A 105,681-nucleotide genomic window follows, 5' to 3' on the forward strand; every position below is an offset into this window, starting at 1 on the left:
GCAGGCTGAAGCTCTAACTGCTGAGCCAAACCGGCCAGGGCAGAATGTCCTTCCTTTTAAAGACTGAATAATATTCCAGTTTGTGGATGGACCGTGTTTTGTTTGTCTGTTCATTTGTCCATGGACACAGTAGTTGTTTCTACCTTTGGCTGTTGTTAATTGGCCTGCTGTGAACAGTCATATACAGGTAGGCATCTGTTTGAGTCCCTGCTTTCTTTCTTTTTTAATATATTTTATATTGATTTTAGACAGAGAGGAAGGGAGAGAAAGAAACATCGATGAAAGAGAACAAGGCTGGCCACCTCCTGCATGCCCCCCACTGGGGATCGTGCCCACACCCTGGGCATGTGCCCTGACCGGGAATCGAACCGGCAACCTCCTGTTGCATGGGTCGACACTCAACCACTGACCCACACCAGCTGGGCTGAGTCCCTGCTTTCAGTTCTCTGTATTTGAAAGGAGTGGAGGTGCTGGGTCATATGGAGATTCTATGTTTAATGTTTTGAGCAAACCAGACTTTCTGCTCATGGTTACTCTCCATGCTTCCAATCCAGTCCAGAGGTTCTCAACCCATAGGCTAACTGCATACACCACATTGACTGACATGATAGAGTCCTCATTCCATTGGCTAACTCCATATAACCATGTGACACTCCCCCCCCCACCTTAGCCAATCAGGGCTTTCCATTGGCCTAGTCACAACAATTGATTGAACAAGGACATGTGATTGACTGAGTTTGGGCTAATCAGAACCTTTTCTTGAACTTCTGCTGCCTCTATTTATTTATTTATTTATTTCTCCTCACCCGAGGACATTTTTCCACTTTTTGTTCAGATAGAGTGGGAGAGAGGGAGAGAGAGAGAGAGAGAGAGAGAGAAACATCGACGTGAAAGGGACACATCGAGTGGCTGCCACCCGCACGACCAACCAGGGCCGGGGACAAACTGCAACCAAGGCACGTGCCCTTAGCCAGAACCAAACCTGGGCCTCTCTGGACCGCAGGCCGACGCTCCAACTGCTGAGCCAAACTGGCCAGTGCTCTTTTTTTTTTTTTTTAATATTTTTTTCTCTATTGATTTCAGAGAGGGAAGGGAGCGGGAAAGCAACAGAAACATCGATGAGAGAGAACATTGACTGGCCGTCTCCTGCATGCCCCCCATTAGGGATCAGGCCCACAACCTGGGCGTATGCCCTGACAGGGAATTGAACTGGCAACCTCTTGGTGCATGGGTCGATGCTCAACCACTGAGCCACACCAGCCAGGCTCTGCTGCCTCTCTTGGGGAAGAAGTGCTGACCTGCTGGGACTGTTAAGCTGATGGAGCTGCTGGCACCATCCTAGTCCCTACAAGAAGTGAGACTGGCCCTGATAGGTTTAGCTTAGTGGTTGGAGCATTGGCCTGCGGATCAATGAGTCATGGGTTTGTTTCTGGTCAAGGGCATGCACCTCGGCTGCAGTTCGTCCCCATCCCTGGTCAGGGTCCTGCAGGAGGCAGAGGTTGATGTGTCTCTCTTGCATCGATGTTTCTCTCTCTCTCTCCGTCCCTCCCACTCTATCTAAAGATAAATAGAAAAAAAAAAAAAAAAGTGAGACTATTGAGGAAAAAAAAAACAAGAGAAAGGATGACAGAGCCAAGAGATGGAGAGATGGATAAATCTTTGTGGCACTGTTTGAAGGTCCTGAATCCAGTTGAGCTTGAAACCAGCTTAACCAGGGTGTCTCAACCAGGGACGATTCTAATCCCCAGGGAACACGGAGCAATGTCTGGGGACATTTTCGTTTGTCATGACTGGGGGTTCTCCTGGCACTGAATGGGTAGGGGGCCAGGGGTGCTGTTCAACACAAAGAAACATCTGATCCCAAATGTCAGCCATGCTGAGGGGAAAAACCCTGAGTTACATCTATCCCTGGACCTTTCAGTTCCATGAGCAAAAAATTCCCATTAAAATAAAAAAAAAGTTTCAGTTTCTGTGCGTTGCAACAAAATATTCTAACCAATTTGGGAGGTAAGACACACGCAGGGAGTTTGGGAGATGGGAGCTGCAGATAGCTGGACTGGGTACCTTCACCTCCATGAAGCAGAGCACCTTGAATGAGATCAATAACCAGGTGGGAGGACATGGGTCAGGCCCTATACTTTATTTATTTATTTATTTATTTAACCTCACCTGAAGACACTTTTGCATTTATCTTCAGATAGAGCGGGAGGGAGAAAAGGAAGAGACAGAAAGAGAAACATTAACGTGAGAGAGATATATCGACTGGTTGCCACCTGCACAACCCCAACTGGGGCCAGGGACAAACAGCAACCGAGGTACATACTCTTAGCGGGAACTGATTATTTTTTTAAATAGGCTTAGTTTTACCCCTCCTCCCCGACCCGGAGGACAGCGAACGCTGGGGGCTGGCACAGAAAAATAAATAAATAAATAAATAAATAGGCTTAGTTTTAGATTTATAGAAAACTTGCAAAACATATGGAGAAATACCTGGCCCCCACTTTCTCCTGTTAACATCTCAAGTTAGTATGGGACATCTATCATCAATATATTATTATTACTACCCAAAGTCCTCAGTTTTTCCAAATTTCTTTCTTTTTGTTTTTTTTTATCTTCACCCATGGACATTATTACACGTTTTGTTCAGATAGAGTGGGAAGGAGAGAGAGGAAGAGAGAGAGAAACATCGACATGAAAGGGACACATCAAGTGGCTGCCACCCACACGACCAACCAGGGCTGGGGACAAACTGCAATGGAGGTACGCGCCCCTAGCGGGAACTGAACCCAGGTCTCTCTGGACTGCAGGCCGACGTTCTAACCGCTGAGCCAAACCGGCCAGGGCAGTTTTTTCAAATTTCTTTAGGTTTCCCTTAATGTCCCGTTTCTGCTCTAGGATCCCCCCACCTGACATTTAATCATTATGTTGCCTTAGGTCTCTCTGGACTGTGATGGTTTCTCAGACTTTCCTTGTTTTTGATGATCTGGACAGACTTGAGGACTGGTTGGGTAGTTTGTAGAATGTCTCTCAATTGGGATTTGTCTGGGGTTTGTCTTGGGGTTTGTTAGACGAGGTGATGGGTTTTGAGTGCAAGACTCCTTTCTCATTTCATCAGATCAAGTGTCCCTGCTGTTTATATGGCTGATCACAGTCAATGGCCATTGAACCGCTCCAGTGTGGAGCCTGCTGATCAGAACCAGAACCCTGACCTGAACATTAGTGGATCGGCAGCATTATTAGATGTGAAGAGGACCCAGCTGTAACATCTATCACTCCTCTAATGGCCAGGGTTGATTATCTCATTCTTTTATTTTGGTGAAATTTACATGCAATTAACAATTTTAAAGTGTACAGTTCAGTGGCATTTGGTACATTCACAGTGTTGTGCTACCACCACCTCCCTCTAGTTCCAAAACATTCTACCATCCTAAAAAGAAATCTTATTCCCATCAGCAATCATCCCCATTCTCCTCCTCTAGCCCCTGACAACCACTAGCCCACTCTCTGTCTCTATGGATTTGCCTGTTCTGGACATTTCACATAAATGGAATCATATACTGTGTGGCCTTTTGTGTCTGGCTTCTCTGACTGAGCATCACGTGTTCAGGTTCATACATGTTAGTGCTTCGATCTTTTTCATGGCTGAGTGATATTCCACTGTGTGGGCGGACACATTGTGTTTTTCTGTTCATCTGCTCGGGTACATTTGGGTTGTTTGCACTTCTTGGCTGTTATGAATCCTGTTGCTATAATTTGTCTTTTTTTTTTTTTTAATCCTCACCCGAGGATATTTTTCCATTTATCTTCAGATAGAGTGGGAGGGAGAGGGAGCGAGAGAGGGAAACATCAATGTGAGAGAGACACATCAACTAGTTGCCTCCCGCATGGCCCTGACCAGGGTTGGGGACGAACTGCAACTGAGGTACATGCCCTTGACCGAAATCGAACCCATGACTCATTGGTCCGTGGGCCAATGCTCTAACCACTGAGCCAAACCATCCAGGACATGAATTTGTCTCTTTAAACATTTTACCATAAAGTCTTCACCTCATCCCAAGTCCTACTCTAAACACTTAACAAATACTGGTCCTCACAAAATTCTCACAAAAACTCATCAAGAGAGTTACAATAGTTGTTCCCATTTTGTAGATGGGAAAATAGAGGCACAGAGAGGTTAATTAAGTTGCCTGGGGTCACACAGCTACTGGGTGGCAGAGGCGGGATATGAACCCTGCGAGTCTTAACCCCGGTGCTCTGCTGCTGAAGCTCCACTCTGCCAGCCATATTTGCAGCTCTGGGGACGCAGCGATGACCAAAAGGGGAGGAAAAACATTCTAGACCAGCTCCAGTACTTGCCCCCAATTTCTCACCTGTTGGAACTCAGATTCTGGCCTTTTCTCTGCAGATTGTGATGGGGACACCCTAACTGGGGCTGGGAAGTCTTGGCTTCTTCCACAGCCACTGGGACCTGATGTGAGTCACACAGCCTGGCTGCCCTGGAATTTCCCTATGGGGCCAGGCAGATCTAAGGTGAAGGTTCAGGAAGTCCCAATGCAGGTGACATCAGTGCTCAGGGGAGTGGAGGGTACAGCCTGGGTGAGGGTGGAGGCTCCATTCACCTTCCCAGACCCTCTCCTGGTACTTATGTTACAGGGACTGGACAACATATCAATGGAAGGACCAAGAAGGACCAGCATATCAATGCCCTGTCCTTCAGGGATGTCCTACTCCCTGTGGCTCAAAACATCATGAGGTAGACTCTGTTCTCTATTGTGTCCCTGAGGCCTGGCCCAAAATGCACCCAGCAGATGCTCTGCAGATAGATGTGTGGCTTCCCCCACCTTTTGGCCCACCTCCTCCTGTAATCATCTGCACCTTCCTCCCCCCACACACACCCTGGCTTCATCTCCTCTGGTGCTCTAAATCCCTTCCCCCTCCCCATAACTCCCCATTGCTCAGGCACAAAGCCAAGCTGAGTCTCTCTATGGCATGGAGTTGGGGATGAGGGGGCATCCTGAGGGTCCTCCCTCCTCCTCCACCTTAACTTTTCAGCTCCTGCCTGGCTCACACTGGGTCCTTGATAGAAAGAAATCCAAAGTCTGACTGCTTCTCTTGTCTTCGAGCAGCAGATCAACCTCCATGGCCTTGGTCTTGCCACCAGATGAGCTTCAGAGATGTGGCCCCTCAGTCCCACCTTGTCCAGCCCATGTGGGCAGATCCAGTGACCTCCAACCCTACCCTGACCATACCACTCCATTTCTCCATAACCTCCATAGCTCCCTACTGCCCCAAGGATAAAGGCCTCACCCGAGTCCTCTGGGGGCTCCATGACCCCACCACCTCATCCCCAGCCTCACTGCCCTGTTCCCTGAGGCTTTCCGGCCTCCGGGCCTTTACTTGTACTATGCCCTGTTCCTAACAGTCCTCCTCTGGGCTTGACTGGTGAACAGCTGATCTGTCTTCTTTCCTGCCTGCTCCCCACTCTCAGGGACCAGCCCTGACCCAGCCTAGGGGTTTGCTCTGTAGGGTCACATTTAACCTTCTGTAGCCTGAGTGCCCCAGCCTCAGGCAGAGGCAGTAAGGCCTGTCTGGGGTGGATCTCAAACCTGTCAGACGGGTTAGCTGCTCCCTGAAGTAGTTAGTTTTGGCTCTGAGGCAGCCTTGGCTGGGCCTGGCAGGATCCTGCCAGGGGCTCAGGCCAGGCCAGGCCAGTGACAAGAAAGCTACAACCAGCCAGCCAGAGCTATCTGAGGACACCTCAGGGTAAGTGGCAGGTGGGCCAGGATACAGGGAGGGTGTGGTGGCTGAACCAAGTGGGGCAGGCTTCCTTAAGGGAGGGGAGGGAGGCCAGCCAAAGGCAGAGATAGAGGTTTGAACAAACTGAAAGACTGAGTTGGAAAGAGAAAGAAATGGGGAGAGAAAGGAGGAAAGTAACTGGGAGAGTGAAGCCAGGGGGCACAGAATGGTTTGTGTGACCTGGGCAGGCCCTGCTGCTCTTGCCTCAGTCTCCTCTTCTGCACCATGGGAAGGGAGTGATTGAGGCTACAGAGGGAGAGAAAAGAGGACATGGAAGAAGAGATGGGAAAGAAGGGGAGGAGAAGGAGGACTAGGAAGAGAGGGTCAGGAATAGAGTCACTGACCAGGGTAGGGGGGGCATTGAGAGGAAGTGGGTGTGGAAAGGAGAAGTGGTGAGGGACCCAGGCCTGGGAGCGGCTGGGAGGGAGGTGCTCCCGCTGATCAGGAACATCTGGGGCTTTCCAGAATGTGGAGAAACGGGAAGTGGCTTTGTCCCCTCCCCCATAGGCCAGGCCCACCTGCCCTGCCTCACCTGCCCAGGTCTGAGAGTTCTACCTCCCTGGATGTGCCCTCTGTTTGCTTCTGTCTCCTTGACTGCAAGATGGGAGTAGCCCTGGAATCCTCCCCAGGAGGGAAACTGAGGCTGGGAGTGGGGGGAGCTCCAAGGTGGTACTTCTCAGAAGGGAAATTGAGGCGGGGGGGGGGGCGGTCTAAGCAGTGGCATCTCTCAGATTAGGAAACTGAGGGTAGCCCAAGAATCTCACAGGTTCACAAGGAAGCCCCTAGGGGACCTGGCCTTCAGGTCTATCTGCTCTTTGAAGTAATTTAAACATTGAAGCCACATTACAAGCTCACTGCTCATCCTCTTCTGTGTGTTGGGTCACTATGTCCCTTTAGAAGGAGGGACACTGAGGCTCAGAGAGGCATCTGCTCCCCTAGGCCTCCCCTGGCCTGGCTCTGAGACCCAATTTCTGTCTGAGATCTCCCCACATTGAGTCCCCCAGTTTCACCAATAAAAACACAGCACTCTTGGATAGATGTGAATTTCAGATACATGAAGGCTACTTCTTCAATGTAAGTATGTCCCTAATATAGCGTGGGATGTACTTACACTAAAAGATTACTCTTTGTGTACCTGCAATTCAAATGTAACTGAGCATCTTGTGTTTTATCTGTCAACCGTACTTCCACAAGCCTGGTCACAGTGTCTGGGGGGGTCCTCTGGCCTTGTGTGAGCACTGTCCCCTCTGCAGATGGGGCCTTGGGCACATGTGATCATTGAATGTTCACCCTGTGGTCCAGAAGCATCACCTGCAGACATGCTAATGGCTAAATACTAGGCATTGCTCACTTAGCTGTTTGGACAACTTAAATGGTAACTACTATTACCACCATCCCCATTGTATAGGTGGGGAAACAGAGGCACAGAGAGGTTAAGTAACTTTGTAGGGTCACACAGCATGAAAACACAGTTTCACCAGGGCTGAGGCTGGAGCTCCAGAACTGTGTCCCTTCTTCTTTCCCAGGCTGCCTCTTGCGATTCCCTGGAAATCCCCAAATCTGACTAATTCCCTAGACATCCCCAGACTTGGCAGATTCCTCCATGCTGAGATGGCTGGACCCACCCTGGCCTGGGCAGATTGCCCCCACTTCAGGAGAAATTACCCGTAAAGACCTCATGGTTTCCCAAGGTGGACATGACAGAGGTCAAGACCATGCCTGCCTGACACTTGTGGCGACCTCAGTTTCCCCACCAGCAAAATGCAAGTAACACCACTTCCTGCTTCTAAGAGCCATGGTGGCAGCTGGGCTGGTCTATGTGTTGTGACTCGGATTTCACCCAGGCCCCCCACTCAGGGGTCAGGAGCCCCTCTTTGGTTTAATCTTTGCTGTCACCACCTTGAAATTCTGAACACTTTGTTGTTGTTGTTGTTAATCCTCACCTGAGGATATTTTTCCACTGATTTTTAGATAGAGTAGAAGGGAGGGAGGGAGAGAAAGAAACATTGATATGAGAGAGACACATCAATTGGTTGCCTCCCACAGGACCCCAACCGGGGCTGGGGACTGAACCTGCAACCCAGGTATGTGCCCTTGACTGGGAATTGAACCCCCAACCGTTCAGTCCATAGGCTGACACTCTAACTGCTGAGTAAAACTGGCCAGGGCCTGAACCTCTTTTAAACAAAGGGCCCCGTGTTGTCATTCTTCATTGGTGCTTTAAAATTGTGTGGCTGCTGGTATGTGGGAGGAACTGGGAAAATGCAACTGGGCACTTTCCATCCCCCAAATTGGCTTGTTCACCCGTCTGAATCTTCAATGTCCGTTACTCAGTTGGATTTCTTTTCATTAGTTCTGAAAAACAGTTTCAGAGTCAAAGTTACAACCCAAAATTGCCAAAATAATACTCACTCTGGATAAATCACTTCTGTCTGGGTCTGTTTCCCCATCTGCTCTCTTGTGCTTGTAAGTTTGGGTACAGGGGATCTTTGGCCTGAATTTTGTAGGGCAAACAGGTTGTTGTTTTTTGTGGTACGTGCTCCTCATGGGAACCGAACCCGGGACTCTCTGGTCTGCAGGCTGGCGCTCATCCACTGAGCCAAACTGGACAAGGCTGGGCAAACATGTTTTAAACATACTCTTCTCCCTTACCAGATCAATCTTTTGAACAGCTTTTTTTTTTTTCTTTTTTTTTTATAGAGTGGGAGGGAGAGAGAGGAAGGGAGAGAGAGAGAGAAACATCGACGTGAAGGGACACATCGAGTGGCTGCCACCCGCACTACCAACCAGGGCCGGGACAAACTGCAACCGAAGTACGTGCCCTTAGCGGGAACCGAACCCGGGTCTCTCCAGACCGCAGGCCGACGCTCTAACCGCTGAGCCAAACCGGCCAGGGCTGAACAGCTTTTATACTTTGCCTGGACTACCCTTCCTACTCTTGTCTGTCTGGCAAATTCCTACTTAAATTTCAAAGCCCCAGCATCAATATCCCCTCCTCTTTGCAGCCCTCCATGATGCCTTAGGCAGAGACATCACCCCTCCCTCAGCTCCAGGCCTGGATTTTCAGATAAGAGTGTCTGGTCCTGGCTCTGTCTCCCCCAGACTGGGGACTTTCTGAGGGCAGGGTTGAGAACTGAGTTCTTTCTGGGGCCCCAGCTTTGCTCAGCTCAAGGTCAGGCACAGAGTAGCATACATAAGAGTTCACTGAATGAATCAACAAGTACATGAAAGGTGACATGTAGTTTGAGGGGATTGGAATGGGTGCAGAAGGCCCTGGCTGGTGGGGAGGTGGGTCCAGGAAAAGGGTGGTAGCATCTTCATTGCTGATAGCCCAGCTGGGGAGGGAGTTGTGCCTCCTGCACTGGATCTGCCTGAACCGGCTGGCCCACCCCATGGTGAGTCCTGTGGGCTCAAGTCACAGGAAAACTGCTTTTCGTGCCAGGGCCTGGCCCTACCCTCTTCTTGGCAGTGCCCCAAATCCCATCTGCATCAGGCCCCTGGAAGCCCTAATGGGAAGTGAGCCAGCAGGGACCCACTCATCTCCCTGGCTCTGCACCCTGCACCCTGCATGAGAGAATTCTGCTCTTCTGGGAGGCCCCTGGGACTTACCAGAACCCCTATCCGCCCAATGCCAGGCCCTATTTTGAGGGGTCCAGAGTCCTAGAACTCCTGTTCGGATGGGGAGACAGATTAGTGAGCTAACTACTATTGATGGGGAGGCAATCAAGGGAAAGAGCATGACTGGGTGGTCTGGAACCATTTCAGACGGTTGCACGAAAGTCCCTGAAAGGGGACTTTAGAGGCAAGATCTGTGTTGTACAAGAACCCCAATGGCTTGAGGTCAGAGGTGAGAGTGCACCAGGGGAGGGCACAGCCTGCGCAAAGGCCTGGAGGTGGAGGTCGGAGTGGTTGGTTCTATATTCATGTTGTAGTGGAGGATACTGAGGCTCGCAAAGGTAAGCCACGTGCCAGGGTCTCAACAGCAGGTGGCGGGTCGGAATTGAAATTCGAGCCCAAAGAGTCCCGGCCCCTCACCAGGCTCGGGAGCCAAGGCCGGCACCACGCCCCCGCCCCGCCCACCAGAGGGCCCGCCCCGCGGCATGACCGGAAGTGCGCGAGGTACCCAAGATGGCGCCCGAAACCCGGAAGTGAGTGCGGCCGCGGTGAAGCTCAGAGAAACGGAGGCGGCGGGACCCAGGTACGAGGTGAGGCGCGTCCGGTTCGACCTCCGCCCCGATTCCGCCGCCCCTACTTGGCCTAAGCCTCGCTCCTTGTCCTCCGTTGGCCCGGGCGTCCCGGGCCTGGGTTTCCGGGGTTCCAGGGTCGTGGAAGGGGGTTGCGCGGCGGCATGTCCCCGCCCTTCCCGGCGACCCCCGACCCTGCGCTGCTCTCTGACCCCTGTCGGACGCGCCTCCGCGGCGAGTCCCTACCCTCCTCTTCGGTGATTCTCTGATCCCTTCCTTCTTGTGACCCCCTATCCCGCGCTTCTTGCTGACCCTGAACTTTACTTCTTTGGTGACTCCTAACTCCACACTTCTCGGTGACACCCCAGAACCTGTGACCCCCAGCTTTTAACCTTTCCTCCGCGATTCCCTAACCCCTCCCTTCTTGTGACCCTCACCCTCCGTGACCCAGCCCCTCCCTTTCTGTGAGGTCCCTGATTTCTCCCATCTTGGTGACTCCTGACCCCAGGCTCTTTAGAGGTTCCTTTACCGTATCCCTCAGCGTCTTCCTCCCTGGACCCCTCTTTTCCTGGTTTCTGTTCCCAGGAGCCAGGAACGGCAGACACCCAGCTCTAAGAACGGCAGACACCCTTGGCTTTGGGATGGGGCCTTGCTTGCATCAGCTGATCTGGCAGAGTGTGTTGGGGTGGGAGTGTCACCCAGAGTTGGCAATCAAACCTGGCAGCCAAGGACAGGCAAGGGGGTTAGGTAGGTGGGGTGGGGGATGCAGAGATGGCCCCCATCCCAGAGGGGAGTGGAAGAGCATCCTGTGTGAGTGGATGAGGGAGGCAAGACAGCCAGGTGGGAACTGCCCACCAGAACTTATTCCCAGCACCCAAGAACCCCAGAACAGGAGGCTGGTGGGGCTTGAAGGGACTGGGTGTGGACAGCCAGGCTGGAGCCAGGGAGGCAGTGGGGTGTCTCGCTGCATAACATTGTTAAGGTTCTGGAAAGGGAAAAAGAATTGAGTAAAAGGTATATCTGGGGCAGCCCTGGCTTCTGCTTCCTTAAATTCACCTTGTACCCACTTGCCCTGATGTCCTTCCTGCCTGTCCACTAGCCCCCCCCCCCCCTCCAAGGCTGTTTGCGCTGAGTACAGTAGAGTGCCTAGTTGGAAGCTGGCTGTGATGAAGTTTGCTGGCAGTTTGGGGGGTGTTGAGTATTTTAGGGTGTGCCAAGGGATCTGGTGTTGGACTGAGTTTAGCTGGGAACCTGCCTACCTGCTGCAGGGCAAGGTGAGTCTGTCCCAATAGGTGCTTTGAAAAGTTTCAAGGACAGTGGGGTTGAGGCCCGGGAGCTTCAGGGCCAGGCACGGAAGACCCTGGAGGAAAAAAAAGGCTGCCTGTTACAAGCATTGAAACCCCAGACACGGTTGGAGGCAGGCCTCAGTCAGTAGGTGTAAGGCTGGTCCTTCCTCCAAGCCATGCCCTTCAGGGCTGAACCTGACCCTGCAGTGCTTTTCCCTGCCTTGGACACTGGGTGCCTGGCTGCCGGGGGGCACAATGTTTTTTTGGACCCTGTAAGCAGAGGAGTGGCACTTTCTTTGAGGCTGAGACCTGGGGCCCTATTGGCCATCCCATTTGTGTCCTTTCTTTCAAGCACTCTGGATTTTCCCAGGGGAGGTCCCAGGGGTGGGTGATGGTTGCTCAGGGCTGTCTGGTTAGGGCCACTGTCTTCATAATGCCATCTACATTGAGTCCTTGTGGAGAACACTGAATGTGAAATCTGGGCCACTGGGTGGGTGGGTTCAGGGAAGGGCAGGATGGGGGAGGGCAGGGCCCAGGGCCCTCCATGGTGGGGGAGACATATACAGGTGCCACTCAGACCCTAAGAAGCCCTGTGAGTGCTAGACACTGTCCACAGGGAAAATCCAATATTGATACCTGGGGAAAGGCACTTTGGGGTTTTGGAAGGCATGAGGGCGCTTTTGTTTAACTCTGAGTGTCTGAGCAGACGTCTGCTCATACCTGCCTGGAGCCAGGACCCGCCCTGGGTGTATGTATGTGTGCACAGGCACACACGCGTATGAGTTGGGGAGAGACGTCTGTGCTCTCACAGAGGGGTGTGGGAGTCCTGGGCCCAGACGAGGTTCTGGGTTTCCTGTGGTGGGGAGCTGTTGGTTTTGAAGTTGGGACTGGTAAGGCAGGCTGCAGCTGGGCAGCCCAGGCTTAGTGCTCTCCAGCTGTGTGACCTTGCGCTAGTCACTGCCCCCAACAGGGAGAGACCACAGCCAGACCCTTGCAGCCCACACCACTGTCCCATTCCAGGGTGGTGCCCAGCTCTGTTTTTAGCAGTCTCAGATGCCCCTTCAGCTGGGGCTGACCGGAAACACTGACCCAGTGCAGGGCTCTGGCCGAGTTAGTGAGCCTGGCAGAATAAAGCGGCAACTGTGTCCAATCCCCAGAGGTGGCCTCCCCCCAGGATGGCCTCTGCCTTTACTGCCAGCATGGGAGGGCGTAACATAATCTCAGTATAAACACAGCATGAGACTGACATGGCTGAATGTGGAGGTAGCTTCTCATAGTACCACCATAGTCCCAGGGTCTGCATGTGTGTGCAAATGCAGCTTTTGTGTGAAAATGTGTGCGGTACATGCATGTACATGTGGGCGTGCATGAGAATGTACATACATGTTGTGTGTGAGCATATGTGTTTTATGCTGAGTGCATGTGTGTTTGTATCCATGTCTGTTGTATGTGTATACACACGAGAGGGCTCGTGTGTATGAGCATGCATGTGTTTGTGTGCGTGTGGGCTGCATGTGTACATTTGAGAGTGAACATGCATGTTGTGTGTGAACATGCACATGCATATATGTACATGAGTATGCACATGTTGTGTGTGTGTGTCTGTGTATGTGTGTGCAGTTCCTCATGGATAGGCTTGGTGCATCTCCAGCCACTTTTCCCCCAGGGTTGGGCGGCTGGGCATGGCAAGCTGCTGGGTGTAGCCAGAGAGTGTGGTCACCCAGACCCGGTCTTGGCTTGGCCTGGATACTACTCGACCCCATCTTTCTTTTCTGCCCTTGCCCAGCTGTGGCCTTGAGTCCTGGCATCCCTGCGGTGCCTGGCAAGTGCAGGTAGCTTCTCTCTTGAGTGGAATCCCCAGCCCCTATCGTTTGGAACTACCCTCTCCCTCCTGCCACTGGCAGGTCAGTCCCACATGAGTGGCCTGAGTGGGGCTGAAACGCCGAGATGGAAAGCAAACTTTCTTTATTGTCCTGCCCATGGTGACAACTGCCATGAGGTCTTCTCTCACTGGAAGGTGTGGTAGCCCTGCCAGCAGGGGGGTGACTCAGGTGAGGGCCTGAACTGTGGTTTCTTGATGCTGGTGCTCTGTCACCTGTTGCCCTGGGCTTTCCAGGCTCCCTGGGATGGCAGAGACAAGACCTGTTGTTTGTGTTCTAAAAGGTAGATGAACCTTGCCCTGGCCAGTTTGGCTCAGCGGTTAGAGCATCGGTCCACGGGCCAGAGAGTCCCCGGTTCGGTTCTTGCTAGGGGCACGTACCTCGGTTGCAGTTTGTCCCCAGCCCTGGTTGGGGTCGTGTGGGTGGCAGCCACTCAGTGTGTCTCTCTCACATTGATGTTTCTCTCTCTTCCTCCCTCTCTCCCTCCCGCTCTATCTGAAGATAAATGCACAAAAATGTCCTCGAGTGAGGATAAAAAATAAATAAATAAAGCAGATAATAAAAGGTAGATGAAGCTTTAAAATGATGCTCAGTGTGAAGCCAAACACAAAAGGCCACACAATATGTGATCTTATTTATGTAAAATGTTGAAAACAGGCAAATTCACAGAGATAGGAAGTGGGTTTGAGGTTGTTAGGGACTAGGAATGGGATGGAGGTGACTGTGGATAGGGACGGGGCTTTATAAGGTGATGAAATGTCCTGGAACTACATAGTGATGCTGGTTGCACAACCCTGTTGAATGCACTAGAAACCACTGAGATGTACACCGTAATGGGTGAAGTGTGTGGCATGTGAATTGTATCTCCATAAAACAAAGTATTAACAAAGGAAAAGGCCTTCCCTGGCTGGTTTGGCTCAGCAGTTAGAGCGTCAGCTCGCACACCAGAGAAGCCCAGGTTCGGTTCCCGCTAAGGGCATGTACCTTGGTTGCAGTATGTCCCTGGCCCCAGTCGGAGTTGTGTGGGTGGCAGCCACTCAGTATGTCTCTCTCACATTGATGTTTCTCTCTCTCTCTTCCTCCCCGTCCCGCTCTATCTGAAGATAAGTGCAAAAATGTCCTCGGGTGAGGATAAAAAAAAAAAGGAAAAGGCCTTGGCCCGGCCACTGTGGCTTGAGGTCACCAGTTTGATTCCTGGTCAGGGCACATGCCCAGGTTGTAGGCCGAATTCCCAGTGGGGGGCCTGCAGGAGGCGGCCAGTTGATGTTCTCTCTCATCAATGTTTCTATCTCTCTCTCCGTCTCCCTTCCTCTCTCTCTAAAATCAATTTAAAAAAAAGGAAAAGGCCCTGGTTGGTTTTGCTCAGTGGTTAGAGTGTCAGCCCATGCACTGAAGTGTCTTGGGTTTGATTCCTGGTCAAGGGCATGTGCCTGGGTTGTAGGTTTAATCCCTGACCCCAGTCGGGGTCCTCTGGGAGGCAACCAGTAGATGTTGCCTCTCACATTGATGTTTCTCTCTCCCTCCTTCCCTCCCTTCCACTCTATCTAAAAATCAATGGAAAAATATCCTTGAGTAAGGATTAACAAGAAAAAAAGGGAAAAGAAAGAAAGCATGGCCTGTCCTCGCCCCTCTGATGTCCACATTCTGTGTCCTGGGGGTCAGTGGGCTCTGGGAGTGGCCTGAGCATGCCTCCTGCTGCCAGCTCATACACAGGTGCTGGGTGGTTTGTCAGGTGTCTCCCCTGGCCCCACAGGAGGTGGCAGAGGAGGTGCTATCTCCCGTTTTTTCCTGGTGTAGGGGCGCCTGGGGTGCGACATGAGTGGGTGGGAGTCGGGGGTAGGGGAGCCAGGAGAGCAGCTCCTCCCTGAAGGTGACTCAGTGGGAGGCGGTGGGTTGGGGTTGGCACTTCTGTGGGCCTTCTGTAGGTTCCCTTGATTGGCTGGGACTCCCCCCTCCCATGAGGCCAGGTGATAACAGTGAGCAGAATGATCCCAGAGAGTTGATGCTGAGTGCCCCCCGCTTCGCCCATTTATATGTAACTCTTTCTGGGTCAGTTGGGGGTTCCCTCCCCCTGTGCTACCCACAGGGCAGAAAGAGTGTCCATCGCCTGGCCACTGTGGTTCAGTGTTTGAGCATTGACCCATGCACCAAGAGGGTGACAGTTCGATTCCTGGTCAGGGCACATGCCCATGTTGTGGGCCCAATCCCCAGTGGGGGACATGTAGGAGGCAGCCAATCAATCTCTCTTGTCAATGTTTCTTTTTCTTATTATTTTATTTGTTTTTTTAAAGCTTTTTATTTCTTTATTGATTTTAGGGAGAGAGATAGAAACATTGACAAGAGAGAGCATTGATTGGCTGCCTCCTGCATGCTCCCCACTGGGGATCAGGATCACAACCTGGGCATGTGCCCTGACTGGGAATCGAACTGGTGACCTCTTGGTGCATGGGTCGATGCTCAGCCACTGAGCCATACCAGCTGGGCTATTTATTTGTTTTTTAACCCTCACCTGAGGATATTTTTCCATGTAGCTTTAGATAGAGTGCTACGGAGAGAGAGGGAGAGAGAGAGAGAGAAACATCAATGTGAGAGAGACACATTGACTGGCTGCCTCCTGCACAACCCCAACCAGGGTCGAGGACCAAACTGCATCTGAGGTACATACCTTTGACTGGAATTGAACCCGCAGTTCTTTGGTCTGCAGGCCGACACTCTAACCACTGAGCAAAACTGGCCAAGGCTCATCGATATTTCTATCTCTCCCTCTCCCTTCCTTTCTCTGTAAAATCAATAAAAGGAAAATACCCTAAAAAAAAGAGTGTCCTTAGTGTGGAGGCAGGGACACAGCCCAGAGATGCCAATGAGGCTGTTAAGGAAAGGCTTGCCCATGGTCTTTGATGTTTCTGACACCTTCTCTGAGCATGTCACCTGTAGCAGGGAACCTTGCCAGGCTGTGCTGTAGGCACAGGGTTCCCTGAACTTCCAGAATATGCTCAGACGCTAACCTCTAGCCACTTTGCGCCCTTCTCAGCTGGCATGTAGAGCAGGCCCTGTTTCTTGTCAGGTTGGCCTCTGTCCCTTTAGGATAAATCGCAAGTGAAACTGAAAGAGGCCTCCATCCTTTTGCTCCAAGGTCTTGGGAGCAATGTGTCCATACCCAAAAGACTCACCCATTTCCTGGGAGTCCACCCTGAGAGTAAAAGGCCATTGACACAGAAAGCTTCCATGGTAGGAAAGAGGAGGGATCCAGCTGGGGTCCCAGTGGGCAATAAACTTTTATGGACCTGACTCACCTGCAGTGTCTACAGCAGAGATAGCCCACAGGCGCCAGGAGTGTCTACTGTCCTCAACCTGCAGCCCAAGGCTCTGAGTCTGGCTATAGTGAGACGGTACCTTCCTCCCCACATGAGGTAAACCGAGGAAAGGCTCACTCCCGGGGATTGGGACAGCACAGGCGTTGGGTGGGAAAGTTGTGTTCAGGCTCCCTCATGCCCTTGGCTCCTCCTGTGGCCAGGTTTGTATGGCCAGAGCTCAACAGGGCTGCTCCAGGGTTCAGATGGTCTTGGCAGTTTGAGGTGTAGTGCTGCCTTTGAAGCTGTGAAGTGGGAGTGTAGGGCCCTTGTCCCCCCCCAACCTGGTCCAGGGTAGGTGCTGGTGACAGAGTGTGGGGACCTTTCCTTGTGTCACTAGCAAATATGTGATCTGGCCTGGCCAGCAGCATTTAGGGAGATTTTTAATCAGATTCTGGCCCTCCAGGAAGTTGGCCCACTGCTTTGGGGAGACTCAGGGTGAATGAGACCCCAGGTAGATGTTGGGGGCTGTCAGGGACAGCCCTGGGATGGTGCTGGGTGGTAACAGAGGGGCTGGACAGCTCCGCCCTCAGCACCGAGGGCACCTGGAGGAAGGCTCCCCAAAGGGAGGGTTGCCAGCTTTGAGAAATCAGGGCTGCCACCTCCAAATCCAGACCTGCTGCTTCTCTTGAAAAACAAGCCCTTCCGGAAGCCTGGGCCACATTCCTGCGCCAGCCAGCCTCCCACTACTTGGCCCCTCCAAGGGTCTTGGGGAGGCTTCCAGGAGAGGGGCCACATGGGCTTTGCTGCTCTAGGCTTCTATGGGAAGCAGTACCTGCGTCCCCAGAGCCTATCACTGAGCGGGGCTGGGGGGCCTTGTTGCCTGCTGGTCCACTTTCAAGCTGTGTCCTATCTCAGTAACATCCCCAGAGCTGTGTCTGTCCTGATCCAGGGACCTGTGGACATGTCACCTCACGTGGCAGAGGGCTTTTGCAGATGGGATTAGGTTGAGGATCCTGAGATGGAGGTGATTGTGGATTCCCAGGAGTCCCAGTGTCATCACAGGGTCCTTATAAACAGAACTTTCTCCATTGGAAGCTGAAGAGAAGTGAGAGACTTGAAGTTTGAGGAGACACGTGTGCTGCTGCTAGCTGTGAAGATGGGGGCAGAACATGGTAGGAACACAGGTGGCCTCCAGGAGCCGAGACCCAGCCCTGCTGGCAGCTGTATGAGCTCAGAAACTGCTTCTCCCCAGAGGACGCAGCACAGGGTCTGGCCTGGAAGCCCCAGGGCCGAGGTGGCGGTCTGATCTGGACTTTTAGCCCACAGAACTGTGGGAGGAACCACTGTGCCATTTCAAGCTGCCAAGTTTGTGGTCACTCGTCATAGCAAGAGAAATGGTCCAGATTCTGTTGGTAGGTCTTGGGATTCTTGCTACTGTGATTTGGAGGCCTCTGCCTTTTTCCCCAGAGTGGGCACAGGGTCTAGCCCAGCCCAAAGCCAGGAAGGACCTCCTCCTCCTCTGGGACATCAATGCCCTTTGGGCTGGGACAAAGGCCCCTTATGATCTTCTTGGCACCAAGCTGGACAGAAGGAGCCTGAGGAGAGTGCTGACTGCTCAGGCTACTCACCTAGGACTAGCAGCTGCTATCCTGCTTGGGGCTCTCTGAGGAGTTGGGTAGAGAGACCTGGCATGCTGGCCAGCCTGAGGCATGCCCAACATCAAATAGGAACAGCAGCAAGTGCCAGAAGGGACAGAACACTCTCTGCATGGACCCCAGACAGACTGCGCAAATTTGTTTCAAATGACCAGGAAGTCAGGACCAGGGGGATTTGGCTTATCATTCACTTAGGGGAAGAAGACCTGGGGTCAGAGGAGACCACAGACTCAGCATGTCTAAAGCTTTCTAAAGACCACAAGTAAGCACAAGACCTGAGCAGACACTTAAGAGAAGAGGACACCCTCACGGAAGATGCTCAGCCACCTGAAGGCTGTACAGCCCTGCGATGTCCTTATAAACTCAGAGGTTGCCCTGGGATCTAAGTTGCTTTATAAAGCACCTGCCTCACCAAATAACTATCAGAACATCATCATTCTGCCTTGCCCCACTTGGGGCCATCACAGGGGCCAGCTGGTCTGTCCTAGACAAGTGGATGAGTTGTGGGCTCACAGTCAGCAGATGCATTGGTTGGAGACAGCCAGCCAAGGTAACCCCTAATCAATACCCCTGGAACCCAGCATGAGCGCCTCCTTTTCTGCATAAATGTTTGTTTCACTGAATGTTGCTCCCCGAATATGGGCTTGGTTCTGCTTCCCCAGGCGCAGTTTCTCCTAATAGGCCTCCTTTCCTTCTTTGCTGTTTGCCTGTCAGAGGTGTGTGTGGAGGGGGAGCACCAACACTTGCTGAATGCTTTGCCAGTTGGGTCTGTTCTCAGACATGTACCTGCCCACTGTCCTGGGTTCCTACACCAATAGCATCGTCCCTGGGGTGGCATATGGGGGCACCATGAGTGTGCCCCCTTCCTGGCCCCACGTGGCCCAACTCTGCTGCTTTCAATCTTGGGGGTGAGGCTGGGATGACAGGCTATGCAGTCGCTCCCCCACCAGAGCCTCCACCATTCATTGTCTGCTTACTGGTTCCCTGTTCCGCCAGGTATTCAGTGCCAGGGCCAGGGTATCAGTTGAGTACCCACCCTGCTTGGCCCTGCAGAGGAGCTGTGGGGTTGCTTTCTGCTGGGTGACCTGCCTAGTGCTTTGTCCTGGAGCATGGGGAGCGGGGGCTTCATGTCCAGAAGGTTGGGAGGTTTTGCAAGATATGGTTGCATCAGTTACGACACCCTCTGGTAACACCCTCTGGTGGGTGAAGCATGTGAGTTCGACTCAGGTGGGGGCCTGCAGGGGGCCCTGGGGTCCTACAGGCTACCTTTTACCACATTGAGTGCAGAATTGGAAGTTCTACTGTCCGCCTACACACTCAGTTGGGGCTTCCACGTGGCCCACCTCATCCTCCTTGTCCTAGATGGATGGGCTCCCCACTTCAGCCCCGCCCAGTGTGTGCATGGGGCTGGGGCTCCTGCCATCTTTGGCATCCTGGAGCTGCCATGTTCCAGACGCCTCTTGGGGGCATTGTAGAAATTCTATATTATGTGCTTGGTGCCAACCTGGCCCCACTCAACAGAGCTTCTGATCCCCAGGCATCATAGGGATTCGGGCCAAGGGTCAGGATGGCTCAAGATGGGGTTTGCCTTCTGTTTCTTTCCAAGTGCCCTGGGACGGCTTTATTGACCACACACTGGGCGGCTGAAACCACAGAGATTTGTGCTCTCCCAGTTCTAGAGGCTAGAAGTCTAAGATTAAGGAGTCACAGAACTGTGCTTACTCTGAAGGCCACTGGAGAGGGTCTTTCCTGCCTCTTCAAGCTTCTGGGTGCTCTAGGCATCCCTTGGATTGTGGGCATATCACCCCAGTCTCTGCCTCCGACTTCACATGTTTTTTTCCATGTGTCTGTATCCAAATCTGGGGAGGGGGAAAAGATACCAGTTTGTATTAGACCCATTCTGATTCAGCATAAACTCATCTTAACTAATTCCATCTACAAAGACCTGATTTCCTAATGAAGACCCATTCACAGGTTCCCAGTGGATGTGAGTTTAGTGGAAACTGGTCACCCCAATACAACTCCATCCCCCCACTTCTTCCTCAACCACTTCTCTTCCCAAATCCCCAATCCCTCATTATCTCCCTGTTGGCTCTTTTTTTTAAAATCCTCACCCGGGGATGTTTTTTGATATTTTGTTCAAATAGAGTGGGAGGGAGAGAGAGAGAGAGAAACATTGACATGAAAGGGACCCATCGAGTGGTCATCACCCACATGACCCAACCAGGGCCAGGGACAAACTGCAACCGAGGTACGTGCCCTTAGCGGGAACTGAACCCGGGTCTCTCCAGACCGCAGGCCAACGCTCTAACCACTGAGCCAAACCGGCCAGGGCCCCTTGTTGGCTCTTGAGCCCTGGGGTCACACCCTGGTCCTGTGTCTCCCCTTTGCTGCCTTGTCCCTATGAATCTGACCTGAATACCCCCTGCCCTCAGTTGTCAGTAGATGAGGAATGGGCTCCCAAGGCTTTTGGGAAGGAAAGAGCCAGAGCTGTCACATCTCTCAGGACCCTCCCCTTACAACCTCCTTTTGTCCTTGGGTCTAGCCCACTCATAGAGGTGGATGTCCAGGGTCAAGTGGCCTGTTGGGGGGTCCCGGAAAAGCTGAGCTGTGTCCATGAGCCCAGGCACGACCTTAGTGTAGAGCTATTGGGTCTCACCCAACACTGAACTTGGTTGGCTTAGCCCCTCCACCTATGACTGCCCATCTTTGCTCCTGACTCCAGCATGCCCTATCTCAGCCCAGCACCTCCATCTAGGAGTAGAGCAGCCTCTCTAGGATGCCCCCACTCTTTTCCCTTTCTGGATCCCTCATTGGGGACTGACCCCAGAATGGCCCTGACCTATGAGGCGAGGAGAGGGCTCCCTACACCCGGCTCTGTGGACTTCACAAGTGACCATCCTCCCAGACAGTCCCTCCAGCCAAGCCTCAGAAACCACTGGGGCCTCTGCCCTAATAGCTGAGCCTCATGGAGCCCTGGAAGCCCCTGCTCCGCCCCTGTCTGGATCCCAGGGCCCTCACTTCAAGCCTGAGGGAGGGGTGGATGGAATGGTTACTGTCCTGTACCCTGTGGAAGTCCAGTAGGTTTTTGCCACCCACAGATGCTGCTCCAAAGGGGATAGACTTGTCCTGGCCTGGAGCAACACAGAGAGGGATAGACTTGTCCTGGCCTGGAGCAACACAGAAGAGGTAACAAGTGGCCAGCAGGGTCCAGGCACCAGATGGGGGTCTGGGTAGCCAGCTCAGAGTGTGTTTGGGGGCTGAGCAAACAGAGCTCAGTGTTGGGTTAGACCCATGGCCTGTCCTAGGGGCCAGGCTCTCCCAAACCTTCAACCCACAATGGTCCTATCCAGGCCACTGTTTCCTTGATCTTTGTCTTCTATGATGACTCATTTGAAAACCTGATCTCAAAAGGAAATCCTGTGAACATAAACCATGATGGTGACTGCAGGCCCCTACCTGCCGAGAGCACTCAGGCTTCTGTCGTGAGACTTGCATCTAAAAATACTGGGCCACTGCACACCCGGTTCTGATCTTCGTGCCCCAAGACCCCACCCTGTGCCCTCTGTGGGTCTCCCTGTTCTGGACATTTCACATAAATGAAATCACTCTTTTTGGCCTTTTGTGTCTGGCTTCTCTCACTATCATGTTCAAGGTTCATCCACATTAGGATGTGATATTTTCACACTCTAGAGCTTGGGGTCTGGGGACAGGGTCCAGAGCACAGGACCAAGGAGCGGGGCAGTGGCATTCAGCAGAGGCCAAAAAGTGAAGAGATGGTACAAGCTGTGTTTGGGGAGACAGGGGAGCAGGAAGCCTGAGGCTGTGGAGGCACCGGGGCAGTGAGAGGTGATGTTGGACCTGGGTGTTGGAGGAAAGGGCACCATAGGAGTAGCCTCTGGGGTGTGAGGATGGCAGTGGGCAATGTTCCTCCCTCCTTCCCAGACTCTTCTCCCACACCCTGGCACCCACTAACCCACTTCCTGTCTCTGTGGGTCTCCCTGTTCTGGACATTTCACATAAATGAAATCACTCTTTTTGGCCTTTTGTGTCTGGCTTCTCTCACTATCATGTTCAGGGTTCATCCACATTATAGTGAGTATTGGTGCTTCACTCCTTTTCATGGCTGAGTAATATTCTAATGCAGTGATTTTTCAACCTTTTTCATCTCATGGCACCCATAAACTAATTGCTAAAATTCTACGGCACACCAAAACATATATTTCTTGCCAATCTGATAAAATAGATATAATTTTGATTCATTCATACCAGACTGCTATTTTTGTGTTGGCTGTTGTCATTTTTTAATTTGACAATCTAAGGGAAAAGGGTTCGGTGCTCCTGACTAAATAGTCAGGTATTGCATATTTTAAATTTTTTTCCTTTATTGATTTTAAAGAGAGAGAAACATTGATGAGAGAGAACATCTATTGGCTGCCTCCTGCATGTCCCCCACTGGGGATTTCGCCCACAGCCTGGGCATGTGCTCCAACCAGATATTGAACCAGCAACCTCTTGATGCATGGGGTCGATGCTCAACCACTGAGCCAAACCGGCTGGGCAGGTACTGCATGTTTTAAAAATTATTGTGGCACACCAGTTGAAAATCGGTGTTCCAGTGTGTTTGTCCATTCATTAGCTGATGGACACTTTGGTTGTTTCCACTTTTGGCTGTTGTGAATCATGCTGCTATGGATATTTGGGTACAGGTTTTGTGTGAACATGAGTCTTCCTTTCTCCTGGGTGGATACCTAGGAGCAGAATTGCTAGATCTGTGGTGACTTATTTAATTGTTTGAGGAACTGCTGATGTCCAGGAGGCCATACTCACCCACCACATGTTCTGTGGGCCCTAATCCTGTCTGTGAAAGCAGAGGGTGCACGTGTTCCCAGGGTCTCAGCTGGAGGGTCTCAGCACTTGGGGTCTTGGCTCCCAGCGGAGTCTAGAGCCCTCCCCACAGGTGACAAACCTTTTTCTGAAGGAATGTGGTAGCTGGACCATGAGTGAGGAAGGACACACTCATGGATGTGCTGCTTGAGTCTTCTGGGGCTGCTGAACAGGTTTCATGGAGGCGTGGGGAGTTGTGGACATGGCTGACCCTGGTTCCTGGAACAGGGGCCTTTGGAGAGGACAGGAGGGGCTATGCAGGCCAGAGGGACATGGATGCAGGGTGAGTGTAGGGGGTGGATGTGCTGCTGGTGGAGGTCTCTCAGGCATAGCGCACCCTGAGGACAGCCCAAGGGTCTCTGGGAGCCACCCACAGCCCCCCCCCCCCCCCCGCCACACACACACACACACACATACACACCGCATGCTCCTTGGCTGCAGGCTTTGGACAGTGCCTTCCAAGGAAGGAGCCGGGAAAGCATCCCCTGTGGGATGGGGTCTGCTTTGTCAGGAACATGGCTGCCACTAGTGGAGCCGTGATGGGGGGAGTCTTGAGGGGGGGAGTCTTGAGCTGGGAACATGTCCTGTCCTCAGTGTTTGCTGCAGAGAAGGGACAAGAGTGAGCCAGCCAGTGCCCGTGGTCAGTTTTGTGAACTTTCTCTGTTGAGTAGAGGTGGTTTCACCTGCCTGCTGTCCCAGGTGCTGGAAGCACACCTTCCTCAAGGTGTGTCTCCCAAATCAAGGCACTTGCTGGGGCTTTGGTGAAGACAGCAGTCACTTAGGTGGCCACTGGGTTGCAAAGGCCTCTGGCCCTGCTAAGGGCCTGATGTGCCTCATTCACAGAGCCCTGACCAACCCATTCTCCAGATAAACAAGCAGAGTCTCCAGAAGCTGAGATGCCCTGAGCTGCCCAATTGTACAACCATTCGAATTGTTAACCCATCTGCCTGACCTCAGAGTTTTTTGTTGTTTGTTTTTAAATCCTCACCCGAGGATATTTTTACATTAATCTTCAGATAGAGCCAAAAAGAGAGAGGGAGGAAGAGAGAGAGAAAGAGAAACATTAATGTGAGAGACACACATCGATTAGTTGCCACCCGCACAACCCCAACCAGGGCTGGGGACTAACCGCAACTGAGGTACCGGTGCCCTTGGCAGGAATTGAACCCGGGACTCTTTGGTCTGAAGGCGACGCTCTTACTGCTGAGCCTCACCAGCCAGGGTTGACCTCTAGAGTTTTTATAAGGACCAGCCAAGACCACAATCAGAGTAACTGTGTGTTCATTGCAGGCAACCCCAGGGCCTCCCACTTACAGCGTCTAAGTCTGTGTCCCACCAGGTCTAGGCCTCTGGGGGTGTGTGAGGAGGGTTATTCTTCCAGTAGGCACAAGCCTGAGAGCCTGAGGGCAGAGGTTGGAGTGGGGTTGTAGGATGGGGGGGTGCATGGCCAGCAGGGTACAGAGTGAAGGCCCCCCCTCCCACAGGATTGCACAAGTTGCTCTTGCGACTGTGATTACTGGAAGTCCTGAGGATTTCTTCACTCAGGGCTTGGCTGGGAGTGGTGGCTGCCTCCCCTTCCTGCCTCCCTGGGTGATTAATGTCCTGGAGTGGCCTCCTTCCTGAGGAGCACACTGGCCAGCCTGGGGTCCCTGCTCATAGTGAAGGGTAGGGCCTAGGGTGGGGGTTCTCAGTCACAAACATAGGACAAATGGAAGTCGTGGGGAGCTGGGGTCACCCTGTGACTTTTTCTGGCCTGCCCTAAAGAATGGGGATAGATATTCTCCGATAGATATTCTCTTGGTGTGTCCTTACCCTGAACCAGGTCTGGGGACTCTTCCTGGCTTAACCTAGCCCTGACTCCCTAGAGACCCTCTGGCAAGCCTCTCCTGGCTGCAGAGAGCCATGGCTGGCCCATGGCCCATGTGGGCGCCCCTAACTCAGAGGTGCCAGCCAGTTGGACTCTGTCTCCGAGCCAGACATGCTGGCCACAAAGCCAAGTGCCCAGGGGACACCCCTCATACCGGGGGTCCCAGAGCTCATGGCTCTCTTTGTGGGTGTCAGGATTACTCTTGAGGGGGCCACATATTTGTAATTTGGTGGACCGGCTACCCTCATTCCAGAGGTCCAGACCCAGTGTCCCCAGGAGGGGGTGCAGGGCACTGGGTGGGGCCTCCTATGCGTTTGGAGCATGGAGACCAATTAGAGGTTCTGCTGTGGCATCTTAGGGATCCCCTCCCCAGAATAGTTGCTAGGGAGAGGCAGGGAACTAAGAGGCGCTCCTGGTAGCACTGTGGTGTTTGGAGAGCCTCAGCTCACATCCTCCCCAGTGAGGTAGGGCATGGCCATTGGGATTCTGTGGCTGAGACAGAGCCTGGGGGGGGAGGGGGGTCTTTGCCCATTGGGGTCAGAGGCTGACCTCAGGACATGTGTCTCTCCCCAGGTCATGATGCCTCCACCTCGGAGCAAGAAGCCCAGATAGACGCCCCTGTGGCCCAGGTCGAGGAGCCGCCTGATGCTGGCACTGGGGCCTGCCATGGACGGGGAGTTCCCACAGCATGAGACCCCACCAGCTGGTAGCATCCTGTACAGCCCACCACCCCTGCAGAGCCCACTGTGTGGGTCCAGTGTCCAGGTGAGCCGGGACGTCCAGGGTCGGCCTTGGGATAGGATGCTGCCCACAGTGGGGAATCCTTTCTGCCACCAAGTTCCTCAACTGTGAACCACTAGGTTTCCTTTGCAAAGATCATAACTGGCCCTCAGGGAGCCACCTGGGTCGATGCTCAACCACTGAGCCATACCAGCCGGACAGGGCTGCCCATTTTTTAATTGGATTGTTTGTCTTCCTAGTGTTGAGTTGTATGAGTTCTTTATATATTTTGGAAATTAACCCCTTATCAGATGTGTCATTGGCAAATATGTTCTCCCATACAGTGGGTTCCCTTTTCATTCTTGTTTTTATTGTGGAAAATTACCCCCTAAACTCCCCAGTCCATGCCCTGGCTGGTATGGTTCAGTGATTAGATCGTCAGCCTGTGCACCAAAGGGTCGCTTGTTTGATCCCCAGTCAATGGCAGCTACCTGGGTTGTAGGTTTGATCCCTGGCCCTGGTTGGGGTTCATTCAGGAGGCAAAGATCATGACTGGCCCTCAGGGAGCCATCTGGGTCTGGCTGCTGCCTTTACCTGTGGGACTGGGACCCCTGCAATGGGTTGTGGTTGTTCATTTTTATTCAATATTTTTTCTTTATAATTCAATAGATTTTATTTCTTAAGTGGCTTTAGATTTATAGGGAAAGTGCACAGAAAGTTTCTATGTACCCCTGTACCGTATCACCTGTTGTCAATGTCTTGGTTAAGGAATAAGCTGCCTTATTACAACAAAGGAACCAATATCGATACATTGTTATCTTCTAAAGTCCATAGTAGACATCAGGGTTCTCTCTTGGTGTTGGACACTCTGTGTTTGTACAAATGTACATGACACACATTCAAGCATTACAGCATACAGAGTAGTGTCACTGTCCTGAAACCCTTTGTGCTCTGCCTGTGTATCCCTCCCCAATCCTGGCACCCATGGATTTTTTTGCTTGTCTCCATAGTTTTGCTCTTTCAGAATGTCCTAGAGTTGGGATCATATAGTATTCAGGCTTTTCAGATTGACTTCCTTCACTCAATAATATGCATTTAAGGTTCGTTCATGTCTTTTCGTGGCTCGATAGCTCATTCTTTTTTTTTTTCTTTATTGATTTTAAAGAGAGAGGAAGGCAGAGGGAGAGAGAGATAGAAACATCGATGAGAGAGAACATCAATTGACCACCTCCTGCATGCCCCCACTAGGGATTTGACTCATAACTTGGACATGTGCCTTGATCAGGAATCAAACTGGTGACCTCTTGGTGCGTAGGTTGATGCTCAACCAGTGAGCCACACTGGGCCGGGTAGCTCATTCTTTTTTTAAAAATACGTTTTTATTGATTTTTAAAGAAAAGGGAAGGGAGAGGGAGAGAGAGAGAAACATCAGTGAGAGAGAAACATCGATCAGCTGCCTCCTGCATGCCCCCTACTGGGGATTGAACCAGTGACCACTTGGTGCATGGGATGACACTCAACCAACTGAGCCACATGGGCTGGGCAACAGCTCATTCTTTTTAGCACTGAGCAGTATCCCATAGTCTGGATGGACCACAGTTTATCCATAAACTCCTGAAGGGTGTCTTGGTTGCTCCCAAGTTTTGATAACTGTAATAACTATCATAAGTAACAAAACCACCACAGGCCTTCACGTCACAGAGGCACGTGTGGCCCTAGGAGAAGATCCAGAATTTTCCAGTGAGTCAGGACTGGTACCTCCTTTCCTGGATAGAAGTGGAGCTCCTCTTTCACTGTAGAAAGAAAACCTGCATTTCTCAGTGGGCAGACTGGAGTTGCTGGTGGCCAGGAGGAGAGCAAGTGGGGTGTTGGGTACCAGAGAACAACATGGGAAGCAGCAGGGATGGGTGGAAGTCTGGGTGGGCAGAGGGAGCTAGATTCAAGCTCAGGGTTAAGAGGATCCAGGAAATAGGCCACAGGTCATGTGGAACTCAGGTTCCTGTGCTGGAAACCACCAGGAGGCAGCAGGCCCATAATTGGAGAATCAGAAAGGGCTGGGAGGACTCAGACCCTGAATTCCCTCCAAGCCCAGCTGTGCCCACATGGTATCCTAACATGACAGGACACGGAATCCAAACCTACTCAGAGTCAGCCTCGAACTCTGGGCAGGCACTGAGTTGATATACCAACTGCAGCTCAAAGCCTAGCTGAGGTCCAGCAGGGTCTAGGCATGACCTTGAGCTGGTGCAGTCTCCTCTCTTTCCTGTTAAAGCTGTGTCCACATGTCCCCTGACCCTCCCAAGCCTCTGCTCATGTCATCACAGCTGATACCTTCCCGTTCCCCCTCTGGTCCCCTTCTCCGTTTCCTTGTGCTATCCCAAGAGTGGCATCGTGTTTGTTTCTGGGGTTCCATTGTGCTTGTTTCTCATTAGAGCACAAACTTGCCGTTCTTATAATACACAGGATTCTTCCTTTCAGCATCCCATAATTTGCTTAATTATTTCCGTAGTGTTGGGCCTTTGGGGCGGTTCCAATTTTTTGCTACTATATATAGCGCCCTGTGTTTTCCTCCCCCTCATGGATTTGTCCCTCGGCTGTTTCTAGAATACAATTCCTGGGTCAGAACGAGCACTGATCAGGGAGCCAAGGACAGAAATGTGCATTTCTGCCACATCCCCTTTATGGTGACTAGGAAGCCAGCAGAGGGCCAGGATGTGAGTTCCAACTGAACAGCCTATGAGGACCCGAGGGGCTCAGAAACTGGCATATTGAGCAGCTATAGGGACCTTGATACAAGGGTACCAGTTGAGCCCTGGCTTTGAATCTGGGCTCCCTTGTGGATAGTCAGAGCTTGTCTGACCAAGGCTGGGCCGCCCCTCCCCAGGCTATGCACTCACCCTGTTCCTCTTGGGCCACTGATTGTGGGGCTCACCTCTTAGGCCAGACCAGGTCTGTCTAGATTGCTTCTGGCAGACTCAGTAGCCCATGCACACTGTGGGTTTGTGTGGGTTGGTGTTGGCAACATGCTACTACTTACTTCTGTCTCATAGCTGGGCAGAACCAAGCTCAGGAAGGGGAACCAGAGTGTACCAGGTAGAAGGTGGAGCTGGCCCCAGGATTTTCAATGTCACAAAAGTGGCTGGATTTAGCAGTTAAAAACAGCAGTCCAGCCCTGGCCGGTTTGGTTCAGCGTCGGCCTGTGGTCCTGAGAGACCCGGGTTCGGTTCCCACTAAGGGCGCGTACCTCGGTTGCAGTTTGTCCCCAGCCCTGGTCGGTTGTGCGGGTGGCAGCCACTCGATGTGTTCCTTTCACATCGATGTTTCTCTCTCTCTCTCTCTGTTCCTCTCTCTCCCTCCCACTCTACCTGAACAAAAAATGGAAAAATGTCCTAGGGTGAGGATAAAAAAAACAGCAGTCCAGTATGTGTTTCACATAAACATGTACTTTTTTACTATATATGCTATGTAATACTTAACACCAAAAATTACTTGTTGCTTATCAGAAATTCCAATTTCACTAGATGCCCTATATTTTATCTGCCTCCCTGGTAGGAATGTCATCTTCCTAGTTAGCTTACAGGTGACCTGGGCAGGTAGAGCTAATGAGCCATGGCCTGCCCCTCCCCAGGAGAGGGCTAGCCTCTGTTTCCAGGTGGAGAATCCCCAGGCTGGCTCTGAATGGCTGGCTAGAGTCAGGTGCCTGTCTCTGGACCAATCACATCACAGGGGCCTGCCCTCTGGAGGTTGAGCCACCACTTCTAGGTGCATTAGAAAATCCCAAGGAAGAGTCTGATTTGGCTGACTTTGTGGTGCCACCTCTGTGGGATGAGGTTGTTCCTTTTTTTTTAAATCCTCACCCAAGCCTGGCCGGTGTGTCTCAGTGACTGAGCGTCAACCCGTGCACCAAGAGGTCGCTGGTTTGATTCCCAGTCAGGGCACATGCCCAGGTCGTGGGCTAAATCCCAGAGAGGGGCATGCAGGAGGTGGCCAATCAGTGTTCTCTCTCATCAGTGTTTTCATTTTTCTCTCCTTCTTTCTCTGAAATCAATAAAGAAAAATATTTTTTTAAAAATCCTCACTCAAGCATATGTGTGGGATTTATTTATTTATTTTTATTTTTATTTTTTTTTTAGAGAGAGAAACATCAATCTGTTGTTTTCCACATGTGCTTTGACTAGGGATTGAACCCACAACCTAGGTATGTACCCTGACTGAGAATCGAACCCGCAACCTTTTGGTGTATGGGATGATGCTCTAACCAATTGAGCCGCCCTGCCAGGGCAAAACTAGGTTGTTCTTTTTCTTTTTTTAAAGAATAGTTTATTGATTTTTAGAGAGAGAGGAAGGGAGAGAGAGAGAGAAAAAAAACATCAATTGGCTGTCTCCTATACATCCCCAACTGAGAATCAAGCCTGCATCCCGGGCATGTGCCCTTGATAGGGAATCGAGCTGGCAACTTTAGCAACCCCCGGTGCACGGGCCGATGCCCAACCAACTAAGCCACACCAGCCTGGGCAAAACTGAGTTGTTTTTGATTGGCAGCCTTACTAGAGTGGGGTACTAAGGAAGGAAGTTTGGGTGGCTGGGTAGAAAAAGCCAAGAAGTGGTCCCCACCATCCCGCCTCCCCAGATGAGGCCTTGAGGTCCTCGAGGACCTAGGGATCCCCCGGCCTAGGAACTTTACAAGGACTTCCCAGACCTGATCTAGGTGTAGGCAGAGAAAGTCAGGGAGTGAACAACCCCCTCGGTCCTCCCCAGCTCAGATACACACAGCCTCCAGGCCTGTTACATCCCTTGTGGGCCCACAGTGTAGGTACCCACTCCCTGGACTGGCCTGGTCCAGATGCTATCCACACTCCCTGAGGCCGTTTATGCTAGTTCATCTAAGGAGGCTGAGCCTGTCTGGGGTGGAATGTTCCGGAAATGCCTGTGACCTTGGGAAGTTCACATCCCTCTGGAGCTGGATTTCTCTTCTCAAATGGGGCCACAGGGGGAAAGTGACCTTGGAACAGCCCTTGGGAGAAGTGGGGTTCCTGGGGGACCCCACCCTGCTCTCCAGGCCATGGTACAGCTTTCTTCTAGAGGCTTCCACAGCAGATTCCTTGTAAGAGTGTACTGATGACCTTCATGCTGGGGAGAGGCCCTGTGCTTCTTTTTCTCCCAATTCTTTATTTTGATTTTTTTATTTTGCAGCCTGTGCAAAACAGAATGGACAGTGCCCCTGGGGCCTCTATCAGTCGATAATGTCTAGACATCTCTCTCTCCCTTACTTCCTTATACTGATTCTCTGGGCCTGGACATCTGGACACTGGCTGGCCCTTCAGGGGTCAGGGGTGGGGCACAGTTATAGGAATTCATGGCTGACTCCTCCCCTTGGCATGGAGCGGGTACAGGAGAATGGTGTCATGTGATTTCAGCCATCTGAGCTGGTTCTGAGCCAGATCTGGGTTAGGGTCTCAGAGAGGCAGGACATGGCAACCTTGGGAGTTGCATTCAGTCACTACAGGGGACCAGGACCTGCACGGGCCAGGGGGTGGGGGGCTGCCGGCTGCTGGGCTCCTGCCTCAGACTTGCCATACAGCTGGGCCAGCTAGGAGAACGAGAAGTGGGGACTGTGACTGCAGCCAGCATGACTCTCCCCAAGGGACAGCCTTCCTGATGGGATCCTATGTGGGTTTCATTGCTGGTGGGGCTATGGCTTGTTTAAGGAGAGGGGACTCCTGCTGAATTGTGGGTCAAGGTAGGTCATGCCACTCTCATTGTATAGTGGGGCTGGAGTGTTCACGGTCTCACACTTTCAAGCTGATCCTGTCAAATCTCAGTGCAAGGCCCTGTATGCACCTAATTGACCTTGGGCTTACTCTTCCAGCCACCCACTGGTGTTTCCCAAAGCAGGTTCCTTGGAACCCCTGCCCATGCTGCACTCTTGGGCCAGACAGAGTTGGCTGATGCTGTTAGCCCCCTTGAAGGCACATGAAAGCTCTGAGAAGGGTGACCTCCCAACTTGCCTAGGAGGGACGGTGAGGGTCTTGCTAAGGCAGGGGCCAGTTCATGGTGCTGGTAGGAGCTCCTTGCCCTGGCTTCTGAGAAGTCCTTTCTCCCTGGGCAGGCCACACATCTCCCCTGTGGAGCCTGGCCCAGCAGGGATATACCATCTCGCTTTGTGTCTGATCTTATCCTTCACTCTGTAGAACAGGAAATGGGGGGGCCTCCAGGCAGGGTCCTGGGCCACCAGCACATGGGTCCTTGTGAAATACAGGTTTCTGGGCCCCAGGCCTGGGTGTCAGAACGTCTGGTGGCTGGCATCATTCACTCCCCAGGCCTCTGGGATTCTGGGACCACATGCCCCCATCCCCACCTGGTCCTGTATTGATCAATACTTTTATCTTCACTGTCACCCTCTCAGTTGGTTCTCCCATGCATGTGGGGAAACTGAGGCACACCAGTTAAGTGACTCCCAGGTGACCAAACTAGGAGCCAAGGGTGCGGCTCGTACCCTGACCTCAAAGCCCCTGGCTCTGGACTGCTGGGACCCTACCCAGTGAGTGGGGCAGGTTCCCTCTTCTCTTATCCCCTCTGGTCCCCTTCTGACTTGATTACTGTTTTGCAGAGCGCTGTGCTGCACTACCCGTGGTGGAATACCTTCCCGCCCACACCATATCCAGCCTTCTCCACTGAAAGCCAGTAAGTGCCATGGCCTGGGTCCACACCAGCCCCATCATGTCCATTGCCATACCACCCTCAGGGTCTTCACTCTGCCTTCCCATTCTGCAATCATGAATTAAACAAAACTAGAACTTGCAGCCAAAGGGCTTTAACCGTCTGGTTGGTGGGCCATGGGCCTGGTCTTGGCTGCTCAGAGGCAGTTGAGATCAACCAGCTATGATTTGTTTTAGTGAGAACCCACCAGGGAAAAGGACAGAGGTAGTGGGGACAGGGGAGGGTTCCACTGTGGAGGGTGACAGCAAGTTGGGGGATGAGAAACTGTGAGCAGCAAAGGGAACCAGGAGGGCATCTTCCTCCAGAGGGCAACAGGAACTGGGTTTGTAGGGTAAATAGGAGTTTGCAGGGGAACATGACTGGAATTATGCCAAGGAACAGCCTGTGCGCAGGGCCTGGAAGCACATGTAGCTGGACCCTCTTTTTCTGGGGCATCGTGTCCTGGGACATAGGTGTTTAGGCCCCTCCTCTGAGCTAAATTTCTGAGAGGCCAGAGTTCTTCCTGTTGGCAGATGGCCCCACTCCTGTCCTGCACTCAAAGTGGAGAGGACAGTGCCCCTGACAGCTCATCTTCTTCCCTGTTTCTCTCCAGCCAGTTTGTGAACTTTGTGGGCCCACCCTTTGCAGACACCAGCTACAGCCCCGCAGCCGCCACTCCCAGCTTTCTGCCAAAGAGCGACTTTCCTCAGGTAGGAGACCCAAGTTCGAGCAGCCCCTCAAATCCTCAGTGGCCCAGTGCTGCAGTGCCTGCCCAAGGGATACCTGCTACATCCCAGGTTGGTCAACGCCAACAACCTCTGCTGAGCCACATGCCACATGGAAATGTGGCTTATTTTGGGGACTAGCAGTGCCCCTCAGCCCTGCTGACCTGAACCTCAGCTCCGTTATTCTGATCTGTCAGAGTCCATTTCATCACAGTGGAGAGCTGGCTCGAGGTCATGTAACGAAGGATGGGGGTTGTCCCTGTTACCCCTTTGCTCATGTCCCGTGTGTGGTGGGGCAGCCTCTCAGAGTACCTGATTTGCTTTCCTCAAACCTTGGTGCCTACCTCCTTCTCCCAGTGGAGGCCCTGTGCTCACCTTAGTGTCTAGGGCAGGATCCTCGGTACCTGTGTTCCCAGGTAAGAGCAGTACCCATCAGGTGCAAACACCACAGTGAGCGTGTATCCCCAAACCCGTCGGCCACTTGAAAACATGATGCACATCAGTTGAAGGAAGATAATGTTTATTTATTCTCTCAGGGGACATAGGGCAGCTCAGCTCCCCAGGAATCAGGTGGCCTCACCCTCAGGGTTCTTGTGTAGTGCCTGTGTCTCCTCGTGGCAGCTCTGGAAAACAGCCCCGTGGAGATGATTCACAGGAAGAAGCCCTCTCTCGGTCTCATGCTGGCACCTTTGCTCTAATGTGATCACTTGGGGCTCTTGGAGCCTCGGCACTGTGTTTCCCTGGGAAACTTCAAATACTCCCCTGAGCCTGTTTTCTGTGGCTGGAGGGGGTCTGGGGGTGGGGGACTCAGCATATAGTTTGGGAACCACCCAAGTGTTACACTGCTGACCCCAATCAGGGAGTGAGGGGGCAGCAGCCACTCAGCTCCCGGCCTCGATCTCACCCTGTGAAGTGAGAGCATGTGAGGCCTGAGGGGACAGGCTGTGGAAGGATGCAGCACAAACCAGCCAGTTCAAACCCATTGCACTTGCTTGGATCCAGAGAGGCCATTCATCCAGCTCGCACCCACCGGAGCCAGCCATTCTCTGCACTCAGCTTCAGCAGGACCAGGCAGAGAGCTGGACGGAGGGATCTGTATGGTGGTGACCAGTTTTCCCCCCGTCAAATCCACATCCACCTGGATCCTGAGAATAGGTTCTTCTTTGGAACTAGGGTCTTTGCAGGAGCAATTAGGTAAACATCGAGGGGAAGGACGCTGATTATGTCAGCCAGCCCTAAACCCGGCAAGTACTTAGAGAGACAGAAGAGGAGACACAGACACAAAGGACAAAGCATGTGACCATGGAAGCAGAGACCAGATCATGCGGCCACAGCCAAGGACACTGGGAGCTGGGGCAAGCAAGAGGGACCCTCCAGGGCTGTTGGAGCACTTGTCTGTTATTTAAGCTGCCCCTTGGTGACCCTTGTGGTCACCCAGGAAAAGATGAGGCTGTACCTCAAGGAAATAGGAACACGTGGCTCACCTGCCCACTCAGAGGCCATGCAGAAGAAATTTGGACCCCTAAATCTCCCAGGATAAGGGCAGTAATGTGACAGAGATGAGTGCCCCTGTGGACATGGCCCTCCAGCCTTCCCAGGCATGTTTGTAGTTCCTTCAGCTCCAAAGCATGAGGACGCCCTGGGACTCTGTGGTTTGGCGGGTGCCATTGCCCAACCTCAGGAGTTGCCAGTGTCCAGAGAGGAAGGTCCAGTGGGCATCAGCCTCTCAGGATGTCAGCCTCTCAGGGTGTCCTGGCTGCCAGCTTAAGACCCGCCCCCATCTGCTGCATCTCTGGGTGTTTGCTTGATCTGCAGGGCTGGTGGCCTTCTCAGAGCTCTGATTAAGTTCCTCTCTACCCATCTCACACGACTCCACATCCAGACTTGTTATCTCCTGATGTTTCCCTAGGTGGGGCGTCACCTGATGTATGAATGAGGAAACTGAGGCATGGGGTGTGTTGAGTTCACAACTCTTGGAAGCCTCCCAACCCCTGTGGCCACCCACCTAGCCTTACTCCCCCATCTCTCTCTCTAATGCATTTAGCTCTCACCACCTCCCCTGCTCTGCCAAGAAACAATGTGGTTTCTCAGCCTAGAACCCCTTGGGGCGCCACAGCTGCCTTTCCTAGCACTCAGAGTTTATGTATCCATCCACGGATGTTTATTGAGCGCCTGCTGAACACATAGTGGCCCATCCCCCACTTCATTCTCCTTGCTAGGGCACCTTGGACCCAGATCTCCCTTTTAAAGAAGCAGAATCGCCCTGGCCAGGTGGCTCAGTTGGTAGGAGCATAGTTCAGTTCACCAAAAGGTTGCAGGTTTGATTCCTGGTCAGGACACATACCCAAGTTGTGGGTTCAATCTCTGATTGGGGCATGTACAGGAGGCAACCAATCACGGGAGGTAACTGATCAATGTTTCTCTCCCTCCCTTCCTCTCCTTCTAAAATTAATTTTAAAAACACCATAACCTGCCCTGGCTGGTTTGGCTCAGCAGTTAGAGCATCAGCCCAAAGACTGAAGGGTCTTGGGTTCGATTCCCAGTCAAGGGCACATACCTGGGTTGCAGGTTCAATTCCCGGCCCCAATCAGGGTTATGTGGAAGGCATCCAATCAATGTGTCTCACATCTATGTTTCTCTCTCTCTTTCCCTCCTCCCCCCTTCAACTCCCTCTAAATAAATAAATAAATAAATAAATAAATAAATAAGTGGGCCCAGCTGGTGTGGCTCAGTGGTTGAACATCGACCCATGCACCAAGAGGTCACCAGTTCGATTCCCGGTCAGGACACATGACCAGGTTGTGGGCCTGATCCCTAGTGGGGAGTGTATAGGAGGCTGCCAGTCCATGTTCTCTCTTACCAATATTTCTATCTCTCTCCTCTCCCTTCCTCTCTCTCTCAAAATCAGTAAAGCAAAAAATGTTCTAAAAACAGTTCTATTAAAAAAAAATCAGTGGAAAAATATTCTTTGGTGAAGATTAACAAAAATAAAATAAAATAAAAATAAAAGCCCTGGCTGGTTTGGCTCAGCGGTTAGAGAGCCCAGGACCAGAGAGACCCAGGTTCAGTTCCCACTAAGGGCACGTACCTCTGTTGCAGTTTGTCCCCGGGCCCAGTTAGGGTTCTGTGGGTGGCAACCAGTCGATGTCTCTCTCTCACATCGATGTTTCTCTCTTCCTCCCGCTCTATCTGGAGATAAATGCAATAATGTTCTCGGGTGAGGATAAAAATAAATAAATAAGAAATAATAATAATAATAATAATCACCGTCCTGGCCAGTGTGGCTCAGTGGATTGAGTGTCACCCCATGGACTGAGAGGTCCCAGTTCAATTTCCGATCAGGGCACATGCCTAGGTTGCAGGGTCGATCCCCAGTAAGGGGTGTGCAGGAGGCAGTTGATCTTTGTTTCTAACATCGATGTTTCTCTTTCTCTTTTCCTCTCTCTCTTAAAAATAAAAATATATTTAAAAAAATAAAAAACACCATATCATCAAGTGAGGATTAATAAATAAGGCAGAACCTTCTTCCAGCAAAATCTCACCCCAGTGCCAAGTGTGTGATTGGACAGACATGAAATCAGAGTTTGCTCAGGATGAGGGGTCCCGAGTTCCTGTTGGTCAGTCTCCTGCACCTCCCCGATGACCTCCCTGACCCTTGGGCCTTTGAGCCCAGCCAGGATGGAGTCCAGTCTGAGCCTAGTATTCAAGGCCCTTTATAGCCCAGCCCAGTCCACCGGGCCCACCACGGGCACCCTCTCTCTATTCCTGATTCAGACTAAGTGACATCACCATCGTGGTAGGAGACAGCTCCAAAGATGTCCCCACCTTGATCCCAGGACCTGTGGACATGTCACCTCATGTGGCAGAGGGACTTTGCAGATAAGATTACGTCAAGGATCGTGAGATGGGATTGAGCCTGGGTTACCCAAGGGGCCCAGGACCCTCCCCTCTGAGGTACCTGGGCTTCTGTCTGGGCCTTGGAGGAAGCTTAGGGCCGGAAAGCTTCTCTATATCTGCCCCCTGGCCAAACCAAGTGCTCCCCACACCCTTCTGACACCCTGCTTTATTTTATTTATTTATTTTTAAAGAGAGAGGAAGGGAGAGGGAGAGAGAGAAAAACATAAATGTGAAAGCAAAACATTGATTGGCTGCCTCCTATACAGTCCCAACAGGGATCAAGCCCATAACCCCAGCATGTGCCCTGACCAGGACTAAAACTGGCAACCTTTCAGTGCACAAGATGATGCCCAACCAACTGAGCCACACCAGCCAGGGCAGACATTAGGCTGTGAAAAACCTGTTCATAAAGTTTGTTTTAGAGTCCCAGACATGGGAGCTGGGGAAGCCCAAATGAAAGAAAGAAAATGCATTTCACTGAGAGGATGTGTTGGAACACAACCCCAAAAATGCCCCTGTCCTGGTCCTGGCCGGTACCTATGGATATCACTTACATGGTAAAGGAACTTTGCAGCTGGGATTAAGTCAAGGACTCTGAGATAGAAATGACCCTGGGTTCCCCATGGGGCCCATTGTCCTCATAGGATCCTCTTAAGAGGGAGGCAAGAGGGTCAGAGTCAGAGATGAAAGAGGCTGTGCTGCTGGTTGTGAAGATGGAGGAGGGGCCAGGGGTGTGGTGCCTCTAGAAGCTAGGAAAGGCCAGAAACTATTCTCCCTGAAGCCTCTGGAAGGACCAGCCCTGCCCACAGCTGGGTTTAGCCCCATGAGACCCATGTCGAACCCTTGACCTCTAGAACCATAAGGTAATAAACTTGTGTTGTTTTAAGATAGGAAGTGTGTGGTAATTTATTACAGCAGTGGTAGGAAACTGATATGCCATGCAAAGCCCTCGTGTGACCCATGACACACTCTAGAAGTGTTTCCCATTCTTGTATATGTCAGAAGGAATTGGAATGGAAAATCTAGAGCTGGGCTGGGGACAAGGAGTGAATATAAACCTGTAGGCCTTAATATTTCCCCTAGTAACTAAACTTGATTCCCAAGTTTCTTAGCAGCCAAAGCAAATAGAGCGAAGAGATAAGCTGTGTGACTCCCATTTCCTGCAAGGAGAAAGCTTCTTCCAATTTCTCTTTAGGACCCAAAGCAATTCTCCCCAGGGTCAGCATTCTGCCCCCACCTCCACAGGGAATGTGTCCCGACCTGTGGTTCCAAAGCCTGTGATTGGCTTCAGCCCTTACTTTGCTCTCTGAGGTCTTTGCTCTTCTCTTGTCTCCTGGGATGAATCATGGAACCCCAGGGGTATTGGGTCCCTCCTTTGATTCCATACTCGAGCAAACCAAGGCCCAGGAACATTGAGGCAGCTTGGCCATACTTCTCTGGGTCTGCACCCTTCACAGATCCAAGGGGCCTCCAGCCTGGGGGATTCTACAGTCCAGATGTCTCTCTGAGGCAGCTGTGCTGGGTGTGGTCCCTCCATCACTCTGCCCAGCCCAGGGTCTGAGACCCAGGTTCCATTGTGGTGAGGGTTCATTTACCCAGGGCTCTCTGAAAAGTTAAGCTTTGGTACCTTTTTCTGTATGTTTGAATGTTTTCACGACAGAACACATTTTAAAACATTTCAGATTTATAGAAAAGTGGCAATGCCCTGGCCGGTTTGGCTCAGTGGTTAGAGCGTCAGCCTGCGGTCCACAGAGACCCGGGTTCGGTTCCCGCTAAGGGCATATACCTTGGCTGTAGTTTGTCCCCGGTCCTGGTTGGGTTGTGTGGGTGGCGGCCACTCGATGTGTCCCTTTCACATCGATGTTTCTCTCTCTTCCTCTCTCTCCTTCCCACTCTATCTGAGTAAAAAATGGAAAAATGTCCTCGGGTGAGGATTAAAAAAAAAGAAAAGAAAAGAAAAGTGGCAAAAACTACTGAGAATTCCCAGCCACCCTCATTCACCCAGCTTTCAAGCACATCATCATCCTACATAACCTCAGCCCATGTGTCACAGGGAAGAAATAAGCCTGATTCAGTGCTGGTGACAGACCTGAGTGCCAGGTGGACATTGAGGCCTCTGAAGAGTTTGTTTGGTGTCCTCTTGCTGAGACTGGGGCTCCGCGCTTCTAACAAAAGTCCCACTGATGAGACCTTGCATCCTCAGTGCATTGTCTCTGAGACCCTGTACTGATGTGTCTCACTGTCAGTGGGAGTGGGATTGACCTTGACCCCCATTGGGGTGGCCTCTGCCAGGTCCCTCCACTGCCCACTGTCAGGGAGCTACTTGTCCCTCATCCTGGAAGAGACATACAAGGCTGTGCAGATGTCCTGGCCCCTTGTGGTGGGGGTGGGGATGGGGATGACCTTGTCATCTGTTGGTGGGTATCAGCTACAGCAGTTGTGACCAAAGCTTCCATCTAGTAGAGATTGTTGTCTTCAGTGCTCTACCAATAGCTGGTGTTCTGTAGGGATAGCTGCCCACTCCCCTTAGCTATTCAGTCATTCATTTACATCAGCATGGGCTATGATCAGGAGTGTCTGCTCAGGATTTCCTGTGTCCTTCTATATCCCCATTGGAGCACTTCCTCGTAGCCACTTGGGCTGGCCCAGGCTCATGCTGTGTCTTCCCTGCCTCAGCCTTTGCATCACCTACCTCCCCCAAGGAGGGGCCTCCTCTTCTTTTAACTCCTGTTGGTACGATGCCACTCAGGCCTTAAGCCCCTGATTGGTGACCTGAACAGCTCAAGGGGTGCCACATGAGGTTTCACACTAGGATGTGCTGACCACTGGGGGCTATGAACATATGGCTTTTTTTTTGCACTTATTTTTAAACTGCGATACAATTTGCAAATCATGATTCGTAGCTTTTAGTACACTCACAATGTCGTGTACCCATTACCTCTGTCTTCTATCAGAACATTCCATCACCCCAAAAAGAAACCTCATTCCCATTAGCAGTCACTCCCCCCTTCCCATCCCCCAGACCTTACAGCCATGAATCCACTTCCTGTCTCTGGATTTGCCTATTCTGGACATTTCACATAAATGGAATCACACACACTGTGTGGCCTTTTGTGTCTGGCTTCTCTCCTTTTCATGGCTGAGTAATATTCTACTGTGTGGACGGACCACGTTGTGTTTGTCCATTGATCTATCGGTGGACATTTGGGTTGTGTCTACTTTTTGGCTGTTGTGAAGCCTGGTACTGTGAACATTGTGTATAGGCCTTTGTATGGACATGTGTGCCAGATGTAGCTGAATCTGACTGGGGGGATATCTGGGGACATGTTGGATCAGGGTTGGGGGTGAGAGACTTAACATTCCATCGCCCCAGCTTCTCCACACACTCATTCCCTGCAGTAGGTGCTGCCCTGACATCTCCTCCCAAGGTTACCTGGACCCCTAACATCTTGGCCAGGCTCTGGGAACGGTTCTTTCCCACTTACTGAACTCCCACCCCTCAAAGACAGCGTGGCGTCTCAGGGCTTCTGGGAATCCAAGGTGAGGTCACAGCTCAGAAAAGTGCTTTGAGCCCTGGCCGGTTTGGCTCAGCGGTTACAGAGAGACCCTGGTTCAGTTCCCGCTAAGGGCATGTACCTCGGTTGCAGTTTGTCCCCGGCCCTGGTTGGTCGTGCGGGTGGCAGCCACTCGATGTGTCCCTTTCACGTTGATGTTTCTCTCTCTCTCTCTCTCTCTCCCCCCCACTCTGTCTGAATAAAAAATGGAAAAATGTCCTCGGGTGAGGATGAAAAAAAATAAATAAAGAAAAGAAAAGTGTTTTGAAAACTCTCAGCAGCTCCCTGCTTGGGGAGGGGCTAGTGGCATCAATTGCTTGGCAGATGGATTTCATGGGATCAGAGGTCTTGGCTCGCCAGCAGGTTCTTAGCAGATACCAGCATTGGTAAAAAAGAAAGTGTGAGGTTTCTTCTCACAGGAGCCTATTGGTTCACACTGGGCCATGGCCAGGAACCCTTCCAAGGTCTGTGTTGAGGGTCATAGCCAGGAACCTCACTGTGGTCTGTGCCAAGTGTGGGTGTCTCCAGAGGGTCTCCACATGCAAGTCGAGGCACCCAGGCACCAGAGAACAAGGAGGTGAGGGAGGTTTTCAATGCCAGGGTCTGTTCCACAGATTCTTAGAGGGTTCACCCCTTCCTGATTGCACTGCCAGAAAGCGGTCAGGGGTGATGTGCCGGTGAGGCTGCTGGGCTCACACCAAGCAGCCGGCCCTATGATGGGCTGACAGAGCAGAGCTTTCTGGAGGGTTGTAGGAGTGTCCTGGGGCTACTCAACCAAAGTACCACAAATTGGGCAGCTTAAAATCATAGAGATTTACACCCTCCCAGTTCTGGGGCCAAATGTCTGAGATCAATGTCTCCCAGGGCTACCCGCCCCCCCCCCGCCCACCCTGGAGGCTTCAGGGAAGGGTCCTTCCTGCCTCTCTCAGCTTCTGGGGACTCCAGGCATCCTGGGTTTGTGGTTGCATCACAGTGTCTGCCTCTGTCTTCATGTTGCCTCTCCCTGTTTGTCTGTGTCCAAATTTCCCTGTTATAAGGACAACAGTCATTACATGAGGGCCACTACGCCAGCGTGATCCTATCTTAGCTAATTATACCTGCAAAGTCTCTATTTCCAAATAAGGACCGGTTCACAGGTTAGGACTTGAACCTGTCATTTTGGGGGACACAATTGAGCCCTCAACAGGAACATTCTAGCAGTGAGGTATGCCTGAGGGGAACCTGCAGTGCCCTCTCCACCCCTCTGTCCAGTGAGTAGTGCCCACTCGCCAGCTTCAGTTTAACTCACTGTAACTCGGGAACAGACAGGCCACCTGTGGTCCTGGCCAGTGGTCACCCGAGCACTTGAGTGTGTGTAAAGAAACTGGCAGAGCAGATGGAGAAAGTAAGGGGTGAGACCTCAAGAACAGATGGGGTGGTTCTCAGGAAACCTGGGGCAGTTGGGCCACACCTACCTTTCACCCAGCCACTTGATGAAGGGTCAACCTGGGGGCCAGAGAGGGTCCCACCAGATGGGCAGCCCCACAGCTCAGACACAGCCAGACAGGGACCAGCCACACTTATGGGGCTGAATCCACAGCCATACACATCCTCATGTCACCTATTTTACCTCCACCAGGGCCTCTGCCCAGACCTGACTCAGCCCATCCTACTCCCCCATCCAGTCCCATTGTAGACCCACAGCCCGTAGTGACCAGGGTGGCAGGTTTATTGGCAGGCCAGGCTGGGGTTGGGTGAGGTGGCCAGGTGCCCAGTAAGTGATGACTTCCCCGGGCAGGGGCCCCTCCTTGTCCTTGGACCCCCAGTCACAACCTGGGCTTCCCTGTCTCTTTAAGGTCACCTTTGCCAGTTAGCCAACCGTCTGGTGATAAGATACGAGGGACAGAGTTTACAAACTTTGCTTGCAACTTACAAATTTTTTGCCCATTAAACCTAGTAATGAAAAGTTTATGTTTTATTTATTATTATGTTTTCCTTTTATTTTAGATTCCAAGTAATTCTTTTTATTTTATTTTATTTTATTTTATTTTATTTTATTTTTATCCTCACCCGAGGACATTTTTGCATTTATCTTTAGATCGAGCAGGAGGGAGAGAGGGATGAAGAGAGAGAGAAACATCGGTGTGAGAAAGACACATCGAGTGGTTGCCGCTCACATGACCCCAACCGGGGCTGGGGACAAACTGCAACCAAGGTTTGTGCCCTTAGCGGGAACCAAACCCAGGTCTCTCTGGTCCATGGGCTGATGCTTTAACCGCTGAGCCAAACCGGCCAGGGCCCAAGTAATTCTTTTTAAAATTGAGACAGAATTTGCATACCTTAAAATTCACCCTTTTAAGGTATATTCGCAATGTTGTGCAACTACTACCTCTGACTTATTCTAGAATGTTCCTTCACCCCAAAAAGAAGCCCCATCTCCCTTATCAGTCACCCCCATCTTCTCCCCCAGCCCCTGACAACCACTAACACACTTCTGGTCTCAGTGGATTTGCCTGTTCTGGACATTTCACATAAATGGAATCACACACTGTGTGGCCTTTTTTGTGTCTGGCTTCTCTCACTGAGCATCATGTGTTCAAAGTCCAGCCACGTAGTAGTGAGTGTCAGTACTTCACTCATTTATTTTTTTATTGATTTTAAAGAGAGAGAGAGAAACATCATGTAAGAGAGAAACACTGATCAGTTGCCTCCTGCACGCAACCCAACCAGGGATCAAATCCAGAACCTGGGTACATGCCCTGACTGGGAATGGAACCTGCCACCTTTTGCTGTATAGGACAACTCTGCAACCACCTGAGCCACCCCAGCCAGGGTACTTCACTCCTTTTTATGGCTGAATAATATTCCAGTGTATGGTTGGACCACATTCATCCATTGATGGACATTTGGGTTGTTTCCATCTTGTGGCTATTGTGAATCTAGCCTCAGTGCATGTTCGTGTGCAGGTTTCTGTGTGGGTATGCTTGCATTTCTCTTGGATGGACACTTAGCAGTGGCATTGCTGGGTCACATGGTGACTGTATGACCTTTAGAGGAACTCCTCACTGTGTTACAAAGATGCTTGTTGCACATTCTTACCAGTGTGTTGGAGGTTTTGACTCTTCTGTGTCCTCGCCAGCACTTGTCGTTGTCGTCTGTTTGAGTTTAGCAGTCCCTTGTGTGTGCAGTGTATCTCATTTGTGACCTGCCTTTCCCTGTTGCTTTGTGGTGTTGAGTGTCTTTTGATGAACTTACTGACGTATGTACACTTTTCCTCCCACCCACTGTGGCCATAGCCTGGCAAGGCATCCCATAACAACTCACTTCATTGTTGGGGTCCTTGTTGCCTCCTGGCTGTATGGGGAGACAGGACAGGGCTGCTACAGTGGCCTCGTTGGACTGCAGGGTTGGACCCCATGATCACTCATTCTTTCTGACTCTGGCTGTCCCAGGGTCCCTCTTCTCAGCCTCTGAGGAGTGCTCTAAAAAACAATCATTTCCACTGGGTGGGTACCTGTGCCTAGGGCTCTGAGCCTACAGGGTTTGATGGTTCTGCATACCTTGTCCACCAGCCCTTCCTTGTCCTACTCCCGTGCTGGACTGAGGGAGGCAGGGACAGGTGGAGTGAGGAGGAACAGAGCTTCAGGGGCAAGGCTGAAGGATAAGGAAGAGGGTGGGCCTGGGTGCCCAAAGGAATGAGCTCCAGGCAGAGTCCCAGCATGGGCAAAAGCCCTGGAGTGCCCAGGAGGCACTGGAGATGACTCTAGGGTGGCAGGTGAAGGCCATGGACCTGGGTCCAGGCTGAGGAGCTGGGGGCTGGGCCTGGGAGGGGGGGGGTGTCATGTAGGAGTGGGATGGACCTCAGGTTCTTCCATGTCCTGGGGGCCTATACCCCTTAGGGTCACTGCTGTGGGCATCTCAGGAGCAGCAGAGGGTCCCTACCAGGCCCAGCTAGAGAGGGCAGGGGGCCAGGTAGAACAGAATCCAATATACCAACAATCTGGGGAAATAGGCAGGGCTGGGAGGGTCTGCCTAGGTATCCCAGCCAAGCCCTCCAGCACCTCATCTGAACCCTGAGCGCCTACACAGGGCCCTGGTCACGGTGAACTGGGCACCCAGGGACGGCAGGGTGCAACCTGGTGGGCTGGTGCATTGTTGACAGCGTCTGTGGCTAGATTCCGCCCTGTACAGTAATTGTCCCTGTGCTGCCAGTAATCGCCCTGACTTACCAGGCAGGCATCATTTCCTGAAAGTCAGCGGCCTTAGGGGAAGTAGGCGCTGGTGGTGACTAAACCAACATGCAAATGCATCCGGGCTGAGAGCGGAGCCGTCTGCCGGCCCAGCGCCCAAGGTCATGAGGGAGCGCTCCTTCCAGGGGACCCACCGGCGGCCAAGCCATGTCCCAGCTGCAGTTCTGGCTGCAGTTTGCAGCACTCAACAAGGTAACCCTCCTGTTTGGCCTCTTGGGGCAGTCCGGGCTCCCTCCCACCTGGCAGGCAGGTTTGGCCACCTGCTGACTGTGAGGACTGATTGGACCCACCAGACCCTCGGCCCCTCCCCTCCTCCTGGCTCTCGTTAGCTTTTTTGGCAGCGACAGTGAATCTGCAGGAGTTTTCTGAGAACTGATGGGGACGTGGGGAGGGACCAGGGAGACGCTGCAAAATGAAAGTGCTTGTGGCCAGCGGGGAGGTGGGAGGGGCTGTGTCTCTGTGCCTGCTCTGGTCTCCGTGGCCCTAGCCTTGGACCTTGAGAGTCTCTCCGGCTCTGGGGTGTCCTGGGGCAGCCATCAGAGTCTCTCTGCCAGCAGCAGTGGATGTGGTTTGGGATTGGCTCTGACTAGACAGGTAGGAATGGGTCCCTGTAACTCCTCTCCCCATGGATCCAGGCAGGCGGTCAGCCCTTGCTGGGGGCAGTGAATGAACCCATTTGAAGATCATTTCTGGGGTCTGTTTTGGCCTGGAGGGCATGCTGAGCAGCTGTAGCCATCCTGGGGAGGTCCAGAGCCAGGTCGGGGGTGGAGGGCCATTTTATCCCATCCATCTGGACTGTGGCGCGGGTGGGGGGTATTTACTGTCTGGGCAGCTCTGACCCGCCCTGCCAGCTCTTCACCTTGTCCGGGGGGGCTCAAAATGCTGCACATATGGTAACCATAGCATGCTCTTCTGGTCCCCCAGAGCTGCCTGGGTAACTGGCCGGTTCTCTCTCCATTCAGGACTGCAGCAGGAAGAGCAGAGTGGGGGTCTGGGGTTTGGGGAGCAGGTGCTCCAGGTGGGGACCCAGGGAGGGTGTTTTGGGGTTTGAGTGGTCTTGAGGGTCTGCTGGTGGCTGCTGGGAATCAGGTCCCCACACAGGCTGTTGGGCAGGCAGCCCACCAGGTAGGGGGTCCCTTCTTACCCCCATCCAGCTGCTCACCCTGTACAGGGGTGGAGGTGGGGGTGCCCTGGTGGCCTCACCTCCTCCTGACTCCAGGTGACCGTGTAAGGCTGCTCTTCCCTTTGCCAGAGAATCTAGGGACATCCCCCAACCCCTCCCTGCACCTTGCCAGCTGCTGATCTGGGCGTCTGGGGGTGGTGTCCACGGAGTGCGGCAAGAGCTCCCACTTAACAGATAATATATTTTAAAAGTTTTAGAGTCACAGAATTATTATGACGGTGTATATTCCTGTGTGCTCCTGCCTGGTCCCCTTGCCTACACCTGATGTCACTGCTATACCTTTGTCACAGACGATGAGCCAGGACTGAGATGTCATTAATAACCAAAGTCCATATTTACTCAATTTTCTCAGTTTCCTCTGATGGCCTCTCTCTGCCCCAGGACCCCATCAGGATCCCCCATGGCACTCAATCATCATGTTCCCTTAGGCCCTTCTGACCGAGTCGGTTTCTCCTCTTGCCTATGTGGATGCCCTGGGCTGTTTTATCCTATAGGATGTCCCTAGCTAGGGTTTTCTGGTATCTTTCTCGTGATTGTACTGAGGGACATGCCCTTCTCATTTGTTATATCAGGGTCCCTGTGTCCCCATGGCTCCTCATCACTAACGTTGACCCTCGTCTCCTGGTCTAGGTGCTAATCAGGCTTCTCCACTGGGAAGTCCTCCCTCCCTTTTCACTGTCCTCTCAGGGAGGGGTACCTCTGCATACCCACATTTTGCCAGGCCCCTTCTTCTTCATCTGCCCCTCAGGCCCTGCCTACCACTCAAGAACCATTTGGCCTCCAGGAAGCAGGGCCACCTCTCAGGGCCCCAGGAGCTAGTGTCAGTCTGACCAGGTTCAGGAGGTGCCCACCAGGGCCATGCTTAGATGTGGATTTCAGCAAACATATCTGGTCACCTGCACCTGCACCCAGACCCCACCCTGCCCAGTCTGCTGAGGTCTCTCAAGTCGCTGCCCCTGTCACTTCATAGGGACCAGGTAGCAAGACTTATATCCTGGCCTCCCTTGGCATCATCCACCATACTTATACTAGGCCACTTCTGATGCTCCTGCCCAGGGAGGGGTAGAGCCCAGGGGAGGTCCAGCCTCGGGGTTGGCAGGGTTAGACTCACCCATGGTTGCCTTAGTTCCCCCTGAGACAGTTGCGCTGGCCTGTTGAGTTGCTGGGCTCTTGCATGAGTGTGCTGGGCACCTCAGAAGCTTCAAGGTGTGTCCCCTTCAGCTCCTGCCTCTGTCCTGGAACTTGGAGCTTTTATAAACCTACCCAGGCCACCGTCTGTGCCTGATGCCTGAGGGGGCCTTGCCTTCTATTGGGCAGCTGAAGGCCCCGACTCCTCCCCTGGACTGTCATAGTTCTGCCTGCTGGAGGTGATAGGGGAGGCTGGGTCTGCATTGCACCCCTCTGCCCCCACATGGATCCAGGCTGCTTGCAGCCAGGGACAGGGGTGAGGATAGGCCTGGTGTCTGAGCTCTCTCCTTGCACACCATAGGACTATGTGCCTGGCCACTATGGCTACCTGTGTGCACAGATGGCCAGGGCTCTGGGAGGGTAGCAGGAGGCTGATTCAAGGCCCCCAGCCTCACACCAGCTGACTTGGCCAAGGGTGGTCTTTCCTACACATCCTCTGACCCCTAGCTGGCACCAGGACTGACCTTGTCCAGCAGATGGGCAAGACTGAGGCTCCTGCATCCAGCCATCCCTGAGGAGGCTGCTGGGTCGACCCCAGTTCCATTTCCTCCCCACCCACTCCCTTGGAGCCTGCCTCTTTCTGGGGCTGTATGTACACTGGTGTCAGAGTCAGAGCTTCCGGGAAGCTCATGGGGTCGCCTGCAGATCTCCTTCCCTCTGACGCCACTCCTACCCAGGAATAGGGATCTGATTTAGACTCAGATTGCTGAGAGGGGAGCTTCAGAAACACAGGCCTCACAAGGGGCTTGGGTCAGGCCTGAGCGCTGGCTAAGACCAGGGCCTGTTAGCTGTGGCATCATAGGCGCATCAGGGTAGTCTCCAGGGTCCCCTTCCTCCCCAGAGTCCACTGAACCGAGCCTCCAGGGCCCTGAGACCCACCATCAGTCAGCTATTCTCCTTGTCATCCCCCCCTGGTTGGTGGGATATACAAGCATCTTGTGTCCCTGCTCACCTGGCCATGGCTCTCCAATGCCTCCATTGTGTAAGTGGTGCACTGGGTCTGAGACTCCAGGAGGGCAACCCTGTCTGGACCCTCGCTGTGGCCTCTGCCAATGCCACTGGCCCTGCCTGCTCAGAAAATGCTCCCACAGACTGACTGAAATGCTTAGGGCCTGATGTCAGCGTGACTGGCCCTCTGTGGCCTCGGCTGGACAGGCTGGAGGGCAGGTGCTCATCTGGGAGGGCTTGTGGCCTTTCTCCTGGTAGTGTTGGCCGAGGGCAGCTATCCTGTACTCTCCCCAGCTCCTGGGCTTTTGGGGTCCCTGTCTACAAAACGGACACCCGTTGCTCTCTCTAGGTAGTGGGCGCTACTGGGAAGTCTGGTTGAGGGCCCACTGTCCGCTGGTTCAGGACCCCTGAGGGCTGGTCCCCACATGTCCCCATGTCCAGTGTAAGTCAGGCACTCAGTGCCTCTGACTGAGGGATAGGAGAGTGGGGACAGCACAAATGCCTCTGGCATTGTACCTGATTTTCATTACATTTATGTTTATAAACTGTGTGTAACCTCTGCACTGCAGGCTTCTCCAAAGGTGTGAGGCCCCTGAGTCCTGACAAATCCCTACACTAGTGTCACCTCCACAGAAATGGGCCAGGGAAGGCACGAAGCAGGTGTCACCTTTTCCTGGTGTCGCTCAGTAGGGTCAGTGCTCAGCTTGTGGTATCTGGCTTCTCTCATGAGTGTCGTGTTTTCAGCGTTCATACATGTTATGGCCAGTGTCAGAGCCTTGTTCTTCTCATGGCTGAGCAGCATCTGCCCTGTGGCTGACCCTTTGTTCGCCTGTCATGGGGCCGCTCTGACTGTGCCCTTACCTGGCCTGTCTTCCAGGAATCCTCGTACCTCGATGACCTCTCCAATGCCTCCATCTTCTCCTCATCTGTGGACTCCCTCTCGGACATTGCAGACACCCCTGACTTCCTGCCCGCCGACAGTCTGAGCCAGGTGCCCACCATCTGGGACGTGAGCACCGGCCCTTCCGCCCAAGACAAGGTCAGTTCACCCTGAGGCCTTCATACCATAGACAGGTCAGGTCTGTTCAGACACCAGTGAGGCTGTTGGTCCTCACGTTTCCTGTACAGCCCAGAAAATGCAAGGGTTTTGGGGGGAAGCTACTGTATTGGGCACCTTGCCCCTCCTTCTGTGTAAGTGTTCTCGTAGCCAGGCACACCCCTCCCCAGTGCCTCTAGTGACAATCTCCACACCCTGCTCTGTGTTGGGCCTGCCAGGGAGATGGGGGTTCTCAGGATATGAGCAAAATGTCATTTATTATGGTTCTCAACCAGAATGGTCCTACCCCCAGGGGACACCGGGCCATGTCTGAAGGCATCTGTGGTTGCCACAACTGGGGGTGCTCCTGGCATCAAGTGGCTGGGGGGTAGGGATGCTGCTCAGCCCTCCACAGTACTCAGGACAGTCCCCTACAGAGAATGACCCAGCCCCAATTCCAGCTGTGCTGAGGGGAAAGATCTTGGGCTAAACATAAAGTCACGTGATGGGATAGAAAGGTGATGGGAATCCTGTAGAGGCCACTTTGGGGCTGAGGGCTGGAGGAGTCGTTGGCCAGGCCAGGTAGCAGGAGCAACTTGTGACAGGAACTAGCCTGATGGACTCCAAGGTCAGTGGTGGGCCCTGTGCCTGGCTAGGTGGGAGCTGGGCAGGGCGAGGCCAGCCCAGAGGGGTCACAGGTGAGCCGGGTCCCCAGGTATGCCAGGCCCAGACTCCAGCACATGCCCAGGATCAGGAAGTGGGGGCACCCAGCATGGGGCTAGCAGGGGGACAGGGAATGCCCTGGACAGCTCAGAGAGGTCCCTGCTCTTGCAGCCTTGGTGGACAATCCAGGCCCATCTCAGTGTCTAGGCAAAGGGGCCCAGCAGAACCGCAGCATTACACATGTCTCCCAGGGCCCTCTGGTGGCTTCCAGCTCCTGGGAGGAGGGTATGAGGGCAGCTGAAACCCAACACTCACACCATGCATTGAGCCAGCCCACCCGCTGGGAGCCCTGACTCAGCCTTCTGGGAACCTGGCTGAGGCTGTTTGTTTTTATAAATTAAAAAAAAAAAAAAAAAAAACTGGAGAGGGACTTGAACATAGGTTTCTGACTACCTCACTTTCATTTTCTTCTTCTTTTTTTCAATCCTCACCTGAGGACACTTTCACTGATTTTTAGAGAGGTAAAGGGAGAGAGGAAAGGGAGAAAGAGAGAGAGAAACACTGAAATGAGAGGAAAAACCAACCAGCTGCCTTCCACGTGTATCCCGACTGGAGCCGGGGATTGAACCTGCAACCCAAGCACATGCCCCTGACCAGGAATCGAACCTGTGACTTTCAATGCACAGGACAATGCTCCCACCAACCAAGCCACACTGGCCAAGGCCTTTTCTTTTCTTTTCTTTTCTTTTCTTTTCTTTTCTTTTCTTTTCTTTTCTTTTCTTTTCTTTTCTTTTCTTTTTTCTTTTCTTTTCTTCGTGCCCCTAGCAGGAACTGAACCCGGGACTCTCTGGTCCGCAGGCCGACGCTCCAACTGCTGAGCCAAACCGGCCAGGGCCATTTTATTTTCTTTAAAAAAAAACTTTGGCCGTGTTCTTAGCCTTTGGAACAGCTGGAGTTGTAAAATGAAGTCAGTTATCACGTTACTGAATCCCCTGGTTTTACTTGTCCCTCTAAGACTGTAAATGAAACTTGTGGTCTGGGGCACCCAGCACTCATAGTCATCAGTCTTGGGATGGTGGGGTTCTGCATGGGTCCAAGGAGGATGCCACATGTTACTTTCTTTTCTTTTTCTTTATTGATTTTAGAGAGAGAGGAAGGGAGAGGGAGAGAGAGAGAAATACATCGATGAGAAAGAACATCGACCGGTCACCTCTTGCATGTCCCCCACTGGGGATTTCGCCCACAACCCAGACATGTGCCCCAACCGGGAATTGAACCAGCGACCTCTTGGTGCATGGGTCGACGCTCAAGCACTGAGCCACACCGGCCGGGCCACATGTTACTTTCATGAAGCATGTTTTGTAACCACCCAGTAGGTCTCGGCCACCAGAACCAGCTGGCAGGCAGCAGGAAGGAGGCAGACGGCCAGTCCTGGGAAGAAGGACATGAGGATGGCATGGAAAGCCTGAGTTGAAGCCAGTGTCCTATCAAGGTGTTTCCTTGGCATGTCCAGCTTGCAGGCTTATATCCACTCTCTCCTTCATCTCTCCTCTAGTTGTTCCTGCCCAGAGGGCCGTTTACGGGCCTCGAGGACCCTGTGTCCTCCCTCCCCAGCACCCCACTTCTTATCAGCTACCAGGTGAGCTGGGCCCCTTCCCCAGCCCTGTCCATCCTTCTTGGGACTACTCAGGCACCTACTGTGTGTCAGACTCTGGGTCTGTCCATTTTACAGGTGGGGAAACTGAGATCCTGGGAGGTACCATGGTGGGGTCGGGGCAGGTGGGCTCTCTCCCCACCACCCCTGTCACTGGGCTGGCTGGTGGACCAGGCCCCTGCCCCTTGGGTGTGGCTGGCTGTGCTGGGTGACAGGACTGTCCCCACCATGACGACACTGGCCTTCAGTCTCAGAGTCAGCCAGAGGAGGAGGAGGAGGCAGAGGAGGATGAGGCAGAGGAGCTGGGCCACACGGAGATCTATGCGGACTACGTGCCATCCAAATGTGAGTGCAAGGCCTTCCCAGGCCCCTGGCATGTGGGAGGAGACCCCTGGAGGACACCCCAGCAGGTGACCACAGGTCTGCACAGCCCCACCAGGCCTCAGGGCTCCTACATGGGGGGCGCCCAGTTATGGGGTCCCTGAAGCAGAGAAAGTGGGCCTGGAAGGGGTGTTGGAAGGGCTGTTCTGTAACTGTGGTGGTAATCCAAACCTGGCCCAAAACTGAGGTGGCTCAGAGGGTGTAATGGAAAGTAAGTCCACCTCCTCCTGACCCAGCCTCCTCCTCCACCAGTGAGGGTTTTATGGGTCTGCCCCACTCTCCTTTGTGCAAAGCACTGATAGGCCCCCCTCCCCCACCCTGCTCTGCTGGCCCCCATCCTGGTCCAGCCCAGCTGAGACCCTGACCACACCCATGACTGTGCCCTTCCAGCCAAGGTTGGGAAGCAGCACCCAGACCGTGTTGTGGAGACCAGCACACTGTCCAGCGTGCCGCCACCGGACATCACTTACACCCTTGCTCTGCCCACCTCGGACAGTGGGGTCCTATCTGCCTTGCAGCTGGAGGCCATCACCTATGCCTGCCAGGTGACCCGGGAGTTTCCTACCCGTCCCTAGTTGGAGGGTCTCAATGCCCCAACCGACTCTGTACCCCATGGTTTAGTGCCCACCCAACCCATCCCACGTGGGGTCGGTATCAGTGCCCACTTAACCCATCCCACATGGAAGGGGTCTCAGTGCCCACCTGACCCCATCCTGCATAGGAGTCCTGATCACTGCCCCACACACCCACAGCAACACGAGGTCCTGCTCCCCAGCGGGCAGCGGGCAGGCTTCCTCATCGGCGATGGTGCTGGTGTGGGCAAAGGGCGCACGGTGGCTGGCATCATCCTTGAGAACTACCTGCGGGGCCGCAAGAAGTCCCTGTGGTGAGTGTACCCCCTATATGTGGGGTGGGAGGGGCCAGCAAGAGGTGGGGGATAGTTGACACCCACCAGCCCACACCCTCCAGGTTCAGTGTCTCCAATGATCTCAAGTATGATGCTGAGCGTGACCTGCGAGACATCGATGCCCCTGACATCGCGGTGCATGCTCTGAGCAAAGTGAGTGGGTGGCCCCCTCCCCCGTCACCTAATGGGAGACCCTCATGACCCTGTAAACGTGCCCACATCTACCCCTTCTCCTCAGATCAAGTATGGTGACAACACTACCTCAGAGGGCGTCCTGTTCGCCACCTACTCCGCCCTGATCGGGGAGAGCCAGGCTGGTGGGCAGCATCGCACCCGCATCCGGCAGATTCTCGAATGGTGTGGAGCAGCCTTTGATGGCGTGGTATCCTGGCCCACAGCGGGGTGGAAAGGAGGAGCGGGCGGGGTGGGCACGGAGGGTGGAAGGGGTTTGGAGGGTACAGGCTTGTCAGACAGAGGAGGGGGCAAGGTGGGCACCTAGAGTGGGAGGAGGAGGGGACTGGAGCAAAGGAGGGGGAAGAGTGGGTACCCACGGTAGGACTGGGCTGGAGGGGGCATGGCTGCAGGGATGCTGTTCAGGGAGAGTCTGAGTATGAGGGGCACGGGTCATGGGAGGGGCTGGAGGGGCTCCGCAAGCCTAGGAGACTTGGGACATCGCTGGTTGGTGAGGAATTTCTGTTAGAGGACTGTGTGCTTTGGAGGTTCGCCCCCAGGGGGGGCTCGCTCTCAGTGACCACTGCTGTCCGCCCCTCACAGTCCTGGCTCCAGCCTTGCGACTGTGACCTCAGACTCAGGGTGGTGGTTGGTAGTGGGAAGGTGCCACCTGAGCAGAGGTGTGAGGTACAAACCCCTTCCTCTTTCTCCTCCTCTTCCTCCGCCTGTCCTCACCCCAAGACTTGGGGGTTTCTACCTTTCCCTCCTTTTCTCTCAAAACTTGGATACTAGGGTAACCTTGTCTTCTGCTCCTACCAGACTAGAAGAGCAAAGAATAGTAAAGTGGCAGCAAGAGCACAGACAGTTTAACGTGTCTTTGTTAAGGTTTGCAAACCCCAGCACCCCGGGCTCACCCCCAAAACTGGGTACCAGGTGGGAGGCCCTCAGCTCCTGGGGATTTGTGCAAGGGCCCTCCCCTTCTCTGTACTGTCAGGATCTGCCCCTGGCATGGAGGCTATTTCCCACATCCTTGCTGTACAGCCCTGGGTTGGCCTGGTGTTATGGGCATCCTGTGGGTGCTCATCCTCCTGTGTGCCACCTCCCCAGGTTGTCCCCTGTGTACCATCTCATGTCACTGATCTGCCCACCTGAGCCAAGGCAGGTTTGCTTGTGACTGTGTGTCATGCTCTGTTCTGTCCTTAGCCATTTCCCTGTCACAGGAACATTCCGGGGGTTTCCTGCCTCTGTGTTATACACAGCTCTGTGTGAGCTCCATCACCCCTTTTCACTGTGTCCTCAGGGTCATTCCAGAAGTGGGGTGACCAGCTCTGGCGCTCCTGGTCCTAGTCAGAAACAAGAAGAGAGACGTGGGCCCTGTGTGTCCTTTCTGGTCATGTGGGTCAGTGTATGAATTTACTGGCTAGGTAGTATAGAACAACTCTTGTGTGCCCCAAGAAACAAAGTTATTGGTGCATTCTGGGCACCCAGATGACACCTTGCACTGCCTGGGGAAAAGGGTAGTGTTAAAAAAAACAACATTAATGTTAGACCCCAGGGGCTGCTTGCTCAGCCCGACTCACCTTTTCATTTGGATTTCACAAATCCTCTGTTGACCCTTTACAGCACATCACGTGTACATGTACACATGTGTGTAAACACACACCTTGTTTTTATATTTTAATTATTTTTTATTTTTTGGTTAATCCTTACCTGAAGGTATTTTCCACTGATTTTTAGGTAGAGTGGAAGGGAGGGAGAGGGGGGAAGAGAGAGAGAAACAAGACCTCTTTCTCTCCCCCCGCCTTCCACTCTCAAAATTAATGGGAAAATGTCCTTGGATGATTATTAACATCAACAAAAATATATTAAGAACTTCCTACATCTTACAGTTTCTTCAGTGTCTTTTTTTTTTTTTTAAAGGGATCAGTGTAGATTTGTGAGAAGTCATAGAGACCCCCCCAGCTCCCCATGGGAAGTCACAGTCCACCTCTCTTATTCAAAGGCTCCCTTTTCTTTTCTTCCTCACCTGAGGACATTTTTTTCATTTTATCTTCAGATAGAATGGGAGGGAGGGAGAGAGAGAGACAGGGAGAGAGAAACATCAATGTGAGAGAGGCACATCAACTAGTTGCCCCCCCGCACGACCCTGGCCAGGGTCGAGGATGAACCGCAACCGAGGTACCTGCCCTTGACTGGAATCGAACTCGTGACTCATTGGTCCGCAGGCCGACACTCCTACCACTGAGCAAAACCAGCCAGGGCGAGGCTTTCTTTTCTTCATGTTCATTGGTGCATGTCTGTGTCACTGTCATCTATAAGGCCTTCACATGCCACATTTTCATCAGTAGTCACATAGGGACATAGAGGCTGTTTCTCTCATTTACACCCCAAGCCCCCCTCCCATGATCAGATCTCACTGCCCCCTGCCCCCCGGCCACCTTGCTGAGCTCCCTAAACCAGAAAGTGGCAGGCTTGGATGGTTGCATTCCAGAACAGTCCTTAACCCACACCCACCAACGATCGTGTTTGATGAGTGCCACAAAGCCAAGAATGCCAGCTCCACCAAGATGGGCAAGGCTGTGCTGGACCTGCAGAACAAGCTGCCCCTGGCCAGAGTGGTCTACGCCAGTGCCACAGGTGAGAAGGCAGCTGCCAGGGGCAGGGAGGAAGCCTGATCATGTATGTAGTAATTGATTAGCAACATCTGGCCTGGTGGAGTTTGCTCTCCCCAGGCCAATGATAACTTCCACAGCTTCATGGATGCTCCCCTCTGCCAACTGGCTCTAGCTTCCTGGCTGTGGGCACTTTCCTGGGACCTTCAGGTCCTGTACCTGGTCCTTAGATCATTTCTGGTGCCATGTCCCTTATCCCTTCCCAAACCTTGCTGGGTTGGAGGAGCTGATGGTGACTCCCACCCCCAACTCCCCAGGTGCCTCTGAACCCCGAAATATGATCTACATGAGCCGGCTGGGCATCTGGGGTGAGGGCACGCCCTTCCGGACCTTTGAGGACTTTCTGCACGCCATTGAGAAGAGGTGAGTGCCCCCTCCCTGCCCATGACGGGTGGCTGGAGAGCCCATGAGGCCCCTGCTCATCACATGCAGAGGCCTGATGTCAGTGTACCCAGTCCATACCCCGGCCCACACTCCTCCAGCAACCAGAATGATTTTAAAATACAAATCCTTGCCCTGGCCGGTTTTGCTCAGCGGTTAGAGTGTCGGCCTGCGGTCCAGAGAGACATGGGTTCGGTTCCCGCTAAGGGCACGTACCGCGGTTGCAATTTGTCCCCAGCCCTGGTTGGGTCGTGCGGGTGGCAGCCACTCAATGTGTCCCTTTCACATCGATGTTTCTCTCTCTCTCTCTCTTCCTCTCTCCCTCCCACTCTATCTGAACACAAAATGGAAAAAATGTCCTCGGGTGAGGATAAAAAAATAAAAATAAAATAAAATACAAATCCTGCCCTTTTTCTGTCCAGCACTTTTCATTGATCTTGGGGAAAGAGCCCCTTTCTGCTTTTCCCACACCTCCTCCCAGCCCCTTCTCATCCCAGGAAGATCAGGCAGATGGGAGCAAAGGGCCTTTACACCTGCTGTCTGCATTCTCTCTGTGCACCTGGCCCTTCCTTGCCCTCCAGGGCTCAGGTCCAGGTGTCAGCCTCTCCATGGAGTAACTCCATCACTTGATAGGACTCAGCATGTGGTTAGGCAGGTCCCTGCTAGTGCTCAGGCAGCCCTGTCTTTGTCCACAGGGGCGTGGGTGCCATGGAGATCGTAGCCATGGACATGAAGGTCAGTGGCATGTACATTGCACGCCAGCTCAGCTTCAGTGGTGTTACCTTTAGAATTGAGGAGATCCCGCTGGACCCGACCTTCGAACGTGTCTACAACCGTGCAGCCCTACTGGTGAGCAGGGTGGCCAGGGGTCTCTGACTACATGGACATATTGTGTATTTCCTCTTGGAATTACACCCCTGTCACCTTCAGCATCTGTCTTTAAAGATGCTATAGGGATTTGTCAGGTTACAGAAAGGAGGAAGCAGCCAACCCACCTGCTGAGGTCTTTGGCTGGAGCCCAGAGACTCAATTCTGTTCAAGGTGGGGATTCTTATGTGACTGTAGTGATGTGAGCACACCGCTGGGCCCCACTGCCCCTCCCATGTCACGAGCACTTTGTCCCTAGGCTGTTTCCAATGTCCATATCTCTACGCTGTGGCCTGGCCCTTGCCTTCACTATCTCCTCCATGTGTGCTGGGCTCCTGTGTCCACTCTGTCAGATCACATCCACATGAGACAAGCCCTGAACATTGGCTCTGCCTGTGCTGTATCCTTTCCTTAGACCAAGACAGGGTCTCAACCTCAGCACTACTAATATCAGGACCAGGTCATCCTATGGGGGGCTCCGTCCTGGGCACTACTGGGTGCTGAGCAGCATCACTGGCTCCCATCCACTTGATGCCAGGAAAATCCTCAGTTCCCAGTTGTGATAACTACAGATATCCAAGACATGGGCCAGTGTCCCCTGGGAGTAGGATCACTCTGGGTGAGAGCCACTGGTCTAAAGTGTCAAGAGTTGAGTGATTGCTGACAGGAGTCACTGCAGATGCCCCTTCCCCTTTCTGAAATCATGGCCTGCACGTGGCATCACGTTTTGGATTTTTAGTGTTTCTGACTGTTTAGGTATCGGCAGAACCTTTGTGTTGCTCTATGTACGATTCCCCCCACCCCCGACCCCACATTCCAGCAGGGTTAGGGAATAGCCGGGCAGTAGTGAGTTCAGCCACGTGTGGCATGTCGTTGCAGTGGGCCGAGGCTCTGGGCGTGTTCCAGCAGGCAGCCGACTGGATCGGCCTAGAGTCCCGCAAGTCCCTGTGGGGTCAGTTTTGGTCAGCCCACCAGCGCTTCTTCAAGTACCTGTGTGTTGCCGCCAAGGTGCGCCGGCTGGTGGAGCTAGCCCGGGAAGAACTAGCCCAGGATAAGGTGAGTGGTGGTTGGACCTCATGGCTGCACCCTGGCCCCTGCATTCGTGCCTGAGGGGGTGAGTTGGTAGAACTGGCACTAATGTCCATCTCATAATCACAAACAAGCCCAAATGTAGCTGGGCTGAGTCCAGAAGGACAGGGGTGAGCTGAGGTCCAGAAGGTTCTGGTCCCACCTAACCCCAGTTCCCTGTAGCAGCAGGAGCGGTCTTGCCCATAGCTCTCCATGTCCAGAAGAAATAGGACACAGAGTAGTGAGGGAGTCTGGAGAGCTGAGCCCAAATGTCGGCTGCAGTGCAGAGTTCCCTGTTGGATCTGGGTGTGTGAGGGCCTGGCAGCCAGTGGGATCCAAGGGGAGGAAGGAGGGAAAGACTGAGGCAGACTGGGTTTTTGACTGCAGGGACTTCCCTTTTGGCCCCTCTGGGGCCATGCTCCAGAGCCATGGGTGGGGGTTCCAAGCCGGCTCACCTCCACCCCACCCCCTACAGTGCGTGGTCATTGGGCTGCAGTCCACAGGCGAGGCACGGACTCGGGAGGTGCTAGATGAAAAGGATGGGCAGCTTGACTGCTTTGTCTCGGCCGCTGAGTGAGTGATGCCCTTGGGGGTGGGCAGGGTGGCTACACCAGGGCCCTTCTCACCCTGTGGCTCGCTAGGCCTCCCCAGCAGTGATCTGTAGCCTGGCCCTGCCCCATGACTTCACTTGTGGGAGCCCAGGGCAAATTTGCTGATCCCTGTCCTCAGAGACCTCAGGCCCAACTTAGTTTTAAAGCCACAAAGGTTAACTGTGGTGACTCGGGGATCAGAGGGTCAGTGGAGGGTCCCAAGATTTCAGAATGAGGCTTCCAGAAGCCTGCACCCCATGTAGAGTTACTGCTGTTTCAAGGAGGACTCCTCAAAGTTTAGGGACTGGCCTTCAGGATCCCCAAAGCCCTAAGCCTCTCTTCTCAGCCCACAGTGAGCACAGGTTCCAGCGTGGCCACCCCCTCATTCTGGCTCATTCCCCATAGCCCAGCATTACCTCCTTTCTCCAGGAAGCTGCCAGCCCCACGCACCCACCCTACCTACCCTGATCTTGGGCGTCACCAAATGTGTCCACCTCCTTGTCCCTCAGAGGTAGTCAGCTCCACCCAGCCCCATACCCAGTCCATTGTAGCAAAACTGCCTCCTTGAGACTCTGCCCCACTGTCCTCTGGACCTAATTGCACACGGGCGGACAGCATGCTCGTTCTCCTAGTGAGAATAAACTCTGCTTCTCACTTTCAGGGGCGTCTTTCTGTCACTAATTCAGAAGCACTTTCCTTCAACCAAAAGAAAGCGAGACAGAGGGGCAGGCAGTAAGAGAAAACGTAAGCATCCTCCCTGCCTGCAGCTTTGGCTTGTGGCCCTCCTGGGCCTCCTTTCCATCCTCTCTCTTGCTGCTTTTCTCCAGCCCCTCCTTTCTGAGCATCATCCCAGGTCACTCCCATTGCTCCCTCTGCTGCACAGGGTGGCCCTTTCCCAGTATCCACCTGCAAAGGTGGGCTAGGGAAGAGTGAAACCACAGACAGCCTGCAGGTAGGGCACCCAGGGGGCAATAGCACACAGTGCCCCAATCACAGGTTCCCAAGAGAGAACTGGTGGGGGCAGGCTTCAGCCACACTGCCTATTCATGAGTTGCCATGAGCTGGGCCCCAGGCCAGATCCCCACAGGACAAAAGAGCAGGGCTGGGCCGAGGTGACCCCTGGCTCCTCCCCTTCAGGGCGGCCAAGGGGCCGTGGGGCCAAGGCGTCCAGACCAGCATACGAGGCAGGAGGTGTAATCCGAATCAGTGATGACAGCAGCACCGAGTCAGATGCCGGCCTGGACAGCGACTTCCACTCCTCCCCTGAGTCCCTGGTGGATGATGATGTGGTCATCGTGGATGCCGTGGGGTTCCCTGCTGATGACCGCGGTGAGGCCTGTGACCCAGCATTTCCCCTCTTTACATATGGGGAACAGGCTCAGCGAGGGGAGGTCAGTGCCCCATGGCCAGTCAACAGCAAAGCTGGGTTCATACAAGTCTGGGGTTAGGGAGAATGTCTAGGCCCCCATACCTTCCCTGCACTTGGCTGTCCCCGAGGTTGGCAGGTATCCCCTTGTCTCGAGCACCCAAGGCAGAGTCCTGTGAGGGGCTGTGGGCAAATCACCTGGCTGGTCCCCCCTGACCCTGCGGCCCCACAGGCCCCCTGTGCCCCCCACAGCGGGACTCCCACGGCCCCGGCATCCTGGAGCGGGTGGAGCGGCTGAAGCAGGACCTGTTGACCAAGGTGTTGGTGCTGGGCCGGGAGCTGCCAGTCAACACCCTGGACGAGCTCATAGACCAGCTTGGGGGCCCTGAGCATGTGGCGGAGGTGAGCAAGAGAGAGGCACCCACCAGGACTCAGGCTCTGGTGCCCCCTGGTGACCATTCCAAATCCCTGCCAGCACTGCTAGGTGGTGGGTCCAGCTTGAAGGAGGGGCATGCCCCTAGGCCTGTGGGTTCTGGATGCGGTGTCAGGCCCCAGGCTGGACCCCCACCCCCAGTTTTCCCTGTCTTTCCTCCCTTCCCACCCAAACTGTCTCTTTCCTGGGATGTCCCTCTGGTGCCACCTCAGATTCTTTGTGGCCCCAGGTGGCTGGTCTCAAGGCAGAGTCCATGTTTTAGACCGGGGCTCACAGCCCTTTCCCTCACACAGGGCACAGGCTGAGGGTGAGGAATGGGGGGGGAGACTAGGAAACCGAGGCACACGGGACCAGCCCCTGGTCAGCCACACAGGCTGCAGCCTGGCCCTTGCCCTTGCCCTTGCCCCTGCCCTGCCACAGATGACCGGTAGGAAGGGCCGTGTGGTGTCCAGGTCTGATGGGACTGTGGCCTTCGAGTCTCGGGCGGAGCAGGGCCTCTCCATTGATCACGTGAACCTCAGGGAGAAGGAGCGCTTCATGAGAGGGGAAAAGGTATGGGAGCAGGGCACCCGTGTGCCAGGACACATGGGCAGGGAGGAAGAGCTTATGAGGGCCCTGCTGGACAGGGGAGGTGCAGGGGTCCTGAGTCCTAAGGGGTTGCTGTGTATGTGAGTGTGCTGTGCTTGGACCCATATGCCTGAGTTGGGGGACACAGGCCTTCCTGGTCATCCTGCCTTCAGTCCTGGTGGAAGCTGCCTGAGGAGACGGAAAGTGGGCATCAGTGAGGCAGTCACTTCCTCCAGGAGCAACCTGGGGGTGATCCACACTCCATTCTAAGCCTACATGGCCGCACCCCCATGTAGTCTCATCTTGCTATGTGGGTCACCCTGATGTGTTTAGGGTGACCCAGGGCATGCGAGGTACGCAGTGAGGAAGAGTAAACCACTACCCACCCCACCAACCCAACCCGTCTGCATTTCCCCAGCTCGTAGCCATCATCTCTGAGGCCTCCAGCTCTGGAGTCTCCCTCCAGGCTGACCGTCGGGTCCAAAACCAGCGGCGCCGGGTCCACATGACACTTGAGCTGCCCTGGAGTGCTGACCGTGCCATCCAGCAATTTGGTGAGCCCTGACCCTCCCCAGGATACTCCACCCCAGGATGCCCAGGCCTCCCCCCTGTCCTTGCCCCAGGCCTGTCCTTGCCTTGGCCCTGCCCCACTGGGGCAGCCCCTGAGAGCCCCCCCTGTCTCCAGGCCGAACCCATCGGTCCAACCAAGTCTCTGCACCAGAATACATCTTCCTCATCTCAGAGCTGGCCGGGGAGCGCAGGTTCGCCTCCATTGTCGCCAAGCGACTGGAGAGCCTGGTGAGTGGGCAGGCTGGGCCAGGGTAAGTTGGGTGGGAGCTGGTGAGGGGGGCTGTGGGAAGAGATCCCTGAGGAGGGGAGTGGGGAAAGATGTGACGGTTCCCCATCCCTGATAGGGGGCTCTGACACATGGGGACCGCCGTGCCACTGAGTCCCGAGACCTTAGCAAGTACAACTTTGAGAACAAGGTACTGGGGAGGTTGGGGGCCTGGAGAGGAGGGTTCATGGGTGCCCTGGCTCAGCCTCTGACCTGGCCCCTCTGCTTAGTACGGCGCCCGGGCCCTCAGCTGCGTCCTCAACACCATCCTAAGCCAGATGGAGAACAAGGTGCCCCTGCCCCAGGGCTACCCAGGAGGGGACGCCGCCTTCTTCCGGGGTGAGCTGGGGGTGTCTCCCTGGGGGACCAGTTTGGGGCCCCAGGATTGGTAGAGTGGATTTGTGTCCAAAGATCCTCTGACACACACCAAAGGGACACTAGTGGCAGAGGAACCTCGGGTGGGCTGGGGCAAGGTGCAAGTGTGAAAGCCCCCCCTTCCTGCAGACATGAAGCAGGGTCTGCTGTCGGTTGGCATCGGTGGGCGGGAGTCCAGGTCCGGCTGCCTAGACGTGGAGAAGGGTGAGTCCCCCTCACCCTCCAAGTGGGCTGGGTAGGGAGAGTGGGTGGGGTGACATAGCCTGAGGCCCTCCTGCCCGCCCCCCAGACTGCTCCATCACCAAGTTCCTCAACCGCATCCTGGGGCTGGAGGTGCATAAGCAGAATGCGCTGTTCCAGTATTTCTCTGACACCTTCGACCACCTCATCGACGCAGACAAGAAGGAGGGCAAATACGACATGGGCATCCTGGGTGAGTGCCACTAAGGGAGAAGGGAGGGGCCTAAAGGAACCAACAACAAGCACCCCACCACACACCACGCTCTCACCAAGAACGCCAAGAGCCAAGGGGCCTCATACCAATAAAGCTTTATTCATAAAATCTGCAGAGGGCATCAATTCCTACTTAACTGTCCCCAGGGTAGCTGTGCAGAGAGGGGGCCTGAGGGGCACATTGTCTGTGGTCTTACCTGGTATGTGTAGCCTATAGGTGGTGGTTGGGAACCCAGGCCACCAGACTGGAGGAGCCACTAGCAATCTAGCATGCTGGGCAAGGTTGGGGGAACCTCCCCTTCTGCGGCACACCTGAGAACATGGGATTGACACTCACCCCCCTACAAAGCCCAGAGCAATACCTGGAGCCAACTGAGCAATACTGGGCACATGGCCCCTCGGTGGAACCCTGCTCACCTTGGTATCCTCTCCCCAGACCTGGCTCCAGGCATCGAGGAGATCTACGAGGAGAGCCAGCAGGTGTTCCTGGCCCCTGGACACCCACAGGATGGGCAGGTGATCTTCTACAAGGTGAGTGGACACTAGCCTGCCCTGACCTGCCCCCTGCCCCATACCCCCACCCCCACCTCTAACACCCAAGTGCCGTGGCAGATCACTGTGGACCGTGGCCTGAAGTGGGAGGAGGCATACACCAGGTCTCTGGAACTGACAGGCCCCCATGATGGCTTCTACCTCTCCTACAAGGTGGGCAGCCCTGGGGAAGGGGGGATAGAGCTGGCAGGGGGGTATGGCAAAGGGCAGAGGTCCAGCTTCCAGCCTCACGCCCTCCCCAGCACGTCTGCTGTGGGGAACCCCACCTGGGACATACCTGCCCCAACTTCATGAGACCTCTTGCGCAGGCTCGTGGCAACAAGCCTAGCTGCCTCCTGGCTGAGCAGAACCGCAGCAAGCTCTTCACCGTGTACAAGCCCAATATCGGCCGGCAGAGCCAGCTGGAAACCTTCGACAGCCTATGCCGGAAGTTCCACCGGGTAGGGGCAAAAGCAGGGGAGGAGCCCTGGCTGGTTTGGCTCAGCGGTTAGAGCGTCGGCCTGCGATCCAGAGAGACCCGGGTTCGGTTCCCGCTAAGGGCACGTACCTCGGTTGCAGTTTGTCCCCGGCCCTGGTCGGTCCTGCAAGTGGCAGCCACTCGATGTGTCCCTTTCACGTTGATGTTTCTCTCTCTCTCTGTTCCTCTCTCTCCCTCCCACTCTACCTGAACAAAAAATGGAAAAATGTCCTCGGGTGAGGATAAAAAAAAAAAAAAAGCAGGGGAGGAGACAGGCACAAGGCCCCAGGGTACTTGTGTTCCTGGGCTTATGTATCCCTATTACTTCAGTTGTCCCCGCTGTGGCTCCTCCCTGCTGAAGCTTCTACAGCCCCCAGGCCTGCCCTCTGTGCCCAGCAGGCCACCAGGAAGGGGCTGCCAGGTTCTAGATGAGCTGACCTGGGGCATTCCAGGCCTCAGTTTCCCCGATTGTGCATTAGAAGTGTTGACGGGTCTCTCATTCAGGGTCTCACATGACTGTGTCCCCCTAGGTGTCGGCAGAGGAGGCCAGGGAGCCCTGGGAGAGTAACTACACTTTGTCGCTGAAGCACTGCAGCCACACCTCATGGTGAGGGCCGGGCTTGGACTGAGTGGGTGGGGGGCACACTACATTAGACAGTCCTGCCCCATTTTCTCTGGGCAGCTCTACTAGGGATGGTCCCCATATACCACACAGGGCCAGGGGCCCTTTGGGCATCGGGGACATCCCAGGACCCCCAGGAGGTGGCACTTAAAGAGATGAGCTGGGCTAGCATCGGGGAGGAGCCTGCAAGGCTTGGGGAGGAACCTGAGGGTCATAGAGGGTAGGTGTGTGGGGCCCTGCTTGTTGAACAGCTCTGCCTGCCTTGCAGGAACCGGCCATGCCGGCTGGTGCAGGAAGGCAAGGACTGTGTGCAGGGCCTGAGGCTGCGGCACCACTATATGCTGTGCGGGGCGCTATTGCGCGTGTGGGGCCGCATTGCTGCTGTCATGGCTGATGTCACCAGCAGCAGCTACCTACAGATTGTTCGTCTCAAGACCAAGGACAAGAAGAAGCAAGTTGGTGAGCCAGTGGACATACCAGTAGGAAGGGGTTATGATGGTTGGTGGGCTCTACACCAGATGGCCCTGACCTGCCATCCTTACTTGCCCTCAGGCATCAAGATTCCTGAGGGCTGTGTGCCCCGTGTGCTACAGGAGTTGCAACTCATGGATGCAGATGTGAAGCGCAAGAATGTGCATAGCCAGGGCTTCCCCATGCCGCCCCCCTCCCTGCGCTCACTCACGCTGCCCTGTGGCCCTGGAGAGGTATTAGACCTCACATACAGCCCACCAGCCCAGGTCTTCCCAGCGCCCTCACCCTTCACCTTTCCACTATCCCAGGATCCTGTGCCCACTCTGCTGCTGGGCACCCCCGATGTCCCAGCTGACCCCACAGCCCTCGTCCACCAGGGCTGCAATATCAACTACAAGGAGGTGCTACAGGACATGCTTCGTTCCCTCAACGCTGTGCCGACCCCGGAGCCCCCCGGCCCACTGGGCAGTGGTGCAGGGGTGGCAGGTGTGCCAGGGGGTGGGGGAGGGCCTGAGCGACAGAGTGTCATCCAATTCAGCCCCCCCTTTCCCAATTCCTAGGCCTGGGCTGTGGCCCACAGCCATGCGTTCTTCCTGGATGAAACTTATTTATCTGTAATACACCACATCTACATAGACAAGATTTTGTACCAAAGTGGGTGGTGAGCAGGGCTCAGGTCCCCCTGCCAACTACTGAGAGGAAGGGGGGCTGGGGCGTCCCTCGTCCAGCTAACCAAGTCCTCCACTGTAGTGCCTTCCTGGCCGGTGCCTGGGCAGACTCCTCAAGATGCTGCCACCCTGCCCAGTGGGGCAGCAGGTGTGCATGTCCCACTCAGGGGCTCAGGCAGGGCCTGGGGGTGGAGCTGCCCTCTGTGCCTCCCCTATCCTGCCCTCCAGGCCTGGGCAGGGCTCCCCTCCCCAGCCCACCCCCCCTTCAGGCCTAGAAATGCCAGAACCCCTGAAATATACAAAACTGGGTGGCCCCAAGAGCTGGAAACTCAGGAAACCCCCAGTTCTCAGGGCTTTTGTCTCTGGGAGGCTATCTGGGGCAGACCCCCCATTAATATATGCAATCCCCCCTACCTGCTCTCTGCTCCCTAAATTATTGCCCAGCTGCCTCTTCCAGGCTCCAGAATCTGCCTGTGGAGTTGGGAGGGGTGGGCGGCCCCTGGTTTCTATGTGTATTTATAATTCATGTGTATATATGTAAAAAGATCTTTTTTAAATATATGTGCCTTTTCACTACTTCCTGGGCTGTCTGCTCCCTTGGCCCAAAGGGGCAGTATGGAAGGACGGTGGGGGGTGCCCAGACCTGCTTTTAGGAAATGAGGTCAGGGTGGCTGCTCAGACATTTCTCTCTAGGCCATTGCTTCTGGTCACAAGGGTTCATACCACTCACTGGTCCTGTGGATGACGAGCCAGGTGGGAAAGACAGATCCACCCAATAGGGCTATTGTCCACTGTGGTCCTGGTACCAGCATTAAGTCACCTGCCTCTGGACCAGCTGAGCCAGGCTTGTGGTGACTTGGACCAGACAGTATCTGCCTCCTATCCACTAGAGACACAAAGCCCACCTGGGACCCTTGAGGTGAGACCAGTTCCTTGGACTTCTGGTGTGCAGGGCTTTGGTCCCAGTTTTCTCCCAGGGCTTCGTCAGGGCTTATTGGTTCCAGTAGGCTGGGTAGCCCAGGGACAGGAGGGTTCAAGAGCTGGGTCTGGTCTAGAAAGCAGGAGTGGACACCAGCTCCCTCCTGGGAGCTTTGGGGAGCACACTAGGCCTCTGGCCCAGGGGCAGGGAGCTGCCCCCAGCCAAGAAGCTGATAAGTGAGCAGGAGCCACCTTCTGCAGGTCCCCACCCTACTGCTGGCTTCCCCACTGGGGGTGGAGGGTCCCAGTCACTCTCCAACAATGCCACTCCCCACTGGCTGGCCTCAAGTTATTCCCCACCCTCCTAGGGAGTACTGTAAACAACTGCTCCCTGTTTACACCAAATGAGGACCATGAACAGGCTTGGGTACCTTGGTTTAGGGTCCATACAGATACCAGTCTGTTGAACAGGCCCTGCCCAGCATGGCTCTGAGCAGCCAGGGAGCAGCTTGGTGGATGCTGGGCTCAGGGTGACTGTCTCCCCTGACCCTCCTACCTCAGCCCACTTGGGAAGACCACCACCTTGGGCAGGCCCCAAACAACTGCCTGGAGTCAGGTTATAACTCTGGGCTAGGAATAGCATCAGTTAGGAGGAATTAGTGCCTCCAGGATCAGCTCTGCCAGTGCCTAAGGGGTGGGGCTGCCAAGATTAGAAGCAGGGCTGCAGGGTGGGTGCAGCAGTCCTCTGAACCTCAAGGGAACTCCACCCTCATGACCTCCCAGGAAGGCAGAAGCACCCAGCAATCCAATTTGTACGTTTTATTCCTACAAGGCGGCCAGGATGGGGGTGCCGAGCTTCGAGCCAGACCTGGCCGAGGGGCCTTCCTCCGGCAGGGGTGCACGCCGGGTTTTCGGGTCTGTCCCACCAGTGGGCTGGTTTTTAGACAGACTGTCATAGGTGCCGGGTGGAAGGCTCCGAGGGGCGCGGGCGGTGGGCTCGGATGGGGTGCACGCTTGTGGAGCTAGAGGTAGCAGGGCAGGTCCTTTTCTATGATCTGTGGGGAAGGCAGGGTTAGAATACCTTTTCCCGTGGTCCCACCCCCATTGGGCTCCCTGGAGAAGCACCTACCAGGGGCTCTTCCATGGGACCATACCGCTTCACCACGCAACCATTCTTGTCAATGAGGAACTGCCAGGATAGGCGGTATTAGCACAAAGAGGCCACCATGGGACCCCTGTAAGAGGGCTGGGGGCACTGCACTGGCCTTGGACACAGTCCTGGCCTGTTCTGCCCCCCAATGCCCTTCCTTACCTTGGTGAAGTTCCATTTGATGGCACTACAAAAAAGGCAAGAAGTTATAAGGAACCCCATGGCAACTGTAGCGCGCCCCCCCCCCCCCCCGTCCCTGGGGGAGCCATCCTGCCCTACCCTCCCTTCCCCCAACTCACTTTCCCAGGATACCCTTCCCCTTGGGCTGGACTTTCATCCACTTCCACAGAGGGTGGGCATCATCTCCGTTCACACAGATCTTGCTATACATATCAAATTTGACATTATAGCCTGCAGCGAACTCTTTGATCTCGGCATTAGTCCCTGGCTCCTGTGGCAAGCAGGGATACTGGGGTGAGTGGGGAGGAGAGAGTACCCCACTGTGGTCCCCACCTCCACAGACCAGACCCTACACACCTGCCTCCCGAACTGGTTGCAAGGGAAAGCCAGGATCCGTAAACCGCACTCAGCATATCGGGCGTGCAGGTCGACGAGCTGAGTGTAGTTTACGTCTGTTTTGCCTCATTGGGAGGCCACGTTGGTGACGATGCACACAAAGCCCCTGGAGGTGGGATGGGGTAGTCAGAACCGCTGACCTTCCCTCCGCCTACCCCACCAGGCAGGTAGGTACCCACCGGTACTTGTCCAGGTTAACCATGTGCCCGTCGATGTCCTTGGCTGAGAATTCATGCATGGACTGAGCACAGCGCCAATCGTCACGGGACGCGCACTGCAAAGCAAGGGGGCACTGAGCGGCTGGCGGACCTCGGGATGCCCCACTCGTCCAGCCCGTGGTCCCCACGGTAGAAGGAGATCCCAGGTGGATCCTTGCTGAGAAAGATACGACCTTAGGGCAAGAAAAAGGTGAGGGTTTCTCCTCCTCAAAGGCAGACGCACCCTACGCAGCGGGGCGCATTTAACCGCAGACACCGAGGCCCAGGGAGAGTTGGGGATCCCGCCAGGTGCCCCAGTGGGTGGTGGGCGCCGCCGGCGAGTGTGGGGGCCCCGCGCGCACCGGATCTTGATACTCCACACAACAGTTACTCTCCCAGGTTGCGGGCTGTGCCTGCCCCAGGTTCTCAGGGCAGGGCTCCTTTCTCCGGGGACGTGTCCTCCTGCGACAGTATGCTGGAGCCTTCCGCCGCCCCGGGGCTCGACGGCGCCGCCGCCTGCCCAGCAACCGGCGCCGCTGCCTGCAGCGGCGCGGAGAGCCGGCGGCTGCGCGGCCCATGCCAACCCTTCTCCGGACGCACCTATGCCCACCAAGTGCCACATCCGGAGGACAAAAGGCCCGGTAGCCAGGGCTCCCGGCCGCCCATCTGTGACGCCACCAAACAATGTCCCGAGGCGTACAAGGCGGGGGAGGGGCGGTGACGCCCCGAGGCGCGTGACCCCGGATTAACCAGCCCAAGGGGCGCCCCCACTCTCCGGGCCCCAGCCTGGGTACCAGTGGCAGAAGACCCCAAAGCTGTACCGACGCAGCAGCCTCTAAGCGGTGCGAGGGTCCCGACCGCTCAGCCCTTCACGCCCAGCCAAGACTCCGAGCCAGGACCCCGCCCGTACCCCGGCCCGCGGGCTACCCACGGCCCCCACGGCCGCCCCGCGGACGCCCAGGCCAAGGAGCTCCCACCCAAGGTCACTGTGGCCCTGCGCGCTACGATGGAGGCCGCGCGCCCGCCCCAACGGCCTGCCGGCCCGGCCTCCGGCGCCGTGCTCACCATTGTGCTGGCCACGCCGGGAGCGGCAAGAGCACCGCACAGAAGTACAGGCTTCAGCAGGCGGCACAGGCGGCTGAAGCTCATCACGGCGGCGGGGGCACCAGGGAGGCAGCGGCTCCTCCCCTTGCCGAGCCGACCAATGGACGCGCGCCGGAGCGCCTCGCCTCGCCTCCCCCTAGGGCACGCCCACCAGCGCCCTCATTGGTCGGCTGTTTAGGTGCTGTGACGCGTGACAGCGACAGCCATTGGGAGGACGGGGTGAGGGGCGTGCGGGGGCGGAGCCGGAGTGGATCACGGTTTTGTTGTAGTCTGTGACTAGGCATGCTCGCTGGCGGGTGGGCGGCCGCCTTCACGCAAGCGGCTCGTTAGTGGCCGGTTGACAGTTATCCGGGTAGTTGACCATAGCGCCACGGAATGCACGACAACTTGAGAAACTACTGGAAACCTGAGGGGAGGGGTCTCGAATTCGCAGAAAAATCGCCCCATGCTCATTGAAAACTGGGAGTTTTGTTTTTAATGTCAATAAAACCAGACTGAGGTCCAGACACCCGTTCTCTCGGGACTGGGGGGGCGCTTGGCACCATCTCTGGGCACCCAGCGAGGGCCTGAGGGTCACCTAGCGGCGGGTGCCCCTGTCGGAGCAGGTGCACCGCTGCCGCAGTGTCGTCCATACCGCGCAGTGGAGGGGACTGGGAATCACAGTCCTTGGGGACTATCTCTTTAGCCGCCAATATAGAACAGGCTCTGTGGGATCCCACCCCCACAGAGAACACGCTGGACCGCCCAGGTGTGTGCTTACAAGGAAAAACAACCCCAGAGCGACAGCGACGTCTTCCCTTCTAACGTTACAGGCAGGTGTGCACACAGCACAAGAGGGGCCCCACGTCCGGGCTCACAAGTCCTGATTGTCGCTCAGGGTTCAGGCACTTGGCCACAGAGAGCAGAAAAATGACCCACCGCATTCTTGGGACCTAAGTCATGGAATTCCACAGCAGGCCTGGCTGCCCCCATCCCCCAGCTATGACTGGATCTTGACCTTTGGACAGCAGGGTAGTGCAGCTTTTTTGTGTTCTGTCAACATCTTATCCCTTTCTTGGACCCACCCATGAACATTTCTGCAGAGTCAAGGGGTGGGGTCAGGACTGGGGGCTGGGTTCATTTTGGGGAGCGGTTGAAACCCCTCCCTCTGCCCCTGACCTAGGCCTGTCACAGAGGGTAGAGCAGGGAGCTTAAATGGGCGGAATTGGGTGGTAAAGGCATTGGAGGGAGAATATCCCCCCCACTCACGCTCAGGTTGCTACATTTCTATTCTTGCACAGTGGTCCTCACTGTGGCTTTTTCTCTCCAGCCTGGCCACCGTAGGCGGAGTTCTCAAGTTCTGGGAGTGATCTCTGGGTGTGGAGGCATTGTTTCAACTGGGCCTCCTCACTTGTCACAAACATTCCCACCCCCAACCCCCTCCATTTCCTCCCCTTGTCAGCACTGGGTATCCCGGCTGGTCTGTCTGTTAGGAAAACAGTTTACACTTCTGTTTAAGTTGTGATCTGTTGTTATTTGCTGTTATTCATTTCAGAGTTGCCAGAAAAACAGCATAGGGAGAGACCCCCAGGGAGTGCACCAAGGGTGAGAGATGGAGGGTGGGGTCTTCAACCCATTCCTGACCTCTTCCCAATTACATAGGAGATTAGAGCAGGGGTGGGGACAAGCCTGTGGGGCCCCAGCTAGCTGCCCAATGGGGAAAGTCCACCGCAGGCTCTGGGAGGGGTTTGCCTTGGGGGTTTCACAGCTTTTGCCAAAGGGACACCATTTTACAGATGGATTTCATGAGGTCTTGGTGAAGTCTCAAAGCTCCAGGGAGGTGCTCCTGTGGTAGCTGAAGTCTCCCAGCCAGGAGGGTGAGTTGCCCACTGGCCAGAGACCTTTCCAGAGTGGCAGCCAGCTCCAGGAAAGACTGGACAGGGCCTATCCTGTGGCCTGATTTCTTCTTTTTTTAAATTGGAGATAAAATTCACCATTTCAACAACTTTAAAGTATGCAATTAAAGTGGTTTTTAGCATATTTACAACATTGACAATCACCACTTTCTAATTTCCATTCCATCACCTCAAAAGAAACCTTGTCCCCATTAGCAGTCACTCTTCATCCCAGCAAGCCCCTGACAACCATTAACCCACTTCCTGTCTCTCTGGATTTGCCTGTTTATGGTAAATGGGAACACTGGCCCCTTCCCATGCTCCAACACCTGCTCTCATCCTGTGGGAAATATAGCGAAGGCCTTCGTTAAGCAGACTGAGAGACCTTGGAAGCCTGGCCAGCTCCCCAGTCAAGAAGAGTGTTTTGATCTCACACAGCTTTTGCATGTCCCCCTCCTCCTGCATGCCCTGTTTTTCTCTGTTTTCTGTACTCTATAAAACCTTGTCTTTGGAAAGTCTGGGTGGCAGCAAAACACCAGCGTGTGCCTCCCTCCCCCATGCCCTCAGACTGGATGGGACTTAGCTGTTCAATTTCACAGAAGTCCTCCAGGTTATTTCTTTGGAATCCAAGAACAATATGCTAAGATTTTCTGGGACAACAGCACTTTGCATAACAGCCTGTTCTGGACATTTTACACAAATGGAATCACACACTCTGTGACCTTCTCTGTCTGGCTTCTGTCACTGAGTGTTATGTTCTCAAGGTTCATTCACGTTGTAGTGTTAGTGCTTCACTCCTTTTCATAGCTGAGTAATATTCTAGTGTGTGGATGGACCACTTTCTTTATCCATTCATCCCTTGATGTACTTGTGGGTTGTTTTCACTTTTTGGCTTTGTAATGCTAAACAAGTTTTGTGTGTGCATATGTTTCCTCCTTATGTACCTAGGAGTGAAACTGCTGCTCACATGGTAACTCTGAGGAGCTGCCAGACTCTTTGCCACAGTAGAAAACAGTGTGTGGGTTGGGGCCTGATCTCTGGGCCTCAGGCTCTACTAGAGCATGGTGGAGGGTATGAAGGAGCAGGTTGCCACTCTGTGTCCTTGGTGCTGAGGCCACATGGTCACTGGCAGGACCGAGGTTCTCTCTGGAGTCCTGAGGCCCATATGCTCTTGTGAGTCCTTTCTCCTGTCAAAACCCATCCTGACCTGCTCATTCTCCAACTTTTATTTGTTTGTTTTTTGTTAATCTTCACCCAAGGAAGATATTTTTTCCATTGATTTTTTAAAATTTATTTATCTTCAGGTAGAGAGAGAAGAAGAGAAAGGGAGAGAGAGAGAAACTTCGACATGAGAGAAACACATCGACTGGTTACCTCCCGCCCAACCCTGACCAGGGCCGAGGACGAACTGCAACTGAAGTATGTGCTCTTGGCTGGAATCGAACCCGGGACTCATTGGTCCATGGGCCGATGCTCTACTACTGAGCCAAACCGGCCAGGGCTCTATTGAGTTTTTAGAGTGGAAGGGAGGGAAAGAGAGAGAGAAAGAGACATCGATGTGAGAGAGACACATCGGCCCTGGCTGGTTTGGCTCAGCGGTTAGAGCGTCGGCCTGTGGTCCGGAGAGACCTGGGTTCGGTTCCCGCTAAGGGCACGTACCTAGGTTGCAGTTTGTCCCCGGCCCTGGTTGGGTTGTGTGGGTGGCAGCCACTCGATGTGTCCCTTTCACGTCGATGTTTCTCTTTCTCTCTCCCTCCCACTCTATCTGAACAACAACAACAACAAAATTGAAGAGACACATCGATTGGTTGCCTCCTGCACACACCCCCACTGGGGCTAGAGATGAACCTGCAACCCAGGCAGGTGCCCTTGACTGGGAATCGAACCCATGACCCTTCCATGTGGGGAGAGAGTGGTGACGCTCTAACCACTTAGCAACACTGGCCAGGGCTCACTCTCATGCTCCTCTTTGCATCTAGTCACATCTCCAATTCCTTGCCTCCTGCAAACCTGCCCCATCCAGGTGTTCATCCCTTCCTTGAATCTGTTCTCATGATCATGAACAACACAGTGTCCACTTGGCTAAACCTCTGCCCAGTCCTCAGGCCTATTCAGACACACTGCTTGGTGACTTTGATGGCTGCTCCCTACTCCTCCTCCAGACATCTTCTTCACCTGGTCCCAGGACACCTGGTAAATTCCTGCTACCCTTTATTCTATGTAAGATCACTTATATAACGCCAGTGTTAGGCACTCGGTCATTAGCCAGGTCACCCTAGGAAATGGGTACTGTTCTTGGCAGGGGGGAGGGAGGTAATGAGGCACAGAAAGGTTAAGTAACTTGCCTTGGGTCACAGAGCCAAGATTGGAGCCCAGGCAACTGGTCCAAGGTCTACTGCTCCCTTTTCTCCTCCTGGCCTCTGGTCTGGCTCTGGAAGGCTCCCACCTTCAGTCTCTACCGTGTGCCCTTGGTGCCCACATGTCTGTCTCCACTTGGAGCTCACCTTGAATTCCAGACTCCTATCCTCCTCTCCCCAATGTCTCTCCTTGGGGTCTCAACAGAGCCCCCTAAGCTCTACACATCAAAGATCCCTTCCCTATCTTCCCCCTGAGTCTTTCCACTCCAGTCAGGGCAGCTCTGTATTCACTCATCTCATGCAAATCCTGTGTGTGCTTCTTTCAGGACACCTGGACCTGGACCACTGCTCCCCACTCTCCACACAGGACATCCTCCCCAGCCCTCTCCCTGGTCTCCCTGAAAATAAAACCCAAACTTTCAACAGGGCCTCCTAGATTTGACTCACCCCACCCTTTGACCTCCTCTCCTACCCTGCCCCCACAGGCCTCCTGTTGCCAACCAGGTAAGGTGCAGCCTCAGAGCCTTGGCACATACTGTACCCTCTGCCTGATACACTTTCCTCCAGACAGCCCCACCTCCCTCCCTCTGCTCTTTTGGGCCTTTGCTGGAACCTCTCCTTTCCTTTCCTAACCTCCTGTCTGACACTACAAACCTTCTATTTCCCATAGTCGGCCTAGCTCTTCTTACAAAACATTGTCACCTTTTCACATTATCATCTATTATGTTCACTATGTCTATTCTGTCTCCTCCTGGAATGTAAGGGATGCTTGCCCTGTGGTTGTTCAGTAAATATCTGATTGAATGAATGTTTTACTGATTGAGAAGTTACTGATGGCCTCCAACGTGGCTGGGGCTGGACTGGGTGAGCCTCCGTATGAACTCAGGGAGAGATCCAGCAGAATCAGGATTGGCACTCAGGGGACAGGAAGGGGAGAGGACAGAGGTAGAAGCATGTCATAAGCACTAGGAGCTATGACAACCTCATTCCAAGCATGTTGTTCCTTTTTAAAAATTTTTTTCCTTTGTTGATTTTACAGAGAGAGAAAGGGAATGGGAGAGATAGAAACATCAATGAGAGAGAACATTGATAGGCCACCTTCTCCATGCCCTCCACTGGGGATTTCCCCCACAATCCCAGCATGTGCCCTGACCAGGAATCGAACTGGTGACCTCTTGTTGCATGGGTTGATGCTCAACCACACCAGGCCGGCTGGAGTCATTCCTTTAGATTCTCAGTTGATCCTTTTATTTTTTTAAGTTTGTGATTTTTTTAGAGAAAGAAAAAGGGGTGGGGAGAGAAACTTTTTTTTTTTATCCTCACCCGAGGACATTTTTTCATTTTTTGTTCAGATAGAGTAGGAGGGAGAGGGAGAGAGAGGAAGGGAGAGAGAGAAACATCTACATGAAAGGGACACATCGAGTGGTTGCCACCTGCACAACCCAACCGGGGCCGAGGACAAACTGCAACCGAGGTACGTGCCCTTAGCGGGAACCAAACCCAGGTCTCTCTGAACTGCAGGCTGATGCTCTAACCGCTGAGCCAAACCAGCCAGGGTGAGAAACTTATTTATTTTCCACTTATTTATGCATCCACTGATTAATTCTTTTTTAAAAAAAAAAAATGTATTGCCCTGGCTGGTTTGGCTCAGCGGTTAGAGCGTTGGCCTGCGGTCCTGAGAGACCCGGGTTCGGTTCCCGCTGGGGGCATGTACCTCGGTTGCAGTTTGTCCCCGGTCCTGGTTGGTTGTGCGGGTGGCAGCCACTCGATGTGTTCCTTTCACGTCGATGTTTCTCTCTCTCTCTCTGTTCCTCTCTCCCCCTCCCACTCTACCTGAACAAAAAAATGGAAAAATGTTCTCGGGTGAGGATAAAAAAATAAAAATAAAAATTTATTTATTGATATTAGAGAAAGAGGAAGGGAGAGGGAGAGGGAGAACGTGGATTGGCCGCCTCCTGCATGCCCCCCACTAGGGATTTGGCCCACAATCTGGGCATGAGCCCTGACCGGAAATCAAACCGGGGACCTCTTGGTGCATGGGGTCAACGCTCAACCACTGGGTCACACAGGGCCAGGCTGATTGATTCTTCTACGTGCCCTAACCTGGGATCAGACTGGCAGCCTTTGCTTATCCAAACATGCAATGCTCTAACCAACTGAGCTACTCAGCCAGGGTGTGATAACCTTCTTAAATGGGGACAGTTTATGACGGAAAAACTGAGGACGGGACCATTAGGTTGCACATGGCCCAGAGCCAACTGAGAGGACCACCTACGGCTGAATGAACAAATACCTTTGGAGGAGCTACTACGCAGCCCCACCGGTCCTGGTAGGAGAGCAGACCCCTGGCCCGGTCTAGGCCTTAGTTTCCCCGCCCTCATTTTTCTCCTTCATGCCTATCACAATTCTAAACTGCCGCCCAGAGGCGGGTGTTGAGAGGAAAATTTAACCAGAGAAGCCATGCAGCCGAAGGCACGTGAGCACTTCGGAGTTGCGAGTGGGCGGTGTCGTTTGCACGTCTCTGGCGCAGCCAACAGCCACTCTCAGGAGGCTTGGGTTGCCTTTGGCACTGCCTCTACCGAAGGTCGTTGCATTCAGGCGTTCGCTGGCGACAGCCCTAAACAGAGAGGCTGAGGGGGCCTGACCGGGGCTCGCCGCAGGCGCAGTAGCGCGGGTCCTGCCGGGCACAGGCGCAGTGAGTGCGAGCGGCGGCAGGCATGGACGACGAGGAGGAAACGTACCGGCTGTGGAAGATTCGCAAGACCATTATGCAGGTGAGCGCGTGGGGTCCCCTATTTGGCGAGAGCAGTGAGGGCGGACCTCAGTGACTCAGTCGTGAGTCCAAGGGAAGCAGGGACAGGAGTTTGGGGTCTGTGCCCGGGATGCTCTCTGTCTCTTCGCGTTAGGGTCTTATCCAAACGTAAAGAACGTGCAGACCTGTAAAGAACTTTCTGTAAGAGTTTAACTGAGCCCTGGCGGGTAGCTCAGTTGATTGGAGTGTTCTTCTGTACCCCAAAAAGTTGCGGGTTTCACTCCTGGTCAGGGCACATACCTAGGCTATGGTTGATCCCCCGTCGGTGTATCGATGTTTTTCTCTCAATTCGATGTAAGCCGTGGCCATTATGGCTCCTTTGGTTGAGCCGTCCTCTCATGCACCGAGAGGTCGCCGGTTCGATTCAGGTCAGGGCACATGCCCAGGTTGGGGGCTTGATCCCGGTGGGAGGGCATGCAGAAGGCAGCTGATGGATGTTTCTTTTTCATCGATGTTTCTCTCTCTCTCTTTCTCAAAATCAATAAAAACATTTAAAAAAACATAATAGTAGCCTGGCCAGTGTGGCTCAGCGGTTGAGCGTTGACCCATCCACCAAGAGGTCGCCAGTTCAGTTCCTGGTCCGGGCATATGCCCAGGTTGTGGGCCCCATCCCCAGTGGGGAGCATGCAGGAGGCAGCCAATCACTGTTCTCTCTCATCAATGTTTCTCTCTCTCTCCCTTCCTCTCTCTCTCCCTAAAATCAATAAAGAAAAAGGGAAAAAATAATAGTAATACATAACAATAAAAAGTCTGTTTGAAGCAAAACTAACGACATGCCAGGAAGCAAGATCTCAAATACGTCAGAGAAGAACAATTTTGCAGTTTCTTTTATGCATTTGGAATTAGGGAGGAAATGCATGGAAGATTACTTGAAGGTGGGAGAAAACAATGTAAGGATTGGATTACAGATAGTTAACAAGATCGTGTGCTCTCTTGAGGGTGGTCACGCATAATTCAAAGTTGTGTTACTTGTAAGCACAAGAACAATGGACAGGGCTTGCTTAAGACAAAGATAAACCTTTTTTTTTTCTCCCTTAATTCTCACCTAGGACATTTTTCCTTTGAGTTTTAGAGGGGGGGGCACATTGACTATGAGAGACTCATGATTGGTTGCCTCCCACATGACAGACTGGGGCCAAGGGTCAAGTCTGCAACCCAGGTAATTGCCCTTGACTTGGAATCAAACCTGTGACCCTTCAGTCCACAGGCCAACGCTCTAAACACTGAGCCAAACTGGCCATGGCCAAAGATAAACCTTTTTAAAATACGTTTTTTTTTTTTTTTGTTTTGTTTTTAAAGGAGAGAGTGAGAGAAACATAGATGTGAGAGAGAAACATGAATCGGCTGCCTCCTGCAACCCAGGCATGTACCCTGACCGGGAATCAAACTGGAACTTCAGTCCATGGGATGACACTCGATCCACTGAGCCACACCAGCCAGGTCAAAGATAAACCTTTTACTAAAAAAGTTATAGATCTGGCCCTGGCTCGTTTTGCTCAGTGGTCAGAGCATCAGCCTGCAGTCCAGAGAGACCTGGGTTCGGTTCCTGCTAAGGGCATGTACCTCAGTTGCAGTTTGTCCCCAGCCCTGGTTGGGTCATGCCGGTGTGTTTATCTCCCCTCCCTCCCTCCCTCCCTCCCTCCTCCTCTTTCTGAACAAAAAATGGGAAAATGTCCTCGGGTGAGGATTAAAAAAAAAGTTATAGATCTGGGCCATGCCTACCCACCATGGCCTGCCCAGTTAGGAATTTATGATAAGATCATCCTGTAAGGTTTCCATAGAACCCCTTTATTTTCTGGAAGGTTCCAGCACTACCCCAAGTGCATAAGACAGAATCCCAGGATTATAGGGCATCAAGGAACCTAGGTCAGCTGGTCTGACCTGCCACTATCTAGTGCAGACATCTCTCTCTGACCTCTTTGGTGACTACTTCAATGCTTTACCCACCAACTTGAGTTACTCAGGATGGAGTGAAGCAGCAAGCCCGCTGAGGAGTCATTACATGCTACATGTTTTAAGCCACCCCATGGAAGGGGGCCATTGTGCCCTGGCCAGTTTGGCTCAGCGGTTAGAGCGTCGGCCTGCGGTCCGGAGAGACCCGGGTTTGGTTCCCGCTAAGGGCACGTACTTCGGTTGCAGTTTGTCCCCGGCCCTGGTTGGTCGTGCGGGTGGCAGCCACTCGATGTGTCCCTTTCACATCAATGTTTCTCTCTCTCTCTCTCCCTCCCACTCTATCTGAACAAAAAAAAAAAAAGGAAGGGGGCCATTGTAATACCCAGAAGCCCACTTCTGCTTTTGCATTCCCCTCGTAAGATTTCTACCAAGTTTGTCCTGGCCAGTTTGGCTCAGCGGTTGAGTGTTGGCCTGCGGACCAGAGAGTCCCGGGTTTGGTTCCTGCTAGGGGCACATACCACACACACAAAAAAAGAAAGAATTCTGCCAGGTTTAAGCCTAGACAGCCAAACCCAGCCTCTTCACTGCTTTGCAAAACTACCCCAAACACAAGGACTGAAACAGTTGTGCTATAGGCCAACAGTGTTGGGGTCCTGAGAGAGAATCAGGCTGTGGAGATTTCACAGAGGAAAGGGAGTGGAGGGGCCAGGCTGAGGAGAGGCACCCCTTTCTCCATTTGGGTCTTCTTCCTGTTAGCCCACTCACAGAGCCCCGATTTCTGAGATGAGACCTAGAACTGCTGGCCCTCAAGCTGTTGTCTGGTTTCTTAACCAGTGTCTGCCCAGCCAGCCTAGCAACACCCCTCCCACCCACTTAGCTGTCTTCATCTGCCCCAGACCCCAGGGCCCCAACTCTGGGCTCAAATAGCCCCACCCGAAGTCCCAGCTCTGCAGCTGCTTCCCAATCACAGTCTCTCCCCAAGGTTCAGGATAATGTGACACCACCATGGCAGCTGATTAGCTTGATTGGCACAAGGGCTGACTTAGGGCGCTCTCCATCTTTGTCCTCACCTGCCCTATCTCTCTTCTCTGGCCTCTACACACACCTGACACACTGAGCCCCAAACTTCCTGTGTTGTCCTCACAGTGGCCTTGTTTGGCCTCAGCTCTTGCTGCCATTTCTGGGGTCACCTGGCTCTTTTCTGTTCACAGTTGTGCCATGACCGAGGCTACCTAGTAACTCAGGATGAACTGGACCAGACACTGGAGGAGTTCAAGGCCCAGTTTGGGGACAAGCCAAGTGAAGGGCGGCCACGGCGCACTGACCTCACAGTGCTGGTGGCCCACAATGATGACCCCACTGACCAGATGTTTGTCTTTTTCCCAGGTGAGTGCCTTGCTGGTGCCCAAGGGGTCAGTGTTCTGGTAGAGCCATCTGAAGACGTGCTTAGGATGCAGCTTATAACATTCTCTGCTGTGTGACCCACAGGAGAGAGCTCCCCCTCATCCTGTGTACTGTGGGCAATGCCACTGATCTCTGACCCTTCTAAGTGCCTTTTCCAGTTTCCTTCTCAGTCCCCTACCCTGTTCTCTATTCTTTGGCTGTTTTCTTTTTTTTTTTTGGTACGTACCCCTAGCAGGAACCAAACCTGGAACTCTCTGGCCCGCAGGCTGACGCTCCAACTGCTGAGCCAAACCGGCCAGGGCCCTTGGCTGTTTTCTTTGCCCAAGATTATCAGTTGTGCAGGCAAGCCCCTAGCTCCTCCTGACCTCAGACCCACCGTCTCCTCCCCACACCCAACCTCCAGACATCCACTGCCAGCTCAGCTTTCATTTCAGCACCTGCATTTCCTGCAGCTCCTTCCTGCACTGTTGCAGGGTTCTTGCCTGATCCCTGCCTGCCCCCTGCCTCACCACATTCTTTCCTCCTTACTGCCTGCTCGGTGTCCAGTCATCATCCCTGAAGACCAAGCTCAGGTGCTTCCTCTTCTGGAACCCCATCCCCTGAGCTCTGAGTTGAGCAAAGAGCCCACTGAGGGGTGTCCTGAGATCCTTGTGTTCCTCTCTGTTAGCATTTATCCCTCTGAGACAGCCTGGCTTTCAGGCCTGCAAAAGTTGGGGGGCCAGGCTGTGATCACCTTGGTGTCAACTATGTACCTAGAACAAAGTGGATGGGCAGAAAACATTTGCAGAGCAGAACCTGGTGGCATTTTTTAAGAAAAGTGGTGTCCCTGTGTATGAGATGTGATTATTTGAGACCTTAATGCCTAATCACAGGCCTCCAACTGCCAGGGATCAGATCCTCCCTGGAGTAGGAGTTCTTGATACATTTCCTGGTGTTTGGTGACACGGGATGTCACTGATCCTCTGGGACATACTACAGGACAGGTTTCTGCCTGTATGGCTTTGCTGGAGCCACTATAACAAAATAGTACTTTTTTTTTTTTTTTTAATCTTCACCCAAGGATACTTTTTCTATTTATCTTAAGATAGAGTGGGAGGGACCTGGCCAGTTTGGCTCAGCGGTTAGAGCGTCGGCCTGCGGTCCGGAGAGACCCAGGTTCGGTTCCCGCTAAGGGCACGTACTTCGGTTGCAGTTTGTCCCTGGCCCTGGTTGGTCGTGCGGGTGGCAGCCACTCGATGTGTCCCTTCATGTCGATGTTTCTCACTCTCTCACCCTTCCTCTCTCTCCCTCCCACTCTATCTGTACAAAAAATGGAAAAATATCCTCGGGTGAGGATAAAGAAAAAAAAAAAAGATAGAGTGGGAGGGAGAGAGAGAAACATTGATGTGAGAGAGGTACATCAACTGGCTGCCTCCCACATGACGCGGGCCAGGGCCAGGGTCTGGGCCCAAACCACAACCCAGGTGTATGTCCTTGACCAGAATCGAACCCAAGACTCTTTGGTCCGTGGGCCAAAGCTCTTACCACTGAGCCAAACCAGCCAGGGCAATAATACAGATGGGGCCTTAAACAACAGACATTTATTGTCCCCATTTCTGGAGGCTAGAAGTCCAAGATCAAGGTGTCTGCTGAGTTAGTTCCCCCTGATGCCTCTGTCTTTAGCATATAGACAGTGGTCATCTCCTCCCTGTATCCTCACAGGGTTCCTAATATCTGTGTCTTAATCTCTTACTTAGAAGGACACCAGTTAGAATGGATCAGGGCTCACACATGACTGCATGTTACCTTAATCATCTCTGAAGGCCCCTTTACCAAACATAGTCACCTGAGGTCCTGGGGGTTAGGACTCATACGTGGGGATTTTTAGGGGACATAATTCAGCCCAGACACTGCTCGTCGGTGGAGTGATTTGCACTGCACAGAGATAGGGGCCTAGCTGGGGGGCTCGCACGAATACTGGTGGCCGGAGCCCAGTTGCTAACCTGCTAGGTTCATAGGGTACATTGCTTCTCCAGTGACAAAGCCCAGGGCCCCTAATGCTGCTGAGAACGTAAGGACTCCCACCTTGGGGGTGGGTGGTCTCTCTCCATGGCAGATCCACCAGCCTCTTCTCATCTCTGGACACCCAGCCATGCATCTTGTGGGCTCCCAGACTAAACAAGCCACTTAACCTGGGGGTTCCCAAACCTCAGCACCAGTAAGGCAGCCAACCAAACCCAGACCCCACTTCTAGACAGGGACCCCTGAGGTCCAGGGACATAGGCACCTTTCAACTGCTACGTGACATGGAGGCAGTCCGCCCTCTGTTCTGCAAGTGGGGAAACTGAGGCCCTAGAGAGGGGTACTACGTGTACCTGGGAAGAAGCAGATGACGGTCCTAGCAGTGTAGACCAGCACGTGCTCTGTCTGCAGAGGAGCCCAAGGTGGGGATCAAGACCATCAAGGTGTACTGTCAACGCATGCAGGAGGAAAACATCACCCGAGCCCTCATCGTAGTACAGCAGGGCATGACACCTTCTGCCAAGCAGGTGGGTACACCCACAGCAATGAGCCTGACCACTTCCCTTCCTGTTCTGTCCGGAGCTTCACTTCCCCTTCCTAAGGCACCTCTGCAAGGCCCTGTCTCAATCTTTACCTAGGGTATCCCCTGCACCCTCAGCAGCACTTGCCTTTTGCCCCTTGGGGCATTAGCCCCACATCCTAATGTGGGAGCTCTGGATCTGAGAAGGGGTTTCTGTCCTGTGTGGGTGGCTTGGGGCATCCCCAGAGCAGGTCCAAGGTCCCCTGTCTGGTTAGACAGGCCTAAGTGGGATGGACCATCTTCCCTGTGCCTGCAGAGTCCTCGCCATCTTGGTCCTCCCTGGGGAGGGGCCATCAGCTCAGACAACCCCCTGGGCTCATTTGACTGATGGAAACTCATTTCCTGACACCAGGCTAAGGCCTGTAGATGTGCCAAGTGCTGGGGCAGCGGGGAGAAACCCACGTGGGATGGGAATTGCCGGCATATGATACCTGGCTTCTTGTTGAGGCACAAGATCAAACCCATTCAGCTTCCCACTTGTCCTGGCTAAGAAACAGAACCTTGTCTCCAGTCCCTCTGGTTGGGGAGGTGTGGTCCCAGGTGGGAGGCGTGGCTGTGCCTAAGGATCCTCTCTTCCAGTCCCTGGTTGACATGGCCCCCAAGTACATCCTGGAGCAGTTTCTGCAGCAGGAGCTGCTCATCAACATCACAGAACACGAGGTGGGGCCTAGGGAAGATGGGGGGAGTTGGGTAGTGGGGAGGGGTTAGATGGTGAAGGAAGTAGAACCAGGCTCTCAAAGAGTGGCCCTGAGCAGCAGCTTCACTTGGGGCCTTGCTAAGAATTCAGGTTCCCAAGCCCACCTGGCTGAACTGGGGGTGTTTGTTGGGGGGATACAGCTATTCTCTTGGGAACAGCAGGGGATCCCAGCCAGGTTGTGTCCCAAGGCCTCTGCATGACGGTCACCTGTGGGGTGCAAACTCCCTGAGGGGCACACTGTACCCTTCCTCGTGTGAGAGTAGGGGGCACAGCAAGGTCTGTCATGGCCCTCTGGAGACACAGATTCTCTTGGCAGCTGGTCCCAGAGCATGTCGTCATGACCAAGGAGGAGGTGACGGAGCTGCTGGCCAGATAGTATCCTTTCTGGTCCCCCCCTCCCATTCTCTCCCCTCCCCACTTCTCCAGGCTTTTCTGCCCCTCTCAGCCAGCCCAGCATGGCTTTTTTTCCTTACTGGGCTTCCCAGCAAACTCCGAGAAAACCAGCTGCCCAGGATCCAGGCTGGAGACCCTGTGGCACGCTACTTTGGAATAAAGCGAGGGCAGGTAAGAGGCCCATCCTGGCAGGAAAGCCCCACCCTTAGCCTTTTTTGTCATGGCAAGACCCTCAGGACCCCACCCCATCCCCGGCTTCTTTTAGAGTCAAGGCTACCCCCAGGTCTTACCCAGGGTCCTGGGGCCACCTGCCCTGCCCCCACCCCCAACACATATACCTGGGTCCCTGGGAAGGCCCTGCCCAGCTCTGCTCTCACCCTGATGCAGGTAGTGAAGATCATCCGGCCCAGCGAAACCGCAGGCAGGTACATCACCTACCGGCTGGTACAGTAGCCACCCTACCATCTGGCAGGTGAGACAGATGCTGCCCCAGCTGGGGGTCCTGGGCAGGGGTGGGGGTATGTCAGAATATGCTTTGAGGGTGCAGGAAGGACCTGACTTTCCCTGAGTCTCTGAGTGAGCCCCACCTGTTACCCCATTGACGTTTTGACCCAGAGCCCTGAGCTCAGCCCCCTCTTTCTAGACCTCGCCATCTCAGTCTTCTCCTGGGGAGGGGCCCTAACCCTCTCTTCTCAGGTTCTGCCACAGCTGGTCACTGTCTAGCTCCTGTGGGGCCCAGAGGCAGTGGCACCTGCAGCCTGGGTGCGCCGAACCCATTCAACAGACATATGACGTGATGGCCCTCTCCTTTCTCCTCCAGCCCCCTGGGAGACAGACTAATGGACTGTGACCACCTTACCCAGGCAGTTGGCCTGCCTATGGCCTGCCCTACAGGAATCTCAACCCTGGAAACCTACCTGCTGCTTCTGTGGAACCCAAAGCAGGCTGCATGTTTGCTTTCCCTGGGCTGAAGGTCCTTGTGGCCTCACCTGGACATTGAGCCCCACCTGGGGTTCCATGTAATGGTTCCTTAGGAGGGAACAAGATGCTGAGGGGAGGCCAGTGACCAAGACAGTCCTAGGTACTTTCCCCCTGGGAACCCCAAGCTGGCTCTCCACAAATTGGACCTGGGTTTGAGTTCTCTGGTCAGCCCCTCATAGTGGCCCTGTCCTTGACTGCCTGAGCACTCTGAGGGCAGCAGGTAGGGATATTAAAACGCATATATTTTGAGTTGGTGTTGAATGCTGGATGTTTTAAAATGAAAGATATTTTGTTTTTGTTTTTGTTTTTATCCTCACCCGAGGACATTTTTCCATTTTTTGTACAGATAGAGTGGGAGGGAGAGAGAGGAAGGGAGAGAGAGTGAGAAACATCGACGTGAAGGGACACATCGAGTGGCTGCCACCCACACGGCCAACCAGGGCCGGGGACAAACTGCAACCGAAGTACGTGCCCTTAGCGGGAACCGAACCCGGGTCTCTCCGGACCCCAGGCCGACGCTCTAACCGCTGAGCCAAACTGGCCAGGGCTAAAATGAAAGATATTTTGAGTAAACAGTTTCGCCTAACCTAAAACACCAGTTATATGTGTAGTATTTACACCCAGGCATTAAGTCCTGGCATTTGTGATCCAGGGATGTCATTTTCCCCCAGACAATGATCTTGGCACTGTAGTAGGGTGCGTGGCAGGTCCTTTGGTGGCCTCCCTGGATTGCTTCTCCTATGTAGACTACAGATGGTTTGTTTCAAGATTCTTCCATTCTCAATTTAGGTTTTAAAAGTAGTATTTTACAGTATGTCTAATGCTAGAACAAGTTTTCCCTCCAAATATGCACACACTGATTTCCAAAATAAGCTATGCACAGAAGAACACTGTGATTCCACATGGCAGGTCCCTAGAGGAGTCAGACTCAGACAGAAAGTAGATGATGGGAGCAAGGGCCTAGGGGAGCGGGAAGGAGAGTTAGTGTTTAATGGGAACAGAGTTCCAGTTGGGAAGATGAAAAAGTTCTAAGAAGGATGGTGATGATGGCTGGCCAACGTTGTGAATGTGCTTAATGCCACTGAGCTGTGCACTTAAAAATGGTTAAGATGGGTCCAGATGGTGTGGCTCAGTGTTTAAGTGTTGACCTATGCACGAAGAGGTCACTGGTTCAATTTCTGGTCAGGACACATGCCCAGTTTTTGGGCCTGATCTCCAGTGTGGGGTATGCAGGAGGTGGCCAATCGATGTTCTCTCTCATTGATGTGTTTTTTTTCCCCACCCGAGGACATTTTTCCATTTTTTGTTCAGATAGAGTGGGAGGGAGAGAGAGGAAGAGAGAGAGAAACATCGACGTGAAAGGGACACATCGAGTGGCTGCCACCTGCACGACCAACCAGGGCCAGGGACAAACTTCAACTGAGGTACACGCCCTTAGCGGGAACTGAACCCAGATCTCTCTGGACCGCAGGCCGCTCCAATCGCTGAGCCAAACCGGCCAGGGCTCTCATTGATGTTTTTCTCTCTCCCTTTCCCCCCACCCCCTCAAATCAGTAAAGGGGGCAAAAATGGTTAAGATGGACCCTGGGTGGTTTGGCTTACTGGTTAGAATGTCAGCCTGGGGACCAAAGAGTTGCAGGTTCCTTTTCTGTCAAGGGCAGGCACCTCGGTTGTGGTTTGGTCCTGGGCCCTGGTCAGGGTAGTGTGGGAGGCAACCAATCAATGTGTGTCTCACATCAATGTTTCTGTCTCCCTCCCACTCTGTCTGAAAATGAATGGAAAAATATCCTCAGGTGAGAATTAAAAAAAAACAAGGTTAAGATGGCCCAGCAAGTATGGCTCAGTGTGGTTGAATGTTGACCCATGCATGGAGAGGTCACTGGTTCTATTCCCAGTCAAGGCACCTGCCAGGTTTGCAGGGTTGATCCCCGGTAGAGGGCGTGCAGGAGGCAGCCAATCAATGTTTCTCATTGATGTTTCCCTCTCCCTTCTCTCTCAAAACCAATAAACATTTTAAAAATTAAATATATATAAAAAATGGTTAAGATGATAAAGTTTGTGTATATTTTACCACACATACACAATGTCTTGGCTGTTCTTGAACATTTACTCTTCGAATGAATAGAAGCTAGTGAGAACCTGTTGTGTCCCTTTGTGAAGGGCCCCATACGCCCTTGGTTAGGTCTCCAGCTGCAGAGGGCATGGACGTTGTTATCACCTGTGGGGGAGTTTGCTGTGGCCTCTCTGCCTTCCTCCCAGCAGCACCTAGCTCCCCTTTGTTCCTTGGGGACCAGATTCTGTCTATGCCACCAAGCACAGCCTGAGATTGGGTGGGCCATTTCTCTGTGACCCCCACCTTGGGGCTCCTGGGGGACAGGTGGGATGAGGTGGAGACCTGGCACTCACATAGTCACCTACGACTGGGACGTGTGAGCCTGAAGCTAGCCCACACTGTAAAGGTACCTCTAACAAGTTGGGGGTCAGTGTTTGCAGACCCACCAGGTTCTGGAGATGCTTTTGCATCCAAAAAGGGGGTGGTTTTCATGACATTTGCTTACTAACGCCAATAGTGAAAAGCTGCTATCCAGCTGAACTAGGGACTATTTTGTCTGTTAATTCTTTTGTACTTTTGAAAATGTAGATCAGCCCCTGGCTGGTTTGGCTCAGCAGTTAGAGCATCAACCCTCGGACCAAAGAGTCATGGGTTTGATTCTGATCAGGGACCTAGGTTGCAGTTCGGTCCCCAGCCCTGGTTGGGGTCGTGCGGGAGGTGGCTAGTTGATGTGTGTTTCTGGCATCAGTGTCTCTCTCCCTCCCTCCCATTCTTTCTGAAGATAAATGGAGGAAAATTATTTTTGGGTGAGGATTTTTTTTTGTGTGGTACGTGCCCCTAGTGGGAACCGAACCCAGGACTCTCTGGTCTGCAGGCCGACGCTCCACCACTGAGCCAAACTGGCCAGGGCTTGGGTGAGGATTTTTAAAAAGTAAAAATGTAGATCAGCCCAGCCAGTGTTGGCTCAGTGGATTGAGCGTTGTCCCATGGACTAAGAGGTCCCCATTGGATTTCCAGTCAGAGCACATGCCCAAGTGGCGGGCTTGATCCCCAGTAGGGGGCGTGCAGGAGCGGCCAATTGATGTTTTTCTTTCTCTCTAAAACATCGATAAAGATGTATTTTTAAAAAATGTAGATCAGAGGTCAGCACTTTTTTTGTGTAAAGGGCCAGAGTTTTCAGAGTTGCAGTGACCCAGCTCTGCAGGACACAAGTTGACACACAAGGGTGGCATGTCAACAAGAGCCTATAGCTGTGTGCCTACTAATCTTTGCAAAAACAGCACCAAGCTGTAGTTTACTGGCACATGGTCTCTTTTTCTGGCTTAGAAAGTTTCTGCAGGGATGATGGCTGCTGTTGCAAAGTGTCTTGACTTGCCATGGCCACTTCTTATCTATGCCTGAGATGTGGTTTGGGGGGCTATTCTGTATCAAGAGGGGAAGCCCCTGCCCTTCTGTCAGCTTTTGTCACAACTGGGTGTGGATTCTGCCTCATTTTTCTGCATTGAATCAAAAGTTGGGGCTCCTTGTCCTGGCCAGTTTGGCTCAGCGGTTAGAGCATCAGCCCGTGGACCAAAGAGACCTGGGTTCAGTTGCCGCTAAGGGCACATACCTCAGTTGTAGTTTGTCCCCAGCCCCCCATTGAGGTTGTGTGGGTGGCATCCAGTCGATTTGTCTCTCTCACATTGATGTTTCTCTCTCTCCCCCTCCCCCCTCCCCTCTCTTCCTCCTGCTCTATCTGAAGATAAATGCAAAAAGTGTCCTCAGGTGAGGATAAAGAAAAAAGTTGGCGCTCCTCTGGGCCACCCTACACCCTCCAGTATAAACCTGGATGTGGGGCCCTGGCTGGTTTGGCTCAGCGGTTAGAGTATCAGCCTGCAGACCAATGGGTTGTGGGTTCTATTCCGGTCCAGGGCATATACCTCAGTGCGGTTCATCTCCGGCACTGGTCATGTCATGTGGGAGGCAACCAGTCAATGTTTGTCTATCACATCGATGTTTCTCTGTCTCTCCCTCCTTCCCACTCTATCTAGTGATAAATAGAAAAATATCCTTGGGTGAGGAATAAAAAAATAATAATAAATAAATAAACTTGGATGTGGGGGTCTCTGAGCTAGAGGAGAGGAGGGTAATATGCAGTGGCGCGGGTTCTTGCCTGTCCCCTCTGTGTTGTCCCAGATGGTGGCCAACACCCTCCTAAGGCTCTTCAATCTAAACAAACTAAATGAAATGTAAATTAGTTCCTCAGATCAGTCTGGCCTAATTTCAAGTGCTGAGCACCCATGGGAAATACAGCTAGCCCTGGCCAGGTAACTCGGTTAGAGCATTGTCCGCATGTGCTAAAGTTGCAGTTTCAATCCTTGATCGGAACACATACAAGAATCAACCATTGATAAAAAATAAAAAAAGCCGTGGGCTTCAGTAATAGAGTACGTAAATCCAAGGAGCACACCATCGATTTGGAATTTAAGGAAGCAAAAAATGCCCATTCAGAACAGCAAAAGGAAAAAAGAATCCAAAAAAATGAGGATAGTGTAAGGAGCCTCTGGGACAACTTCAAGCGTGCCAACATTCGCATCTTGGGGGTGCCAGAAAGAGAAGAGCGAGAACAAGAAATCGAAAACCTGTTTGAAACAATAATGGCAGAAAACTTCCCTAACTTGGTGAAGGAAACAGGCATACAAGTCCAGGAAGCACAGAGAGTCCCAAACAAGATGAACCCCAAGAGGCCCACACCAAGACACATCATCAGCAAAATGCAAAAGGTTCAAGACAAGGAGAGAATCTTAAAAGCAGCAAGAGAAAGGCAGCTAGTTACCTACAAGGGAGTTCCCATTAGGCTGTCAGCTTTCTCAAAAGAAACTTTGCAGGCCAGAAGGGAGTGGCAAGAAATATTCAGAGTGATGAAAAGCAAGAACCTACAACCAAGATTACTCTATCCTGCAAAGCTGTCATTTAGAATCGATGGACATATAAAAACTTTCCCAGACAAGAAAAAGTTAAAGGAGTTCATCACCACCAAACCGTTATTATATGAAATGATGAAGGGTCTTTTTGAAGAAAAAGATAAAATATATGAACAAACAAAATGGCAATGAATGTATATCTATCAACAATGGAATCTACAAACAAAATGAACAGGTAGAACAGAAACATTCTCATACAGAGAACATTTTGTTGGTTGCCAGTTGGGGGTGGGGGAATGGGTGAAAAACTTGAAGAGATTAAGAAGTACAAATTCATTGCTAGACTGACAAACCTCAAAGGGAAAGGGGTTGGGGGGGGTGGGAAGAAATAAACCAAAGAACTTATATGCATAACCAATGGACACAATAGTGTGGGAAAAGGTGGGAGGGGGGTGGGAGTGGGGAGGAGGGGGTCAATGGGGGGAAAATGTGGAACATCTGTAATACATTTTACATCCAACAATAAAGATTAAAAAAAAAAAAAGCTGTGGTACATATACACAATGGAGTACTATGCAGCTGTAAGAAAGAGCTCTTATTCTTTGAGACAATATAGAGGGACCTATAAAGTATTATCCTAAGTGAAACAAGGAAACAGAAAGATGCCCTGGCCGGTTTGGCTCAGCGGTTAGAGCATCGGCCTGTGGTCCAGAGAAACAGAAAGACAAGTATCATATGATCTCACTTATTTGTGGAATATAATGAACAGAACAGAACAGGGTAGTCCCAGAGACGTGGAAGTAGGGTATAGACTGATAATCCCCAGAAGAGGGGGGTGGGGGGAGAGAGAAACCATAGAACTTATATGCATGTATGCATAATCAATGGACATGGACAACAAAGCTAGGGGGAGGAGGGTGTCAATGGGGGAAAAAGGAGAAACACCTGTAACAAATTTTTTAAAAATCAATGAATACATAAGTGGAACAACAAATTGAAAGTTAAAGAAAATGGAAGCTCCCTCTGCCTCTGCATCCACTTCCATCGGCTCTTAAGGTCGTTGCTCAGACTGCAGCCGCCAAAATGGTGAAGCAGATCGACAGCAAGTATGCTTTCCAGGAAGCCTTGAACGGTGCCGGAGATAAGCTCGTCGTGGTTGACTTCTCAGCCACGTGGTGTGGGCCTTGCAAAATGATCAAGCCTTTTTTTCATTCCCTCTCTGAAAAGTATTCCAACGTGGTGTTCCTCGAAGTCGATGTGGACGACTGTCAGGATGTTGCTGCAGAGTGTGAAGTCAAATGCATGCCAACCTTCCAGTTTTTTAAAAAAGGACAGAAGGTGGGTGAATTTTCTGGAGCTAATAAGGAAAAACTTGAAGCCACCATCAATGAATTAGTTTAATTATGTTTTCTGAAAACACAACCAGCCATCGGCTCTTGTAATTTTTTTTTATTTACAAAAAAAGAAGATCAAGTATAGAGACTATATACTCAACTACCATCTGATTATAAATGACAATAAAATATTAATTCTACCCTTAAAAAAAAAAATAAAGAAAATGGAAATGCAGCTGTTAGCTGGTACTCAAAATGGAGAGCATTTGCACCCTCTGGAAGGTTCTCCTGAATAGCACTGAGCGGACATTTATGTGACGTGGTTATCCGTTAATTTAATTAATTTATTTATTTATTTTATTTTATTTTTTTATCCTCACCCGAGGATATTTTTCCATTTTTTGTACAGATAGAGTGGGAGGGAGAGAGAGGAAGGGAGAGAGAGTGAGAAACATCGACGTGAAGGGACACATCGAGTGGCTGCCACCCGCACGACCAACCAGGGCCGGGGACAAACTGCAACCGAAGTACATGCCCTTAGCGGGAACCGAACCCGGGTCTCTCCAGACCGCAGGCTGACGCTCTAACCGCTGAGCCAAACTGGCCAGGGCAATTTAATTTATTTTTAATCCTCACCCAAGAACATTTTTGCATTTATCTTCAGACAGAGCGGAAGGGAGAGAGAGAGAGAAACATCGATGTGAAAGGAAAGGGACACATCAATTGGTTGCCACCCACACGACCCCAACTGGGGCCGGGGACAAACTGCAACTGAGGTACATGCCCTTAGCAGGAACCGAACCCGGGACTCTCTGGTCCATGGGCCGATGCTCTAACCGCTGAGCCACACCAGCCAGGGCTGACGTGGTTATCTAACATCTGCATGTTTGTACAGCCTGCCTCAAGGGCTCCTTGGGCTCACGTACCTCACTGGGCCATTTTGGCGTAGAATTTCCTTCCTCATACCCTCCACCCCAGCAAGGAGCAAAGGGACCCCTGTGTCCCCATTCCCAAGCTGCCACTCAGATTAACAAATTTATTTTAAGCAAAATGCACATGTGAAGGGATTCCACCATGTACCTAAACCCCAGATGTCCAAACCCAGTTCTGCTTCCTGGCTCCTGCTATTTGCCTGGCTGTCAGACTGGCTTTACACAGCCTGGCAACTAGAGGTTATAGGTCAGGGCAGGTCCAAGGAGTGGCCGGCCCCAAGCAAAGGAAGGGTCATGCAGGCGGTTCCTCTGTCCACACGGCCCCACGGTGATTCCTGAGAGCAGTCTCCAGCTCGGCCAAGCAGGTCATGCAAAGGGGCACTGGGTGGACCGTGGACTTGCCCACACTTCTGGAAGCTTGTAGAAAAGGTGATTGGCAATGCCTCATCACTGTGAGCCAGGGGGCCTCCTGGTGAGTGGACGTTGCAGCTGAGGCACTCTGGGCAAAGAGCCTGGCTGGCATAGTGTGGCCAGGCCCAGGGGCATCCACAGTGACAGGAGCCTGGAATAAGGTGGTGCTTGGCCCCCAGCCATAGCACAGGCTACCCCTGGCCCCAGCTAGACAAATTCTGGCCACCTCTCCGGGCCAGTGCCTGCTGTGACCTGCCTGCCACAGCGCCTCATGCCGGAGGCCAGCCCTCAGCTATGTTGTTGCTCTGGCTTGTTGGTGCTGTACTGGGACAGCCCCTCCCAGTCACCGTCCTCTCCAGCCGAGCGCCCCAACTGCTCTTCACTGCCGCTGTCCCCGGCCTCGGCCTCCTCCACGCTGGCCTCACTGCCCTGCTTCTCCAGGAAGCTGAGGTGGTGCAGGGTGCTCGCATCTGCTGAGGACAGCAGCTCTGGGCCCTCCTCCAGCTCCGAATCAGAGTCATTGGAGGCAACGTGGGATCCTGGTAGGTCTGTAAGAGAGAGACAGAGATGGAGAGACAGAGAGGAGAGAGAGGTAGGTAGAGACAGAGGAGAGGGAGGGACAGGAGGTAAGACAGAGGGAAAGACTAAGGAGAGAGCGAGAGACAGGCAGAAGGAGAGAAGCAGACACACGGAGGGAGGGGAGACAGAAGGAGAGAGAGAGACAGGCAGAGGTATCTCCCATTGAGCACCTAGGCCGAACCGCTCACCTGGGCTTCTGTCCTCAGCCTCCTCCTGCAGGGGGAAGGCAGCTCCCTCGCTGGCCTCACAGTAGGGTACCTGGAGCAATACCTCAGCCCGCTGGGTGGACATCTCATACTGCAGGGGTGGCAGAGAAGTCAGGGAGGGACATGGGAATCCACCCCATCCAAGCTCCATTTTCTGTCTTGTAAGTTAGCCACATTTAAAAAATCCCTAACAGACCCTGGCCAGTGTGGCTCAGTTGGTTGTGCATTGGCCCATGCACTGAAAGGCTGCCCAGGTTTGGGGCTTGATCCCCAGTAGGGGGCATGCAGGAAGCAACCAATCAGTGTTTTTCTCTTTCCCGCTCCCTCTCAAAAATAAAATAAAATTTTAAAAATCTTTACAAAAAGTCCCTAACAGTTGTTACCACTCACTACATCTGAGGATATGAGAGCCCTGTTCCCATGTCATTAATGGTTGAGCTCCTCCAGCAGGGACAGTCAGCAAGGGAACTGCTGTCCTGAAGCCATACCCATTCCTGCCTCTGTAGACCAGGGACCTGTTGTCCAGCCCCCAAGAGACACTGGCTCCTGTCACTGTGGAGCACCATCCCATACACCAAAAAGCATGTACTAGAGGCAATGGATTGATGTTGCTCTCTCACATCAATGTTTCTCTCTCTCTCCCTTCCTCTCTCTAAAAAGATCAATTGAAAAACAACAGCAGCCCTGGCCGGTTTGGCTCAGCGGTGAGACCGTTGGCCTGCGTACCAGAGAGTCCTGGGCTTCTACTAAGGGCACGAACCTCGGTTGCAGTTTGTCCCCTGCCCCGGTTGGGGTTGTGTGGGAGGCAGCCAGTCGATGTCTCTCTCTCTCATTGATGTTTCTCTCTCTCTCTTCCTCCCTTTCTCCCTTCCACCCTATCTGAAGATAAATGCAAAAATGTCCTCGGGTGAGGATTAAAAATATATAAATAAATAAAATAAAGATAAATTTGAAAAAAAGTTAAAATGTATCAACCAGGTAAAGCAGCAGGTTGGACACATCTGAGGGGTTGGCTGTAGGGCGAGCCAAAGCCTCTGCACCAGGTGGGGTCTCCTCAGATTTGAGCCCACACTTTGTCAGTTCTTTACTCAAAAAACTCCCTTGGAAGCTATCCCTGTAGAAACCAGACACCTCCCAGTTCTTCCTATCTGCACCTCGCCACCTCTGAGAGCAGAGCTTTCACCTTCTCCTGAGGGGGACAGCCCTAGGGTCCACCTGCCACCTCACCTGGCCCCTAGATGCCTCTTCAAACTTCTCCTCAAAGACCAGATCATAGTGGGTGATGAGAGTTTCCACGATGCGGGCCTGGTGGGGGTAATCGACCAGGGAGGAGAGAGACACGGTGGCTTCTGTGGGCCGAGGCCGCAGCAGCGTGGGCCCGAACACAATGCCTAGGTTCCCGGGGGTCATCTTGTTGTCCTGCTCCACCTCCACAATCCTGGGGAGCCAGGAGGTGCAGAAGCAGGTGAATGTGGCTCCCTTGACCCGGCCACCCTGGACCCCTCCCTGGCTGACCCTCACCTGCGCAGATGCCGCAGCAGGTACTGCAGCGAGGCCCGGTTCTCAGGTGGCAGGTCACTCAGGAGCTCCCGCAACCGGCCCACCATGGCCATGGCCACCGCCTCACTCTCAGCCTCATCCAGACAACTCCGGGACGCTGCCTTCGCCTCCGCCTTCGCCTCAGCCTCCGCCTTCAGACTGTCCTTGGCCAGCCCCACCAGCTCATGGTAGAGGCGGAAGGAGATGAGTGGCTCAGGCAGCTGCAAAAGGACAGGTCGGGGTGGGAGTTAGGGTGTCATCAGTGGTCCTGACCCAGTCCCCTCCTGTCCTTCCCCAGCCACGGGCCATGCCTCTAGCATCAGCCCCACCCCTGCCAGGTGCTGGTTCCACCCCTAACCTATAATCAGACCTGCTCCTGCCCTGGCCTAGTAGCCCACCGCCCCAGGAAGCCCCACCCCTGCTGGGCAGAGGTCCTGCCAGGCACAGGTCCTGGCCCAGCATCTGCTCTGCCCCCAGGGGGCTCACCTGGCGCAGGTAGAGTTTGAGGACGTTGCTGATGTCATGGGGTGAGGCCTGCGACAGCTCCACAAGCTCCTTGCCGTTTTCAAAGGCCTGGCACAGCTTCTCTACACGTGTCTTCACCCCATTCACCCGGTATATGCCCTGTGGGGGCCTAGGGTCAGCCTTGGCCCACGCCTGCCTCCCCTCCCTGCACTTCAAGGATGGAGCCCCTGCTGTTGTCCCCCCAGTAGTCACCTTCGTGCGCAGTGCCCGCCGCTCGATCTCGCAGACACACTTCTTGACAATGAAAGGCACACCATCGGGGGTGCCACGGGCCGCCTGGCCGAAGTCCTGGCCGAAGAGCTGCAGGCGGCCCTGAAGCTTCTTATGCCCACACTGGATGGCCAGGGTCTCCAGACACTTCTTGTGGCAGGCCAGGCAGCACTGGAGCAGCACGCAGTAAGCAGAGAGCGTGGGACCCCTCCCTCCTCTCCTCTCTGAAGCCCTCACGACCCACCAACCCACACACAGGTCAGCTTCTAGAAGCACAATCCAGATCTTCACTCCCAGAGCTCCCAGTGCTCTGCGTGGGACCTTCCACCATGTCTGGGGCCCCACTCACCTCCTCACACTCAGCGCCGTGGAAGTAGACGTAGCTGTTGCACTCCCGGCACTTGGCTGGCGAGCGGAGCTTTCGGAGCCGGTGAGTACGGGCTGCCTTGGAGAGTCCCATGTGGCGGAAGGGCCCACTGGGCACAGCCACTGGCAGCTCAGGGGTCATGCCATTGAGGTCAGCTGAGGGTGGGACAAATGGTCACTATCACCAAGGCACGTCAGTTCCAGGCCCACCGGCAGAGTTTAAACCTCCTCTCCCCCAACTGCCTGGGTCAGAGGCCCCCTTACCTTGCTCAAATGCTGACGTCCCTGCACTGCCCTCCTGGTCTACCAGCTCCTCGCTGGACGACATGGTGCCGCTGGATGACATCCGTTCGAACTTCTTAAAGTCCCCTGAACAGGAAATAGGGGTGTCAGCACCCTGAACCAGGAGGAAGCAGGCATCTGGTTGGCCAGATGCTCCCCCAAGGGCCCTCTCCATCACCCTGGCCACATGGTGAGTTCTGTCCCCAGCCAGCAGGGCAGGCCCTTCACCTGAACCAGGGCTGGGGTCCAGACTGCCATCAGAGTCTGGGATGGAGATTGGCCATGACTTGTGCACCTGGTGTCCACGCCCACCTGCAGAATGGGGCATCTAGTGAAGGGCTGAGTGGGGCTGAGAAGAGCTGGAGGGAGGCCTCACCCACCCCATGATCCTGCTGGGCACTCACCCCCACTGGGCACTCACCCCTGCGCTCCTTGGCAAGCAACCCGTTGCTGGGCCCACCTTCCTCCGGAGGGCTACTGGCAGCCTCTGCAGTGTCACCAACATTAAAGCTGCCTTTCCGGGCACGCATGACAGGGGACCTGGTGGGAACAAGAGCCACAAGCAGGAGCCACAATAGGGGTCAGAGAGGCATCATCACACCCGCCCATTTCAGGTGGGAAGCCAGTTCCCAGGGCACGTGTCCATGGCCATACCAGGTATTGGTGGGGACATGGGGCTCAAAGTCGTAGTGCACATCAGGCTCCTCATCACGCTGCAGCTGGCGTACATGGGAGGCGTACTGCTGGCCCGGATCATACAGCTTGCTGCTCTCACACAGCATCTGGAAGTGTACAGGCAGCGGGGCTGTCTGCATGTGCATCATCTGGTAGTAGGAGATGGTAGCCTGAGGGAGGTGGGGCACAGGTGGGGAGGTCAGGAGCTTGCATGGGTAGCTGCTCAGCCTGCCCACAGCCAGAGCACGGGAGCACCTGGCACCCACCGACTTGATGGTCTGGTCACTCTGCCGGATGACCTCCTGGATCTGCCGAAGCGCTGTCACCTTGGTGTCCTCCAGCTCCTGCTTCTGTGTCTTGGCATCCGCCACACATGTACGGTATGTGGCCATGGCTTCCTCTGCCTAGGGTGGGGCATAAGGGTGCACAGAAAGGCCTCAGCCTGGGGTTCAAGCCACACACAGAAATCCAGCCCACAGAACAGGGTGGGAGGGCTTTCCTTGCAGCACGCACAGCCCAGGCAAAGGCCTGGAGGTGAGAAACCACACAGTGTGTTAGGAACTGCCCCCTGGGTCTCATCCTCCACTGCCCCCTCCCGCCCACCCTCACCTTGTTCTTGGCCTCCTCTTCCAAGCGCCGCCGCTTGTCCAGGGTCTTGGAGACTGTGCCCCCCGCCCCGGGCCCAGTGCCCGCCTGCTCCTCCTCTGTCTTGGCCACCAGCAGGCGGGCCTTGTCATGATCCTCACAGCGCTGCACATAGCCCTGTTTGGCCTTGCGAAGGTTGGACTCTGCCTCTTGCTGTAGGCATGGGAGTGAGGAGATCATTTCCAAGCTGTCCTCCCACTGGGCTCAGTGTTCCAGCTTCCCCCACACCCCAGCCCAGCAGCCAGACACTGAGTCAGGCACCGCCACTGGCCCTGGCCGGTTTGGCTCAGCGGTTAGAGCGTCGGCCTGCAGTCCAGAGAGACCCGGGTTTGGTTCCCACTAAGGGCACGTACCTCGGTTGCAGTTTGTCCCCAGCCTTGGTTGGTCGTGTGGGTGGCAACCACTCGATGTGTCCCTTTCACGTTGATGTTTTTCTCTCTCTCTGTCTCCCCCCGCCCCCCCAACTCTGTCTGAACAAAAAATGGAAAAATGTCCTCGGGTGAGGATAAAAAAAAAAAATAGAAGACAGGCACCGCCACCGCCCATGTCTCTGGTGCTGACATCCCATGGCCCAGTGGGCAAACAGGCACCTGCCCAAGAACTGACAGGAGAAGAATAAGAGGTAACACGATGAATGGGACTGCAGGAGGAACTAGTATCTGGTGTGCGCATGTGACAGCCTGGGGAGCTGAGCTCTGAATGAGGCACAGCCAACATCGTCCCCTGACATCTCTACCCATCCCAGTCAGAGCGGCTGGTGACGCACGCTCTCTTTCACTTCCCCTCACACAGAGGAGAACAGTGTAGCCGCCCAGCCCAGGAAGTCAAGCACCCTCTGGGTGGGCAGGAAGGCACTTAGTCAAAACTCATGGGCCCTCTGGGGCCACGCCTTGCAGCCGGCACCATCAGAGGCTTAAACATAAAGAACTTTTACAGGTACTAGATGAAACCATGGGGGAACTTTTTTTTTTAATCCTCACCCGAGGATATTTTTCCATTTATCATCAGATAGAGTGGGTAGGAGGAAGGGAGAGAGAAGGAGAGAGAGAGAGAGAGAGAGAGAGAAACATTGATGTGAAAGGGACACATCAACTGGTTGCCTTCCGCACGACCCTACCAGGGCTGGGGACAAACTGCAACGAAGGTACATGCCCTTGACCAGAATCAAACCTGCGACTCATTGGTCCCCAGGCTGATGCTCTAACTACTGAGAAAAACTGGCCAGGGTAGAATTTTTTAAATAAAAAATTTTGACGCAAGACACAAACCCAGAAACCATGAAAGAAAAGACTATTGCTGACAATCATGGGTTTCTACCTGGTAAAATAGGCCACATATAAATTCAAAAGTCAAACAATAAACTGGGTAGGGAGAGTCTGTAACACACATTATCAGGGGCTGGGTTCTCTAATATGTAAAGAGCTCTGGCAAATCAATAAAGGCCACAGTCCAATCCAAAGGGAGCAAAGGATATGACTGAGCTCACAGACGGGGAAAAGTGCAGCTTTGACTCAAGAGTGTAGCTCATACACTCACACCCCAACCCAGTCATTCCCTTTCATGCACAGATCTAGAATAAACATTTGATCACACATCTGAAAGACGGGGCACAGGCTTGTCACAGCAATCATGTTTGAAACAGCAACAGCTCAGCAACAGCTAAAATACCTATCAATAGAGATTTAGTGAAATAAGCCATGTGGCCTCTATAGCTGATCACCTATAAAGGGCCAAGAAAAAGGGAGGAGGGTGGACTGACGTGGGGCGAGCCTCTGGATGTGGGATGAGTGTAAGAGGCCAGGAGCAGAAAAGGGTACTCAGTAAGCTGACATCGAGTGTACAAGAGCTGGGGAAACCACAGCACGGCACAGGTCCATGCCTGGGACTGCAGCTACTCTGAGGCCTGCTTGCCCCACCCCCACCCACCCGCCTGCCTCCGGAGGTACCAGCTTCCTCTGGGCACGATGCCAGGACTCCTTGATCTCCTTCCTGCGCTTCTCATGTTCAAGCCGCCGCAGGTTTAGGGGCTAGGGTGAAATGGGCTGTGAGTAGGAGACCCTGGCACCCCCCCATCCTAGCCCACCCTCCTGGGTGCAGCCTACCTGCATGAAGGTCTGAGTCTGCAGCGTGCTCGCTGCCTGCACCATACCATGGCCAAACTCTAGGTCCTGTTCCAGGGCCAGCGAGTAGATGGACAGGAGGGGCATGTGGGGCTTTGAGGGGGAGACAGCAGTCAGAAGGGTAGAACAGCACCCAGGCCCTTCTGGAAGCCCTCCCTGGTTCCCTCAGCCACCACTGTAGCATAGATGGGGAGCCCCTTCCTTTTGGCCCTTCTCAGGTGCAGAGTCACACCCAGGCACGTGGCCCCACCTCCTGCATGACGCTCTGTCTGCAGTTGTGGACAATCTTCTGCAGGCCTTTGGCAAAATCCATCTCTGCAGATCAGGGAAGAGGAGTCAGTACAGGAGGGAGGGGAGTGAGCAGGGGTACTTGAGGAGAGGGGGCCCTCTGGCAGATCTCACCCAGAACCAGCTCTCACCCAGTGCAGTCCGCTTCTCCAAGTAGCCAATGAGGTCCTTCATGTACTTGGCCATGTTCTTAGCGTAGTTCAGGGCCACATCTACGCCTCCCTCACAGCGCTGAAGCAGCATGTCCACCTCCTCGGGCAGCAGGCAGCCTGCAGAGTGGCCTCTCAGCCTGGGCTCCACCCTCCAGCACACCCTCAGTCCCAGGCCTCCCTGCTCCTCCATCCACCATTCAAGCAAGTGCCCGCCCAGAATGTGTGGCTCAGAGACTCACCCGCATCACAGTCCTCAGTGCTGGGCGGGGTGCCCTCACTCCCCTGTCCGTACAGGTTCTCCATGGACTGTGCAGGGAGAGACCCAGGTGAGTCCAGCCCTCTGCTGGGTCCTATCTGATGCCAACCCTGCAGAGCACCATCACCAACCCTGGACAGAGGAGGCCACCCCTGCTCACCTGGCTCGGATCCCCAGGGGGCACTGACAAAAGGGTGCTGCTGTCCACTTCACCCATGAGGAACTCAGACACACTGCAGGGCAGGGGGTGGTCAGCATCCAGAGGTAAAAGGGCCCCACACACCCATACTCCAGCCCCGCAGGCCCCAAGCTCACGTGCTACTGAAGGAGACAGCGATGGTCTCCAAGGCCTTCTCAAACTCCTGCTTGTCTGCCTCATTGTTGCACTCATAATGGAAGGCTAGAGGGCAAAGACAAGGATGAGGGGGCTTGGCCCCTTCTGGATGTGACCACCCCTGCAACTAACTGAAGGAGGCCCTTAGCCCAGGGAAACCACTGGAGCAAGTATGCCCATAAAACTCCTAGGTATTCTTCAAAACCCACTTCAAACATACCCTCCTCCAGGAAACCCTTCCAGGCAGAGAGCCCTTGCTGCTCTGTCCTGGCCAGCTGACCTTTGACCTTGGCAATGAGGGTGCCAGCGGCTGTGAGCGTTTCCACAGTGTTCAGCAGTGGGTACTTGCAGATGACCTGGCGCAGCACTCGTAGAGCTTCGCCCAGGCACTCATGGGCCAGGGGTCGGCGGGCCTCAAGCAGGTCTGCTGGGCAGAGCAGGTATGAGCAGAGAGGGAGGGACTTGGCCCCAGGAAAAACCTGCCCACCTAGTCCTCAAAGATCCTGTCCCCAGCTGGAAAAACTAGGCAGAGGTGGGAGAGAGTAGCTCCCTGGGGCGCGCTGTGGGCACTGTCCCTCTCTGAGCTGCTGGCCAAGGCAACAAAGACCAGACCTTGGCCTAGGCAATTCTTTCTGTTCAGAACACTTTCCTCATCCCTCCAGAAAGCAAACTCCTGCTTGTCTGTCAAGTTGCAATCCTGGTACCTCCTCCTCCATGCAGCCCACCTGGCCCCTTTCCTGCCCCAACTCCTAAGAGCTGTTCAAGGCTCTATCCAGCTCTCTTCCTTCCCTACCTGCCTGGCACCAGGCCTCAAGCACGCTGTTACCTCACACTCTCCCAACAGCCACCTCATGAGAGAGGCACTGTCATCATCCCCATTTTGCAGATGAAGAAACTGAAACACTGAGAGGCAAAGTCATTTCTCAAGGATCACACATCTTTTCCACCTATACTAGGTTTGAAGGCATGAGAACACCAAACAGAAGGACCCTGCCTGGTTTTATCTCAAGGGCAAAGGGGAGCCATAGATGGTGGTGGAGCCAAGGAGGGTCAGGGTTAGCTCTGCATCTTTGAACTGGGGTTTTAAATGCCCTCTTCAAATGTTCTTAAAAGCCCCATGTGCAGGCAGACCAGTGTGTGCAAAACCCGCCATCTAAAAAATAAAACTGTAGCAGTGTATGTAAGGGGAAGGGACAGCTCGGCGCCAAGACACAGGACAGCTTTGACACCTGAGGGCCTTCTGACTCTGTGCCTGGTAGGCATCCTCAAAACATAAGGTGAAACTGAAAATAGGTGCCTGACCCTTTTCAGCACTGAGGACTTCTTTGGATGGCCCCCATGCCTTGAATCCTGGGGGGTCCGGATACTGAGGACGATTCAAAAAGGCAGGAAGGGGCTTCAGGAATCCAGGGAAGATGCTGGGGAAAGGCCAGGCCATGCCTCTTCCCAGGGCATTCCTGCCACACACCTGGACCCTCACCCCTTGTGTCACCTGGCCTCAGCCACCTGGGTCCCTGCAGCACCCCACCCAGGAAGCTGACTCCAGGGAAGTTGACTCCAGTGAAGCCTGGACATGCCCAACTTGACACGGCCAAGCCAAGCGCAGCAGCTGCTGCGTCCCCAAGCGCCATGTGCTCCCAGAGGGCTGCGGACCCCACGCACGCCCTGCTCTGTCCCTTCACCTAGGGGCCCCACGCAGCAGCACACTGGTCCCCAAGATAATAGTCACAATATGCTGAGAACACCTGGTAACAGTCACTAAGCCCAGGGCATACTGTTGCTCTGATTCACAGATAAGACACCTGAGGCTTAGAGAGGGAGGCATCTGGTCCATTTTTGAGCACTAGGACTCAAACCCACATCCTCTCTGCTCCAGTCCCTTTCCCAGGCCCAGGACAGCTCAGGCACAGAGAAGTACGTCTCCAACCCCGTCCAAATTGCCTCCAAGACTCAGCCCCATTCAGGCCAGACCTCCAAGGAAGTGCCAAAATAGGAAAGGAACCGAGATTAGAGAGTTTCCCCAGGAAACAACTCAGGCCCAGCCCCTGTGACCAGATAAACTTGGGGGCTCCCACCCCCACCCAGAAGTGGCTGGGCCTCCACACAGAGCCCCTCACTAGCGCCCTGAAGGCGCAGAGGCAACTGCAGGCTGAGGTTGGATCTGGCTCTGTCCCCTTCTTGGCTGGGTGAGCCAGGGGGTCAGGGCCCCACTCGCCTCACTTTGGCCTCGGTTTTCCCATCTGTAAAATGGGTGCGTAGTGCGAGGTGGTCAGAGCGCTTGGCATGACCCTGGCACGTGGTTTCCGGGAGGAGCAGGCAGCACACAAGGTGCTGTGCTTGCCTGGTCTAAGGTGCCTGTCAGGGCTGCCAGGGACAAACAGGAAACAGATGAAAATAACTCAGCAGGAAGCCAGGCTGTCAGTCTTGTGGAGAAAACGGAACTGCCATCCCACAGGCTGCTCACTCCTGCAGCTTACACGCTGTCCTGCCCCTTGTTCCTTCTGACTCTCTCCATCAGACCTCATCCTGCTTCTAGCTTATTTCGGCCCAACACACAAATCTGACTTTGTCCTACTTCTGTTCACCTACTTTGTAACACCTTCTGTGGCTCCCCACTGCCCTCAGGATAGCATCCAAAATCCTTCTGCCTGATATCTCCATACCTTCAGCTTCAACATTTCATGTACCATCAACACCCAAATCTTGTTCCCCCAAATAAAATTCCATTGCATGTTTCTGAGCCTGTGTACATCACGTTTCCTCTGCCTCAATGCCCTTCTCTCCTAGTTGCCACCAAACTCCTACATATCCCTCAAAGCCTTAGCTACAGTGGTTTCCCTCACAAAGCCCTCCCTGTGACCCCCTTCTAAGCTTCTCCAAGTCCTTTCCTCTATCCTGCCTTGACCCCACAGAGTTTGGGATATATGTATCCACCTTGGCCTTCCACCCAGGCCTCAGTGTCCCTGCTGGCTCTCACCATCATGTAGAACATACGCCTTGAGCTTCTCCAGGCCCTCAGCAAAGCGGGCAACATCAACCAGGAGGTGGGAGATGTCCTCTACATCGGGGCAGGGCCCCTCGATGGGTGGTTCAGCGGGGCTGGCTGCTGTCAGTGGGCTTCGGTGGCCTCGGCCTAGTGTCCAGGAACTGGTGCCAGACAGTGGGAAGCCGGCAGCACTGGCATGGCGGCTCAGGCTCGTAGGCCTCTTGAGCGTGCCTGTGGCCTTGGCGCTGGAGGCCATACTCAGTGGCTCCAGGCTGGGTCCTTGGTACAGAGCATCGGCCCCATCTTTCCTGGGCAGCTCCTGGGGGTCGGGGATAAGGCAGGTGCTCTGGCCCAGGTACTACCTCAGTTTCCCCAGAAGTGAAATGGGGCTCTGGGGGGGTCCTCAGCCTCACCTCATGGGGGTCAAAGGCCGGAGGTCAGAGGGCTGAGATTTGGGGCCATGCCCCTCCCACACCTGTTACCCAACATCCTCTTCCCCAGAGATTTCACAAACAACGTCTGCCCAAACCACAGCCAGGGGCGGGGCCTGCAGGGGTGCGGGCACCCCACTTCCTGGTGGGGGAGGGAGGGCCAGAAGAGGGCCCTGGGCCCTGTGGCCCACCTCAGGCTGCAGCAGACCTATCTAAACCCTGGTAAAGACACCTCTGTCAATTCTTACACCCTAAGGGTCCTGGAGATCCCTGAGTCCCACAGACACTCCCAAACTGTGTACAACCCTTGGGCCCTGGAGGCCCTACACCCAGTGATCCTGTTAGATTCTCTGCTGTGTTCTAAACCCTCTGCCCAATGATGTGCCATAGGTCTAATGTCCAATGGCACCGGAGCCCCCAATTTCCCTGAGTCCCACCCTACAGAGTCCACAACCAAATGTTGCCCCCACCCTGGCACCGCCACCCCACTCCCTGGGTCCTGCAGCCAGCCCTGGACCAGACGAGGGGAGGCAGCGGCCATCCCAAAAGACTCCTACCATGAGTTGAATGCCAGGGTCCTGGCTGATCCTGCGTGGCCCCTGCAGTCCCGCCTGGCGGGGGCTGTAACTGGCGTGAGCTCCCCACCTTAGGCCCAGCATGTTGCTGCTGGGCCCCTGCCCTGCCACCCAAGCAGAGGGCACACCCTGTCCCCTCCAAGGTCTCCACCCGCTTCTCCACTTAGAGGCTAACTCACCCCTGAGGGCTGTGGGCTGGGGCTTCCCGCCCGGTTCTTTTTCGAGATAGAAGGGGTTTTCATGAGTTCGCGCTTCTTCCTGGAGAACATGGTGGGGCCAGCAGAGCAGCCCAGGCAGGCAGGCTGTGGTAGAGCAGGCAGGGGTGTCTCTGCGCTGCAGCTCGGGAGCTGACCACCTCAGGACCACATAGCCACTAGCCACCCCCTCCCCAGCTGTCAGGCCCACGTGACAGGCCCAGCCCTCATTGGCGGGCCCTCCCCCCACAGGAAAAGGCCTCCGGAGGTGGTGACGCAGACCCACCCCCTCCACCCTCCCAGGCCTCAGCCTGCCCCTCCACAGAGTGGGCTTGAAGGTGGGGTCCCAGGCCCCGCCCCCAGCCCCAGCCCTGCCTCCAACCTCCACTTTCAAGAGCTGGGCATGTACATTGGACTGGGCGCCCCCTCCTGGCACCAGCGGGCACAGAGAAGCACACAGACGCTGATCCTCACTTAGACACACCCAGATGTATGAACACCCACAGGGACACACACAGGGGCATGAACACCCACAGAATCACTGACAACCGGCAGGATGAAACGGGAATACAAACACATGAGCACACCCTGGCCACTTTGGCACAGCGGTTAGAGCGTCTGCCGGCAGACCTAAGGGTCCAGGGTTCTATTTCCTGTCAAGGGCACCTACCTAGGTTACAGGTTCAACCCTCACCCGAGTCAGGGTCCTGCAGGAGGCAACCAATCAATGTGCCTCTCTCACATCAATGTTTCTCTCTCTCTCTCCCTTCCACTCTATCTTTAAAAAAAAAAAAAATCAGTGGAAAATATCCTTGGGTGAGGATTACAAACAAAAAAACCACGGGCCCAGCTGGTGTGGCTCAGTGGTTGAGCGCCGACCCATGCACCAGGAGGTCGCTGATTCGATTTCCGGTCAGGGCACATGCCCAGGTTGTGGGCCTGATCCCCCATGGGGGCATGCAGGAGGTGGCCAATTGGTGTTCTCTCTATCCATCTCTCTTCCTCTCTCTCTAAAATCAATAAAGAAAAAAATTTGCGTTTACTATGAAAACTGAATTTAAATAAAAAACTTTTATTAAATAAAGAACTTTACCTAAAAGTATTAGAGAAAAAAAAAAAAACATGGGCACAATGACATGGGAATACAAACACGTGGGCATGATGACATGCAGGTACACTGATATATGTGCACGATGACACGTGGGGACACTGAGCTGCAGGGACACTGATGCACGCACATGCTAGACTCCAAGAAGCTCTGCAGATGAAATGAATGACCTGAAGCTTTGAACTCAGACCTGGGACACAGATATCCTCCCTTCAGTCCCCCTGTCATCTCATTGGCCTCAGTTCATCTCCCTACGCCCATCTCCCACCCTACCTTCCAGGGACATACAGGCTGACCAAGGACATACTGGGCAGCAGAGCTGATAATACTCCTGAGGCCACCATGAACCTCCTCACATCCTGGTATCAGCCATGTGTACAGATCCCCTCCCCCATGACCACCTGTCCTCTTGGAGTCCTCCCACCCAGTCTGGGCCCTCCCCCATACACTTCCAGAGTCC

General features: G+C 53.7%; 5 protein-coding genes across 13 annotated transcripts; 3 read left to right on the plus strand and 2 right to left on the minus strand.

The window, feature by feature from the left end:
• Window positions 1-9,922: 9,922 nt before the first annotated feature.
• Window positions 9,923-66,452, plus strand: SBNO2 (strawberry notch homolog 2). Of its 6 annotated transcripts, XM_036241640.1 has the most exons (33): window positions 9,974-9,994; window positions 21,196-21,283; window positions 25,422-25,613; window positions 32,179-32,252; window positions 32,881-32,977; window positions 48,869-49,030; window positions 51,246-51,329; window positions 51,593-51,689; window positions 52,116-52,270; window positions 52,478-52,611; window positions 52,695-52,785; window positions 52,871-53,013; window positions 55,322-55,440; window positions 55,733-55,838; window positions 56,552-56,705; window positions 57,603-57,779; window positions 58,267-58,364; window positions 59,043-59,125; window positions 59,519-59,710; window positions 59,980-60,149; window positions 60,601-60,732; window positions 61,166-61,301; window positions 61,433-61,545; window positions 61,662-61,733; window positions 61,813-61,921; window positions 62,087-62,161; window positions 62,247-62,390; window positions 62,847-62,941; window positions 63,023-63,115; window positions 63,271-63,402; window positions 63,950-64,026; window positions 64,310-64,500; window positions 64,594-66,452. In XM_036241640.1, exons 3-33 carry the CDS (start codon window positions 25,494-25,496, stop codon window positions 65,070-65,072), a joined length of 4,104 nt encoding a protein of 1,367 aa, XP_036097533.1. In that variant the 5' UTR covers window positions 9,974-9,994; window positions 21,196-21,283; window positions 25,422-25,493; the 3' UTR covers window positions 65,073-66,452. The 6 variants fall into 6 exon arrangements, with proteins under 6 accessions (XP_036097535.1, XP_036097534.1, XP_036097533.1 ...); XM_036241642.1 differs by lacking the exon at window positions 21,196-21,283 and having other exon boundaries at window positions 9,923-9,994; XM_036241641.1 differs by lacking the exon at window positions 21,196-21,283 and having other exon boundaries at window positions 9,939-10,001.
• Window positions 66,453-66,902: 450 nt separating this feature from the next.
• GPX4 (glutathione peroxidase 4) lies at window positions 66,903-69,213 on the minus strand. Its single transcript, XM_036241645.1, has 7 exons — window positions 69,087-69,213; window positions 68,004-68,098; window positions 67,786-67,930; window positions 67,548-67,699; window positions 67,411-67,435; window positions 67,228-67,287; window positions 66,903-67,153 (listed from the first exon to the last, which is right to left on the minus strand). Exons 1-7 carry the CDS (start codon window positions 69,168-69,170, stop codon window positions 67,121-67,123), a joined length of 594 nt encoding a protein of 197 aa, XP_036097538.1. The 5' UTR covers window positions 69,171-69,213; the 3' UTR covers window positions 66,903-67,120.
• Window positions 69,214-76,019: 6,806 nt separating this feature from the next.
• POLR2E (RNA polymerase II, I and III subunit E) lies at window positions 76,020-84,431 on the plus strand. 2 transcript variants are annotated; one of them, XM_036241646.1, is made up of 8 exons: window positions 76,020-76,130; window positions 79,273-79,447; window positions 81,878-81,993; window positions 82,626-82,706; window positions 83,060-83,118; window positions 83,229-83,307; window positions 83,524-83,608; window positions 83,957-84,429. In XM_036241646.1, exons 1-7 carry the CDS (start codon window positions 76,074-76,076, stop codon window positions 83,587-83,589), a joined length of 633 nt encoding a protein of 210 aa, XP_036097539.1. In that variant the 5' UTR covers window positions 76,020-76,073; the 3' UTR covers window positions 83,590-83,608; window positions 83,957-84,429. The 2 variants fall into 2 exon arrangements, with proteins under 2 accessions (XP_036097539.1, XP_036097540.1); XM_036241647.1 differs by lacking the exon at window positions 83,060-83,118 and having other exon boundaries at window positions 83,170-83,307; window positions 83,957-84,431.
• A 5,668-nt stretch (window positions 84,432-90,099) lies between these two features.
• On the plus strand, window positions 90,100-90,604 carry LOC118615751 (thioredoxin). The gene has a single exon (XM_036240948.1). It carries the CDS (start codon window positions 90,157-90,159, stop codon window positions 90,472-90,474), a length of 318 nt encoding a protein of 105 aa, XP_036096841.1. The 5' UTR covers window positions 90,100-90,156; the 3' UTR covers window positions 90,475-90,604.
• A 566-nt stretch (window positions 90,605-91,170) lies between these two features.
• On the minus strand, window positions 91,171-104,341 carry ARHGAP45 (Rho GTPase activating protein 45). 3 transcript variants are annotated; one of them, XM_036240159.1, is made up of 23 exons: window positions 104,099-104,341; window positions 102,905-103,232; window positions 100,208-100,351; window positions 99,909-99,993; window positions 99,754-99,826; window positions 99,577-99,643; window positions 99,317-99,454; window positions 99,148-99,212; window positions 98,880-98,990; window positions 98,724-98,804; window positions 96,742-96,930; window positions 96,399-96,536; window positions 96,112-96,302; window positions 95,879-95,997; window positions 95,686-95,769; window positions 95,440-95,544; window positions 95,159-95,331; window positions 94,792-94,980; window positions 94,561-94,698; window positions 94,057-94,295; window positions 93,763-93,973; window positions 92,518-92,626; window positions 91,171-92,298 (listed from the first exon to the last, which is right to left on the minus strand). In XM_036240159.1, the coding sequence occupies exons 1-23, from the start codon at window positions 104,186-104,188 to the stop codon at window positions 92,039-92,041; spliced, it is 3,327 nt and encodes a 1,108-aa protein (XP_036096052.1). In that variant the 5' UTR covers window positions 104,189-104,341; the 3' UTR covers window positions 91,171-92,038. The 3 variants fall into 3 exon arrangements, with proteins under 3 accessions (XP_036096052.1, XP_036096051.1, XP_036096053.1); XM_036240158.1 differs by lacking the exon at window positions 104,099-104,341 and adding an exon at window positions 103,902-104,092; XM_036240160.1 differs by lacking the exons at window positions 95,686-95,769; window positions 104,099-104,341 and adding an exon at window positions 103,902-104,092.
• Window positions 104,342-105,681: the final 1,340 nt, after the last annotated feature.

This window comes from Molossus molossus, unplaced genomic scaffold (assembly GCF_014108415.1).
Source record: "Molossus molossus isolate mMolMol1 unplaced genomic scaffold, mMolMol1.p scaffold_m16_p_4, whole genome shotgun sequence".
NCBI classification, from domain to species: Eukaryota; Metazoa; Chordata; class Mammalia; order Chiroptera; family Molossidae; genus Molossus; species Molossus molossus.

Excerpts from the sequence above, each read along its gene's own strand:
- SBNO2 (XM_036241642.1), top strand. The coding sequence starts at position 25,494 with ATGCTGGCACTGGGGCCTGCCATGGACGGGGAGTTCCCACAGCATGAG. Across the intron at positions 32,978-48,868 it reads CAAAGAGCGACTTTCCTCAG|GAATCCTCGTACCTCGATGA; the intron begins GTAGGAGACCCA and ends CCTGTCTTCCAG. Across the intron at positions 59,126-59,518 it reads GGCAGGCAGTAAGAGAAAAC|GGCGGCCAAGGGGCCGTGGG; the intron begins GTAAGCATCCTC and ends CCTCCCCTTCAG.
- LOC118615751 (XM_036240948.1), top strand. The coding sequence starts at position 90,157 with ATGGTGAAGCAGATCGACAGCAAGTATGCTTTCCAGGAAGCCTTGAAC.
- ARHGAP45 (XM_036240158.1), bottom strand. The coding sequence starts at position 104,003 with ATGCTGGGCCTAAGGTGGGGAGCTCACGCCAGTTACAGCCCCCGCCAG. Across the intron at positions 99,994-100,207 it reads CCTCATTGCCAAGGTCAAAG|CCTTCCATTATGAGTGCAAC; the intron begins GTCAGCTGGCCA and ends TTTGCCCTCTAG. Across the intron at positions 99,827-99,908 it reads GCTGTCTCCTTCAGTAGCAC|TGTGTCTGAGTTCCTCATGG; the intron begins GTGAGCTTGGGG and ends CCTGCCCTGCAG.
- POLR2E (XM_036241647.1), top strand. The coding sequence starts at position 76,074 with ATGGACGACGAGGAGGAAACGTACCGGCTGTGGAAGATTCGCAAGACC. Across the intron at positions 81,994-82,625 it reads TGACACCTTCTGCCAAGCAG|TCCCTGGTTGACATGGCCCC; the intron begins GTGGGTACACCC and ends CCTCTCTTCCAG. Across the intron at positions 83,308-83,523 it reads TTGGAATAAAGCGAGGGCAG|GTAGTGAAGATCATCCGGCC; the intron begins GTAAGAGGCCCA and ends ACCCTGATGCAG.